Source organism: Hemitrygon akajei, chromosome 11 (genome assembly GCF_048418815.1).
Source record: "Hemitrygon akajei chromosome 11, sHemAka1.3, whole genome shotgun sequence".
Lineage (NCBI taxonomy): Eukaryota > Metazoa > Chordata > Chondrichthyes > Myliobatiformes > Dasyatidae > Hemitrygon > Hemitrygon akajei.
The window spans coordinates 114021860-114166038 of NC_133134.1; the positions used below are offsets into that span (position 1 = coordinate 114021860).

General features: G+C 46.2%; 1 protein-coding gene across 2 annotated transcripts; it reads left to right on the forward strand.

Annotated features, from left to right (window-relative positions):
* The first annotated feature begins 11743 nt into the window (after nucleotides 1-11743).
* On the forward strand, nucleotides 11744-71994 carry tfap2c (transcription factor AP-2 gamma (activating enhancer binding protein 2 gamma)). Of its 2 annotated transcripts, none has more exons than XM_073061548.1 (7): nucleotides 11744-11852; nucleotides 20334-20789; nucleotides 21947-21998; nucleotides 51548-51773; nucleotides 62873-62991; nucleotides 64177-64318; nucleotides 68922-71994. In XM_073061548.1, exons 1-7 carry the CDS (start codon nucleotides 11820-11822, stop codon nucleotides 69211-69213), a joined length of 1320 nt encoding a protein of 439 aa, XP_072917649.1. In that variant the 5' UTR covers nucleotides 11744-11819; the 3' UTR covers nucleotides 69214-71994. The 2 variants fall into 2 exon arrangements, with proteins under 2 accessions (XP_072917649.1, XP_072917648.1); XM_073061547.1 differs by lacking the exon at nucleotides 11744-11852 and adding an exon at nucleotides 17617-17804.
* The last annotated feature ends 72185 nt before the right edge of the window (nucleotides 71995-144179 follow it).

Below are 144179 nucleotides of genomic sequence, written 5' to 3' on the forward strand. Positions count from 1 at the left end.
TGTACTCCCAGATACTTGTAGGTCTTAACCTGCTCCACACATTCTCCATTAATGATCACTGGCTCCATATGAGGCCTAGATCTCCTAAAGTCCACCACCATCTCCTTGGTCTTGGTGATATTGAGACGCAGGTAGTTTGAGTTGCACCTTATCACAAAGTCCTGTATCAGTTTCCTATACTCTTCCTCCTGTCCATTCCTGACACACCCCACTATGGCCGTGTCATCAGCGAACTTCTGCACATGGCAGGACTCCGAGTTATATTGGAAGTCTGATGTGTACAGGGTGAACAGGACCGGAGAGAGCACGGTCCCCTGCGGCGCTCCTGTGCTGCTGACCACTGTGTCAGACCTACAGTCTCCCAACCGCACATACTGAGGTCTATCTGTCAAGTAGTCCACTATCCAATCCACCATGTGAGAGTCTACTCCCATCTCCGTTAGTTTGTGCCTTAAGATCTTGGGCTGGATGGTGTTAAAGGCACTAGAGAAGTCCAGGAATGTAATCCTCACAGCACCACTGACCCCATTCAGGTGAGAGAGGGATTTGTGCAGCAAATACGTGATAGCATCCTCCACTCCCACCTTCTTCTTATACGCAAACTGAAGAGGATCCCGGGCTTGCCTGGTTTGTGGCCTCAGATTCTGTATTATCAGCCGCTCCATGGTCTTCATCACGTGCGACGTCAAGGCAACAGGTCTGAAGTCATTCAACTCCTTTGGTTGTGGTTTCTTTGGTACCGGGACAATACAGGATGTTTTCCACTGTCTGGGTACTCTTCTCTGCTCCAGGCTCATGTTGAAGATGCGCTGTAGTGGTTCTCCCAGCTCAGTCGCACAGGCCCTCAGTAATCGTGGGGATACTCCATCCGGTCCAGCCGCCTTGCTGGTACAGATCTTCCTCAGTTGACCTTCCACCTGTGCAGCCGTAATCCTGGGCATGGGCAAGGTCTCCTGTGAGTGGCTATTTTCCTGTGAGGGAAGTAAGAGGGAGGACGAGTAGAAAGACAAGCCTGGTGTGGAGTTCTGCGGTGAGGATGAGATTGTGCTGTCGAACCTATTGAAGAAGTTGTTCAGCTGGTTCGCTTTCTCCACATCTCCACTTATGTTTGCCCCCCGCTTAGCACCGCATCCGGTGATGATCTTCATCCCATCCCACACCTCCTTCATGCTTTTTTTCTGCAGCTTTTGTTCTAACTTTCTCCTATACTGCTCCTTTGCCCCCCTTATCTGTACTCTGAGTTCCTTCTGAACTCTTTTAAGCTCCAACCGATCACCATCTTTAAAGGCCCTCTTCTTCTGGTTTAGGAGGCCTTTGATGTGACTAGTGATCCAGGGCTTATTATTGGGATAGCAGCGAACAGTTCTAACAGGAACAACAGCATCCACACAAAAGTTAATATAGTCCGATGTGCATTCAGTGACCTCCCCAACGCCCCTACAAAGCCCCCCTTGCAGTTCATCCCAGTTAGTAGCACCGAAGCAGTCTCTCAGGGCCTGTTCAGCTTCAGGAGTCCACTTTCTAAAAGTGCGTGTGGTAGTGGGATGCCTCATCACAATTGATTCATATCTGGGCTGTAACAAAACCAGGTTGTGATCAGCTTTCCCCAGTGCAGGCAGCGGGGATGCACTGTATGCATCCTCTACGTTTGCATACAGTAGGTCAATAGTCCTATTACCCCTGGTGTAACAATCCACGTACTGGATAACAATAACAATGGTGGGAGCCTTGAGTCTTGCACTCTTTCCTGTAATATCCTTCCTGTAATTCGGTGACCAAAACTGCACACAATACTCCAAATTCAGCCTCACCAATGCCTTATACAACCTCACCATAACATTCCAACTCTTATACTCAATACTTTGATTTATAAAGGCCAAGGTACCAAAAGCTCTCTTTACGACCCTATCTACCTGTGACGCCACTTTTAGGGAATTTTGTATCTGTACTTCCAGATCCCTCTGTTCTACTGCACTCCTCAGTGTCCTACCATTTACCTTGTATGTTCTACCTTGGTTTGTCCTTCCAAAGTGCAATACCTCACACTTGTCTATATTAAACTCCATCTGCCATTTTTCAGCCCATTTTTCCAGCTGGTCCAGATCCCTCTGCAAGCTTTGAAAACCTTCCTCACTGTTCACTACACCTCCAATCTTTGTATCATGAGCAAATTTTGCTGATCCAATTTACCACATTATCATCCAGATCATTGATATAGATGACAAATAACAATGGACCCAGCACTGATCTCTGTGGCACACCACTAGAAACTGAGTTACAGAGCAAGGTTGAATAGGTTAGGACTTTATTCTCTGGAGCATAGAAGAATGAGGGGAGACTTGATAGAGGTGTATAAAATTATGATGGGTATAGATACAGTGAATGCAAGCAGGCTTTTTCCACTGAGGCTAGGGCAGAAAAAAACCAGAGGACATGGGTTAAGGATGAAGGGGGGAAAGTTTAAAGGGAACATTAAGGGGGGGCTTCTTCAAACAGAGAGTGGTGGGAGTGTGGAATGAGCTGCCAGATGAAGTGGTAAATATGGGCTCACTTTTAACATTTAAGAAAAACTTGGACAGGTACATGGATGAGAGGTGTATGGAGGGATATGGGCCGGGTGCAGGTCAGTGGGACTATGCAGAAAAATGGTTTGGCACAGCCAAGAAGGGCCAAAAGGCCTGTTTCTCTGCTGTAATATTCTATGGTTCTCTGTGAGTCACTGGGGAAGTTGAAGGCCCAATGTCTATGAATCCAGGAGTGTGCTGGAGGGTGGAAGCTGGAGATGGTTGGAGGACTGATTCTGTACATCAGAATCAGAATCAGAATCAGGTTTATTATCACCGGCATGTGACGTGAAATTTGTTAACTTAGCAGCAGCAGTTCAATGCAGTACATAATATAGAAGAAAAAAAACAATAAAATAATAATTAATAAATAAATAAGTAAATCAATTACAGTATACATATATTGAATAGATTAAAAATAGTGCAAAAAAACAGAAATACTATATATTAAAAAAGTGAGGTAGTGTCCAAAGATTCAATGTCCATTTAGGAATCGGATGTCAGAGGGGAAGATGCTGTTCCTGAATCGCTGAGTGTGTGCCTTCAGGCTTCTGTACCTCCTACCTGATGGTAACAGTGAGAAAAGGGTGCCGAAGGTCCTTAATAATGAACTTTGCCTTTCTGAGACACCGCTCCTTGAAGGTGTCCTGGGTACTTTGTAGGCTAGTACCCAAGATGGAGCTGACTAGATTTACAACCTTCTGCAGCTTCTTCTGGTCCTGTGCAGTAGCCCCACCATACCAGACAGTGATGCAGCCTGTCAGAATGCTCTCCACAGTACATTTATAGAATTTTGGAGTGTATTTGTTGTCATGCCAAATCTCTTAAACTCCTAATGAAGTATAGCCGCTGTCTTGCCTTCTTTATAACTACATCAATATGTTGGGAACAGGTTAGATCCTCAGAGATTTTCACCCAGAGAGTGGTGGATATGTGGAATGCTCTGCCCCAGAAGGCAGTGGAGGCCAAGTCTCTGGATGCATTCAAGAGAGAGTTAGATAGAGCTCTTATAGATAGCGGGGTCAAGGGATATGGGGAGAGGGCAGGAACAGGGTACTGATTGTGTATGATCAGCCATGATCACAGTGAATGGCGGTGCTGGCTAGACAGGCTGAATGGCCTACTCCTGCATCTATTGTCTATTGTCAGAGATCTTTGACACTCAGGAACTTGAAACTGCTAACTCTCTCCACTTCTGAACCCTCTATGAGGATTAGTATGTGTTCCTTCATCTTACCCTTTCTGAAGTCCACAACCAGCTCTTTCGTCTTACTGATGTTGAGTGCCAGGTTGTTGCTGTGGCACCATACCACTAGTTGGCATATCTCACTCCTGTACACCTTCTTGTCACCATCTGAGATTCTACCAACAATGGTTGTATCATCAGCAATTTATAGATGGTATTTGAGCTATGCCTAGCCACACAGTCATGGGTATAGAAAAAGTAGAAGAGTGGGCTAAGCACACACCCCTGATGTGCACTAGTGTTGATCATCAGTGAGGAGGATATGTTATCACCAATCTGCACAAATTGTGGTCTTCTGGTTAGGAAGTCGAGGATCCAATTGCAGAGGGAGGTACAGAGGTCCAGGTTCTACAATTTCTCAATCAGGATTGTGGGAATGATGGTATTAAGTGCTGAGCTATAGTTGATGAACAGCATCCTGACATAGGGGTCTGTGTTGTCCAGGTGGTCTAAAGCCGTGTGGAGAGCCATTGAGATATTGTGGCGACAGGCAAATTGCAAGGGGTCCAGGTCCTTGCTGGGGCAGGCGTTCAGTCTAGTCATGACCAACCTCTCAAAGCATTTAATCACCATAGATATGAGTGCTACCGGGCGATAGTCACTAAGGCAGTCCATATTGTTCTTCTTAGGCACTGGGCTAAGTTACAGGGAAAGTGCAGTGCAGGCAGATAATAAGGTACAAGGCAATGATGAGGCAGATTACAGATCAAGACTCCATCTTATTATACAAGGAGTCTATTCAATAAACGTTATAACAGCAGAACAGAACATGTCCTTGAATCTAGTGTTACTGTATATATTTCCAGCCTTTTGTATCTTCTGCCCAACTGGAGAGGAGGGAAAACTAGGGTGAGAAGGATCTTTGATGACTCTACCAGGTCAATGAGAAATATAAATAAAGCCCATGGAGGAGATCAGCTTGGAGCAATGCCTGTGTCTGGACTGGAATTGGTTACAGATACAGCAGCCTGCTAGTTTTTTTTTTTGTGTCCCCAGAATTCCATATACTGTCACCTCAGTTCTACCTGATCCTTGTGATCCTAGGATAGGTCTGAATTATTTGCCGTGGAATATTCCATTCAATCGGCCAATGCCTCAAAAGTTGCCCTTTGTAGAAAGGATTCTTCAAGCACCTTTAACTGCAAGTCCATCAGGCAGTAGCCAGTGCAGAAAGCGTTCTATCGAAATGCATAGAGGCTTAGTATGGCAACGGCTCTGTCCATGACTGCAGAGAGTTGTGGACACGGCTCAGCACATCATGGAAACCGGCCTCCCCTCCATGGACTCTGTTGATACCTCTCGCTACCTCGGTAAAGCAGCCAGCATAAACAAGGACCTCATTCACCCTTGACATTCTCTCTTCACCCCTCTTCCATCAGGCTGAAGATACAAAAGCCTGAAAGCATGTACCACTAGTTTGTAGGACAGCTTCTACCATGCTGCTATAAGACTAGTAAATGGCTCCTTACTACCATAGGATGGACTGTTGCCCACACAGTCTTCCTCATCATGAGCTTGCACCTTATTGTTTGCCTACATTGAACTTTCTCTGGAGCTGTTATACTTTATTCTGCATTGTTCTGTTCTACCTCAATGCACTGTGTAATGATCTGATCTGAATGAATGGTAAGGAAGATACCCAGTGTCTATGGGACAGACTCCTTGGGTTGGCTGTTAACGCAAACGACACATTTCACCTTAAGTTTCGTTGTACACTTAAACAAACTTGAATCTTGAAACAAGCTTTTCACTGTACCTTGGTGTAAGTGACAACAATAAACCAAATTCAATTCCTATATCCCAGAGGCAAGGCGGAAGAAGGAAAGCATGCATACTGTTGGATGTTTCCCCGCGGAGACTGTCATTGTCATTTGAGAGACTGGCCCAACGTCCAACCTCGCTTCCCCACCCCTGTCAGATCCCACCTGCACAACCGGACCCCTACTCCCTCCTCACGCTACCCGCGAGGTGTCTGCCATGTGGACAATGCGTTTGCCGAGAAGGTGTGGAGAGGGATGCTGGGGTCACACTGAGACAAACACTGTCTGCCGCTGGGAAGTCATCAGCTCGGGGGAAACGCATTCTCGTCAGTCCGAAGCTGGATGGTCTTCAGTGCGAGGAGGGATCGACAGGCACATTCCAGCGTGCACGGATAGGTGTTGAAGGACGTACTGGTACACCACTATCAAGGCTCTGTTGAGGGGAGGGGGTTTGGGGGTAGGACCAGAGTCTAGGGTCCTAAAGGCCACCCCTTTCCTATACGAGTGGCTTGCCCACCCAGTTCCTGGACCTGTGTAATCGCATCTTAAACTCATCGCCGACGGGAAGTTTCGGTCTGAACTATTGCTGGCTTGCAGACGTGTTGTAAAACATTGTAAATAAATATAATGCTGTGTGCAGTCCACCAAGACTGCACAGTGCCCAATCGGATCGCTCGTTACTTTTTAATCCTAAAGTACGTTTTTTAGGGATAAGCCCACTTGAAGCCTTCTTGGGCAAGATGTAGATGTGAATGAGTATGTCAAGCCCGTTCCACGGGGATTTCAGACCCGACCCCTTCTCCCCGGACACACCTCAGAGTCATTCCCCTCGATCCAGTCTGACACTGCGGGACTTGTGCTCCCCGGACTGGGGTCGCGGAGTCCGAGTCATTCCAGGTGGGGCCAGTCGGGCAGGAGTACCAACCGTGTGTTCATCGTCACTGTGTAGCAGAGGCAGGTGGGGAGCTCACCGCCTGTGCAATGAAGTCAGTCAGCACCTGGAGAGAACAGGCAAACGTTAAAAGATATATTTTAGGATTGCATGTGAATCTATTTATAGTGATTCCAACTGCTTCCAAAATCTCGACTACATTTCAATGTAACTGATTCCACTAGACTATATCCTAAATAATTATTGAAATGGACATACACTATTCGAAGCGGTCTGACAATGATATGGTTAATTCTGTAATAAAATTTTAAAAAGAAATTTAAAAAATAACTAATATCGAGACTATATACATTATTAATATATTTCAAGTATTTTATATAAAATGTATGTTTTATATTTAATAAAGGATTAAATGTCAGGCTGAATATTCAAGGCGATTTGACATAGGCTTAAATGGTGTAAAGGAATGTATTTGGACTATCTGAACAACCAGAACAAGTGTGGAACGTTCGATGTGCTTTATATATCACCGATTCCAATGGGCACAGGAGACTGAAGCTTGGCGATCTGAGTTATTGCCGGAGGTTTGGTCGGGTGGGGTGACTCCCCGCCCGGTAGCCGCAAACTGCGGAGCCCCCCGACCCATCAGCTGAGTGCCTGAAGATTGCCGTTAGTTTAAAGCCGAGCGCCAGCTCGTACCTATCGACTAATAAGCTCAGCAAGAATAACAGGGAAATAATTGATAAAGTAACTGCACCAGTCGTTTTCTCTAAGACCCGTTGCACGTGCATTTGTGCATCAAATTCAACTGAGTAATTAACTGTTCATTTAGTCACTGCTCAAGCTAGGCGCGATTTGACATGGACCTGCTGTGAAGCGGTCAAAATATATTGTATACAGAAAGACTAACGCGTATTTTAATGCAAAACAATTCTTCACCCGCATAACATGAGGATTCAATAGAAATGCGTGGTTAATGTTTAATTTGTACGGCCAAAATATAAATCTATTAAATTGTTCCATTCAATTGGTATAAAGGAATGGAACAACTTAGTTGTTCCATTCAATGTAAAGTGAATAATTATACATGAATGTAACATAGAAGCAGAAATTTCTAGAAATGTTCGGAAGGTTGGTTGGGCAGTATTCGCGGAGAGGAAGAATAGGTGCTATTTCAGATCGATCACCTAGAGAAATGAAAAGCCATGAATTGAAATGTGACCTGTTTGTTTTTCCACGGGTGCTGTCAGACCTGTTGTGTGTTCTCCCTGTTTATTGTAGGTGTTTCAGGGTGGCAGCAACGGCTGCTGTTTGCTTTTTAATGACCACGGTACAGAATTATAACTACGATATCATGTACAATTATTTACACCCAATTGATTTAATGCAATTTTAAACATTACATGAAACGAGTTTGTTATGTTAAACATAATTGATTTAATTCTTACCAAATTTCAAATGTATTTAAATATAATTAATTACACACTACATGTTTAATAATATTAATATACGCGGTTAATTAAATAATTAGAAATAAATAGATATTCAAGTGTAATCTAAAATTATTAAACGTTGCTCACAAATCAATGAAACTAAATTATAATATCACAATATTAAAATAATATAATATAAGTTTATTTTAATATAAGTTATAGTACATTTTGTGTCGCCAATTTAGTTAATAAATGTAATTTGTTTTCCAATACTGATTGAATTATAATTTCATTGCCATCCTGCAGGCTGCGCGATTAATGCGCTGTGCTTAATCGGCCCGTGGTTCTAATGTGTAGCTAATTGTTTGCACGTTTGCAAAGACAGGCGTTTTAGTTGACTGGATTCGTTTAAAGCCTCAATTTTGCTTTGACCCAGATTTCCTAATAGGATCGTCGTTCTTCGCAAGAATTAGCTTGTAACCGCGCTGAGATTCCACGGAACTGTCATCTGCGGTTAGGTAAGTATCCGACTCAGGAGTTTCAACAGATGCCATGAGCAACCGCTGTCACCTGGCGGATTTATAAAACCCAGGTCCCCGGGAGCGATTCAGGTGTTATCAAATGACACGAGATGAACAAATTGCCCGCACTACCATATGAGAGGACAGGTCTGATTAAAGATCAGATACTGTCTGACCTTCTAAGTGTTTCCAGCATTTTCTGTTCTCAATTCCAAGCAAGAAGCGACGTTTTCACCGCATCCATTATATTCAACATTAATTATGGTTATTCATGATCAGGGCACAGGCATAATTATGAATTGCCTTCCTACGTTAACGCAATTGCACCACCAATTAATGATCAACACTATTATATTTCCAATTTACATTAGAGTGGTCAAATGCAATTAATTTAACTCGTTTTGCTATCAAATTCAGTAAATATATTTTTTGCACGTTGTTTAGAAGTTATTTGAGGAACGAAAAAAAAGTTATAAAGGCGACTCGGCGATTCTGTGATTTATCCATGCTTTTCTGTACCACTGGTTACGGAGGCAGCATACACTGGAAATAAATATCTCGGTCTTTCTCCAAACTCAAGCCTTCGATACGCAAATTGTTCCATTAAATCCGACCCTCCCGCGGCTTACAGTAGCAGCTGGAATTCTTGTGAATAAAACACACACGGCTTAGAGTTGGCATGTAATATGAAAAATAATGTGATTATGCTCGCGTGTGTAAACGAAGTGTGCTTGATAGAGACTACTAAAAATCAAAACGTTTTATTTACTCGTAAGTGAATAACTGACGTTCCTACGGTCATAGGGTAATTCAGTGCCCAAACCCCGCCCCCCCCCCCGGACAAATCGCCACTAACGTTTCAGTGATGTGGCCGTCCCGCTGAAATTCTCAGACATTTTCGGCTTTTATTCCAGTTTACATCACAAGAGAATTTATTTTCTAAAACCTCTGTACAGTTCAGTCTCCAGGCTAAGAAACTGCTTCTCTGCTCTTTGGTGGACAGAGTCCGCGAAGATCGTTGTCCCTGATGTGGCTCGTTCGTTCTCAGCGTTCTGACCCGAATTTACCCCATTCTGACAGGCCTCCAAGAGCCGGGACTGGGCGGCAGGAGGGTGAACACTCACTGCCTGGATTGGCACACATGCCCATTGCGAGCAACTCTCCTGGTTGTCACCATCTCTCCACGGACAGCCACCTCAGTCCAACCCCAGACCCTAGTGTTGCATAGGTTGGGTCTGATCTAATAGCCGCGGGACGTTCTATCCGATTGGACTACTTGCGCTTTGTGGAAAACGTTTCTGCGGACAAACTCGACCATAATCCACCAGGCAGTGGTCACTGCATACCGGCTTCATGCAAGGAAGTTCAGGGTCATCTCACGGTGCGAGAGGGAACAATGATCTGAGCACCTTTCTCATATTTACCGTGGCGCGTTCTCAACGTGGTTATATCTTGCACCCGCTTCCTTCCCTTGGACTTGGGTGCTTAGTTTGAGTTCAAATATCATGCCACTCAAAAGGTAGCGTTCCACAGACAGACCGGAACCACTGCTTTAGCTTATTATTATTTTTATATAGTTCAGAAAATTACCTTCTATGGATGATAAAATATATACAAAAAGAAAAAAACACCTTTTTATTGATGGTCCGTACATTACGTGGTGTAAATTTAAAGAGAGAGAGAGGGAAAAACGCAAACGAATATAGCACCACTGCCACGACGTGGGCTCCTAAAATGCCACCCCTTTCCTATACGAGTGGCTTGCCCACCCAGTTCCTGATCCTCCGTGAACGGTAGCAGAAAAAGCCTACGTTGTAATCCTGCCGACAGTCAGCAAAGCCCAGAAGGCTTGAACGGGCGGCGATTCCAGTGACCTGGATAGAAGTTGATGCTTGCAAATGCCCAGAGGGTTGTGCTGAATGACAGGTAGAAGTGGTGAGTGTAGCAGAAAGTGACCTTAATCACTCCGTTACGAAACTTCCATAATGGTGTGAATGGAAGTAAATAGGCGGGCAACCGAGAGATAACGGGACAACAAAACTACCAAATGCAGGAAATGCTCGGCATGTCGGGCAGCATCTGGAGAGAAAGGTTCCAGGCTTGACACGACAGCTGCAGATGCTGAAAATCCGGAGCAACGCTCGTAATGTTGGAGAAACTCAGCGGGTCAGGCAGCACCGATGGTGGGAAATGGATAGTTCACATTCTGTGTCGAAATCTTTGGGCCCGAAATGTCGATTCCATAGATGCTGTCTGACCCGCTGAGTTCCTCCAGCATTTCGTGTGCGTTGCTCAAAGTTTCATGTTAATCATTTCTGGCGTGAGTTTAATTATCTGAAACATGGACTATCTATCGTAAGCATAAAGTACACTGCAGATGCTGTGGTTAAATCAACACGTACAAACAAGCTGGATGAACTCAGCAGGTCGGGCTGCTCATTTCAATGGATGCTGCCCGATCTGCTGAGTGCATCCAGCTTGTTTGTACGTGTTGACTATCTGTTGTGCTTGCTCCGGTATTCTCCAGTACGGCTGTTGATGGGTGAGAGACTGCTAGAATTTTGATGACAAGACTGAGAGGAGAAAATTGTGAGACCAACATACAACAGTTAAACCAAGAGACAAAAATAACCAGTTGAAGTCAATGGCCCAGACCCGAGAGCGTCACAGCGGAGCTCGGAGATGGAAATACTACAGGGAGCGGTTAAAAGTTCCCTCTAACTTGAAATACGCCCCTTTCCGCGGAGGCCGAGCGACCTGCTGAGTGAGTAGGGAAGCCCCTCGGAACAATCACGTCGTGGCAATGGCGCTAAATTCGTTTATATTTTTCCCTTCCTTAATTTTTTTTATTTTAAAGTTACTACAGGTGATAAGTTCGGGGAAAGTCTGCAGAGCGGTAACGAAGTGGGGAAAGAGACTGGCTTTCCTGCAGAAAACCACGCCACGGATCAGTTTGACGGAAACAGTACTTGGCTCTATTGAACGTGACACGCATCCCTCGCCACCCACCCCCAACTTTTCTCTATCCCCCCTCCGAAAGGCTCCCGTGGCAGTTGGCTCTCTGTACATTTTACTGCTTTGATAGAGGACGTATTGAGTTGAATTAGTGAGCATTCCGCAAGGAATCTATTAGCGTGTCCCAGACAAAGGTAGACGATAGCCTCCTTAGCGGACAATCAATAGAGCCTGCATGACAACAGGCAGAAACAAAAGGGTGAGCAACAGGAGAGAGGAGCCACCTCTGTGGGCTTGGAGCCTGGCGTCTCTCTCCTCCTCTTTCTTTCAGGTAAATGACTGAGGTGCGTCTAGCGTAGGTGCGCAGGCGCGGGCCGCCACAACTCTAGTCCGGCGGGGTTGGAAGAGGCAAAATACCTTTGGCAGTCGCTCGGGCCGGGCTCCCAGCATGTCGCTGATGGGGAAAGTGGGCGGTTGGCAGGTATGTGGTCCCAGGCCGGCAACCCCCGTTCGAGTGGTAGAGTGAGGGGCGTTGGGGATGGTTTAGACGCCAGCTGCGCGTTTCATGGGAGGGCTGATTCAACGGCGAGGGGAGGGATTCCTGACAACTTCACCCTCCTCACCCGCCCCCAGCACACAGTTCGGGGCAAGGGGGCTCGTTATTCCAAGAGGAGCGGAGGTCCTTGAGACCGGGAGGGAAATGAGGAGGGCACTGCCCGGAATCTGGTGGGGTGCAGCGGCCTCGCAAACATATATCCTTGGGGTTCGTCACCCCTCACACGATAACATCACCCCCCCCCCCGAACCCTTCCCCTTCTCGTTCCCACACGCCGGCTCGTGGGAGAGGGGGATGTACTTCATCTCTGGATACCGAGACTTGCCGACATCCCACGAGCGGCGATCCCCCTATACGGTGCAGCTCGCTTTGGAAAGCGGCGGCGGTGTCTCGGCCTGCGCTCCCCAGCGACTCCTGCCGTGCGCGGATCGTAGTTTTGGCAGCCCGGTGAGGGGAGGGAGGGGGCTGTGGGAGGAGAAGTTCCTCTGCTTTCCCTCCAGTGGGGGGCAAGGCGAGGGCGTGCGGTAAAATAGAATCCCGGTGCCTGCTTATGTAAAACAAACTTAGAAGTAACGAAGTAATGATAAAAAGCAACCCGTTTAGCTAGAGGTTTACCGCTGCCTTACCAAGGGTTAGCCTGCAGCACTTAAATAATCAGCAAAATAATTACTGTACCTGTAAACGTAGCGTGATACGTTACTTTAGTTCATGGCGTTAGCTCTACGCTTGGGTGTTCAGACAGGTTGTGGCTGTGAGTGTACAGGGTTAATTGATGACCCACTATTAATAGTTTTAAGGATCATTTGCACTCAGTGGCGAAGTAACCCAGTAATGTAAAGCGCATGTATGTCAGTGTGTGCAGAGGATCTACTGGGACAGGACTGAAACATTCGCCAATGTGTTACTGAGATTTGTGTGTAGTCATACAGCTCAGAAACAGGCCCTTCCTTCGGTCCGCCTCGGCCCTACTGACCGTTAAGTGCCCATCGATAACTATTCCGGTTTAGCGGCGCTGTGTCCGCAGCCTGTCGATTCAGGTTCTTAGTCCGGGAGTACCTCTGCCGCCACTCCAAGCAGTGAGCCCTTATAGTTCCATTTCGCCGTTAGCTGGATTGTTACTATCCGGAGGCAGGGGCAGTGATAAAATCTACCCCACAGCAGTCGTGAGGATTACGCGCGGGGGAGGGGGGGGGGGGGACGGGACAACATTTCCATGCAATTTAAAGTTGGAAAGGTGGACGGTCAGACAGGTGTGATTTTGGTGGACAGCTACGCGAAAGTGAGATCGCATATTATGTAATAATCCGATGTGGCTGAATCCAGAACCGGCTGGCGGGCAATCTCCTTTATCGCTTAAAAATAGGATCAGTCTTGATTTTTTTTTGAATTTCCGATTAAAAGGCACCAGATGACGGAGGCCTGGATTTCAGTCTTCTCGGCGGGAGTCCAGTTACAGCCAAAGCTTTAACTGCCCAAGTTATTTCGTTAGCAGCTAATGAGGATGAATTTAATGAGTTATTGGGAGAGCCGTGATGTTCACGAGGAGCAGTTTAAATTGCGGCATTTCAAAAGGGGCAAAGACTGGAAGGAGATGGGGCGCCTTTCCTGTGTGGTGGTTTATGTCAGCGCAGCCTGCAGCGTAACCTTGAAAGACGACAGGGCAGAGGAGGAAATTATTCCTTAAATACGGGTCCGAAGAACCCCGTAGAAACGGCAGAGAAAATCCAACTTTTGCTCCAATATTTGCTGTTGCTCTCTAAACTATACAGAGTGAACCCAATCACGAACTGTGTGATTTCATTTCGGCGCATCTGACTCCTTGGTGAATAAAGCAAATGTAGCAGTGGCGCATCGCGATTGTAAATATAGGGACCGTTCTGTATGTACATCGTTTAAACAACGTTAAAACCCTTGCAGAACCCTTTCTTAAAATGCAGGATAATTGTGAAGGTTCGGCGAGAGTTTATTTTGTAGAATTCACTTTTGGGGTGGTTCAAGGAGATTCGAGAGTAATTTTCAAAAGGATATCGGATAAATATTTGGAAAAAAAAGGAACATTTACAAGTGGAAAATGCACGCAGTTATAGGGCGTTAGAGTGTTTCTTTCCAATAACCCAAAGGCAAGATGATTCAAATTGTCCCTTCTGCAAAACTCTCTGAAATAGGTACAAAGGAATTACCGGGCATTTAGTCTTCAGGTTTGCTGTCTCTTTCCTGAGTCGATAGTTCTGTTTTCCTGACGCTTGTTATAAGAGGATCTATACCAATCCCAGCCTTCAAGCATTAAGTTGACCGAAAGTTAAATACAGTAAATGCGGCAAACACTTGACAGTCTGCTGGCCAGCTCCCTTGCCAGGCACTTCAGCTACTTTCGTTTTTTTAAAATTTCCGATTTTAGTGTCTGCAGTTTTTAATTTTCAATGAACTCGACTGCACATTGGGGGAAAGGATTCCATCCGCTGTTTTGTGAGCAGCCTAATTCTTACGTTAGCTTCCTGTCCTCGTTATTCATTTTTTAAAAATCATTTAAAACGCCTTAGCTATATCACACCTCATTTTTCGGCACTCAAGAGAACTTAAACGCCTCTGTAGATCTTAGTCTCGGTAGCCCCAGTATCAAATGCCCCAATGACCCCCTGCTTGTGTCTGGTGCCCATTAAGGAACGCAGTGCTCCAGGTATGTAAAAGGGACACACCTTTCTCCCCTTTACTACACGGTGGGCCTGAAGCATATTCCATTGTTCCTTTCAAATTATCTTTTATGACTGCCCGGTCGGTGGCTTCTAGTGACTTCTGTTACAGAGGGAAATTTCGCATAGCAGGGTTTCTCCACGTTTGCCCGCTCTCTGGAGAGCGAGTAGACCCCTCGCTGACATCGACAGTTTTGTCTCCGCTTTGGAATACAGCAGACACAATATGGCTTAATTAACGGGTCATATTAAAAAGTAAATGAGTGGCATTTATTAGAGAGAAGGCTGATGCAGTAGAGTTGGTTTAATCAGTGAGAAAGAATTGCAATCCCCCCTTCAGATCAGGGTGTAGATAATCTCCCACACTTTAATAGTTTCATTTACACCGAAGTAACCTTGAATAATTAACTGGGCGCTGGTTGATTTTCCACTGAATCAGTAACAAGGTTCTCAGGTTTGTGTTGAAATGTGCTGTTGCGATTCCAGAAGAATTCGAACACCCCTCCCACTAGCACCCCCTTTCACGTCCATTGTAGTCGGCGCAACACAGGGACCGTGGCTGTACTGGGCAGTTATGCCAACGTGATCAGGAAACTCCAAAGAAGTGTATTTATTATCAACGTACATATATGCCAACAAAAACAACCCTGAGATTCATTTTCTAGCCGGCTTTCACAATAGAATCAATGAAAGACCACACCGTCAAGACGGACAATAAACCGTGCAAATACAAAAACATGATGTGAATAATAAAGAAGCAATAAATGTCGAGAACATGAGATGAGTAGTCCTTGAAATTCAAGATGGCGCTGGTGAAAAACGACGACTCTTTGCGGGAAACTAGCTGTCATTTATATGACCTCCTAACCCTAACCCTAAAGGATGGATGGCTTCGCTAATTTCATCCTCCAAGTAGCTGCTTTGAAATTCGTGGCTGTTCTCTTGCATTTTTGACGCGATTCCTTGCCGGGGCAATGCCGCTCCTTAACGGCTCAGTTTATAATGCACTCCGTCAAAAGTGGTAGAAAGAACATTGTTCAGGAAAGTCTCACCCTCGAGGATACAGCCAGCTCTCCAATACAGTACACAGTCTGCCTTTACCATCCGCTGGTCCTTCCCTGGGTACACATCTCCGGGTTCTTGAACACTGGCAGTGTCATGTATTGTATTTCTGCACAACTCTCCTTCCACAGAAGCACAACTGTTAAGTAGTCACCACTCGCCCCCTTTAAAGTGCAAAAAGGTAGCAACACAGAGCCTGTATGGGTAACCGCAGAGTAGTGAGATCGCCGTATGTAAAACACAGAACGGCACAGTATAAAATAGATAATTGGATTTCATGCCACATAATCGGGGAATATAATACTGATACAAAACAAAATAAAGCGATGTCATTTATCTTGGGTATATAAAGCAGAATAATATCATACATGGAAACATAGCGCGGTGTTATACAAAATAACAATGCGTGGTGTAACCCTATGCGTAATGTATTGTCACATACAATTAAATGCGGTAGATCGTATAATAAAAGTAAACACAATACAGTCAGATACTTTACAAAACGGATAACATAGATAATTATATTATTAAAATATAGAATGCAATGTATTGAAATACAATGTAAAAATGGACAATATAATAGACCATAGTCCACAATTAATACGATACAGCACAGGGTGTGAGATAATATAACCCATTATAGTTACTACAATGATCAGAGTTCCAATGTTTCCGACGCGTTTCCTAATTGAAGCGACTCCGCTCAAGTGCAGTTCCGAACATTGTTTCAGGCGGGCGAGCGCAGAGTGTCCGAGGACCGGGAGAGTTCTGCTGGAACGCTGAACATCGACGGGCGGATCCAAAACAGTTCCGTGTTTTTAAATTTTAAATATTGTATGCAGCAAATTCTTACGTTAAACGGTCTTTGAAAAGGGCGAATTAAATATGTTTTCGGTTAGTATTTAAACTAAAATTAAGTATTTGGAAGCCGCAATACAAAAAGGGAGGATTACTGTAGATCCAGCAGCGGTAATCTCATTTTCTCTTGCAGTAGAATTTGCCATATCCCAGCAACAGAACAAACGCGGGACATTAAACACAAGGCTGTTTATTATGACACCAATCTTTATATTAATAATTATACAAGGAAAATCAATGTAGTAAGCGACTAACAAGTTAACACAGCGGACTCTAGAAGATGCTGGTTCAACATTTCAGAATCTTACCGCCGCCGGACTTGAGTCAACGTGAACGAATTTATGGGTGGGCTATTTTAATATCAACAGAGAGCCCAGTTGTGAAACCTGTCTCAAATTCGAGCCTTTGTTTTGACAGCCAGAATAGGCTGGAAGGTGGGAGCTGTGGACGGAAGGGCCAGAACATTTGTTACACTGTACTCCCGACCGCGGCGAGGCTCCTTATCGCTAACACCTTATTACTAAACATGTGGAGCTGTTCCATTGGTCACTCCTTGCCAAGGAGCAGGAGTTCGGAAATTGATTCCTGCTGAATATTTCCAAATATCCTCATTCAGCAACCCTCCATGACAAGAGGGTGCTAAGTGTTGTCTAGTACTGAGAGCGGGGATAGACCCTCTGTGATCACTTTGCCATTATTTGGAGTGACAGTTGAGTAATCCGCTCACCGGCTGCAAGAGCCTGTCTCAAATTGGACTGACACGTGGGCGGCCCGGACTGGCAGCGGTGCTATCGGCTGCCCGGAGACAACGGCAGATTCCAGCGGCGGAGCCGGTCGCTTCTTGCTCGCGGACAATGTGCCCGGGCGAGACAGGGTCATACCTGACAAGCAGCCTCCCGGACTCTATCCCACTCCAACACCGCAGCAGAGCACCACATCAGGCGCGGGCGGCCAATAGCACGCCTCCTTTCCATGGGACCACTTTGATTGGTCGAGTTCGAGGGGGTGTAATTGGCGTCACTGGCACCCTACGTCACGCAGGGGGCGGGGTGCTCTGCCGGTTTCCGCCCGCGGAACTACATACTCATTGTAGTGCGAGGCAGAGCTCATTAAAGGGAGAACAGGCAACCGCTGGCGGTGGGAGATCGCACATCACCGAGCGCTCGGTTTGGCTTGCCAGGCTGGGCTTCTCCCGAGTCCAGTTCGCCGCGGAACGAACATGTTGTGGAAACTAGCCGATAACGTCAAGTATGAAGAGGACTGCGAGGTGAGCGAGGGAGACTCACTGCAGGCTGTGGGGTTTTCGCTACGGATATTTGGAGATAACTTATGTCCCTAGTGCTGTAAAAAAATGCTGGTGAAATTTCTTATCCCGATTTGCTGCGAAAATGGATTGCCCTCTTGTTGAATACTGCAACCAGGGGCAGTTTGAGCTGTCGACCGTAGCTTTTCTTTTAGTATGTTCCTTCATCCCTGTACTAATTCATGCTTTCTTAATTAGTGTCCATAGACTTTTGCGGTTTATAGAAGTCTTGTGTAGTTGTAATTTTTGAGCTTGTTTGCACGGTTTCAGAGGTCAGGTTGGAATAGTTCTGTGATGGGGATTAATGTTTTCAACAAATGAAACTAAACGGCCATTGGCGTACGGGACCGGTAAAGTTAGAAAGCTGGCGAGGGCAACTGGGGGCCTGAGTGTTGTAGACAGCCCTCCAGGGAGCGGGAGTTCGCCAAGTTAGACCAAGTAGCCGACCACCCAAGGTGAAGGGGCCTGAGGGTAACCACCTGGGTGATACCGATGAGCTAACGTAGCGGGACAGGAAGTGAAGATAGTGTGCCAGCAGTAACCCCGCTCGTTCCCGCACTGGAGAAACCGTATATGTTTATCTGATGAACACCCAGAGAGCTACAGAAGGGCTCGCTGGGTAAAACAGCGTCCGTGGAGGCAATAGGTGCAAGTTGGCATTTAGAGTGAAGATTCTGACTACAAAGTTCTACAGAGATTGTTTCGGAGGCGTTGAATCCTGCGACTGCATTACACGCCATAGCTTCGCAGTTATTTTAGTTCTAGCTTCTCACATTCCCTGATGGACAAACCACACTCTTTTCGCAAAGAGAAAATCTGCAGATGTTGGATATCCAAGCAACACTCTCAACGCTGGGGGAACTTAGCAGAGCGGGCAGCATCAACGTTAAACAGTGTAGTCGATGTTTCGGGCCGAGTTGCTGAATTTGTTTTTTAAGTCCCAGGAAATCATCCAATTTAGTAATAACGATTTTTGTTACTTTGACGTAATTGCATAACTCGCTCCCGCCCCCCGCCCCCCGAACGTTGGGCACTCGAAGTGGCTGTGTTTGCTCACTTCACGTTCACCCTCATCTAAACGCCCCGTCCAGGTGCTAGACACGAGACCTGCTGGTGGGGTGACCAGCGGTGAAGTTGGCGTCACGCTCCATTGTAATCCCCTAGGCGTCATTAACTGATGGCCTGGCGGGCTGTGGATATCGTAGGGCTCGGAGTGCTCCATCCTGCTCGGCAGCTCCAACAACATTCCTCTTCGCAACAGCATTGTGCGGCTGAACGGCCACTGCCTAGTCGGAACTGGGCTCTATTTTAATTCCACGTAATGTAACCGTACACAATGTTTCTCTCCCACCCCCCCCCCTCTAAAAGCTTAAATAGACTCGTGTACGAGTCATAGAACATTACTACACAGGGTTATTCAACCCACGCCACCCTGTTATAAATTTAATCCTTCCTCCGGTTTTCTCGCGTCCCGGTGCCATTCTAAGAATTTGTTAAACGTCCTTGGGAATATCAACCACCCCTGGCAGCGTGTGGCACGTACACCAACCCTCTCCCATACTTCCGTCCAATCGCCTTAAAATCATGTCCCCTTGTATCGGTCATTTCCGCCGAGGAAACAGGTCCACTCGCTCTATACCTCTGATCTCGTACACCTCCATCAAGTCGCTTTTCGTCCCTTTGAACGTCTACAACTCCTTTATCAGATGCTGCACCCAGTTTACAATTCCGGAGAAAGTTTACGGATGTTTTTAAATCAAGATTCAAATGAAAACTTGCACTGGTACCTGGGCAGTGATTTACCTTCCGAAAATACCATTTCATTTCAGCATAAAATTCAGTAACTCGAGCAATGTCGCTGGTTATTGTCTATTACTCTAATTCGCTTTTGAAATTGGATTATTGGTTGCAGAAAGTGATATTGTTAGATATGGTTCGCATTTGTGAAATTCTTGAAGGTGGTGTCTATCAGAATCAAAATCGCTGAGCATAAAACAGGCTAATCAGCCCAAGCATCAACCACAGAACATTGAATAGCAAATAGAGATTATTGCGTTATAGTAGATAATTTAATTGAAATACCTTTAACTCGCGCTCTTCTTGGGTACGGATGCTTAGGAGTTTTTTTTTAAAATTGGATACTTAATTCCCGGAAAACGTCAGTCTTTCTTATTTCTGCTGTAGCTCCCACAGACTTCGCTTTAATTTCTATTCCCATCTGCGAGCGAGATTTTGACCTGGGAATGGAATTAAAGATAACTGCGCATTTTAAGCGATGAAGTTGCATTTAAAGTGAGTGTAAACCTCGCGGATGTCGAAATGCAGTCGAGTACAAAAGGGATGTTCGCAATTAAGATCTGGGAACCCTAGCAGATGAGGCAATATCTGCATATAGCGATTTCGTGTTAATTGCGATGCTCTTTAGGGTCTGTCTGTCCATGTACTAAGATTCAGATAGTTAGTAATCTGAACGTTTTTTTCTTGTCTCTTCAGGACCAACACGATGGAAGCAGTAACGGCACCCCCCGATTGCCCCAGCTCGGCGCGGTTACCCAGCACCTGTATTCCTCAGCGCCTCCCCTATCTCACACTCCCAGCTCTGACTTCCAGCCGCCCTACTTTCCCCCTCCGTATCAGCCCCTAACCTACACCCAGTCCTCGGAGCCCTACTCTCACCTGAGCGACCCCTACTCCCTCAATGTCCTGCACCACCACCACCACCAGCAGCAGCAGCCGCCGTCGCAGGCGGGTTGGCCGGGCCGCCAGGGCCAGGAGACGGCGCTTGCTCATCACCAGCGGGTAGGGGCAGCTGCGCAGCTCTCGGCGCTGGAGCCCAGGAGGGAGATCCGCCGCGCAGACATCCACATCGCGGGCAATCATCATATGGACACTGCCCTGGCTGAAAACATCAACATGCACGATGTCGTTCACACTATGGAGGATGTACCGGTAAGAGCAGTCTACATTTAGTTTAGCCGTTTAAGAACTATGAAGCGTTTTTTTTCCCTAGTCATTTAATAATTACTTCAAATTGGCCTGTAATTCCTCTATTGGAGGCTAGCTCAGAATCTCTTCAGTGAGACAAATTTCTTATTCCAACAATCTAGATTTGGATGCAAAAATATCAGAGGGCTTGTATTTCTGGGTGAGATCAGTCTGATGTCAATTAAGAGATGGCAGAGAGAGCAGGGCATTCACTGTTGAATTAGAATATTAGATGACAGGCTGTCAGCCCTAGCTGTTAACTAAACGGGCCTCACGCACAAACGGAAAGCACATTTTACACGGGAATAGTTTATTTTCACCCAGGTAGATTATTAATGTTTACTAATCGCTTCCACTTATCCTCGATCGTTACAATTGAAAATACTCTTGAGGAATGAGTTAAATCTAATTTAATTTGGCCAACTTTATCGCTGCATAGGCGCCGATCTGAACCAATGCTGAGATACCGGTAGATGCTGCCGAGCCTGCTGTGTTCTACCAGCATTTTGTGTGTGTTGTGGAATTACTTCCGCGTGTGTAAACGAGTAATTTGTCCACTTCTGACCGGGAAGAATTGTGTGTACCAAAAGGCTTGTTCTTTGCCTGCTAGCATGCTTCTGCCATTCCCGCAGGGGTTGGGATTTTGTGAGGAAATGAACGGTGGGAAATCGCTGGGATTTTTGGCGCATTATAAATCCAATTTGTAAATCGTTTAATGACCCAATTAAAATATTGTTTACTCCGTTATTTGCTGTTTCATTTCGGGTCTTTATAATATAAATATCACTATGACATGATATTTCCCCAGAATATATTTTCTCTTGCAACTATTTAATTTTTTTTAAATTGACGTTCACATTTTGCATCATTTTGATGTTTCGGATAAGGACCTTCATTCAAATATATTTGACATTTAAAAAGTACATTTTTTGTCACTGGCAAGTTGGCCGAGTGATCTCCCTCAGACTCGATTCGATGTAATATTCTGATAACTGGAAAAAGTTGAGTGTTAAGGGGAAAGGTCTTGTTGAATCAGCCGGATGTTGGACGCTGACATACATAGGGGTTTTGCAGCTCGGAGCCGGCTTAAACGGTGATTTTATTTTGTTGGTTTGTTTCAGCATGCTGAGGACTCGAACATACTCGTACAGGACCAAGGAGTGATCAGAAAAGGTAAGGTCTACCTTCTGCAGAGTCGCTGCCCTCCCGTTCATCCCTAGTTTCCGGACCGGCGGCCCTGTCAGCTTGTAAAGCTCCAGTCATTTCCTGAGCAGTTCCTAGGCAGAGTTAATGAGACATTATACGGCATGAGGAAAATCCAATCCGACGCGGGAATTGCCTCCCGACGGGTTATTATGCGTTAAAACGACTGTTTTTATAGTACAGTTCGACTGTCCTCTTTCCAAAAGATGGAGGTAGACCTCAGAAGTACTGCAGTTTAGGTAAAGCACCCTCGCAGCGCCTGCGATCTCGGTTCGATCATGTCTGTGGACTTTGTGTAACCGCCTGAGTCTATGTCCCAAAGAGGCGCTCTTTGTTCAGCTGATCTCTGTAAAACCCCTGGGGTTGAGGAGCTTTTCAAGAAAGGGTCTGGAATTGATGGATGTGAAGGCATTGTCGGGGACGACGTGTAAGTGATTACGTAGAGTCGAGTCGTGGATCAGCGGTCTTGCTCGATTTTACCCACCCCCGCACTCTGATGTCCTTTCAATGTGATGTAGGCGTCTGAGTTTGCATGGTCTGACCTGCTGGAGTATAGGTATTGCAGCCTGCTTTATTAAGAGTCTGGTGGTGGTGGTGGTGGTGGTGGTGGTGGTGGTGGGGGGGGGGGGGGGGGGAATGATAATTCTACTCGAGTTTGCTGGCTTGTAATTGGATGACAGTGTGCAGAGCTCGTGCTGGTGTTGTCTCGGAAACCGGAGCATGGATTTATTTAATTAGTTCTTCCGACGGGATGGAGGGGTATAGCGTGAAACCAGTGATACTCCTATTTGGATTGGCCTAAAGACCACTGGCTTGAACAGGGCAATGCTGAGAGCAGCCTAGAGGAAAAAGCAGGATGTAAAATTGGCATTTCTGCGTCTTAATGACTGGGAGCATCGGGTTGGCACGTCGGTAACTAGTGGTTAGCACAACGCTTTACAGTACCAGCGATCCAGGTTCTATTCCCGTCCTTGCCTGTAAGGAGTTTGTACGTTTTCCCCGTGATTAGGCTATGATTAAATTCGGGGATTGCTAGGTGATGCAGCTTGAGGGCTGGAAGTCCTATTCTGCACTGTATGTCAATAAATAATTTAATTCTGAAGAGTTGGTTCAAAGGGATTAAACTGTGACCAATTACTCTCCCAGCCAGTATATGGAGTTGCAAGTATTTTCTGATGAAATATTTAGAAACTAGTGTTTAACCAGAAATAGCAAACAAATCTTCCTAGTATAAAGGTACTGCTGCAGCTTAATCTGTTGTCAGTCAGGTTTATTATCACTGGGGTGTGTTGTGAAATTTGTTTTTGTCAGCAATACACTGAAAGACACGAAAGTTATGAAAAATTACAACAAATAGTGTAAAGAATGGGATAGTGGTTGGCTAACTCCACCTAGCGCTTGTATTTAAAGAGCAATTTCATCTGAAAGACTAATTATATAATGATTCAGATTCAGTTTATTGTCATTTAAAAACCACAAATGCAATGCAGTTTTAAAAAAAATGAGACAACGTTCCTCCAGAAAGATATCACAAAAGCACATGACAAAAACAGACTACACCAGGAAATCCACATTACATTTGGCAATCCCCAATCCAGACGCCGGAGAGGCTGCTGCGTATTAATATCGCACTACCATCTTAGTGCGTTCCCCGGAAAGGAGCTTCATTGCTTCAAAAAAATATTGATTGCTTCAAACGGTGTCCCAATCCAATCAAGTCGCTATCCCTGGGCTGAAGCCCGGAGACTGGAGGCCTGTCCTGGAGTTGAAATCTGCAAGTGTGGGTGAGATGGAGGAAAGGCACTCGTTTTATTGCATTTGTGTTCCAAGTCATTCTGCTGAGCGTTGTGGACATGCTATGTTTGCACCAGCGTGTGTGGTGACACTTTGCGGGCAACCCCAGCACATCCTTCGGTGTGTTGGTGGTTAATGCAAATGATACTGTATCTTTTGTACATATGATAAATCTGACTTCTATAAAACCAATGGGTGAATTGTACTTCAGTTTAGTGCTGGTGCTGGTAGGAACAGGGTTCTGCTTGAGCAGTTATTTTCAGCCAGTTCAGGAAAGTTCCAAAGTGTGTTCCTGGAACTCATTACTTTGCTACCATGAGTTTATGTTCAGTTTACAATCCATGCTACATTATTCCTCTGCTGATGATGGCATTGAATAGGAGTGAATGCTTTATTAAAACCAGTATTAACTGGTTTAATTGGTGACATAGAATATAAGAGTCTGGATAATGTGTTGCAACTTTACAAAACACTGCACTTGTTTCTGATTGCCTCACTAAAGGAAGAGTGAGAATGTGGCAGAGGTTCAAGGTGTTGACTGGACTGGAGGATTTCAGTTGTGGGGAGGCATTAGATGGTCTGTTCTTCTGTTCCCTGGAGCAACAAAGTCAGAGTCTGGACTTGCAGGGTGGATAGTAGGCTATAGAGTTCTGAGTACTTGGTCCCTAGTGTAAACGTATCGAAGATCAGAGGAGATAAATACAAGGTGGCAGGTTGGAGTCTTTACGTGCATTTTAAGGGTATGATTTTGAGAGATTTGTATCTGGAACATGCTGCCAGGGAAGGTTGTGGAATCAGATAAAATTACTGCACTTAAGAAGAATTTCATTGGGATTTAAATGGGCAAAGCATAGGACGATATGGTCCTTATGCAGGCAGATGGGTAATCAGGGTGTCATAGTCACAGTGGGCTGAAGGGCTTGTTTCTGTGCTGTATAACTCTAGGAGCTTCATGCTTTTGTGAGCCCACTGCTTTATGCTCACCTGATGTGATACGCCATGTAATCATGCTCCCTCCCTCATACCTTCCCCTTGTGGGAGAGATTCCCACTAACCTAGGTTAAAGTAAACTTGCCAAATCATGGAGGGATTTGGAAACATAACTAAAACAAGGACATTACACAAACAATTGCAATGGGGGTTGACATTGTCTTCCAGAGGTGAGGTTGGTGAGTGGCACTGTCCTAGAAGGGACTCTGACCGTTGTTGTTGTTATTTGTTTTGGGCTCCTGGTTAGTTTAAAGGATTGTAGGTAATTTTGTGGTTCACAATGTCAGCCCCACCTGGTCAGATCCCATTCACAATTTTGTGCTCTAGTAATGATTCTTCAATGGAACTACACCAAGCCAAATTGACATCTGCCAAGAAATTCAATGACACTATTTTCAGAGGCAGTGTATCATGTAGTAAGGCAAACATATTGCACATTTAGTGCCACTGACTGGGAAGGAATCACACTTTTCAATGCAATTTTAAAATTCTTGGCACCCATGACTAGTGCAGGCTGTCAGATTCTACTGATGTAACATTCTGCGTTGAGGTACCGTTGAAAATAACAGAATTGCGTCGTTCTCCTGAAAGTTAATTAAATTTGTATAATTATCTGCCTCAAAAGGCAAAGGAGTGGAGGCATTTTGGGTGTTCTGATGTCATCTCGGGACAGGATGAGAAAGGTGATTCTGCTTCTGAACCCATCAGCGTGTCTCCATGCGGATAGGAAGTCTAGTGCTGGGGGAAACCACATTTGGCAGGAATAAAATCTTTAAATTGCAATGATTTTGAAATTATAATAGCTACCTTTGAACATTCTGCATCACTGATGCTCTAAATCTGGGTGGAAACACATTGTGGAGTAAATTCTTCCTTGAACTGGTGTGCTGATGACACCAGCACATTTGCAGCCATCGTTCTCTGAGGACCTTTGCATAGAGCTGAGTCCTTTCTGCATATCTGGCAGATGTGACAGTAATTCGGTCTGATACTCAGCAAGCAGTGTTTTGGTCTTCTGTTGCAATCTAAACCCAACATTTCCAAGTCCAAGACAAAAGAAATATGCAGATGCTTGGATTTTCAAATCTAATAAGCTTTGCTTGGCTAATGTAACCCCACTTTTTAAAAAAGGAGGGAGAGAGAAACCGGGGAATTATAGACCGGGTGTTAGTCTGACATCGGTGGTGGGGAAAATGCTGGAGTCGGTTATCAAAGATGTGATAACAGCACATTTGGAAAGAGGTGCAATCATCTGACAAAGTCAGCATGGATTTGTGAAAGGAAAGTCATGTCTGACGAATCTTATAGAATTTTTTGAAGATGTAACTAGTAGAGTGGATAGGGGAGAGCCAGTGGATGTGGTATATTTAGATTTTCAAAAGGCTTTTGACAAGGTCCCACACAGGAGATTAGTGTGCAAACTTAAAGCACATGGTATTGGGGGTATGGTATTGATGTGGATAGAGAATTGGTTGGCAGACAGGAAGCAAAGTGGGAGTAAACGGGACCTTTTCAGAATGGCAGGCAGTGACTAGTGGGGTACCGCAAGGCTCAGTGCTGGGACCCCAGTTGTTTACAATATATATTAATGATTTAGACGAGGGAATTAAATGCAGCATTTCCAAGTTTGCGGATGACACGAAGCTGGGCGGCGGTGTTAGCTGCGAGGAGGATGCTAAGAGGATGCAGGGTGACTTGGATAGGTTAAGTGAGTGGGCAAATTCATGGTAGATGCAATTTAATGTGGATAGATGTGAGGTTATCCACTTTGGTTGCAAGAACAGGAAAACAGATTATTATCTGAACGGTGGCCGATTAGGAAAAGGGGAGATGCAACGAGACCTGGGTGTCATTGTACACCAGTCATTGAAGGTGGGCATGCAGGTACAGCAGGCGGTGAAAAAGGCAAATGGTATGTTGGCATTCATAGCAAAAGGATTTGAGTACAGGAGCAGGGAGGTTCTACTGCAGTTGTACAAGGCCTTGGTGAGACCGCACCTAGAGTATTGTGTGCAGTTTTGGTCCCCTAATCTGAGGAAAGACATTCTTGCCATAGAGGGAGTGCAGAGAAGGTTCACCAGATTGATTCCTGGGATGGCAGGACTTTCATATGAAGAAAGACTGGATCGACTAGGCTTATACTCACTGGAATTTAGAAGATTGAGGGGGGATCTTATTGAAACATATAAAATTCTAAAGGGATTGGACAGGCTAGATGCAGGAAGATTGTTTCCGATGTTGGGGAAGTCCAGAATGAGAGTTTAAGGATAAAGGGGAAGCCTTTTAGGACTGAGATGAGGAAAAACTTCTTCACACAGAGAGTGGTGAATCTGTGGAATTCTCTGCCACAGGAAACAGTTGAGGCTGGTTCATTGGCTATATTTAAGAGGAAGTTAGATATGGCCCTTGTGGGTAAAGGGATCAGGGGGTATGGAGAGAAAGCAGGTACAGGGTTCTGAGGTGGATGATCAGCCATGATCATACTGAATGGCGGTGCAGGCTCGAAGGGCCAAATGGCCTATTCTGTTTCTATGCTTGGATTAAAATTAAAATCAGCTTTTCATAGTAATCTGTCTGTCAGTGGTATTTTTTGTCATCAAAGTTTCATTTTCAAGTTTAACAGCATTTCATGATTATTGCATCTCTGTAGGCTTCAAAGTTTTTGTAATAGTCTCAATCTTTGCCTCAGGACTCTTCCAAAACCAAACATTACCAAAATTAGCTGCAGTGATTGGGGTCCTTTCAATCCTCTTGCTTAATTCGTGTTGGAGGAGCCCAGTACTTGACTAGACGATGCTGCGGAATTTTACACCCTAAATGCTGTACATTTTAGCATTTTTACAAAAGGTATGAAAAGTGTTAAATGTGATTTAAATATGCAAATGCATGGTAAAACCTTTAACAATTGCAGGCTAGCTCCTTGATGTAAGCCCATAAACCACAGGAACAGAATTAGGCCATTTAGTCTATTAAATCTGCTCTGCCATTCTCAATGCTGTTCTCCTGGCATCTTCCCACTGCCTTTGACACCCTTACTGATCAAAGATTAACCTCTGCATTAAATATACCCACTGGCTTGGTCTCCAAAACAGTCTGTGGCAATGAATTTCACAGATTCACCAGAAATTCCTCCTCATCTGTTCTAAAGGGACGTGTGTGTATTCTGAGGCTGTGCCAGCTGGCCCTAAACTCGCCCACTAGAGGAAATGTCTCCTCCACATTCACTCTGTTTGGGTCTGTAGCTGTATCTGCAACAGTTGGCAAGGCTAGAATAGTTCATCTTTGGCATCCGAATGTGTCGTGTACCTTTTTTTGGGCTCGGTATGCACGAGGTCACTGTTGCCGCAGGGGCTATGCCATCTTGTTAGTGCATCTCTTAGTGTATGAAATGTGTTGGGTTTACTGCCTTGTTGCAAGTGATTCACTCCTTTCTCTCAGCTTGTCTTAACATGTCATGGAACACTTGGGTGTGGTGTTTCAATATTCAACAGTCCCTTAAATAGTCTTAAAGTCACTGCCTGTGTTATTTTACTCTGATACCTAAAGCTGATGGCTGGGCAATTCTTTCTTTCCAGCAGTTGTTGTAAAGTCCTGCTATTAATTTTGAAATGTTCAGTTTGCCATTTACATTTGAATATTGTCTGACGGGGAGGCTAGTTTGCTCTAAACTTTGCATTCTTGCTTTAGTTATCACTGAAGTATAAATGCTTTGCATTGTTAATTTAAAGCAGTTGTCAAGCACTATCTTAATGTAACACTACAAGTCATCCGTATGGATGGGTCTGATATCACTGATGACGAAGTCTTATTTCTGTTCTTGTTTTGTCATCTATTGCTCAATGTTTGTGCAGTGTTGTTTACTGTGGCATATTGATGCAGAGCTGTTCCTTCATCTTTCACATCTTCCCACAGATTGGGGGGCATCTATATTTTGTGGAACTCCCTCTCCCTTTTCCCTTCTCCCTCCTTCCCCCCCTCCCACCCCACCTCATATGGTTCCATCTTGCTCAAGTCTTTGCATTTTCTTTACTGTTGTTTTGAAATTTGCCTAGACTACCCTGTTGTTAACTATCACACTGTTAGTCTTTTCAATTGTCACAAGCCAAAGTATCTTACCAGCTTTTAGCTGCTTGAAACAATTTCCTGTGGTCTGTTCTAACCATGGTGCATGCTTTTTTACCAATTCTTGTACATCTCATTTTGTCCTCCCCACAATTCCAAACACATGGTCCTGGGGTATTCCTTCTGGAATTAAGGCATCGAGCCAGGTGAAGTTTTGCCGTGGTTCCCGGTGTTGGCCTTGTACGTTCTCCGTGTGCCTGTCTCTGCCTCCCTCCTCTCTGCCAGTCACTACCACTAGGTGTCAATATCTCCTTAAAGAGGAGGCATGCCCTGTATAGTAAGAAATCGTATCAATATTTCACTAAGGAATCAAAATGCTTCAAGTTAATGCAGTGTTTATATGAATTCATTGAAGAGCTGCTTAAGTCAGGTGTCAACCAACCCTAAAAGCAATCCAAATGTGGTTCAGAATGGAACATCTCCACTCCTGATGTATTTGGGAGGCAGACTCTGTTCAAACATCACTTTCATTCCTTCGGTATCGAATTTCACACGTTGCTGCCCTTGTCCATTTGAATAACAGTTGCCAACAGCAAGCGAATTTCTCAGCTTCTGCACAAGGGTCATAAGCAGTTGTATTCATAGCTGTATCTCCTGCATATTTACTGATGTGTTCTTTGTGCCAATGGCACAGAATAAAGCAAATAATACTTGAATAAAAGCTGGGAACTTTCCTGGTTAATGTTGGCTGGCATCTGACCTGCAGTATTGATCTGAAAACTTTGGGTTATCACCAGTGACTGTAAGAAAGTGGTAGCTGTTGGGTGGATGTTATTCCCAAGGTCAAGAGCTCAGCCATACCTGAATGTTTAAACTTGGTTAACGAGTATTTTGTGAGATAGCATTATTTTCCTAGAGGTGTCCACGTTTTCCTATAAATGTAGTGAAATTACTAACTCAAGAATTAATGAAAACAATTAGAATTCCATGTATGTGCTCTTGCTAATCCTTTACTGCCACGATGAGACCAATCTCAGGTTGGACAAGAAGTATCTGGGGTAGCCTCCAACCTGACATACACACCAATTTCTCCAACTTCCGGTAATTACTCTCTCTCTCTCTCTCTCCTTTTCCATTCCCCATTCATGTTACCTCCTCACTTGCCCATCACCCTCTGGTTTCCCTTTCTTCCATGGTCCTCTTTCCTCTCCTATTAAATTTGAGATGAGATAAATCTTTACCTCTCCCAGTGTTCTACTTCATTCCCTTCCTCCTTCACCCCACACAACTACCCCCCCCCCCCCCTCACCTGGTCTCATCTATCACCTGCCAGCTTATAGTTTTCTTTCTCCCTCCACCTTGTTTGGCCTTCTGCCCCCTTCCTTTCCTGTGCCCCAAACTCCAACTGTTTATTTCCCTCCATAGATGCCACCTGACCTGCTGAGTTCCTACAATATTGAGTGTTACGGCTGGTAGGGTTCCGCTGTAGTTATGACTTTCTTTATCAAAGTTTATGGGAGTGTAGGGAGAGGCACGCCCTCCGAGTTTGTCACTTGCCATCTCAAATCTAACCTCAGCTCCCAATTAACATCAGAAAGGTAGTGCTACCTTCAAGTATGCCTTGCAGGTTAAGGCCTGCACTGAATGGGCCCACCACAGATGAACCTTTTTGAGTACCGAATGGCATTTGGAGTTTGTTAACTAACCAAGCCTTTGTTTATCAGGTCGTGTGACTGTAGCGTGGATATATGACTGTAGCGTGGAGATACTATCTGCGTTGGTTAACCTGTTCTTCAGCTTGTTTTCTGGAGACAAAAGCAGAACACAGCAGTAAAACAGATTGCTGCAAATAGGTCACGCAGCCTCTAGAAACGTTAACAAGTTAGGGGTGTGTGTGTGTCTGTTTCCATGTTTTGCTCCATACTTGAGCCCATCCCAGCCATTTAAAAACACATAATCTTATTTTCTCATTGCTGTTTGTGGGATTTTCAAGAGACTAAATGCCTGCTGCATTCTTTACAATAATCACTGAAGAATTCCAATAATTTTTTCTCAGATTTTTTGAGTGAGAAAATAATTTAATGTCAACTCATTTTCTTTCCGCTTGCTCATGCGTCTGGCTCAATTTTTGCCAACTTGCCTGGGGGGATAAATGCAGGATTCCTGTCTTCAATTGTCACATAGTGACCTCTGTTATGAAACGTACAGTGCATGGCTGCTCTTCAGAACAAGGGTAATACTCTGCTGCTGTAGTAAATTTATTGATAATGCTGACTCATAGAACAATACAGCATCATGCAGATCTTTGTCCCACAATGTTGTGCCGACCTTTTAACCTTCTCCAAGGTCAATCTAACACTTCCCAGCCACGTGGGCACATGATTGAAAGTAAAATGGATGGCTATCTAAGATGCCTCTTAAGTCCCTAATGAATCAACCTCTACCATCACCCCTGGCGGGGAGTTCTATGCACCCACTATACTGACTTTTTTTTAAAAAAAAAACTTATTTCTGATATTTCCCCTTTTACCTTCATTCAAGCACCTTAAATGTGTTGGCTGTTTTCATTCTGGGGATTGGGGAAAGGGTGCTGGCTGTCGACTCTCTCTATGCCCCTTACCGTAATACACCTATCAAGACACCACTCGTCCTCCTTACTCCAAAGAGAACAGCCCCAGCTTGCTCAACCTTGTGAGCTGTACTTACCTGGATCTGTTGACAAAAGTTCAGAGAAACCTTGGACAAGGACAATAAAGGCTTGGATTATTTCTAAACAGAGAAATTTGAAAAAGAGCTCCAAAGGGGCTTGGGAGTTCCTGAGCAGGATTCTCTAAAGTTGAACAAGTTGAGGAAGGCAAATGCAATGTTAGCATTCACTTCAAGAAGACTAGAATCAAGGAGTAAGGATATCATATGCTGAGGCTTTATAAGGCAGTGCTCAGACTGCACTTGAAGTCTTGTGAGCAGATTTAGGCCCCTTAAAGCTTCTCTAATCCAAATCCTGGCAGCATTCTGTTAAATCTCCTCTGTACCCTCTCTAAAGCCTCCACTTCACACCCATAATAAGGCGACCAGAACTGGACACAATGCCTCAGGTGTGACCAACCCTGTGTTTTATAGAGCTGCAATATTTCCCCCAACTAAGGACAGTGCATCCCTGTACGCCGCCTTAATCATCCTATCAACTTGTGTGTTAACTGAGTGATTTTTAGATGTGGACCTTGATCACTCTCTCCTCCACATTGCTAAAGTGCCTGCAGTTTAGAGCTTGGAGGTGGCAGAGGAAGGGTGGGGACGGCCCTTAGCAGTTAAATCCTAATATCAAAGTATCTGGAGTCTTTAGGGAAAGGAATGCTGTTCTGGAAATGTCCTTTGGGACAACATGACCTAGGGTTGTGCTTGTGGTGGGAGAGTGTGTCAGGGAGATGCATTGGGACGTGGCCTGGATTTGAGCATTTTGGTTGTGGGGAGAGATTGGTTGGGTATGTTAACCCTGGAGCGCAGGAGTGCGAGGGGTAACTGGACAAGAAGTGCATGAGGTGCAAAGGTAGGTTAGATCTTTCCCATGGTAGAGATATCAAAAACCAGAGGTAAAATGTAAGTGGGCAGAGTTTAGGAGGATTTGAAGGGTAAGATTTTTATATGAATAGTGACTAATAGCTGAACATGCTGCCAGAGAGTGGGATACAATTTGTGTTGAAGATGCATTTAGAAAGACTTAAATGGGCAAGGTATTGAAGGATCTGATGTGAGCTAGTGAGGTTGGCACAGGTGAGCAAAATGATCCACTGGACTAAATGGGCTGAAGGGCCTGATCTGCAGATAATTTCATCACTCCATTCATGGACTGTCCATGGAGGGGAGGCTAGTCTCCACGATGTGCTGAACAGCATCCGTAGCTCTCAGCAGTTTTGTGTGGTCACGGGCCGAGCAGCTGTCATAAAGTGACGCACGTAGATAGAATGCTTTAAATTGTTCATCCATGCACATTGAGGATCGATGAGGACAGGACAAATTTCTGTAGCCATCTGAGGAAGTAGAGTTGCTTGTGTTTTCTTATTGGTAAACAGCAGTGGCCAGTCTGCAGAGGGACAATGGTTTCTGACCAGTACAAATACTTTCTCTATTCCTAGTATTTTGAACTCAATTTTCTCAGGTTTAATGTCAAAATTAACATCTCATCATCTTCAACCACTTCAGACAGGAATGTTTCAGTTGGACCAGATCCCACATTTTATTGATTGAAAATGAAACCACTCCTCTGCTTCCTTTTGTCCTTTGATTAATTTAAATTTGTGTGGTCTAGTGACTTCCACCGTGAAGGTGTCTCTTTATTTCTCATTTCAACACTATCGTTATTTTGAACAGATTTTAGATCTCTATCCTTCTCGCTCCTTTCACATAACTGCTTCCTCAGCTCTAGAACTATTTGAAAATCGCCTGAAGCCCAAGCCTCCTTATCAAATTTGAATCATTTATGTTGTATTTTTTTTGGTTCCAAAGTGAATCACCTCGCACTTGGAAGGATAGCCTGGAAATGTGCTTCTCAGTCCCCTGAGTCAATATTAACCCTCAACCACACATTTACACATCCTATTTTATGCTACCCGCAATCCCATCAACCTCCCACTCCCCTCAGATTCTACCACTCACCAAAACACTCCGGCTAATTTACAGTTGCCTACTAAACTACCTATTTGCATGTAGGTCTAACTAGACCCGAGATCACAGGGTGGAGATCTTAGATTTACAACGTTGAGGGGTGCAGATATGATCAATGGATGCACCTTGTGTCAGCCTTCTATTTCTTACCCCTATATCACTCAAGATTTGAGTTTTGCTCCAGGTTAGTCTTTGAAATGTTACCTTTTTATCAGGAACAGCTTCTTCCCCTCTGCTGTCAGATTTTTGAACGACTCAGAACATTTTACCTCATTCTACTTTTGCTCTTTTTTTTTGTTTTGTAACTTGTAGTAATTTTTTAATGTCTTGCACTGCACTGCTGCCATTTCAAAAAAAAAAAGCAAATTTTGTGGCTTATGTCAATAACAATAAATCTAATTCTGATTCTTCCTCACTTGAACACTAACTGGGGATTGGTTGCAGGACCTTGCTAAACAAACACTCTGATATACTCTTGAGTCGGCCTCATTGGCAAGATAGCCCTATAAACTCTACATAAGCTAGTAACATTGTTTTATCTGCCTGCCCAGGTCTATCAAAGCCACAGCCTACATTCCTTACCCCTTTGCAATTACCGTAGATTCCGGACTACAGAGCGCACCTGATTTTAAGCCGCTGGCTCTAATTTTAGAAAGAAAATCAATTTTTTACTTGTACAGGCCGCATCGGATTTTAGGCCGCACCGGATTTTCGGCCGCAGGTGTCCCACGTTGTAATATGAGATATTTACACAGAAAGATATTACACGTGAGGATTTTTTTAACTTTTAATTAAATCCATATGGTAACAAAAACAAATACATATTGCAAATGCTTTTTTTCGAACCGTGCCCGTACGCGGCTACTTTTAAATATACGTTGCGTATACTTCTTTACTGAACAACATTCCAATATCTCCTAACGACTGGTAAAAAATATATATACTGCAGCCTACCAGGAAAAGTTATTGATACCTTTAACTTAAAAGCAGAGTTCGCTCAGATCCAAAGCCGCTCGCGTAATGCGCTCCCCCCCTCCTTTCCGTTTCATCGCAAACGGCATTTAAAAGCAGAGTTCGCTCAGATCCAAAGCCGCTCGCGTAATGCGCTCCCTCCCTCCGTCCCGTTTCATCGCAAACGGCATTTAAAAGCAGTGTTCGCTCGGATCCAAAGCTGCTCGCGTAATGCGCTCCCTCCCTCCGTCCCGTTTCATCGCAAACCGGCATTTTCCCACAAGACACCGCGAAACCGGGTGTGACGTCATAGCATCCCGCGATGTAGTACAGAAAACAAATATAGTTTAAACTAAGTAGGTAGCACAATGCTTCGAGTGTTTTCCATGTTGATGAGGGTGAGTACAAATGACTGATTTACAATAATTTAATTGTGAAAGTGCGCTTGATTTATCGTACAATTTCATTGGACCTCTGTGAACTACTCATCAATTTTATTGGTCTACTGTTACGAGGCAAAATGTTTACGAGGCGGCATGAAAAAAATCATGCATTAGCCGCTTCGGATTATTGGCCGCAAAGTTCAAAGCTGTTCAAAATGTGGGAAAAAAGTAGCGGCTTAAAATCCGGAATCTACGGTAATTAATTTGCAGCAGAACTAATTGTGACACAAGAAGCAGCATATGGAACTTTGTTCACTGGCCTTCTGATCCAAATTCAATGGAGGTGGTGTCTTGTTTACATGAACACTTTCAGTTCTAATTCTTTTGCTGTCCATTTTTTCAGATTGATGTTAAAACTCCCAACATGTGGCATCCTCTCTTATTTCCTGTTCAATGTTTGTGTCAGTGTGTGGAGATCAGTGAAGCTTTGACCAGTTGTGGAGTTGCATTTGTCTCTTTTATTATGTCTGTTTTGGTCACCAACTCCCAAGTAGAGTAGAATGACACTCTGGTCTCTGATGGGTTTGTCCAAGCATAGGGTTAGTTTACCTCAGCTTGATGGTTCTGCCCTTCCAAGGTGTGTCTGTAGGGCCCAATATGACTAACTGCCACTCCAAATCTGTTGGAGCTGAGGAATCCTCTATAAAGAGCCACAGCTTGGAAAGGAGGTCCAGATGGTGGAGTTGTATACTTTCACTGTTGGCTTCACTGTGCAGATTTGAGGTGCTTTGTGCTTTCTTGGATGTGGCTACTCTGCTCTTAACAGTCAAGGACGGACACTGGAAATCTTGAGCAACACAATGTTGGAGGAAGTGAAAAGTTGACATTTCAATGAAAGTTCCGGTCCCAAAAATGTCAACTGTTCATTTCCCTCAATAGACGTTGCCTGACCTGCTGAGATCCATTGATTCTTCATATGTTCAAGGAGATTTTAGAACATCCTTGTAATTCTTTCTGTCTGCCTGGTAATTTCTAACCACAATGCTTGTTTTGGTAGTTTGGAGAAGAGGGACACCTAATTGGGACTGTCGAGTATAGGATCTGATCCCAATGTTGGCCTGCGAGATCACTGATGCTAGATTGCTTATATTTCCAGTGGGTCTAGAGGGTTTTCTAAAGCATAGAAAAGCACAGGCCCTTTGGTCCATGATATTGTGCTGACCTTTTAACCTACTCTAAAATCAATCTGATGCTTCCCAACCACATAGCCCTTTCATCCATGTACTTGTTTAAGAGTCTCTTAAATGTCTCCAATGTATCTGCTTCTACCACCACCACTGGCAGCACATTCCATGCACACAACACTCTTTTAAAAGTTAAGTACCTCTGACATCCCCCTTGATACTTTCTTCTAATCACTTTGAAAGTATGCTCTCTCATGGTAGACATTTACGTCCTGGAAAAAGATGCTATCAATGCCTTTTATCTTGTACACCTCTATCAAGTCACTTCACTTTGGAGTGAAGGAGGATGAGAAAAGTAATAGCTCATTCAACCTATCCTCCTAAGACGTGCTTTCTAATCCAGGTAAATCCTCTCTGCATCCTCTCGAAAGCTTCTGTATCTTTCCTACAATGAGATGACCAGTACTGAACACAATACTTGAAGTGTAATCAAATATGCATATCACAGAACTGCAAAATTACCCTTGCTGCTCTTGAAGTCAATTCTCTGACAAATGAAGGTCAACATGCAATATGAGTTCTTAACTGCTCTACCAATTTGTGCAGCAATTTTAAGGGAGTTTTATGTGTGGAGCTCTGGAGTTTTGAAATGGCTGCTCTAGATTGTTCCTATGTTTAAGCCATTTGGAAATGAGAGCATCATCTCTATAGTAGACTGTGAGCTGAGTTTAGGATTGGTCTTTTCCTGAGTTGACCAAAGCTTTTAAGGATGCATGAGGGGGTGGAGGGGAGTGTAGCAAATTTGGTCTTCAATTCCCATATTTGTATTAGATCATCCTCATTTCTCTATTACAGAGAAATAGTTGCATGGTGATCAGGACTGGCTGTTCAGTATTCTGGGTTATATGTTCCAAATGAACAAGTCACTAGGGGGAGGGTTAGTCTCATTGATCAAGGTAGGTATCAGAGCAAAGTTGTCTGATATAAAGGGAATCAACAGCCATGTAGAATCAGTTTCAGTAAATAAGACAGGTGGAAGTAGTCAATAGGCTCCTTGATAGAGTGAAGTGTAACTGAGGAAGCATAGGATGCATCTGAAGGGGACTGCCATATTCATGGGAGAACTTTAGCAACAGAATGATTGGATAAACCAAGTGGGCAAGTGGAATATGAAGTAGAATAGCATCGGACTGGCCCTAAGGCCCAGGATATCGTGCTTGACTAAGTGCCCTAACTAAAGTCATCACTTCTACCTACACCATGTTGCTATCCCTCCATTATCTGCACATTCATATGCCTGTCTGAGTGTCTGGAACATCTCAATTGCATTTACTTCCATCACCACCCTGGGCAGTGTGTATTCCAGACAACCTACCAGTCTTCAACAAAAAACTTTGCCCTGCACACCTTATCCCCTTTTAAAAGCTTGTCTTCTAGTATTAGACATTTCAACCCTGGGGGAAAAGATACCAACTGTATCAATGTCTCGATAATCTTAGAGACCTATTTTAGGTTTCCACTCTACTTCTGCCACTCCAGATGAAAGAACTCCAGCTTGTCTGATCTCTCATAGAACATGCTCCCTCACCCAGGCAGCATCCTGGTGAATCTCTTCTGCATCCTCTTCAAAGCCTCCACGTCCTCCCTATAATGGGGCAAGCAGAAATGAATGCAATATTCCAGATGTGACCCAAGAGGAGTTTTATAATCCTGCAACATAAGTGCAAGTGATTGTATAAGAATTTGTGGTGTTACTCAGGGATTGCTGCTCAGAAAAGTATGTTACAGAAAGTCGGTTTAGATTTTAATAGAGAAATTGGTTTAAATAGAGAAAGGTGTGTGGCTAAGTACAGCTCCAACACCATATTGAAGTTTGCTGATGACATCACTGTTGTGGACTATATCAAAGGGAGTGATGAATCAGTGTACAGGAAGGAGATTGAAAATTTGGCTGAGTAGTGTCACAACAACCTCCCACTCGATGTCAGCAAGACCGAGGAACTGATTGTAGATTTCAGGAGAGGCAAACCACAGGTCCATGAGCCAGTACTCAGCGGGGGATCAGAGGTGGAGAAGGTCAGTAATATTAAATTCCTGGGTGGCACTGGGACCTGTCCTGGACCCATCATATAAATGTAATTGCAAAGAAAGCACAGCATCACCTCTACTTCCTTAGGAGTCTGTGGAGAGTCGGCATGCCATCAAAAACCTTGACAAACTTCAATAGCTGCAATGACTGGCCTGGTGTGGGAACAACAATACCTTTGAATGGAAAATCCTATAAAAGGTAGTGGATTTGGCTCAGTACTTCATGGGTAAAACCCTCCCAACTGTTGAGCTCACCTACACCACAAAACAGTCATAGAAAAGCAGCGTCCATCATCAAAAATCCTCGCCATGCTCTTTTCTTGCTGCTTCCATTGGGTAGAAGGTACAGATACCTCAGGACTCACACCATAGGTCAATAGGTCAGTTACAGGACTCGTACCATAGGTCAGTTACTACCCACAACCATCAGACTCTTGAACAAAAGGGGATAACTACCTCTATCTATTGAGATGTTCCCACAACCAGTGATCTCACTATAAGGACTCTTTATCTTATTTCATACTCTCATTATTTATTTTTATTTGTATTTGCAGTTTGTTGTCTTTGCTTTTCATTGATCCTGTTTACAGTTCTTGTTTTATGGATTTGCTGAGTATGCCCACAGGAAAAAGAATCTCAGGGTTGTACATGGTGATATGTATGTGCTCTGATAACTTTACTTTGAATAAGGTCTTGTGGTTAAAGATCCTGTAAGAGATAGTGACCACAATAAGATAATTGTAGATCCGTTTGAAGCTGAGCACCACAAGATCAAAACGACTGTTTTAACTTCAATAAGGGAAATTATACTGGCATGAAGGTGGAGTCGTCTTAGATGGAATAGGCAAAGTAAGCTAAGCAATGGGTCAATAGATGAACAGTGATAAGTATTCAAATTGTAGGACTAAAAGGCTCAGGAACATCTATGGAGGGAAATGGTTGATATTTCAGACCGATATGCTTCACAGATGTTGTCTGACCTGCTGAGTTCCTTCAGCACTTGTGTGTGTTGCTCAACGTTTCCAGCATCTATGGAATCTCTTGTTTCATTTATAAAATGGAAATTACAGAACGTAGAAACAGATCCTTTGGCCCACAATGTTGTGCCAAATCAATTACATTAGTCATCAAATAGCCAACTAAACTAATCCCTTCTGTCTGCACAATGTCGATATCCTTCTATTTTCCTCACATTCATGTGTCTATCTAAAAACCTCTTAAATTTCCTTAATGTATTTGCCTCTACCATCACCACAGACAGTGCGTTCCAGGCACCCACCACTCTGTAAAATATCTTGCTCCTCACATCTCCTTTGAACTCATCCCCCCTCACCTTAAATGCTTACCCTTTGGTATTAGACGTTACACTGCTGGGAAAAAGATGCTGTCTGTCTACTTTATGCCCCTCACAATCTACCTTCACCTCCACTGCTCCAAGTTTGTCCAATCTCTCTCCTCGTAGCACATACCCTCTGATCCAGGTAGCATCCTGGTAGACCACTTCTGCACCCTCTTAAGCCTCAACATCCCTCCTGTAATGGGGCAACTAGAACTGTATGCAATACTCCTGAAGCAGCCTAACAAGAGCTTTATGAAGCTGGAACATACCTTGTGTCTGAACTCATTGCCTTGACAAATAAGTGCAAGCATGCCATATACTTTATTAATCACCCTATTAATCTGTGTAGCCTTTTTCAGGGAGCTGTCAACTTGGACTTCAAGATCACTCTGCTTATCAACACTTAAGGGTCTTGCTTTAACAGTATACTATCTCTTTACATTTGACCTACCAATGTGCAATTCTTCACATTTGGCTGTGTTAAACTCCATCTGCCATATCTCTGCCCGTATCTACAAATGATCTATATCCTGCTGTATTTGTCAATCTTCTATGCTACCCACAATCTCATCAACCTTTGTATCATCTGCAAATTTACTAACCCATATTTGAACTTGCTAATTGTATTTGATAAAATTGTTCTCAATTATGATCTGAGATTAAGGGAGCTGGGGCTTTACTCTTTGGAGAGAAGGAGGATGAGAGGAGACATGATAGAGGTAAACAAGACATTAAGAGGAATAGATAGTGGACAGCCAGCGCCTCTTCCCCAGGGCACCACTGCTCAGTATGAGAAGACATGGATTTAAGGTAAGAAGTGGGAAGTTCAAGGAGGATATTTAGAGGAAGGTTTCTCACTGAGAGAGTGGTTGGTGCGTGGAATGCACTGCCTGAGTCAGTGTTGGAGGCAGATACACTAGTGAAATTTAAGAGACTATTAGACAGATATATGGAGGAATTTAAGGTGAGGGGTTATATGGAAGGCAGGGTTTAAAGGTCGGCACAACATTGTGGGCCAAAGTATTGGCGGAAGAGTATTGTCATGGGGTGAAAACTGGCTGTCACAAAATTCTTTTTTTTTAAGATTAAGATTTTGAGATTAGCTGTGTTTGTCACATGTACATTGAAACAGTCAAATGTGTTTTTTACATCAATGACCAGCACAGCAGGAGATGTGCTGGGGGCAGCCTGCAAGTGTGGTCGTGATTTGATTAAAAAGCAGGCAAATGGGGTTTAAGGTGGGGAAGTGTGCATTGTGCACTTAAGTAGGAAGAACAAAAGACTGTAAAGGTGTGAAGTTCAGAGGTATTGAGTTGGGTGTAGGAGAATAATTGAGATTTTATTGCATTTGTACAGGATGTTGTTGAGGCCTCAGCTGGAAAACAAGATACTTTACATCCCTTAGCCAAAAGGGGACAGTGGCATTGGAGCTAGTTCAGATAAGATTCACCAGGCTAATTCCTGGTAATGGAGGGTTGTCCTATTTTGAGATGCTAGACAGTTTGGTTCTGTATTCATGATAGATTAGAAGAATGGAGGATGACCCTTATCCAAACCTATGACACCATAAGGGAACTTGACAAGATAGACGTTGAAATGATTTTATTAGAGACTACAAAATAAAAGGCTTATTTAAAACACTCTTCATCGGGTCTGGATGTTGACTGTTTATTCGGGTCTGGATGTTGACAAGCAGAAGACTGGTTGACATAGATTATATGGGCTTCTGTGCTGTAGTGTTGTCTCTTTGATCTCTCTATTGAATGGTGGAGTAGGCTAGAAGAGCTTGGTGACCTACACCTCCTATTTTCTACTGTTCTTGATTGTGAACTACTCCTAAACCAGAGACAAGGAGTCAATGGGAAGGAAGTAAACTCAAAACTAATTGGGAGTGGGGGGAGAACCAATATAATTGAGTGTAGAAATAGGCTTTCTAGGATGGTGGTAGGAACAGCCAGTACTGATATACAACTGCAAATCAGGGATAACTTTCAGAAAATAGTATCTTAGTGTGTTCCTCCCATTTATGTCCTGTTAATGCAATACCAAAGTGTATCCATCTGTTAAAAGGGGCCGTTTCCTAGCACCGTATGATGTCTTTAACAGCACATTAAGAGTACAGGTCATCTCATAAATGCTGTATTTGCTCTTAGCGCCTTGTTAAAGTGCAATTTAACTTGAGCTTCTGCATTATCAAAGCTTTGCAAAACAAATCTTGTTACATGGCTCTAAGTCCAAATGTGCTTCATGGCTGTTGGCTGTCAAATCACTCTGAAGAGATGCATCAAAATGGATGTTAGAGTCCTCAGTGAGTTTATATAATTGTAACAATATTGTTTTTTCTTGTTGGATCTAGCTGTTATTTGTGGATGCCTGTTTAAAATAATGATCAGACCCTTTTCCCAGCTCTACATGCTTCATTAATTCTGAAATACCTGATACTGTACATCGCCATGTGACAGTCAGGTTAATGTGAACACCTTTGCTTTTCATCTTGTGGCCAGTGTCACAGTAAGATGACTCCGAATGGTATGCTTGGGCGGAGCAGATGGTTTGGGGTTTGTAATTCCCCCAAAGTTTTCACTGCTGGATTCCCCCTCATGATATTTGTTCTTTTGTTACCTAACTAATTAAACAGTAACTCTATGCTGCTATACAGTGGGCAGATTTTATTTTCCCTTTACCACTCATAATCCATGGCGTTGCACTAGGAAACATTATCAAGGTGATTGAATCAGAGGCAGGTTTATTATCATTGTCTAATATAACATGAAGTGCATTTTGTAACAGCAGCACAGTGCAAAGACATACAAAATTGCTATAAGATACTAAAAATAAATTGTACAAAAGGGGAATAGTGAGGTAGTGTACGTGGACTGTTCAGAATTGTCAGAGGGAAAGAAATTGTTCCTAAGACATTGAGTTTGGATCTGCCTCCTTCCCAGTGAGAAGGGGGCATGTGCCAGGTGGTGAAGGTCCCTAATGCCGCTACCTTTAGGCACCACCTTTTGAAGATGGCATGGGTGGTTGCACCTATGATGGGGTTGACTGTATCTACAACTCTTGGCAACCTCTTTAATCCTGCACATTGGAGCACCCACACCAGACAGTCAGAAACTCCAGATAGCATTCAGCAATGCAGATTCAAATGCTGGTATTCATCCTCTCTGAGCACGGCTCCCTGTGGGATTTCCATCTGGATTTAATCGTGATTCTAGGGTTGTCAGTGTGAAGTTGCATGCTATCCTTGTGACTATGTCCGTTTGCTTTCTTTGCTAAATTTCCTCCAATGTCCTGAAGGTGCGTCAGTCGGTCAGTTAATTGACTGCTGTAAGTTGCCATTCAGTGCATAGGTGGGTGGTATAACGGGAACTGAGAGGAATGCAGGGATAGTGAAATGATATTAGCCTCTACCTAGCATTTTGTTAGCAAATATTCAGTTGCTGGAGAACAAAATTGAGGACCTAAGGGCAAAATTGCTGTATTGGAGGTAAATGAAGAATTGCTGTATTCGCTGTTTCATGGAGACATGGCTTACTCCTGACATGCTTGGATGTATCAATAAGATCCAAAGGCTTCTCAATATACAGTATGGACTGAACTGCTGATTTGGAGAAGGAAAAAGTTGGGGGGGGGGGCGAGCGTCTTTGATTCATTATAAACACTTTTTAGTGCTCAGACTGGCAATTCTGTCGTATTCTTGTTCCCCCAACCTGGAATGTCCAATGATTAAGTGCTGACCATTCTACTTACCAAGACAAGAATTCTCCATGATTCTGATCACAGTTTACATACCGCCAAAAGCAAGATATTGTTTTTTGATGGCAGCCTTCAAGAAACAGTCCAACTTGACTCATTTCAAATCATAGTTAGGGACTTAAATAGGACTTGTTTGAAGAAATCCCTGCCCAATTATCATCGGCATATAACCTGCAGCACCAGAGGTCCCAACACAGTGGATCACTGCTATCGAATGAGAAGGAATACCTACTGTTCCATGCCCAGACTGCATTTTGGGAAATCTGATTACATGGTTCTCCTTCTACGTATGTAAAGGCAAAAGCTAATGGGAAAGGCTTCAGAGAAGGACTGCAAAGAGGTGGTTGCAGGAGGCAGAGGAGCAGCTGTGGGATTGCTTCAACTTGGACTGGGTTGTTTGTGTTCAAGGAGTCGGAGCATCTGAATGAATATAGCACTGTTGTCATTGACTTCATAAAAACAGTCATAGACAAGTCAAATGTGCCCCATAAATTCATTGTCTTCCCCAACCAGAAGCACTGATCTGCAATCTGCTGAGGGTCAGATCAATGGCATTTAGATCTGGTAACCTAGAGATACAAGAGGTCCAGGCATGATCTCTAGAAAGCCTTCTCACAGGTGAAGTGGCAATTCTGGACCAAACTTGAACTGCCGAAGGATGTCCGATAGCTTTGGTGGGGCTTGAATACTGTCACCTCTTACAAAGTGACATAGGTGAAAACAAAACAGTGTTGCTCCCAGATGAGCTTGTTGCATTTTGTGCTTGCTTTTGGCTATAGAAATGTAGAGAAACCTTCACGAACTCCCACAGCACCCAATGACCCTGTAATTTCTGACCTTGAGGGTGATGTGAGAGCATCCTTCAGGAGGATGAACCCATGAAAGCATTCGGCCCAGGTGGGATACCTAAGATCTGTGCTGATCAAATGGCTGGAATGTTCACCAATATCTTTAACCCCTCGCTTTGGCAGTTTGAAATACCCACTTGCTTCATGCAGCCTTCAATTATACCAGTGGCGAAGAAGAATATGGGAACCTGCCTCAGTGGATATTGTTCAGTTGCACTTGCATTTGCTGTGAAGTGTTTTGAGAAGTCCTGATGAAGGGTCTGGGCCTGAAACGTTGACTGTTCATTTCCATGGATGCTGCCTGACCTGCTGAGTTCCTCCAGCGTGTTTTGAGTGTTGCTTTGACCCCAGCACCAGCAGAGTATTTTGTTTTGTTTTTGAGAGGTTGCTGTTGAAACATCAACTCTTGTCTGAGAACTGAATTGGATCCACTCCAGTCGGCCTATTGGCACAACAGGTGCCATTTCATTGGCCGTTCAGTCACCCTAGAACATCTGGGCAGCATAGATGCATACATCAGGATGCTCTTTATTGAGTGCAGCTTGGCATTGAATACCATTGTTTCCTCAAAACTAATTAATAAGCTTCAAGATCTTGGCCTCCATGTGTCCTTGTGCAATTGGATCCTCTATTTCCTCACTTGCAGACCCCAGTCAGTTCAGATTGGCAACAACAATCTCCATCAGCACGGGTGCACCACGAGGCTGTGTGCTCAGGCCCTGACGCTATTCGCTTTATACTTAAGATCGTGTTGGCGCGTGGCCTAGTGGGCAAGGCATCAGACTAGTAACCTGAAGGTCACTGGTTCGAGCCTCAGCTGAGGCAGCGTGTTCGTGTCCTTGAGCAAAACACTTAACAACACATTGCTCTGTGACGTCACCGGTGCCAAGCTGCATGGGTCCTAGTGCCCTTCCCTTGGACAACATCGGTGGCGTGGAGAGGGGAAGGCTTGCAGCTTGGGCAACTGCCGGTCTCCCATACAACCCTGCCCAGGCCTGCACCCTGGAAACTCCAGGAACAGATCCATGGTCTCTCGAGACCGATGGAGGCCACCACCACCGTGAGGCTAAGCACAGTTCCGTTGCCATTGTCAAGTTTTCTGCTAACACCACTGTTGTTAGTAGAGTCAAAGGTGGTGACAAATCAGCATATGGGAGGGAGATTGAAAATCTGGCTGAGTGGTGCTACAACAACCTCTCTGAATGTCAGCAAGACCAAGGAGCAGATTATTGACTTGAGGAGGAATTCAGAGGTCTATGAGCCTGTCCTCATTGGGCATTAGAGGACAAGGGGGCCAGCAAATTTAAATTCCTCAGTGTTATCATTTCAGAGGATCTGTCCTGGGCCCAGCAGATAAGTGCAATTATGAAGAAAGCGTGACAGCACATCTACTTCCTTAGAAGTTTGCAAAGATTCAGATGACATCTAAAGCTTTGACAAGCTTCTATAAATGTGTGGTGGAGAGTATATTGACTGGTTGCATTGTGGCCTGGTATGGAAATATTAATGCTCTTGAACAAAAAATCCTACAAAAAGTGGATATGGCCCAGTCTCCCACCCCACCCCCCACCATTGAGCATATCTACAAGGAGTGCTGCCATCTGGGACCCCCAGTACCCAGGTCGTGCTCTCTTCTCACTGCTGCCATCAGGAAGAAGGTGCAGGAGCCTTGCGTCCATACTACAAGGTTCAAGAACAGCTATAACCCCTCAACCATCAAGCCCTTGAACCAGAGGGGATAAATTCACTGAACTTCACTTGCCCCATCACTGAACTATTCCCATGGAAAAGACTTCATCTCATGTTCTCGATAGTTATTGTTTTTTTTTTATTTTTTTCTTTTGAATTTGCAGTCAGTTGTCTTTTGCATAGTGGGTTATCCATCCTGTTGGTTGTGATCTTTGATTCTATTGTTTCTTGGGTTTACTGAGTATGCCTGCAAGAAAATAATCTTAGGGTTGTATATGGTGACACATGTATTTTAATGTTTACTTTGAACTTAATTTGCAGTCTTGGTGGGACAAGTATTTCTCTATGGCTCAGGGCTGTGTCTATCTGCTTTAAATAGAAATGCTGGACGTGCATGTTTCCCTTATCTGTTCCCTGATCATTTAGGCACATTCCCTACTTTTCTTCCCTCCCTTGTCTGCCAAGAAGTGATACCACCAGCTGCAACTTCAACTTTGGCCTGTATTCACTGAGCCACCATATTGATGCTTAACCGGTAGTGGTGGGGAGGAAGGAATTTGTTGGATTTCTCTGCCCCAGAGGAGCATTGCACACTTTCAAAATGGGTTAAGGATGACTCTCTGGATTGTGTGACTAGGCAGAACTTTCCCAGTACAGTACTTGTGGTTAGTACATTGAGAGCATCTTGTTTTCTAAGTGGTGTAGTTATTTAACACATATATATATCCTAGCTAACTCCAACCATCTTCATATATTGTTATCTTCATATATTGTTATTTTGGCTGTGAGATTTGTTACACACCAGTTCATTTGGCAGTTTGAGACCCTGGGAACTTGCAACCCTTATTAAAACTTGTCATGCAGTAAGTTTCATGGGTTTGGAAAATATTGTTCACAATGTGCTCGTGAATTCCATGCCTCAATAGAGAAATACATGCTTACACAGAGGTTGTGACTTTTAACACTTTAACACAGGAAAGGAGCATTTTAGCTCTTTGCTCTGTATTTTCATCTGAGAGTACATACTCGTTTTCAATGCTTATGATTTTTCCCAATATTTTTGTAAAACATTGGAGGGAATTTGATTTATCAAATCTATACTGGTCTTGGAGTTTTGAGTGATAAGTCTTTACCATGCTGTATGTCAATTTTTACATTTCCTGTAGAACAATTTATTGCCATATTCTCATTTTCCTATGACGGAGAGGGCTGTTCCACCCATTTAATCCTTGCTAGCTCTGAGTATTCTCATCAGTCCCATTCCCACAGTTATCTCTCACCCCCTCCTCCACAATTCAAACACAAGTGCTAATTTGCTGCAGGCAACTGTCTTGAAGTTTTGAAAGAGGCTAAATAAATGCTACGAGCTCTTTTCTGACATGTTGATTTGCTCTTGATTGATTAATACAAAGACTATAAATAATAGCAATAGATTTGTGCTGAGCTGTGAATAGTACTTAAAGGAATGATAGATTAACTGGAAGTTAGCATCCCAGTTATTTCAATATGGTCCATTTTTTTAAAAAAAGGCTTTATTGTAGATGTTAAGTGAGCTTTTCATTTGCACCTCATTATAGTATTTTTAAAAATTCTTTGAATTGTGACTGCACTCTTTGCTTTGTTCTAGATATTGTTTCTTTCCAGTAACCCTATCAAACTTAATTACTTTTAAAGTCCTCTTCAAAGTTTGTTGGCTCTATTACCTGTGAAATAGAATATCACCAATCCAATCCTTCCTGAGAGCTGTATCCTCATTTTCAGAGAAACAGCTTTGTATGTCCTTCCTGCAGTTTCTTCCAGACTTTATTATTTTTGTAGTAAAGAAGATGGAATCGTATACGATCTCTATGATCCAACTTGTGTTCCAGTATAGTTACAATACTGGCAGTTACCCAACATCGTGGAAAATTTACCTTTGTTTCATTAACAAAAAGTCAGATGGAATGCAGGAATTCCATCTACTGGTCAATCTACTGCCAATCACGTGCAAAGTGACGAGAGTTGGACATCACCCAGGTGGGCTGTCACCAGGACCATTGACGCCTCGTCATGTACTTTATCCGAATGTGGTGCAAAGAACTGAATTCCATAGGTGAGGGCAGAGTGTCTGTCCTTGACCATGGTGGCATCAAGTGCTGTATCTGGTAAAACTGGGGTCAAAGGGTATCAAGAGGAAACTGTTCCAGTTGTACATTGTACAAAGCAGAAGACTGTGCTTTTGGCAGATCGTTTATCCTGGGCCACAGTCATGTCCCATGTCCCAACGACTTTCAGCTATCTCATCAACCTACCATTTCTCCAACATCAAGTTCAAACTGTGGATGTTTGCCAATGAGTGCAAAATATTCATGTCCTTTGTCAGCTCCTTGGCAAACAAGGCAACCTACGTCTGCATGTAGTAAGATCGAGTGATATTCAGATTCATGTTACAACAGTGACCACCTCCAACAAGTCCCACCTCGTACCTTTGACATTCAGTGTCATCCACTCTCCCACCAGAGGTTCCCATTGATCATGAATTCCACTGGATCAGTCACCGTTAGCTATTTATAAATACAATATGGTTTCTGGTTCGAGTCCATCTTGCTTAGTTACAACCATGTGACAAGTTAATCTACCAATCTGTGAGTCTTTGGAATGTGGGAGGAAACTGCACCCTGAGGAAATCCAAGCAGTCACAGGGAGAACATACAAACTCCTTACAGGCAGTGGTGGAGTTGAACCTGGTCATTGGTGCTGGAATGGTGTTTCTGCTAACCACTATGTTACTGTGTTGATAATATGGTGGCTACAGAAAGGGCCTGAAGTTGGGTATCCTGTGACAAGTAACTGTTTTCCTGCACCCACCTGCCTTCCCACCATGTATGAGGTAGAAATGCAGCCGAATGCAGTCCACTTGCCTGGATGGGTGCAGCTCCAGCACTCAAGAAGCTCACACCATCCAGGACATGAAGCCCGACTTCCCAGCACGATTGGAAATGTTCATTCACAGCATGCTGTGGCCGAGGTCTGTATTCTTCCTAAAATTTGATCTGCAGTTTCTAAACAGTCATTCCCAAGCCCACAGACCCTCCCAGCAGCAACGTTGATGGCAATGTGTACATGGACATATCACCACCCACAGCACCCTTGTGTTGCCAGTCCTTTGTCCAGGCTCTTAGTGCTCCAACCCTTTACTGTGGCACTCAGGGATTTGAATTACTCTGCCAATAATGTGAGTAGAGCATTATGTACACTTGATCTAATAGTTTTTTTGTTTATTTATTAAATTTCATGACATGCTGGTGATACTAAACCTGATTCTGTTACTCCTAAGTAAGGTGTAGTACATAAATACTACTCTGTGGTGTCTCACTCGGGAGTTACTATGCTGTCCCAGTAATGCAATATTAAACTGTCATGGGCCAGCCTGGGATTCAACTCTAATTCTGTATGGAGAAGAGCAAGGAACTCCTTGTACTCTGCGTAATGCTCCTCTTAGACCCAGAAAGGTGCAGGATGAATGTTGGACACTTGACCTCAAAGCTCCTTTAATCTTGTGGAGGAGACAGTTTATTGACATTTCTTTTAACTAGGACACTGAGGAGCAGAGCAGGTGGCAGTTTTCAGAAAGCTGCAAAAATAACAGGGTTGTTGTCATGGGTGACTTCAACTTCCCTAAACCGATTGGCACCTCCTTTAGTGTAAAGGTTTAGATGGGACAGGATTTAAGTCTGCCCAGAGTGGAATCCTGACGTACTGGAGGGGAGGCCATACTTTATGTAGTACTTGGCAATGAACATGGTCAGGTGACTGATCTCTCAGTAGGTGAGAATTTTGGAGGTGTTGAAACACGACTCCCTGACCTTTAGTTATAGCAGTGGATAAAGACAGAAACAGACCATATAGGATTTAATTGGGAAGGTGAATTCTGATCCCTTTGAGGCAGGGAAAGGTGTGGTTGACCAGAAAGGTGGAACATCCAGTCAAGAGGAAGAAGGAAGCATACTTAAGATTCAAGAAGCAAAAAGGAAGCCATTTAGCCCATAGAATCTGTAGCATCTCTCACAATCTCATTTGTATTCCTCCTGTTTCCTGGTTTTTGCATGCTCATTAGCTTCTCAACCACTTGTATCAGGGGTAAGTCTAGTATCATATATGTAGCCCCTTTAACCTACCAGCTTGGGATCTGGGCAATCCCAGACAGCTGGAAGGGTGAACCTTCAACTACTCAATGTCCAAGGTCAGGATGGAGGAGACATGAGTTGGGAACTCAACTGGGTTGATCATACACTGGTGAAAATATTGACTGTTTGCTATTGGTGGTAATTTAGTGGTGGACAGACTCCTTTGAGGAGGGAGAGAGTGGGAAGGGGGAAAGCAGCTTAAGGTACTTTTGCTATTGGTGGTAATTTAGTGGTGGACAGACTCCTTTGAGGAGGGAGAGAGTGGGAAGGGGGAAAGCAGCTTAAGGTACATAAACATTCTTCATAATTTTGTACCTTCTGGCATTGTCCAGACTCGTGTTGAGATCCGCAGTGTTTCTTTTCCCACTCTGTAGCTTGGATTGGGCTGTGAAAATGGAGGCACTCAGCCCAAAGCTGGGAGAGTAGGGTTGCCTTGTTCTTTCTCACCCCTGCCCTGGAAGTGCCCCTGTCCTAACACATTACCTGATCCAGCTGATGGAGCTGTTCCTGCTTGTTCAGCCACCACCCAAAATAGCCACAGGCAGTCCACTTCCACTGGGGTCAGGAGGTTCTTGCCCCTGGATGTGCCATAACACACATGCACAGGTACCCACCCACTCATGCTGTTGGCATATATGCCATTTAAACTTCTGCCTCTGCTCCAACACTCAAAGTTGTGCTGCATTTAATTTTTTAGGGTTCTCTTGGACCATTGACAGGGAGCTGAGCTGAGAAATGGCAGATGGAGTTCAATAGAGAAAATTGTGAAGTGATTTACTGTGGAAGGTGAAATTTGAAGGCAGAGTACAGGGCTCAAAGCAGGATACTTAGTGTGAAGAAACAGGGATCTTAGAGTTTGCATCCATAGATCCCTCAAAGTTCCTACACAAGCTGATAGGGTTGTTGAGATGTATCGCATGTTGGCCTCGAAGGTAATAGTGCAGCTCTATAAAGCCCTGGTTAGGCCACACCTGGAATATTGTGTTCTGTTCTAGTTGTTTTGTTATAGGAATGATGTAACTTTAGAGAGGGTGCAGAGGAGATTTACCAGGAAAGCTGCCTGGTTTAGAGAGCTTGTCTTGTAAGGATAGGTTGAGTGAGCTAGGGTTTTTCTCTGGAGAAAGATAGTGGTAAGAGGTATCTTGATAGAGTTTCACAAGGTAAGAGGCATAGATTGAGTGAGTAGTGTGGAGATGTTTTCCAAGGGTGGAATTGATTTGATAGGAAGTGGCACAATTTTAAGACCATTGGAGGAAAGTATAGAGGGAATATTAGAGTTAAGTTTTTTTTTGTGGTGTAGAATGCCCTGCCAGTAGTGATGCTAGAAGTAGATAAATTAGGGACATGCGGGAAAGTCTTAGATCCATAGATGGGAAAATGGAGGGCTATGTAGGAGAGAAGTGTTAGGTTAAAAAGTCGACAAAACAATATGGGCTGAAGGGCCTGTACTGTTCTGTAGTTCTATGTACTCCTGGCTTTGTCTTTGACCGCATGCTGGCAATGTAGAAGTCCTTGTTTAAAAGTGTACAGTTTTTCATTGTCTGCCCATCTCAATTTTGAATGTCCTTTGACTAACCTGGCTTCCATTCGTCTCCCTTCCCAAGGACCGGTGACGATATCCAGAGGCATGGCACTTTCGACACTCTCCTATCAGAAGGACGGTCTGCTCGGTGGTGTCACAAACCTCAACGAGGTGTTTTGCTCAGTCCCTGGCCGGCTCTCCCTCCTCAGCTCCACGTCGAAGTACAAGGTGACAGTGGCCGAGGTCCAGAGACGTCTTGCCCCGCCCGAGTGTCTCAATGCCTCCCTTCTCGGGGGTGTTCTGCGAAGGTGAGTGGGCAAGAATTTGGGCGTCAATTCATTCCTCTGCCCTGTTGGGGGGTGAAATACTTTAAAACTGAAGGATGCAACAATACAAATGGGTATGTGCATGCACGAACGGTGCTGTGACATATCAAGTGAATGTGTGACACTGATTCAGTGAGCTTGCAGTGGGTGCTATGTGAAGAAAAGTTTCTGATCTTTCCTTTCCAGTCCTGATGAAGGGCCTCAGCCCAAATCGCAACGGCCAGCATGGTACTGCAGTGGTTAGCGTAATGCTATCGCGACACCAGCGATCGGCGTTCAACTCTGCTGCTGTCTGTAGGGTTTGTATGTGTGGGTCTGTCTCCTCCAGGTGCTCCAGTTTTCTCCCACACTCTAAAAGGCCTATGGGTTAGCAGGTTAATTGGTTGCCATGGGTGTTAGTGGGCAGCATGGGCCTGAGTGGCCTGTTATCATGCTGTATCTTTAAATAAATCCTTAAATAATCTTTAAACAACCCGTTGAGTGCTTCTGTGCACCACCTTTCTTTAGCCCCCTTTGACTAATGCGCTAGACAGCCTGTGATATTTGATGGGCTTTACTCCATCGGTAACCTGGGACCACTGCCTGTCGGTGTTGCAGGGCCGCGTCAGTCTGGATTCCAAAGACTTGACTGTAGGAGCTGAGCTTGTGCACCCCGTTTCAATATTTTGCCTTGTAATATTCCAAGCAGCAGGGATTTTGTGGCATCTGCTGAGAGAATGAATGTTTTTTATTTTAGAGATACAATAGGCTTAATGAGCACGTGCCACCCAACTAGCCTACTAACCCACATGTCTCTGGAACCTGGGGGGAGCTGCGACACCCAGAGGAAAGCCCCGCCATTGGGGGAGGGGGGAACATACAACCTCCACAGGCAGCGGCCACACCCCCAGTGCTGGTGCTTTAATGGTTTTGTACTAACTGCTCTGTTATCATGTCTCTTAAACTGGAGCTTTGTAAAATGTTGTTCTTTGCGTTGGGGTGACGGGTCTCAATTTAACATGGCTCCAGGAGCCGTAACCATTAACGGGTGAATGTACTGATCCTTGCTCGAGCACGGAAAGGGATCTGAATGCTGAAGGGCACTTGCGGGCAAGAGCAGAAGGTGGAGGGGTTATTAAGATGTTAATTAAACATTGTCTTGAAAAAGGAGGGATGGTTTTGGACCAGGAAATCGGGTTGTACAAGCAGTTTGGCAGAGGTGTAACTGATGAAGGGAAGGCATTGTGAGATGGTCTGACCCCCCACCTGTAACCCCACCGCAGGATGGAGCATAACAGCAGAAGTAATAGACCCGGTTAAAAGTGTGGTGATAATCAGGGCTAATCTGTGTGTAGATTGAAAAACTGCAATGGACTGCGGAGCTTGTGAAGGGTTTTCGCTTGTTTTTTTAGGTCAGCATTTTCCAGAGCCAGCCAGACAACGATCTATACTTGGTCTTGTATTGTGCAGTGGGAAAGGAAATTGGCTGTTGGGGGTCAGTGACGCATTAGTTTAATTTTCCACTGTTCTCTAGATTTGGGCAAGATTCCATTTGCAAAATTAGAGCAAAATTAACTGTTATTCAAGTAAGGTTGATGAAGTGGGGAAACAGCAGTTAGCTCAATATTCATCTTGGGGTGGTGTGGAATGTTATTAAAGGTTGTAGTAGTGCACTGGGAAAACTAAAGGTAATTCTCGGCCAAGTTAAGGTGGTTCAGTGGAAGGGGTGTCACATTTGACCAGTTCATTAATTCTTTGAAGACATAACATGTACTGTGAATAAATGAGAATGGCTTGATGTGCTGAGGTTTCCAGATGCATTGATAAGTTGGAGCCTCAAAATTATTGTGTGGAAATTAAAGATTGGGGTGCAGGAGGTGATGTAATGTGATGAACATATGAAATAGAGAAGCAGCTTCAGCCTCTAATTCAGACATTCTTAGAACTACTACCAGACCATCGTGAATGGGAAAGGGGGTCAGATTTACAGCAAAAAGGAACTAAGTAGGTGCTTAGTGCCAGAGAGGGTGGTGGGCAAAGGATAATTGTGGCAGTGGGTGATGGTAGTGTGTATGATAGAAATTGAGGGTTTAAGATGAGGCCCCTGAGCAAATGTCACTGTGGGTTAGCCTGAGATTTGGAGTGAGTCCAGATATTTGTAGAAGATGGAAGAGTTTTTGACAATCACACCCAGGTGCTTGGATAAAGGTTTCATCAGCAGATCGGGTGGGGGGGTGGTGGTGGATATATTTGGCTAGTTTTTGAGAGTGGGAATAGTAATATGTGGTTAGAAACACGCCCGAGTTCTTCACAAAACCAGGTTTGCTGATAGTCCGGCGAGCTTCAGCTGCTTGCCAGTGAGAGGGATGGAATCAGGAAATTGGCGGAGTCCAAAACAATAGTTTCAATTGTTCCAATGTTTGCTTGGCTGCAGTTTAAACTGCTTTGGGACTGGGTGTTGGGCAAGCAGCCTGACAGGGTTGGACCTGGTTCACCACACTTGCGAGGGTGTACTGTCATTATTTCTGGCCCATTGAGTCCATCGATCATTGAGCACGTGTCAACACTAATCGTGTCATTTCCCACAATCCTATTGACTCCCTCCAGGCAACCACTGAACTACACATGAGGCACAATCTACAGTGACCAGTTATCTGACCAACTTCTTGCTGGGAGACGGTCAGTCTGGATCATAAATTACCCTTCCTCTTCACTGTTAATGAACACAAGCACACCTCAAGGATGTGTGCTTGGCCCACTGCTTTACTCTCTCTACAGCCACGACCGTGTGGCTACGCACACTTGAAGCAACATCTGTAAATTTGCTGGTGGTACGACTGCTGTTAGCAGAATCTCAGATGGTGATGAGGACGCGTACAGGAGTGAGAATGGTTGGTTGAGTGGTTTTGCACTCAACCCGAGCAAGACCAAGTAACTGATCGTGAACTTCAGGAAGGGGAAGTCAAGGAAATGCACACCAGTCCTCAAAGGGTCTGCAGTGGAAAGAAGGACCTGGGTGTTAGCATCTCCATAGATCTAACCTAGACTCAAACTGCTGATGCATTTATGAAGAAGGCATATTTGGAGTTTGAGGCAATTCTGTATTCAACCGAACATCCTAGCAAATTTCTACACTTGTACAATGAAGATCATTCTGACCGGTTACATTACTGTTTGGTGTGGAGGGGACAATGCAAGGGATCAGAAAAAGCTGCAGAAGATTGTAAACTCAGCCAGCTCCATCATGGGCACTGTCCTCCCTACTATTGAGGACATCTTCAACAGGTGATGCCCCAAGATGATGGCATCCATTGTTAAGGACCCTCACCATCTTGGACATGTCCCTTCTTGTTGCTACCATCACGGAGAAGATCAGGAGTCTGAAGACATTCAAATGTCTTAAGAGCAGCCTCTTCCCCTCTGCCGTCAGATTTCAGAACAGGCCATGACCGCTAATTTTTTATATTTATTTATTATTGTAACTTAGTAATTTTTTAAGTCTTGCACTGTATTGCTATTCTGATTAATGAGAAGAGATCAGTGGGGTGGGTTGTAGATATGCCTTGCCCTATATTTTTTTTAAAAAAGCACACCAAGTCAGGTTATTGACAGAGCCTGCTGTCCTCAGACATATCTGTTTATGTGCACCGTGCCTTGATCAAAACAGCTTTCAGAGGACATTAGAAGAATTGCAGAGATACATGAAGCTGGAGAAGGCTACAAATGGAGGAAATTTCAGTACTGTTGCTACTCTCCCTAGCAGTGGGTATCCTGCAAAGATCACACCAAAAGTGCAACTTGCCATGCTGAAGGAGGTGAAAAAGAATGCAAGTATAACTGTAAAAGACCTGCAGAAATCTTTAGAATTTGCTAAAGTTTCTGCTGATGTGTCCACTACAAGAAAAATACTGAGCAAGACTGGTGTTCATGGAAGGACACCATGGAGGAAACCACCACTCTCCAAAAAAAAATTGCCGTACTTCTCAGTTTTGCAAAAGACCACCTGAATGTACTACAACACTTCTGGAAAAAGTGTTCTCTGGCCAGATGAGACAAAAATTGAACTTTTTGGAGGAAATGCACATTGCTATGTTTGGAGGAAAAAGGGCACTGCACACCAAAACCTCAGACCAACTGTGAAGCATAGTGGAATAAGCATCATGGTTTAGGGCTGCTTTGCTGCCTCAGGGCCTGGACAGTTTGCAGTCGTTGAGGGAAAAATGAATTCAAAATTGTATTAAAAGACATTTTACAGGAGAATCTCAGGGTAGCAGTTCATCAACGGAAGCTTAATAGACTTTGGGTAATGCAACCAGACAATGATCCGAAAGATCCATAAATCAGCAACAGAATGATTCAAAAAAGAAAATTTGTGTTTTGGAATGGCTGAGTCAAAGTCCTGACCTTAATCCTATAGAAATGTGGAAAGACCTGAAGCAAGCAGTTCATGCAAGGAAACCCACCAACATCCCAGGGTTTAAGCAGTTTTGTAAGAAGAAATAGGCTGAAATTCCTCCACACAAGCTGATGTGCAGGACTGATCAACAGTTACCGGCAATGTTTGGCTGAAGTTATTGCTGCTCAAGGGGGTGGCACCAGTTACTGAAAGCAAAGGTTCACATACTCTTTCCAACAAAACATGTAATATTGGATCATTTTCTCAATAGATAAGTATAATGTTTTTTGTTTTATTTATTTAATTGGTCTCTCTTCTAGTTTTAGGACTTGCATAAAGATCTGATCACATTCTAGGTCATATGCAGAAATAGTTCTACAGGGTTCACAAACTTTCTAGCACCACTATCTCTCTAGGGCGTCTAAGACTTGCACAGCACAATACTGTATTTGTGGAGATAGAGTTTGTAAATTTGGCAGGAGCAAAGGATGTTGGGAACAGTGAGGGTGGAGTGTCTTGGGAGGACTGTGGGACAGCCAGCAGAGGAGTGTCAGGGGTTGGGGGTGTGTGGGTGCAGACACACCCAGTCTTGAGATGAGGCAAGGTGATCTGAATCCAAACAATTGATTTATTGATAGTTATAGAGGGCCTCTCTGGTGCTTCCTGCTCCCTCCCCTCCCCCACCCATGATTTCCCTCTCCCTGACCTCTTTTCACAGTCAGTTGATGATAGAGACCCGTATTAGAATCAGCTTCATCATCCCTCACATGACATGAAATCTGTTTTTTGTGACAGTACTGTGCAACAGATAAAATTACAGTACTATTTGTGTGTTTCTGGACAGCAAAGATGCAGACATCAGAATGCTCTTTATCAACTACAGCACAGCATTCAATACCATCATCCCCTCAAAACTTATCAATAAGCATCAGGACCTTGGCCTCAATACCTCCTTGCCTAACTGGATCCTCAGTTTCTTCACTTGCAGACCCCAGTGTTTGGATTGGCAACATCTCCTGCACAGTCTCCATCAGAACAGGTTCATCACAAGGCTGTGTGCTTAGTCCCCTGCTCTACTCACTTTACAATTATGACTGTGTGGCTAAGCTCAGCTCCAGTGCCATGTTCAAGTTTGCCGACAAAACCACTGTCATAGGTTGAATCAAAGGTGACAAATCAAGGTGGAGGGAGATTGAAACTCTGGCTGAGTGGTGCCCCAACAGCAATGTCAGCAAGACCAAGGAGCTGACTATTGACTTCAATGAGAACTGGCTGATGGACTTCTGTTTTTTTTTCCTCTTGGAGGATCAGAGATGGAGAGGGTCAGCAACACGGGTAAATTCCTCAGTGTTATTATTTTAGAGGACCTTTTGTCAGCCCAGCACACAAGTGCATTTGCAAAGAAAGCTCGGCAGTGTCTTTACTTAGGAGTTTTGCGAAGATTAGTCATGACATCTAAAACTGTGTAGTCTGAGTATATTGACTGGATGCATCACTGCCTGGTTTGGAAACACCAATGTCCTTGAATGGAAAATCCTACAAAAAGTAGTGGATACTGCCCAGACCAACACGGGCAAAGTCCTTCCAATCATTGAGTGTGTCCATGTAAAATGTCACAGGAAAGTAGCATCCCTCATCAGGGACCCCCACTGCCCAGGCCATGCTCTCTTCTCCTAGCTGCCATCAAGAAGGTGGTACAGGAGCCTCAGGATTCACACCACTAGGTTCAGGAAATTATTACTTCTCAACCAAAGGCTTTGAACTACCAGAGGGAAGAACATCACTCATCCCATCTCTGAACTGTTCGCATAACCTATGAACTCACTTTCAAGGACTCTTCATCTCGTGTTCTCATTATTTATTGTTATTTCTTTCTCTTTGTATGTGCAGCTTGTGTCTTTTGCACACTGGTTGAACACCCAGGTTGGTATGTTCTCATTGATTCTGTTATGGTTATGATTCCATTATGGATTTACTGAGTATGCCTGCAGGAAATTGAATTTCAGGGTTGTATATGGTGACGTGTATGTACTTCGATAGTAAATTTACTTTGAACTTCATTCTTAAAGTGTGATCTTTAAATGGGCTGTGAGCAAATTTCAGAATTCCAGCAGGTGGCTGTGCTATGTTTTCTTTCATTCGCTAATGTCTTGCTCTCGATGGGGATTTAACGCAGTCTCCAATACAGTGCCTAGGCTCTTTAGGGAATATAAATAAGTGCTGAAAAGGCAGAGTTAGTTCCATCAACAAAACCAATCGAAGCAAATCATTCTCTGTTGTCACTGGCTCCAATCCCAAGGGTCAGAATCTAAGCATAAAATAGTTGGATTTGGAGATTATCTTTTGTGTTGCAAGATACATTCCTGAGGAAGTTTGATCAACAACACAATTACAGATGTGTTTGAATAGCAGATCAATGTTGGCAGGGGTGGTTAAAGTATATGAGAAGGCAGTAGGTTGGGCTGATATGCAAGCCTGATAGGCCTTGTCCTGTGTTTTTTTTTGAATTCCTATGCTCTTAGTCACTACCAGTCAGAGTGGTTTATTTCAATAGACCACTTTACTTATGAGGCTTGTCTGGTATTTCAAAAAGCTGACACAGCGGCCAGAAAGTGTGAATTGAATTAGCAGCTCTTCATATTTTGGGGTGGAGGGGGGAGGTTGGAATGTTGCTCAGGATTACTGGAAGTTGCAATAATCCTCAGCTACATAAAACTGCGATGCAGGAGAGTGGGTCCGTGTGGAGCAACTGCATACAGTGCACAGTCAGCTCGGTTGCTGTTGTGTGCGTACCTGTTTTTGTGCAAGTGGACCCCTGGATGGAGGCTGAAGGTGGGACCGAAGTGTAAATACACACTCTGCATGGTTTTGCTCAGAAAGGGAACTTTGCCACAGTTGTGGAAGTCGAGAGTAACTGGGATACCTATCTGAACTGCAGATTTAAACAGCTACTCCCAAACACACAACCTCCACCAGCTGAAAGTAGATGGCGGTAGTACCAGGAAAGTTGGCAATACCCCCATGATCACCTGGGTGCGAGAGGAGCAGTGTGCATTCTACAATCTTCCTCTTTGACGCAGCAATAGTTTCAAGGAACACACACAAAATGCTGGTGGAACACAGCAGGCCAGGCAGCATCTATGAGGAGAAGCACTGTCGACGTTTTGGGCCGAGACCCTTAGTCAGGAACTGGATTGCTCCAACTGACATCAGTGTTCTGTAAGAAGGGAGGAAAAATCTGGGAAACAGAGTCCCGTCCTTTAAACATCTGTGGTAGAAACAATTAATCAGGAAGTGAAATGCAAATAACCTGGGGAAGACTAATCAGAATCAGATTAATTATCTCTGACAAATGCTATGAAATTTGTTATGCTGCAGCAGTACAGAGCAACACATTAACAAATTGCTCTGTTGCAATAAGAAATGTATAAAATAGAGATAAATATAAATAAATTAGTAAATGCAAGCAGACTTTTCCAACTGAGGTTGGGCGAGACTAATTAGAGGTCATGGGTTAATGGTGAGGGGAAATATTTAACTGGAACAGGAGGGTTAACTTCACTCACGGTGGTGAGTGTGGAATGAGCTGCCAGTGGAAGTAGTCGATGCAGGCTCGATTTAAGAAGTTTGGATAGGTACATGGATGGGAGGGGTGTGGAGGGATGTGGTCCAGGTGCAACAATAGTTTGACATGGACTAGATGGTCCAAGTGGCCTGTGTTTGTGCTGTAATGCTCTATGATTCTATGACTCTGGTGCAGAAAGGAGATTAAAACAGTGAGGGAGTGTACATGGATTCATGAACCATTTGACTAAATAGGGCATGGGATTGAGAATAAATCGCAGCATTTTCTTGGTGCCCTTTGTGCGTCGGTCATCTGCTGGGTAGTGAGGCAAAAACTTTTTGGGTAGAGGGATCAGCACCTGGAAACCCAGTGGTGCTGGAGACATCAGTCGCAGTGCATTGACTTTGCATAAATCCAGGGGACTTCCATGTGCTGTGCTAGTGCAGGGCTTCAGGAGGAAAGCTAGTAAAGTTTGGGCTGAGGATTAGGAAAGGTTAATGTTATGGATTGGGAGGAGAGTGGGGTTACAATCTATATGTGGGCTGAGGATGAGATGTGATTGGTGGGGAGGCAGGTTGTTGGAAGCCTTGATTTGGGTAGCTGGGGTTAGATTAGATGGAGAGAAGCTGAAAGGGAAGACATAATTTACTGGGCTGAGTTGTCAAGACTGGATTAAGACCAGTTTGGAGAGATTCTAATTTGCATAACTAATGGAAACAGCAGCACCCAGAACCTGATTGGTTGGCATATGCCTCCAATGGATTGGATGAAAGTGACCTCCGTGTTGATGCTTAAAGCAGGGGTTGCTCTGAGAAGGAAATCATTCCAGCACGTCTGATGAAAGCAAATGCGATGGGCAGGAAATGTCTGAGCAATTTGATACTACACAGAAAGCCACCTCAAAGCATGTAGTGCTCCATAAAGTAGTCTGAAATCCTGACTCGTTAATGACAACAGAGGTGACGTTAAGCAGATTATTTTATGGAGCAAAAGTATCAACTTGTTGCCTGTCATAGATGAAGAACAACATTAGCATGAAGGCCGAGCAAACTGAGTGACAGATAGTCATTGTGCTTTAATAACAGTTCAAAGAGACTGCTTCTTTTGAAGGTGAGGAGTTGGGTTGGTGCAGTTGGCACAATTTTGAAACCTGTAAATAACGTGAAGCTTGCAAATAAAAGAAGGAAGATTGTAAAGTATTTCAACCATCTGTTGGCATTGGCACATGAAGTGCAATAGAAAGGTTTAGATTGGATAAACGAAAAAAAACGTGGGTTGCAGCAACCATTTAGGGCAGCCCGGTAAAGTAGTGGCTAGCATGACACTTTGCAGTGTAGGTGACCTGAGTTCAATTCCCGTCACTGCCTCTAAGGCGTTTGTGCTGCATCGGAACCAGAATAACAATCAATTCATTCCCCTATACATAACTGTACTGAAGAATGGTGTGGCATGTGGCCAAGTGGTTAAGTCGTTCGTCTAGTTATCTGAGGGTTGCTAGTTCAAGCCTTGGTTGAGGCCACGTGTGTGTCCTTGAGCAAGGTACTTAACCACACATTGCTCTGCCACGTCACCGGTGCCAAGCTGTATGGGTCCTAGTGCCCTTCCCTTGGACAACATTGGTGGTGTGGAGAGGGGAGACTTGCAGCTTGGGCAACTGCTGGTCTTTTTTCTCTCTCTCTTTTTTTTTAAAGTTTATATATGGCACGATCTGTTGTTTGGATTTAAACTTCATTTTCTAGCTTGATAATTTGAGAGCACCAAAATGTTCTCTGAAACAACCCTGGCATGTCCTCCTTTATAAGTAACTGGCCTGAGGAAGGGAATGGATTCTGACCGGGGCTTGTGAATTATTGTGGGAGGAAGGTTGTGTGGAGCAGTGATGTGTAGGGTCAAATGGTCTGATTCTGTGCTGTAAAATTCCCCTGAGCAGTCTGGGGTGCATAAACACCCTGAGGTGTTCCTAGAGGGCTATGGCTAAAGCCTAGGTAACTCTAAGGTAGGGACATGTTCAGCACAGCTTTGTGGGCAGAAGGGCCTGTATTGTGCTGTATGTTTTCTATGTTTCTAACCAGTCAGTTACAGACAGAATCTCCCCAGGTCTGTATCACAAAATCCTTTACCACGTGAACTTTTTGTTGATCAGTTATCCATTGTTCTGGGAAAATGTGGTGCTCTTGAGCTTTCATCAGAAAAATAATGAACATTGTGCTGGGGTGGCCATTGTTTTGACTGTTTTGGTTGGTGTTTGTGGTCCTGGGTAGATATGAAGAGATACAATCAATGCATGTGGGGCTAGTGCAGAAGGTGGCGCTGCGGTAAAGATCATCTGTGATCTTGCTGCAAGGGCAGGCATGAGGGGCTGAGTGGCCTCCTGGCTCTATTTCTCACATTTTACTGTGTCCTTCCTCATCACTTGTGCATTGACAGCTCACAGACTTTGTTGCTAATCTGCTATCACTTGTGGATATAGATTGAACATGAAACAATTTGGGCCCTTTGGCTTATGATGTTATGTGAACCTATTAACTGACTCGGAGATCAGTATAACACTTCCCTCTCACATGGCTCTCCGTATTTCTTTCATCCCTGAGCTTAAGATAAGAGTCACTTAAAAGCCCCTAATATTTTGCCTCTATCACCATCCCTGGCAGTGCATTGCAGGCACCCATCACTCTTGCTAACAAAAAAACTCTGGCATCTCCCCTAAACTTTCCTCCATTCACCTTTAAAAAGTTGCACTCTGGTACTAGCCATTGTTGTCCTGGGAAAAACCCCTTTAAAGTTGCCTCTCTGCCTCCTTTACTATGAAGAGAAAAGCCCAAGTTAGTGATTAACCATTTTGAAGATCCTCCTATTACTGTGCAAGGCAAGTGTGTGTAGAGATAGAAGACAGGAGCTATAGTTGGGTCTGGTTTCATGAGTAGAATGTGTTGTTTTGTGACGAAGCTGTCAGCTGCTAGGTATGGTCATTCCCTCTAGAGTGGGTTTACTGAGCCCAGCTTATGATGAGGTGAGGTGGACTGTCAGCATAATGGCACTTCCTGAGCCCCACAGGGCAGAAGGGTCCAAGGTCACCTCTTGTGAAACGGCACACACTTTGTGGCATTCAGAAATAAACCTACAAAATTGCTTTACCTGCAGAGCGAAGTCAAAAAATGGAGGAAGGTCATTACGGGAAAGGCTTGACAAGATTGGTTTAAACCTTCCTGCTGGGAGACGGAAAGCAGCCAATGTGACCCTACTGACTTCTCTTGTGGAAGGTACGTCGGTCTCATTATATTTACTTGAGAGTCGAACCCATTTCTCAGGATCTTCCTTGGGAACGTTGCCGACTAGACACTGACCCGGACCAAGCTCGTATTCATATAGAACACGGAACAGTACAGCAGAGTACAGGCCCTTCGGCTCACAAGGTTGTGCTGATCCTTTAACCTACTCTAATAACAATCTAACTCTTTCCTCCCACATAGCCCTGCATTTTTTGTGTGCCTGTCTAAGAGTCTCTAATGTATCTGTCTGTACCATCACTCCTGGCAGCGTGTTCCATGCATCCGTCTCTGTAAAATAAAAATACTCTGACCTCCCCCACCCCACCCATATTTTCCTCCAAACATCTTAAAGTAATGCCCTCTCTTATTAGCCACTTCTGCTCTGGGCAAAAAGGGTGTCAATTCTAACAATGCCTGTTATACACCACCTCTATCAAGGCACCTCTCATTCTTCTTTGCTTCAAAGAGAAAAGAGCTAACTCACTCAACCTATCCTTAAGTAATAATCTCTAATCTAGGCAACATCCTCTGAAGCTTCCATAGCTTTCCTGTAATATGGTGACCAGAACTGAGCACAATACTCCAAGTATGTTCGAACCAAAGTTTTGTAGAGCTGAACATTACCTCATGGCTCTTGAACTCAATCCCCCCCCCCCGATTAATGAAGGCCAACACACCGTATGCCGCCTTAACCAAGCTGCTAAACTGCATGGGTGCTTTGATGGTTGTGGACCACAAAATCCTTCTGTTCCTCTACACTGTTAAGAATCTTGTAAACCTTTATCAAAATCTTCCCTCATTCTCCTCTGCTCCAGGGAATAAAGTGCTAACCTATTCAACCTTTCCCTGTAACTCAGGTCCTCAAGTGCTGGCAGCATCCTTATCAATTTTCTTTGTACTCTTCAATCTTATTGATATTTTTCCTGTAGGCAGGTGACCAGAATTGCACATAATAATCTAAATTTAGCCTCAGCAACATCTTGCATAACTTTACCATAACATTCCCAACTCCTGTATTCAATATTGATTTTTGAAAGCTCTCTTTATAAACCTGTCTACCTGTGACATCACTTTCGAGGAATTAAAGATCTGTGTTACTATACCCTATATCCTATAGTCCTACACTCAAGTCTAGGATCTGCCTGTTACCAATTTGATGTAATACTTTGCCCCTAGGGGAAGCTGTACACCTAGCTCGTGACTTTGGTTACGTGTGTGAGACTGAGTTCCCCGCGAAAGCAGCGGCAGAGTACCTGACCCGACAGCATATAGACCGGAATGAAATCGCCAGCCGGAAAAGCATGCTCCTTGCGGCCAAGTAAGTTTTGCCTCTTGAGATGGTGGACAGAAATGGGACATGAGGTTTGAAATGACAGCTGTGTTTGTCTGAACGATTAACCTCTCCTAGCACCTGTGCTGGCTGAGTGGAAGTGGTGAGGGAATGGTGCTCAAAGGGAATATAAATGATGCTTGCCATCGTTTTGCTCTGGATTGCGAATGGGCTGAGGAGGCTGTAATTCGATTGGATTCATCCTGAGCAGGAGATGCTCACATCGATGGGTGGGTGCTGGTGTTGCAAATGTCCTGGATCAGCCTAGCTGTGGTATAGGTAGTTCTGGAATGCAGCATCAGTCTATTTCTACAGTCTTTGCAGTATCTAGTGCTCTCAGGTATTTCTTGATATCATGGGGACTGAATTAAATTGGTTGAAGACTGACTTCTTTGTTGGGGATCTCGAGAGGAAGTCGAGACAGATCTTCCACTCAGCACTTGCTGCTGAACATGTTTACAAATGCTTCGGCCTTGTGTCTCACACCGGCACTTGTGTGGTGATCCTCTGAAATGATAACAGCAAGGAATTAAAGATTGCTGACCCTCTCCCCCTCTGATCCCCTGATGAGGACTGGGTCATGGATGTCCGAAGTTAATAATCAGCACCTTGGTCTTGCTGATATTGAGTGAGATTTTCAATCTCCCTCCTATATGTGGATTCGTCACTGCCTTTGATTCGGCCAACGATAGTGGTGTCCTCAGCAAACTTAAATATGGCATTGGAGCTATACTTCGCCACAGTCAGAAGTGTAAAATGAGTGGAGCAGGGATCCAAGAACACAGACTTGTGGTGGAGATATTATTGCTAATCTAAACTGTCTGCAAGTGAGGAAATCATGGATCCAGTTGCACAAGGAGGTGTAGAGACCAAGTTCTTTGAAGCTTAATAGTTCTGAAGGGGTGCTAGTATGGAATGCTGAGCTGTAGTCGATTAAAGGGCATCCTGATTTATGTATCTTTGTTGTCTAGATATTCCAGGATTGAGTGCAGACCCAATTAAATGGCATCTACTGTTGTCCTGTTATGTAGGCAAACTGAAAAGGATCTGAGTCACTCATCAGGCAGGAGCTGATATATTTCATGACCAACCTCTCAAAGCGCTTCATCTCAGTGGATGTAAGTGCTACTGGATGATGGTCATTGAGGTAGGTTCTTCTTAGGCACCAATATAATTGAATGCTGCTTGAAGCAGGTGGGTACCTCGGACTGCAAAAGCAAGAGGTTAAAGATACCAGTGAACATTCTAGCCAGTTATCAGCACAGGTCTTTGGTACAGCCAGCTGGACTGCCTTCCATGGGCTCACCTTCCTGAAGAATGCACTCCTCAAAGATGGAAATTGCAGGATCATTGGGGGCTGTAGGAGTTGGTGAAGGGTCCTTCATGTTTTGATGGTTAAGACATTGAGCTCCTCTGGGAGTGAACCCTTGCCACCTATGTGGCTTAGTTTCACTTTGTAGGAGATGATGGCATTCAAACTCTGTCACAGCTGTTGAGCATCCTTCATTGATTGAAATTTGGTCCAGAATTGCCACTCCACAGGTTGTTTTTTTGAGGTCATTCCTAGGCCTCTTGTATCTTACTTGGTTGAGAGACCCAAATGCATATGACCTGGCTCTCGGCAGATTGTGGTTCTGATAGTATATCATGGCTTCTAGGTGGGGAAGACCCTGAATTATTTTGTGAGAACACACACTTGTCTGTGACTCTGTTTGTAAAGTCCATGACAATCATGATGATTTCATTTACATTCTCTGAGACCTTGAATGCGGCCCAGTCCACTGTCTTGAAGCAATCCCACAGCTGCCTCTTTGTTTTCCTTGCGTCTGGAGTCTTGCTCTTTAGCCTCTGCCTGTTTGCTGGTAGGAGGGCAGCCAGGTCAGATTTCCTAAAATGCAGTCTAGAGGTGGGATTCCTAATGTAACAGTGGTCAAGTACTGTGTGTTGGGGCCCCTTGTGCTGTAGGTGATATTTGGGCAGAGATTTCTTCAAAAAGCCTAATTGAAGTCCCTGACGATGATTTGAAAGGTGCTGGGAAGGATGTTTCTTGTTCCTAATTGAAGCACTCAATACATCGACAGCTGTATGTGAACTGAGGTCAGGATCACTGAGCTCTTTTGGTAAGTAGAATGGTCAGCACTTAAACATAAGATGTTCCAGACTGGAGGAACAAGAGTGCGAATGAGATGGAAAAGCAGCTGATGAGAACAAGCATGTTAGCAGAAAACCAGTGTGGGTTCAGAAAGGGGAAGTTGTGTTTTCCTAATATGGTGGATTTCTATGAAGAAGTAACAAAAATTTATGATAATAGAGCAGTTTATATCATTTACTTGGATTTTCGCAAGGCTTTTGACAAGGTACCCCACAAGAAGTTAATCAAATTGCAGGAGGTAGAGGTTCAGGGAAAGGTATGAATGGGTGCAGAATTGGCTCAAAAGCAACGAGAGGATCGTTTTCACACCTAGAAGATGTTAAGAGGTTCCACAGGGATCAGTTTTGGGGCCACTGCTGTTTTTAATTTACATTAGCAATACAAGCGAAATAAGTAAACTAGTGAAATTTGCCGATGACACAAAATTAGGGGGATGGGTTGATAACATTCCGGCAGCACAATCAATACAGTTAGATCTAAACAAAATCAGATATCGGTAAATAGCGGATTTATTGTGAGTAAAAGTAAACTATTACATAGAAAATGGAAATATTAATATAAATATACGGGGGGGTGGGGGGTCTTGACTTGGAAAGTACACTGTATGAGGTTTGGGCGTCCCGGTAGACTCATCACCATCACATCTAGACAAAGCACAGAAGTGATTTGGAAGGCTAATAGAAAGTTGGGCTATTTCAGTTGGGCTGATTGAATTCTTTGAGGATGTAACAAAACACATTGAAGGTGGAGCAGTGGATGTAGTGTATATGGATTTCAGTAAGGCATTTGATAAGGTTCCCAGAGAAAGGCTCTTTCAGAAAGTCAGGAGGCATATGATCCAGGGAGACCTTTGTGGATCCAGAATTGGCTCGCTCACAGAAGGCAAAAGGTGGTTGTTCTGGGACCCCTCCTCTTCATGATTTTTTAAAATAAATATATATGACCTGGATGAAGAAGCAGAAAGATGGGTTAGTAAGTCTGATGACACAAAGGTTGGGAGTGTTGTGGATAGTCTGGAGAGTTGTCAGAAGTTACAGCGGGACACTGACAGGATGGAGAACTGGGCTGAGAAGTGACAGATGGAGTTCAACCTAGATAAGTGTGAAGTGGTTCATTTTGGTAGGACCAATTTGAAGGCAGGATATAATAATGGCAAGACTCTTGGCAGTGCGGAGAATCTGAGAGATCTTGGGGTCAGTGTCGATAGGATACCCAAAGCTGCTGTGCAAGTTGACAGTGTTGTTGAGAAGGTGAATGGTATGTTGGCATTCATCAACTGTGGGATTCAGTTCAAGAGCCGTGAGGTAATGTTACAGCTATGCAAGACCTTGGTCAGACCCCACTTGGAGTACTTAGTTCAGTTTTGGTCACCTCAATACAGGAAGGATGTGAATACTATACGGAGCATGCAGAGGAGATTTACAAGGATGTTCCCTAGATTGGATGGTATGCCTTATGAGAATAGGTTGAGTGAACTTGGCCTTTTCTCCTTGGAGCGATGGAGGATGTGAGGTGACCTGATAGAGTTGTACAAGATGATGAGGGGCATTGATCATGTAGATAGCCAGAGGCTTTTTCCTAGGGCTGAAATGGCTAACACAAGGAGCATAGTTTTAAGGTGCTTGGAAATGGGTACTGAGGGGATGTCGGGGTAAGTTTTTCACACAGTGGTGGGCGTGTGGAATGCACTGGCAGCAGTGGTGGTGGAAGCGGATACAATAGGGGCTTTTAAGAGCCTCTTAGATAGGTATATGGAGCTTAGAAAACTAGAAGGCCTTGAAATTCTAGGCAGTCTCTAGAGTAGGTTAAATGGCAGGCACAACAGTGGGCCAAAAGGCCTGTAAAATACTGTAAATGTCTATGTTCTATGTGTAAGTAAGGTGGGCGCCAGCTGCTACTTCAAAATTTATCCATCGGTGAGGACACGGGGCCATCGGTGGAGACTAGGTAAAGGGAGATTTCAGACTAACAACAGGACACCTTTCTTTACTTGGCAAATTATGGACACATGGACAAAAACTACCTAGCTCTGTAGTTGAGAGTAGTACCTTAGAGACTTTAAAATCTAAAGTCAATAATTATTTCAACACTATGTGAATAGGAATTTGGCATACTTTGTTAGGCTGAATGGCCTGTTCTTATCAAAAAAAAATTCTAATGTTCTGAAAACCATTATGTCCGAGATTTTATCATGAAACTCTAATCCCCACCTTTTGCCTTCTTCAAATTGGTGGTCCAGTCCTTCTGGTGTTTTGAGAATCCCTTGGGTCTTACTGATGTATCTAGTATGTCCGAGATGAGCCATGTCTCTCTGAAGCACAAGGCAGCAATTCCCCATTTCCCTCCAATACAGCAAATGTGTATTTGGACCCTCAGTCTTGTTCTCCAGGGATTGTACATTGAATGAGTGAACAATTGTCCCTTTTTTTCTGTTTGCAGGCAAATCTTTAAAGAGTTCATGGACATGTTGACCCAGGATCGGTCACCCCTGGGAAATGCCCGGCCTAGTCCAATCCTGGATCCTGAAATCCAGAGCTGCCTGACCCACTTCAGCCTCATCACGCATGGCTTCGGGAGCCCAGCCATCTGCGCTGCCATGTCCTCGCTGCAGAATTACCTGAACGAAGCGGTGAAGGCCCTGGACAAAGTGTATATGGCCAACAGTGGCCAGAACTCCCAGGACATCAACCCAAATAAAACTGTGGACAAAGATGAAAAGCACAGGAAATGAGCTGCTGGCTCTGAATCCGCGGACTTTAACCCTCCTCTCCCCTTCTTTGTCTCTGGGACAACCTGAACTTCCTCAAACCAGCAACAGCAATGGCACCCAATAGCCAAAGGGCTGGACTAAACTCCTGCTAATTGTGATTTGCAGGGCTGCAGATATGCACTATGCCTCCATGATCAACCATTTTATTCAGGCTCCAAGTATCAAATCCATTTGGCACCTCCAACATCATGAGACTCATGGGCAGGAAGTCACTGTTGCTGGGGTAACTGTCAATGAAACAGTCTTGCTTCCATTGCCAGAAGTTTATTGAAGGCCTCAGCCCCAAGGTATATTCTACTTGAGCACCACTCCCAAAGCAGTGTCAGTCGCATTGTACCCCCAAGCAATGACTTCAAGCTTCTTCCCCTGCTGTGATTCCAGCTTTGTTGTATGTGTTGGTGAGCTGGAGCAGGGTGAATCTGCAGGGGAAGAGGAGAAGAAGCTACTGCCCTATGATGAAGCCATAAGTTTAATTTTTAGGGCCCTTTTACTTGCACTGTACCTGGCAAAGCTGTCTCCCAGTAACTTTGACTTTTCCTAGATAGTAATAAGCAGAGAGATCGCCAACATCAGGGACAATGAGATAGAGCCCTCGAGGAAGATGGGAAGACGCACCTAAATGGCGTCACATTGCTGAAAGAGGGCATGTAGTCACTGGATCTTGCAGCGTGGTTAGAAGATGTCCTGGCCGTCTGTGGGTCTAAAGCTGACATGAACAGTTTGCTGGACGATAGCATCTTAGGCTGGCCACAAGTGTATTTGCTAACACACAGGGGCTCCCCAGCATGTTTCACTTGTAAAGCATGTAAGTTGTGTACAAAAACACCTGGAGGAAGGCAGAATGATGTTTCATGCTCCTCAGTTACTGCTAGCTGACTTTTGGTACCCTCAGCACTGGAGACCAAGCAGATTGAACTTGATTTGAGCAGTTCGATGCCCGTTCCAATTACAGACTGAATCTACAGCCCGTTCAGGTCAGGAAGGAGGGTTTTCTAGTCTTCAGTGCTTTCTTGGAACTCTTCTCATTGCACCCCACTGGGATTAAACAATCCCTTTGGACAGTTTACTTGCTGGGCTATAATCAGGGACTCGCAACTTAACTGTGCTCAAAGCACATTTCCAACGCCCATCATTTGGGTGCTGTATAAAAATGAACAGTTACAAAGCCATTCTCAGTCAGACCCCTTTTGGAACAGACCAAATCCATTCCTTATAACAAAATTTAATGATCTGTTTTGAAAGCTCTGCGAAGGCCAGGGTGGGAAGTGTACATGTATTGGCAGGGTAGCTCAATGTGCAACGCTGCCAGTGGCTCTGTTAATAACACAGTTTAAAAGCTCCATTGCTCACATCGTAAGGTAGGTTCTACCTTTTTAATTAACTCTCGTTCCACAGGTGGAGCAGGCTTGGAATTATTTTAAAACAAAGTCAGCATGTTTGAGCAAGAAAATACAGATGAAACTATTGAGAAGTACTTGAGAGGGGTGTTAACTGGTCAGGACAGTCTGTTTAATATATCTAGCTGAGGAATACAATACAATCATGTATATTTTCCTGCAGTTTTATAATGTGAGTAACTGATTTTTGTAGTAATTTCTGAGTCTGCCACTAAATCTTAAATCTCGGCTATTAAACCTGATCTCGCAGAGCAGAGAGAACAGCTACACAGCTCAGTGCTGCTGCTAACAGTCTGGAGGGAGATGGTAGCCAAATGTCCTCCTGCTTGCTGCTTGTGTGAAAAGGAGACGATGAACTGGGACTGGATTGAAGCTTTGTCTAAGATTCCTGTTTTGATGGAGCTGACTTTGAAGGGATTAACACCTCTGAGCCAAAGACCAAACATCTGAAAGCATCTCAGGAAGAGCCTCTCTCCAGTTTGGTTTTGATTCTGGCTAATAATGAACTTTCAGGCTTATAATGACCATTGCAACGGTGATGCCCACAGTCCAGGCTTGCGGTGCTCAAAAGCAAGTCAGATGCACGTGTCTCTGCTCTGATCAAAGAGGTGACTGACCTGTGGCAATTCTGACTAGTCTACAGGTGGAAGTCCCCTCAACTCTGCTACTGACCTTGCATGCCCTCTGGATTGTTGGCTAAACATTTGTTGTCTGGAGGCCAAACTCTGCCCAGTTACAAACCTACTTGAAAATTAGGTATCGACACAATCATATTTTAAGAGAGTCTTTAATCAGTCTTTGGGAGAATTTCCTTTACAGGGTAAATAGGGTAAAAAGGGAACAGTGTTTTGAATGTACATATTTATTTATGTGTAATTTAATGGGTAATGTAAATATGGTGCAACTTTGAAACCTTTTTTAAGAAAAGCTTGTTTACCTCCTGTAAATAGGGTTTAGTCTTCCCATTTTCCTGTTATTATGGAGAAGTGTTTCCCTGGTAATGGGTAAGCTAGGATATAACTCCTTTCATGTTCCTGCACAGTTACAAGAAGAAACACAAAACAGGGTATTAATGTCTGCTTGAATGTGTGTTCTTCCTCAAAACTCACCTGACTCTTCTGGCGGTTGGGAGGGGTGGGGGGTTGTGGAGAAAGCAATAATTATTCTTGGTGTGAGTTGTAAGGTACTTTCTGTAAATCCAGTGGGTCAGTTTTCTTAAAACTTTTGTCAGTGAATTTTAAACGGATGGATGTCTAGATGAAGCTTCTGAAGTGTGGATTTGGTGTCTCAGTTCTGTAATATAATGTCGAATGAGAAAGAATAAAGATAATATTCTGAATTTAAACCAGTGTTTGCTCACCTGTCTGACCTTCTGTAATTTGGGACTGAGAATTGGGTCAATTTAAAGGCCTGTGGGGGCACATGTGAGTTTGATCCCAGCTCTCATGTTGACCCAGCTGCTGCTTATTTTGAAGGACAGTGGGGTAAATGGAAACTCAATGGCCACTCCAAAATTAAATCCTTGAGCTTCTGGTGATCCTTAGCTTCCCAGTAGTTAAGTTTCCGCTTGGAAGTGAATACAGTGTAATGGGGTCTAGGAAGGTCTTGACTTTGGGAAACAATGCATTATGAGACCTGTTCAAGATTCCTTGCATGTTTTGTCTGTTACACAGTTGCAGGTGTGGGCCTCATTGACCTTGGCATTCCTGTTGCCCGTTCAGCAGAGCAGGTTAAAGTTTGGAATGCCAGATAGGCGACTTTTCTGTTCAAAATTACACATACTACCAAAGTCAAGAACTTCCAAAGTAATTCTTCTTGAACCTTCAGGCTTCTGTACCTCATGCCTATTGGTAGCTGTGAGAAGATGGCAAAGCCTGGATGGTAACTCCAGATAAATCAATTAAGGCCAGTTTCATTGATCTTTAGGGCAGTACATTCACAGCAACTTCCAATCATTTCAAAATTGTTCCAGGTAAGACTCCAGCTATGATTCAAACCCAAGGCTGGCTCTTGCTTTAAGTGTAGTTGGCTTGAAAGCTCCGACTGTTGTTTGTGCAGCACCCTGCTGCCCTTGGGAAGGTGGTTGAGCTGGTTCAGTCACAAGGTGAATCTTTTCCAATGGATTTTGACTGAAATGCTGAAACAACAGATTTCAGTTTTGGTTAATAATGATTCATTGGATGATCGTGGTGAGCAGTTTGTTGGTAAACACCTTGCCATGATGCGATGTTGACCTTGCATCAAGATGAGATGAGCATTTCAATGCAAGGTGAACATTTATAACCATCTGGACTGTATTTCTGGCAATATTTATGGACCACCATTAGATTTTTTGAATGGTCAATGAACCCCTGAACATCACCCCACTATCTTGCTCTGTTTGCACCATTTATGCTATAAATTACTTTAAGATATATGAAAATTAAATGTTTTTAAATAGTGCACTGTACTGTAGCAGCAAAATAACACATTTCAAGATGTATATCAGTGACAGTAAGTCTGATTCAGATTCAATATTTGAGTTACAGTATTAGCTAGATAAACACTCAGCAGGCCAGACAGCATCTATGAAAGAGTACATTCGATGTTTCAGCCCGAAATGTCGACTGTTGGGTCCTGCTGAAGGGTTTTGGCCTGAAACGTTGACGACTATTTTCCATGGTTGCTGCCTGGTCTGAGTTCCTCTGACATTTTGTGTGTATTGCTCGGATCGGCAGATTTTCTCTTATTTGTATTATTTAGATCATTGTTTTCCATTTGGACCTTCCACTGACCCTTTTTGTTTCTTGTCTCGTTATTTGCTCTTTCACCTTAATTTCCACCCTGCTTTTCATCGCTCCTACCTTCCATCAAGCTGGCAAATCTCATTCATTTCCTATGTCCTTTCTCTGACTTTAAACCTAAAAATCCATATTTTTCTCGTTTTTTGTTCTGAAGCATTTGTACATATTTCTAACTTTTTATAAATTAGCTTTTTGAAAGGGCAAAGCCCTGTCCTTTTCATGGGAATGTTGTCAAAATGTGGTGTGCATTTCCTTCAGTTTAGAATGCTTGCTAATTGATCTAATCACAATGTTTTAAAATTCAGATAACGGAGAGATTTATTTCTTCTGACACCATTGGTCTTGAGATTCATGACATTTCACACAACCCAGGACCCGGAATTTAGCAATTAGCAGACATTGGCTGCCTTCCCTGCCTGCCTGCAGGTCTTGCCTCGAGTAATCAGTCTCTCCCTTTATCGGGATCAAGTTTATTATCACCAACACAGGTTGTGATGTTTGTCGCAGCAGTGCAGTGCAAGACATTGAACTTGCTATCTAACAATAAAAAGTGCAAGAGAAGGTGGTATCCATCATTCAAGGCTCCCACCATCTGGGACATATCCTCTTCTCATTACTACCATTGGGGAGGAGGTATAGGAACGTGAAGACCACATCAATATTTCAGAATGGCTTCTGCTCTGGTCAGTGAACACTACTTCATTACTCTTTTCATTATTTATCATTTTCCTTTTTATTCTAGCTTGTTTGTCTTGAACCGTACTGCTACTGCAAATTAAATTTCATGCTACTGGTCAGTGGTAAATCCGATTCTGGTGTAGTGTTTGTGGACTGTGAAGAGAGCATGTCCCAGATGGGGAGGGATGCTGCCTCGTTGAGGTGTTGTCTTTTGAAGATTTCCTTGATGGTGGAGAGGGTTGTGCCCATGATGGAGTTAGCTGAGTCCACCAACACTTTTCAGCCTCTTATGATCCTGCACATTGGAGGCTTCGTATCAGGAGATTGTAGGATCCTATGCATGTGAACCCTGTAAAGTGGTGGGGCCTCGGATGTCCCACCCACAAGAAAGCTGGACAGCTTTGATTGTCAGCTAAGCCAAGCCCACAGCAAACCTGGCTGTCCCCAGACTTGGATTGCAAAGGATTGTCAGAAACAAACATTTGATGACTATTAAAATTGTTCAATATTTACATTTTTTATATTTGCAAACAAAGAAGAAATTTAGCATTATCTAATTTAATCATTTTCTGGAGACTGATCTGGTTCCTCACTAGACCACCACATATCTTCTAGCAGGGATTATTGTTGAAAATCACAAGCAGGAATGTGGTTCAATCTTTGCTCCTTACACAGGGTAGTAATGCTGTCCTTTTGCTCTTCTATCTGGCATCTGCACAAACCACAGAAATGCTAAAAGGTTTAGGACTGCATGAACTAAAGACAAGACTTGGCCTTTTGAATTGCTGTGAGCCAATGGCTCTGTTTAGAATCAGGGCAGCGTTCCCTCCTCTCCAACCCCTCCCATCCCTGCTCGAGTTCCCTCCATCCATAAGGTGACCAGATGGCATGGAAGCTGCTTAACTCTTCGGATGTAACTAATTTGCAAAGCTCAATGGGAGGCAAAGCCACAACCAGATCAGCAGGAAATGTGGCCTTGTGGTTTGGGAGTGACCTCCTGTGTGGAAATGATATCACTCACTAAATGTCTGAACCGACTGGGCCCCTTCCTCTAGAAGGGGCTGACAGGGAGGCTTGGATGAGCTCCTGAAAACACTGAGAAGTCAGATGTACAAAAGATACTTATACTTGAAGGATGAATAAAATGAGAGACAATAAACATGAGGGTTGCTCTATTATTGAGTTAAATATATGAAGGTATGATTAGAATATGGAGCTAGCTACCATACTGCACTTGAAAAACTAATTTTCCAGCACAGATGTTTCAAACCTGTGTGGGCTTTTTGTGATCTTACGCGGGGACCACTGCTTTCTCTAATCTACATTAATGACTTGGATGTGTAGGGCACAATTTCCAAAGCTGCTGCAGAGGCAAAACTTAAAGTCGTGAAATATGAAGAGATTTTGTGGATTTGCAGTAACGTGGTGGATGAAATCTAATGTGGAGGAAATATGAAATGTAATATCTTTTGTTGGAAGAACGAGAGGCAATATAAGTTAGAGCACGCAACTCTGAAAGGGATACAAGAACAGATCTGGAGATGTACAGTATGTTGGAGGGCAGGTTGAGAAAGCGGTTTTAAAAGGGCATATGAGTCTTGGCCTGAGTACATTTTTTACCAAGATAAAAGTTGTAAATAAATATTATTTAAATGGAAAAAAAAACAGTGCAATATCTTTTCATTATTGCATTTATAGTTAATGATTTCTGTGATGTTCTATTGCATTTCTTAAAACTAATAGCACTGTGGCCCCCTGCAGTGGTACACTATGACAATAATTAAGGGACTTCCTTGCCCAACCCAGCCTCCCTTGCTCTCCATTAGCAGAAGAAGCCTATAACTGTGGTTCTTCGCCACTGGGCCCTTGCAGTGATTGCACCAAGCACCAGTGCATCCTTCAGCACGTACACCCGCAACCTGGAATGTGCCCGTTGGCAGCGTTCTTCCACAGACATCTCGATGTGCTGTCAGATTAATGTTTCAGGCTGACCAAAGGGCGCCTTTTGCAGTGCTGATGATAAAGAGGTTAGATTGGAAAAACTAGGGCTTTTATGCGCTGAACTCAGGTTATGGGGGTAATGAAGGATATCAATGGCAGGAGAGATGAGGAAACAGACATTAGATCACAGGCCGCCGAGTCTGATTACTTCAAGTTTTCAAGAGTTGGACTAGTGAAACTGGCCAGGAGTATATCATATTGGTCTAATTATGGAGTGCAAGAATTATAGAGGTGGTTTATGAGCAGGTGACTTGTAGCCATGATGGAGTAGTAGAGCAGATTAAATGTCCAAATGGCCTAATTATGCTTTTTTGTGTCTTATGGTCTTATAGCAGAAGTGCAAGTTAGATTTTAATGGCACAGCCATGCAATCTGAAGCTCATATTTAAGTCAAATATTATGGGTTTCAAATATTCCATTTGGAGTTGCTAGGGCCCGCAGTATGTCAGAGCAAAGATAAGGCCTCAGCTTGAGCTATTTTTGGTTGAAGAAATAACCTACACCTCCATTGCAGAATTTCAGACAAGTAATGTACAGAATTAGTGATGTTGGAGGGAATGGGTGGAGTTGGTTGTGAGGTGTAGCTTCCTTGCAGACACTGGTAGGTTCCTGGGTATATGGTTCCAGAAGGCAACATTCCTGATTTTCAGAAAGATTCTGCTCAATTAGTATCTACTCTGCTTTCTAGGTAGTGTGAATGAATCAGCTGCCCTGCCCCAGGCAGAACATATGCTACATCGCCAGATCCCTTGACAGCTGTCTGTTGGTAATGACAGCGCACGTTTCACTAGATCAGGCGCCAGCTGAGTGTGGGAAGGAACTGGGAGTGTAAGTGAGAGGGTGAAGGAGAGAGGCACACATACATTAAAACTCTGAGATGGCCATGCAATCCAGGATTTATGGACTTTGTGTTTTTGTGCGAATGGGTGTCAGTGAATTAGCAGCTTGCTTTCTGTGTTGGTGATACTGCATGGAATTAAACTGTAGGGAGTTGCAGAGGGGAGCTGTAATTCACCAGCACCCATCTTCTACTCCCAGGAAAAGTACAGTCCAGTGCACAGAGTCAGGAACAAAGATCTCAACTGAACTTGCCATAAAGAGTAACCAGACTATCCCTTCAGTGTCTATGAAAACTTTATGATGAACATATGTATCTCTGTGTGTCTGTAAATGTATGAGATTTTAAATGAACAAATATAGTGTACAAGGTGTGTTACTGTATGTCTGTGGTTGTCTTCAGGCATTTCTAAATACAGCATGGTGTGTGTGAGTCTGTGCCTATCTGTGTGTCTGTGTCTGTGGCATGTGTGTTTGCATATGTGTGTGTGCCTGTGCATGCATGTCTGTGTCTGTACGTGTGTGTGTACGTATCTGTGCAAGTATGTTTGTGTATGTTTGCATGTGTGTGTGTGCATGTGTGTGTGTGTATGTGTGAGTATGTTTGCATCTATGTGAGTGTGCACCTATATATGTCTGCATCTGTGTGTGGATGTCTCTGTGCATGACTACACGTGTGTGGATGTCTCTGTGCATGACTACACGTGTGTGTACGTGCAAGTGTGTGCTTCTGTGCATGTATATGTGCTTACACGTGTGTATGAGACTGAAGTGGACTTTACAATATCATCCAGCTGCCTTGATCTGTAATGAACTTCCTCCCACAGATACTCCGTGCCTCCACCTCCTTCTTTCTGCCTGTCATTGCCACTGCCTCAGTTGAAGACTTCAATGCTTGGCCTTTTGAGCCTGCTCCTTCTGTCAGTTCCACGGCTAATCTTTCATCATCTACATCCTCCTGCTGACATTTCTTCATTGTATAGTGTCCGAGGACCTCTTGACCTCGGCCTCGCCTTGACATCAAAACTGGGCTTCCACTGCCTTGGGGGAGAGAGAATTCCAAATATCCACAACCCTCCAAGTGAGGACATTTCTCCACATTGCAGTCCCAGGTGGCCAGAGACTAATGCTGACTAGTTCGAGGCTCTCCCCTAGCACCCACCATACCATTGTTATCAGAATCTAAAGTTCAAGGTTCAAAATAAATTTATCATCAAATGTCTATATGTCTCCATATCCTACCTTGGGATTCATTTTCATAGAAACATAGAAAACCAACAGCACAATACAGGCCCTTCGGCCCACAAAGTTGTGCCAAACACATCCCTACCTTAGAAATTACTAGGCTTACCTATAGCCCTCTATTTTACTAAGCTCCATGTACCTATCTAAAAGCCTCTTAAAGACCCTATCGTATCCGCCTCCACCACCGTTGCTGGCAGCCCATTCCATGCACTCCCCACTCTGAGTAAAAATCTTATGCCTGACATCTCCTCTGTACCTACTCCTCAGCACCTTAAACCTGTGTCCTCTTGTGGCAAACATTTCAGCCCAGGGCAAAAGCCTCTGACTATCCACATGATCAATGCCTCTCATCATCTTGGACAGCTCTATCAGGTCACCTCTCATTTGCTCCAAGGAGAAAAGGCCAAGTTTACTCATTTACCTATTCTCATAAGACATGCTCCCCAATCCAGGCAACATACTTGTAAATCTCCTCTGCACCCTTTCTATGGTTTCCACATCCTTCCTGTAGTGAGGCAACTAGAACTGAGCACAGTACTCCAAGTGGGGTCTGACCAGGGTCCTATATAGCTGCAACATTACCTCTCGGCTCCTAAGTTCAATTCCATGATTGATGAAGGCCAATACACCATATGCCTTCTTAACCACAGAGTCAACCTGCACAGCTGCTTTGAGTGTCCTATGGACTCGGACCCCAGGACCCCTCTGATCCTCCAAACTGCCAAGAGTCATATCATTAATACTATATTTTCCCATCATATTTGACCTACCAAAATAAACCACTTCACACTTATCTGGGTTGAACTCCATCTGCCACTTCTCAGCCCTGTTTTGCATCCTATCAATATCCCGCTGTAACCTCTGACAGCCCTGCACACTATCCACAACACCTCCAACCTTTGTGTCATCAGCAAACTTACTAACTCATCCCTCCACTTCCTCATCCAGGTCATTTATAACAATCACAAAGAGTAAGGGTCCCAGAAAAGATCCCTGAGACACTCCACTGGTGACCGACCTCCATGCAGAATATGACCCATCTACAACCATTCTTTGCCTTCTGTCGGCAAGCCAGTTCTGGATTCACAAAGCAATGTCCCCTTGGATCCCATGTCTCCTTACTTTCTCAATAAGTGTTCATGGGGTACCTTATCAAATGCCTTGCTGAAATCCATATACACTACATCTACTGCTCTACCCTCATCAATGTGTTTAGTCACGTCCTCAAAAAATTCAATCAGGCTCGTAAGGCACACCCTGCCCTTTACAAAGCCAAGCTGATTATTCCTAATCTTATTATACCTCTCCAAATGTTCCTAAATCTTGCCTCTCAGGATCTTCTCCATCAACATACCAACCACTGAGGTAAGACTCACTGGTCTATAATTTCCTGGGATATCTCTACTCCCTTTCTTGAATAAAGGAACAACATCCGCAACCCTCCAATCCTCAGGAACCTCTCCTGTACCCATTGATGATGCAAAGATCATCGCCAGATGCTCAGCAATTTCTTCCCTTGCCTCCCACAGTAGCCTGGGGTACATTTCATCTAGTCCTGGCGACTTATCCAACTTGATGCTTTCCAAAAGCTCCAGCACATCCTCTTCCTTAATATCTACATGCTCAAGCTTTTCAGTCTGCTGCAGGTCATCACTACAATCACTAAGATCCTTTTCCATCGTGAATACTGAAGCAAAGTATTCACTAAGTACCTCTGCTATTTCCTCCAGTTCCATACACACTTCCCCACTGTCACATTTGATAGGTTCTATACTATCACATCTTATCCTCTTGCTCTTCACATACTTGTAGAATGCCTTGGGGTTTTCCTTAATTCTGCCCGCCAAGGCCTTCTCATGGCCCCTTCTGGCTCTCCTAATTTCCTTCTTAAGCTCCTTCCTAGTAGCCTTATAATCTTCTAGATCTCTAACTTTACCTAGCTCTCGGAACCTTTTGTAAGCTTTTCTTCTTGACTAGATTTATTACAGCCTTTGTACACCACGGTTCCTGTACCCTACCATAACTTCCCTGTCTCACTGGAACGTACCTATACAGAGCTGTACATAACTATCCTCTGAATACTTGCCATATTTCTTCCATACTGTTCCCTGAGAATATCTGTTTCCAATTTAAGCCTCCAATTTCCTGCCTTATAGCCTCATAATTCCCCTTACTCCAATTAAATGCTTTCCTAACTTGTCTGTTCCTATTTCTCTCCAGTGCTATTGTAAAGGAGATAGAATTGTGATCACTATCTCCAAAATGCTCTCCCACTGAGAGATCTGACACCTGACCAGATTCATTTCCCAATACCAAATCAAGTACAGCCTCTCCTCTTGTAGGCTTATCTACATACTGTGTCAAGAAACCTTCCTGAACACAGCTAACAAACTCCACCCCATCTAAACCCCTCGCTCATGGGAGATGCCAATCAATATTTGGGAAATAAAAATCTCCCATCACGACAACTCTGTTATTATTACACCTTTCCAGGATCGGTTTCCCTATCTGCTCCTCGATATCCCTGTTACTATTAGGCGGACTATAAAAAACACCCAGTAAAGTTATTGATCCCTTCCTGTTCCTAACCTCCACCCACAGAGACTCTGTAGACAATCCCTCCATGGTGTCCACCTTTTCTGCAGCCGTGACACTATCTCTGATCAACAGTGCCACGCCCCCACCTCTTTTGTCTCCCTCCCTGTCCTTTCTGAAACATCTAAAACATAGAACTTAACCAATCCTATCCCTGAGCCATTCAAGTCTCTGTAATGGCCACCTCATCATATCTCCAAGTACTGATCCACGCTCTAAGCTCATTTGCTTTGTTCACAACACTCTTTGCATTAAAATAGACACATCTCAATCCTTCAGTTTGAGCATATCCCTTCTCTATCACCTGCCTATCCTCCCTCTCGCACTGTCTACAAACTTTCTCTATTTGTGAGCCAACCGCCTCTTCCCCAGTCTCTTCAGTTCGGTTCCCACCCCCCAACAATTCTAGTTTAAACTCTCCCCAGTAGCCTTAGCAAACCTCCCCACCAGGATATTGGTCCCCCTAGGATTCAACCCGTCCTTCTTGTACAGGTCACACCTGCCCCAAACGAGGTCCCAATGATCCAGAAATCTGAATCCCTGCCCCCCTGCTCCAATCCCTCAGCCACGCGTTTATCCTCCACCTCATTCTATTCCTACTCTCACTGTCGCGTGGCACAGGCAGTAACCCCGAGATTTCTACCTTTGCGGTCCTGCTTCTCAACTTCCTTCCTAACCCCCTGTAGTCTTTTTTCAGGACCTCTTCCCTTTTCCTACCTATGTGATTGGTACCAATATGTACCATGATCTCTGGCTGTTCTCCCTCCCACTGCAGGATATCTTGGACGCGATCAGAAACATCCCAGACCCTGGCACCTGGGAGGCAAACTACCATCCGAGTTTCTTTCCTGCGTCCACAGAATCACCTGTCTGACCCCCTAACTATAGAGTCCCCTATCACTACTGCCTTCCTCTTCCCTTCCCTACCCTTCTGAGCCACAGGGCCGGACTCTGTGCCAGAGGCATGGACACTGCCACTTCCCCCAGGTAGGCTGTCCCCCCCAGTAGTACTCAAACAGGAGTACTTATTGTCAAGGGGTACAAGGGGTACAGCCATAGGGGTACTCTGTAGTACCTGACTCTTCCCCTTCCCCCTCCTGACTGTGACCCACTTGTCTGTCTCCTGTGGCCCTGGTGTGATCACCTGCCTGTAACTCCTCTCTATCACCTCCTCGCCCTCCCTGACTAGGTGAAGGTAATCGAGCTGCATCTCCAGTTCCCTAACTCGGTCCCTCAGGAGCTGCAGCTCAACACACCTGGTGTAGATATGGCCGTCCGGGAGGCTGGGAGACTCCAGGAGTTCCCACATCTGACATTGAGCACAGAAAACTGGCCTCACACACATACTACCTACCTCGCCTCGTCCCGTTACCGCCTAATCCCGTTGAGCCAAAGCCCTCCCACTCTGCTGCCTCTCACTCCACTGCCCGCTGGATATGGTGGTCTTCTTTTTAAGCCTTTCGCGCTCTACTGGCTAACGTCATGCGCCTACGCAGTCTTGCCTCTCTTTAACCCGAGTAGTAAAAAGAAGCCCTTCGCTCCGAAAAAAAAATCACCAGTTCTCTTGCAGCCTTCATGCTCTGAATTTTCTTGCAATCCTTCAGCATAGAACAGAGAAATACAACAGCGTCAATAAAAATCTACAAACAACCACTGTGCAAAAAACAACTCTAAACTTCAGCCAGAGTGGGCGAGTACTATTCATGGGATGATCCTCTTATTCCCGGAAACAAATTAGAGAATAAAACAAAGTAGATTATAAACGTATGCTTTGCTTCTGAACATATGTGTCTGCTAGATTTGCACCCAGATGTAAACAATACTGGGCTAAGCATACAGTGTCAGCTTTATTTTTAACTCAAGTCTAACCACCTCGGCGAGCTCCAGGCCCAAGTGGAGTGTCTTTGTCTGTTGCCCTGGAGATCAGTCTGAGGGAGTGAGCTGGTTCATGGGCAGACCCAGAGAACACATCTGCTCCAAATGCTCTCCACAAATTTGCTGATGACACTCTGTTGTTACCAGAATCTCAAGTGGTGATGGAGAGACGTACAGGGGTGAGACAGGTCAGCTGGTTGAGTGGTGTTCCAACAACAACCTTTGCACTCAACAGCAACAAGACCAGGGAATTGATTGTGGGCTTCAGGAAAGGGAAGTTGAGAGAACACACACCAGTCCTCAATCGAGGGGTCAGAGGTGGAGAAGGTGAGCAGCTTCGAGTTCCTGGTCATTAACATCTCAGAAGATCTATCCTGAGCCCAACATATTAATGCAATCATGAAGAAGGTATACCAGGGGCTGCATTTCACTAAAAGTCTGAGGAGATTTGGTATGACACCAAAGACTATTGCAAATGTTTACAGATATACCATGGAGATAACTCTCACCACCTGCAGAAGGTTGTAGGCTCTGCCAGATCCCACGTTCTTCAAAAGGTAGTACCTCAAGAAGGCAGTATCCATGATTAAGGAGCCTTATCACCAAGGTATGCCCTCTTCTCATTATTACAATCAGGGAGGAGGTACAGGAACCTGGAAATCGACATTCAATGTTTTAGGAACAGCTTCTTCCCCCCTGTTAACAGATTTCTGATTAGTCCATGAACACTATTTCACTATTGCTTTTTTACACTATTTATCTATTTGTAATTTATAGTGATTTTTTATATACTGCATGATTCTGCTACCACAATACTACAAATTTCATGACATGTATCTTTCAGTGATATAAACCTGATTCTGATAGGGTGGGTTGTCTCCAACTCTCCAGCACCAGGCTGAGGCCTCTATCCTTCCCCCAATGCTGTCACCATCCATCTGTTCCCACTGTCTGCCTGCTCCCTCCGGACGCCATCCTTTATGTTAATGCCACTCCCTGCCCTTCTTTCCCCGTCTTCCATTTCACGTCTCTCCAATCTCCCTCACACACCCTATCCCCACCAGAGTTCGGGGATGGAATTCTTTCTAGAGTAATTCAACTATGAAGAGCACAGAAAGGATTTACCAGCCTGTTGCCTGGACGACATGGCAAGATTGCGCGGACTAGGGTTTATTCCTTGGGACGTAGGAGACCGAGGGATGACCTGATAGAGGCGTGAGGGGCACGGCCAAAAGATGTGGTCTTTTTTCCTGGGAGGCACTGCTAAAAGCAAGAGGTTAAGATCAGAACCGAGGGATTTAAGCAGGACATTAGGGGCAGCTGCTCACACAGAGGGTGGTCTACGTTTGAATGAGCCGGCAATAAGAGTGGTTGAGCATGGCATATTAGCATATCGATAACTACATGGATAGGAGAGTTTTAGAAGGCTAAGGGCCAAATCCAGGCAGATGGGATTTGCTTGCTGGGTAATATGGTTGGCATGAGTTGGGCCAAAGGGCCAATTTCCATGTTGTATGACTTTATGATACTGTGATCTGAACCCCCAAGTCCCCCCCCCCCCATTCTCTACCTCTGAGCTCTCTGCAAACTGAAGTGTTCTCTCCAGTTCTTAATACACCCACTCCACTGTCTCCACCCTGCCGTCCTCATCACCTCTGACTAACCTCCCCGTCCTCATGCTCCTCCTATTCCCTCCACTTCGATTTACTCTGCCCGCCTTTGGCTCCTGACATTCCCATCCCCTCTGATTCATTCCCATCTTCCCTCCCCTTATCTCCACTCCCTACACACCCCCGCCCTCTCACTCCCTCTGCTTCCCATTTGGTCTCACCCTACTTCTCAGCATCACCATTTCCCCCCTCTCTCTCCTTCTCTCACTCTCTCTCACACACACACTCATCTCTCTCTCATTTCTCTCATGCTCTCTGCTCCAGCACCACGTCACCCTTCTCTCTCATACTCATCTCTCTCTCTCTTTCTCTTGTCTCTCTCTCTCCCTCTCCTGTCTCTGCTCCAGCACAACCCTCTCTCTCTCTCTCTCTCTCTCTCACACACACACACACACACACACACACACACACTTACTTCCTCCTCTCCCATTACTGTGTGCTTTCCCACTCCACCTGCTATCACAGTTACTTTTCTCTGACCTCCTGCCCCACTCCACTAATCTCATGCCTCCCACCAACACCTTCCCCCCCCCCCAGCCTCACCCCTGAGGTGAGTGCATTCAACGGGCATTCCCCTGTGAGAGTAGGGGAGCCTCCCTGATGACTGTCCTTATGTTCGTCCCTCCCTGACTCAGCCTAATTCAGACTGGCGTTTCGGTGGGGAAACAGGCATAGCCCATATGTTCGTACAAGGTGTGAGAGCAGAGGCAGGTACCCTGCTGGGCTGCTGGGACAGATGTCGCCTTTCTACCTCATTATTATGAATACTTGAACCTTGCACTATTAAATAATTTAACTTGCACAACTCTGTTTTGTGAATCTGCCTCATTGCAAAGCCCTAGTGATGATAATCTTAACTTAATATGAAATTTGCAGTATTTGTCCAGTGAGGGAGTTGGCTGTCAAATCAATGTTGTCGGACAATGGAACCAAAAGCCTGTGGGGGAAGCACAACAGACAATTAATATCATCTGAAGGGTTAACTGCAAGCACTAGGGACAGACGACGACCTCCATCCCGGAACAATACCTGAGTGGGCTGAGGACGCCTGACCTTCACAGATACGCACATAACACTTACACGTTTTAAAACACCCGATATCAGTAGATACTCGAAAACCAGCAATAGCTAAAGAAAGATATTAATGTGTACTCAGGTGATCCACGTCTCCATTGAAAAATACATGAGCAAAGGTTCAAAGTAAATTTATTATCAAAGTACAGATATGTCCCCAAGAATCATTGTCTTACAGGCATTTGCAGTACAATAGAATCAATGTAAAACTTCACAAAATCATTTTGACTTCTGGTCAAGATGGCGCCAATGTACAATGCTCCTTCAGTCGACATCTTCCAGATAGCTCATGAAAATGTCTATTTTACTTCTTTTACATCTGTTTTTCATCTTAAAAGTGTTTCTGGGACTGTTAAAACTTGCGACTTACAGTTTGGAGATGGATTGAATGATCAGCGCTTTGCTGTCTCCAAGAAGATTCCGGGAAGTGAGCACATACTCAGACAGCCTCAACGTGAGTAAACTTTCGAGACTGGGTGCGAGCTGATGTTCGTCTCCAGTTCGCTGATTATAGCATCCATTAATCGCTGATTGAAGTGTCGAGGAGGATTGAGGCATCGAGACGAATGCTGAAAGCGAGTGAAATGCCTCTCCTTTGACCTCTGTCCAGGAGGAGTCTGTGAGTGGCCTATCACCGCGTGGCTTGCTATGGCGGATGGATAGGCCGCTGAGCTCATGTGGCGTCCCTCTCTTCCGTCAAATATCAGTGAAATCTGAAGCTGGTATCGTGTCTCTGTGTAATGGATTGGACTACTGAGTTTATGGACTGTAGACTTTTTCAGAATTATGGTTTTTATACTCTGTGTTTTTATTGGCCATTCCTTTTCTGTTTTGTTGTGTGAGGGAAGGTGTTTGGGGTTGTTATTCTGTTGTGCTCTGTTAGTTTTTTGTGCGGAGGGTTATTTTGGGGGGGTTGATGTTTGGGGTATCAGGATGCTGTTCTTTTTTGTACAGGGTTTGATGTTTCACTCTGAATGATTTTCACGTTCTGTTTTGTTCTGTGGCTGTCTGGAGAAGGCGAATCTCAGAGTTGTATATGGATATATACTTTGATAATAAATGAGCAGACACTGACTATCCAATGCACAAAAGAGGACAAGCTCTACAAATAAAATAAATAAATAACTAGATACTTAGATAGATAATGAGCACTTGAGTTGTAAAGTATTTAAAACTGAGTCCATAGGTTATGGAATCAGTTCAGAGTTGAGGTGAGTGAAGTTATCCACCCTTGTTCAGGAGCCGCATGGTTGAGGGGTAATAACTGTTCCTGAACCTGGTAGTGTGGGTCCAGAGGCTCCTGTACCTCCTTCCTGATGGCAGCAGTGAGAAGAGAGCATGATCTAGATGGTGGGCGTCCTTGATGATGAATACTGTTTCCTTGTGACAGTGTTCCTTGTCGATGTGCTCAATGGTGGGGAGGGAAGATATTATACTAATGGAGAAAGAAATTGCAGAACATTTGAAACAATGTTTCATGTATTCACCCTATCTATACCCTCAAAATGTTGCTTACTTCTGTAAGAGCTCCCCTCGTTCCCCTGCACTCCAGGGAGTGAAGTACAAACCTATTCAACCTTTCCCTATAACTCAGGAACTCAAGTCCCGAAAACAGCCTTCACACTTACAAGCTTAAGGAGTGACAAAAAATCAATTTAAAATTATGATGTTATACAATGCATTGGACAATTACACAGAGAGCGCTTGAATCATAGAGCACTACAGCACAGAAACAGACCCTTCAGCCCATCTAGTCCATGCCAAGCTGATCTTCTGTCTAGTCCCAACTGAACTAGGCCACCTCACAGAACAAGCACGTTCATCTTTTAATTTCCCTGTAGCCTTTTCTCTTCACGTTCCCATCAGAACCAGCCCCGCAGATTCACACACATTCTCCGCACTTGGGCAAGTTGCAATGGCCAATTATCCCACTCATTTGGGATGTGGAAGGAAACCAGGCCACCCAGAGGAGGATACCCACGGGGTCACAGGGTGAACGCGGAAACTCCACGCAGGTAGTACCCGAGAGCAATGAAGCAGCTGCACCCCTGTGTTGCTCCGAAGGAGCTGGAAGTGGATCAGGAGCTCAAATGTATTACCAAAGAAAGGGAACAACTTCGCGTGTGGAACGAGCTGCCAGCAGAAGTGCTGGACACGGGTTCAGTTACAAAGTTTGCATAGGTAAGGGGGTGAGAGAGGTACAGAGGCCTATGGTCCAGTTTCAACTAGATGAGACGAGGGAGATGACCAGGCTAGCAATGGATGGGCCGAATACTGTCATTCTCTATCACTCTGTAACTTTATGTGAATTTAATGCAATAAATCCCTTGGACCTAATGACCTGCAGCCTAGGTTTTGATAGAGGCTGTTGTGGAGATAGTGGTGTACATCCAGATTTCTATCCATCTTACAGATGCTGCCTGCAAGCTGTAAGGTCATAAAAGGAAGAGGGGACAGAAAAAAGTAGCGAAGTGTCGACAAATTAGACTGATGTCGTAACAGAGGCAATGGTGGGATCTATAATGGCAGCACAGTGGCTAGCAGTTAGCATAATGCTATTACTGCACCAGCGACCTGGGTTTAATCCCACTGCTGTCTGTAAGGAGTTTGTACATTCTCCCCGTGACCACGTGGGTTTCCACCAGGTGCTCCAGTATCTTTCCATAATCCAAAGATTAGTAGTTAGCTGGTCACATGGGTGTAATAGGGTGTCATGGGCCAGAAGAATAAAATAAACAAAATTATTACTAGGAAATGGTAAAGGACACATTGAAAATATTATTAGTACTGGACAGCATCAACAATGATTTGTGAAAAGAAGCCTATGTTTGACAAGTTTGTTAGGAGTTTTTTGAGGTCGTAACTAGCAAAACAGATTCGGGTGAGACAATTGGCACAGTGCGTTTGGACTTTCAAAAGGCCTTTGGTAATTGTGACACAAGGTTTTAGTAATAAAGTTAGAGTGCACAGTATTGATGGTAAAGGTGGATGTTACCATCAGTGTTCAGGGATCAGTACGGGGGCCCCAGCTACTCACAATTTATATCGTCTGTCAAGGTGAGCGGGTCAAACCTGTGGATCCAGTTTTGTTGGCGTTACAAAGTTAGGTGGAAGCGTAAACTCTATGGGGGATGCAGAGAACGTGCCGGAAGATCTCAGGTAGGCTGGTGCATGAGGGTATGATTGATAGAATATAAAATGGAAAACTCAACACCGTCCACTTAGGTGGAAAAATAAGAATGCAGAATCTATCAAGAAGATCAGATGTAAAGGGATATTACTCTGTAAATGACAATAGTCTTAACATTGTTGACAGAGAGGGATCTTGAGATCTAGGTTCATAGTTCTCTGAAAGTGGCTGCCTAGGTTGATAGGGTGTTGATAAGTAATACGGAATGCTTGCCTTTATTAGTTGAGGTATTGAGTTCAAAAGTCAGGAAGTTATGTTGCAACTTTATAAAACTCTTGTTAGACTGCATCTGAGTATTACATTTAGTTCTAGTTGACCCACTATAGGAAGGATGTGAAGGCTTTAGAGAGGGTGCAGAAGATGTTTATCAGAATGTTACTTGGATCAGTGGGGTTGTGTTATAAGGAGGGTTTGGACACACTTGGACACAGAGCACCACAGGCTGATAGGTCACCTTATGAAACTATATAAAATTATGAGAAATGTAGATAAAATAGACAGCCAGTATCTTCCTCCCAGAGCTGACATGTGTAATCCTGGAGGCAAATGTTTTTAAGGAGAGAGGGCATGCATTTAAGGTGAGAGTTCACAGGAGATGCGGAGGGCTCGTTGCACAGAGAGTGGTGGGAGACTGTGGTGGAGGCAGAGATGATAGAGGCACTTAGATAGGCATATGGATGTTCAGACAATGGAGGGATATGGGCATTGTGTAACAGGGATTCCTGTAGTGAGACATTCAATTACTAGTTTAATTAGTTCAACACTACATCATGGGCTGAAAGCCCTGTCCCTGGGCTATACTAATATATGTTCTACATTTTAAATGGGACTAGGTTGAAAGGTGTTGCTGTCTTGAAGGACCTGACTATCCTGTACGTGAATCACTGACAGTTAACATGCAACAGCAGCAAGCAATTGGGAAGGCAGAGTATGATGTTGTTTATTGCAAGAGGATTTGGATACAACATGGGATATCTTGTTCCAATTACGCTCGGCTCTGGAATGTCTGTGTAGATCTGGTCTCCCTGCCTAAGGAATGATTTACTGTGCCTGTGATGGAAAGAGTCCAGCAGATTGATTCCTGGATTGGCTGATTTATCGAATGGAGAGAGATTCAACAGAGTAATCCCGTACTCTCTGGAGTTTGAAAATAAAATAAGAGGTGATCTCAGTGACTGATGACTGAGGACCTCAACTGGGCAGCCTTCCTCTGCCCTTACTGCTCTTGTGATGTATTCTGTTCTACTTCTGAGGTTTTAGTTGGATCGCCCTTTGCCTGGAACCTCTCTCTTGACCTTATCACCATGGATGACCCTACCAGGATCTAAGTGCCAGAAGGCTAAACTCCAGATTGCGTTGCCCACGGGATCTCAATAACTCACGAGCCTCTCCACCATGACAAGATGACAATCTTCAGAGGAACGGTAGCACACGAGGAGTCAGCAACCAAAATGAACTGAGAAATGCAAAATGTCATCACACCTCGATGAGCAGTAACGCTAGCACACAATATGGAGGAACCAGCGAATAGCGTAAAATACTTCTTAACTGAGAGGTAGCCAAAGTTGATGGGTACAATTCAAAGTTAAAGTACTGTAAGAGAAATGAATTACCTTCAGACTGAGCAAAGCGTATTGTGTAGACGGTAATGGAGAACGATGCACAGATGTCCACTGGGAGCAAACCAAACCTGCATTTGCTCTAAGCAAACACCAAACAAAAGGCTACAAGCTCAATACCCAATGATACACTGGCAGAATATCCAACAGCTAGAAGTGTTGAGAAGTGTGATACTCTTGTAGACCCTGAAAAGGGAAAACACACTGCCTTTAAAATTCCTCTTCATTCATGTTCTAAAAGTCCGTCTTTCTACTCTGAGGCTGTGCTTTCTGGTTCTAGACTCCACAGTGCAGGAAACATCCTCTCCACATCCACTCTATCTAGGCCTTCCAATATTTGATAGATTTCAGATTTCTTCTAATTTTCTAAACTCTGGTGCGTGTAGGCCTAGAACCATCAAACGCTCCTCATACATTGCTTCCTGTGAACATTCTTGTGAACCTCTTCTGGAGCCTCTCCAATGCCAGTGCATCCTTTCTGAGGTACTCACAATGTTCCAAGTGTGATCTGATCAAAGCCTCATCCTTGCTTTTATATTCTGGTCCTCTAGAAATAAATGCCAACTTTGAGTTTGCCTTCCGTTCCACTGACTCAATCTCTAAGGTAGCCTTCAGGGAATCCAGTTCGAGGACTCCCAAGTTCCTTTGCAAGTGTGATTTCTGAACCTTCTCCCTGTTTAGAAATAAGTCCACGCCTTTATTCCTTCTATCAAAGTGCATGACCATACATTTCCCAACCCTATATTCCATCTTTGCCCATTCTCCCAATTGGTCTTAAGTCTTCCTCAACACTACCTGCCCCTCCATCTATCTTTGTATCATCCACAAACTTGGCCACAAAACTATCAATTCCATCATCAAAATCATTGATGTATAAGATGAAAAGAAGCGGTCCCAACACCAACCCCTGAGGGATATCACTAGTAATGGGCAGCCAACCAGAAAAATCTGCCTTTATACCTCTTTATCTCCTGCCAATCAGCTGATTTCTATCCATGATAATGTCTTTCCTATAATACCTTGCACTCTTATCTTGTAGAGCAGCTTCTTGTGTGACAGCTTCTCAAAGGCCAACTGAAAATCCAAGTAAACAACATCCTCCGACTCTCCATTGTCTCACCTGCCACTGCCTTTCACTTCCCAAGCACCTTCTCCTTAGTGATAGCAATTACACTCACATCTTCCCCATGACACTCTTGAATTTCTGCAACACTGTAAAATACTCATTCAATTCATCTGCCATTTATTTGTCCTCCACTGCCACCTCTCCAGTAACACGATCTAGTGATCCAGTATCCACTCTCACCTCTGCTTTAATGTTTATATATCTGAAAAAACTTTGGTACCCTCTTTTATCTTACTGACTAGCTTTCCTTCAGATTTCATGTCTTCTCTTCTTATGGCTTTTTTATTCGCCTTCTGTTGACTCTTGAAAGCTTCCCATTCCTCTAACATCCCACTAATTTTTGCTCCATTATACTGTATGTCCTCTCTTTTGCTTTTATGCTGTCTTTGACTTCTCTTGTCAGCCACGGATGCCTCATCCTCTTCTTAGAATACTTCTTCTTTGGAATGTATTTATCCTGTGCCTTTTGAATTGCTCCCAGAAACTCAAGCCATTGCTGCTCTGTCGATATTCCTGCTAGTGCCCCCTTCCAATCAACTTTGGCCAGCTCGTCTCTCATGCCTCTGTAGCTCCCTTTATTCCACTGTAATACTGATACATCTGACTTGAGCTTCTCCCTCTCAAACTGCAGGGTGAATTCTAACATATTATGATCACTGCTTCCTAAGGGTTCCTTTACCTTAAGCTTCCTAATCAGATCTGGTTCATTGCACAACACAGTCCTTGGATATTAAGCTCCCAACTATGATCTTCTTTCAGCCATGACTCAGTGCTGTCCTATTTCATGACTGAAATGTAGAAGTGCAATAAAAGCATTAATATTATTTTGCAGAGCAGTAGCAAGCATTATTTGGCATACACAGACAGAAGTTATAGAGTCATAGGGTCAGAGGAAATTACAGCACAGAAACAGGCCCTTTGGCCCATCTAGGTCACACCGAACCCACTCCCATCGACCTGCACTGGGACCATAGTCATCCATACCCCTCCCATCCATGTACCTATCCAAACTTCTCTTAAACATTGAAATCAAGCTGGCATATCCTACAGCTCATTCCACACTCTCGCAACCCTCTGAGTGAAGAAATTTCCCCTCATGTTCCCCTTAAACTTTTCACCTTTCACCCTTAACATATAACCTCTAGTTGTAGTCCCACTCAACCTCAGTGGAAAAAGCCTGCTTGCATTTACCCTGTCTATGCCCCTCATAATTTTGTATATCTCTATCAAATCTCCCCTCAATCTCTACGTTCCAAGGAATAAAGTCCTAACCTATTCAATCATTCCTTATAACTCAGGTCCACCAGCCCCAGCAACATCTTTGTAAATTTTCTCTGTACTCTTCCAACCTTATTTACCTCTTTCCTGCAGGTAGATGACTAAAACTGCACCCAGTACTACAAGTCAGGCCTCACCAATGTCTAATGCTGCTTCAACGTAACATCCCATCTCCCATACTCAATATTTTGATTTATGAAGGCCAATGTACCAAAAGATTTCTTTATGACCTGTGACGCCATTTTCAATGAATTATGGTCTGTATTCCCTGCTCCCTTTCTTCTGCAGCACTATTCGGAGCCAGGCCTACCCTGGTCGGTCCTAGCAAAGTGCAACACCTCGCACTTGTCTGCATTGAATTCTTTCTGCCATTTTTCTGGCTGGTCTAGATCCTGCTGCAAGCTCTGATAGTCCTCCTTCCCGTAGACTACACTCCCGATCTTGGTGTCATCTGTAACGTTGCTGATCCAGTTGAGCACACTATCATCCAGATTATTGATACAGATGATGAACAACAAAGGACCCAGCACTGATCCCTGCAGCACTCCACTAGTCACAGCAGGCCTCCAGTCAGAGAGGCAACCATCTACTACCGCTCTCTGTCTTCTCCAACAAAGCTAATCTCACATCCAATTTACTACCTCAACTTGAATGCCGAGTCAATGAACCTTCTTGACTGACCTCCTATGTAGTCCCTTATTAAATGCCTTGCTAAAGTCCACGTAGACAACATCCACTGCCTTGTCTTCATCAACTTTCTTGAAAAACTCTAAAAGATTGGTTAGACTCAACCCACCAGGCATGAAGCCGTGCTAACAATCGCTAATCAGTCCATGTCTATCCAAATACTTGTACACCTGATCCCTTAGAATTCCTTCCAATACTGATGTCAGGCTCATCGGCCTATAATTTCCTGGTTTAATTTTAGAGCCTTTGTTAAACAGTAGAACAACATTAGCTTTCCTCTAATCCTTCAGTACTTCACCTGTCACTAAGGATGATTTAAATGACTCTGCTAGGGCCCCCACAACTTTTGCACTTACCTCCTTCAGGGTCCAAGGGAACACCTTGTTTGGCCCTGAGGATTTATCCTCCCTAATTTGCCTCAAGACAGCAAACATATCCTCCTCTGTAATCTGTACAGGGTTCATGAAGTTGATGCTGTTTTGCCTCACTTCTATAGACTCTGTGCCTGTATCCTGAGTTAATACAGATGTAAAAAGTACATTTAAAACCTACCTCATCTCCTTTGGCTCCCAACATGGATTTCCATTCTGATCTTCCAGAGGACTAATTTTGTCCCTTGCAATCCTTTTGCTCCTAACATATCTGTAGAATATGTTGCCCTAGTAGACAAGGGGATTTTCCTTCACCTTGTGTACTAGGACAACCTCATGCCTTCTTTTAGCCCTCCTCATTTATTTCTTAAATATCTCCTGCATTTATTACACTCCATAAGTGCCTCGTTTGTTTCTACCTGCTTACACATACTATGCATCTCCTTTTTTACTTAATTTGGGCCACAGTATCCATTATAAAACAAGGTTCCCTGAACCTTTACCCTTTATTCTGAAAGGGACATCCAAGCTTTGTACTCTCAAAATTCATTTTTGAAGGTGTTCCAATTACCAAGTACACCTTTGCCAGAAAACAGCCTGTCCCAATCCACACTTGACAGATCCTTCCTGATTACATCAAAATTGGCCTTTCTCCAATTTAGAATCTCAACCTGCAGACCAAAGCTATCTTTTTCCATATTTACTTTGAAATGAATGGCATTATGCTCACTAGATGTAAAGTGTCCCCCTAAACAAACTTCTGTCACCTGCCCTGTCTCGTTCTTTAACAGCAGATCAAGTACTGCCCACTCTCTCATTGGGACTTCTGCGTACTGATTAAGAAAACTTTCCTGAACACATTTGACAAACTATATCCCATTTAGTCCTTTTACTGTATGGGAGTCTCAGTCAATAAGTTAAGATCACCTACCATAACAACCTCACAAAATGCTGGTGGAACACAGCAGGCCAGGCAGCATCTATAGGGAGAAGCGCTGTCGACGTTTCGGGCCGAGACCCTTTATCAGGACTAACTGAAAGGAAAGATAGTAAGAGATTTGAAAGTAGGAGGGGGAGGGGGAAATGTGAAATGATAGGAGAAGACAGGAGGTGGGGTGGGGGGTGAAGCTGAGAGCCAGAAAGATGATTGGCAGAAGGGATACAGAGCTAGAAAAGGGAAAGGATCATGGGATGGGAGGCCTAGGGATAAAGAAGGGGGAAGTAGAGCACCAGAGGGAGATGGAGAACAGGCAGAGTGATGGGCAGAGAGAGAGAAAAAAAAGGAGGGGGGAAAAAACTAACTATATCAGGGATAGGGTGAGGAGGGGCATTAATGGAAGTTAGAGAAGTCAATGTTCATGCCATCAGGTTGGAGGCTACCCAGCCGGTATATAAGGTGTTGTTCCTCCAACCTGAGTGTGGCTTCATCTTGACAGTAGAGGAGGCCATGGACAGTCATATCAGAATGGGAGTGGGATGTGGAATTAAAATGTGTGGCCACTGGGAGATCCTGCTTTCTCTGGCGGACAGAGCATAGGTGTTCAGCGAAACGGTCTCCCAGTCGACGCAGACTGTTGGATTGTCAGTAATATAGCCCCATTAACGTGGTAATACCATTTTTATTTCTCAGTTCCACACATAACGCCTCACAAGATGAGTTCTCCAGTCCGTCCTGATTGAGCACTGCCGTGACGTTTTCCCTGACTAGTAACGTCACCTCCCCCTCCTTTAATCCCTTCCACTCTGTCACATCTAAAACAACGGAGTATTGAGCTGCCAGACCTGCCCCTCCTGCAACCAAGTCTCACTAATGGCTATGATATCATAGTCCCATGTGTTAGCCCATGCCCTGAGCTCATCTTCCTTTCCTATGATACTTCTTGCGTTGAAATATACACAGCTCAGGACACTGGTCACACCATGCTCAACCTTTTGATTCCTGACATTATCTGAGGTCTAACCAACATCTGAATCCACAATCACAGGTCAAAGCTGAGGGAAACAACCTAGATGAAGAAGTAAAGAACTAAAAGCACAAAATGCTGGCAGAACTCAGCAGGCCAGACAGCATCTATGGGAGCAGGTAGTGACAACGTTTCGGGCCGAAACCCTCTCCTGATGAAGGATTTCGGCCCGAAATCATCGTCACTACCTCCTCCCATAGATGCTGTCTGGCCTGCTGAGTTCTGCCAGCATTTTGTGTTTTTTTTAAAATTTATTTCCAGCATCTGCAGATTCACTCGTGTTGTAGATGAGGAAGTCACTATTTTTAACGCCCTTGCATGAGGGAAGATTTGATTGAAGTGTGTAAAATCCAGACGGAGTTTGATTGGTTAAGTTGAATTTGTTCCCATTAATAGAAAAGCTGATTCTGCAGGGAAGCTGAAGTGGGTTGTCGAGTCAACCAGCTCCAGCATATGGGCTCTCTGTCCCCAACACAACGGCATCTTCACAGGAGTGGTATCCATCATTAAGGACTGTCACCATCTGGGATGTGCATTCTTCTCATTACTACCATCAAGGAGACAGTATTGGAGCCTGAATATCCACACTCAGCATTTCAGGAGTAGGTTCTCCCCCCCCCCCCCCCACCGCCATTTATCTATTATTTATTTGTTTATTTTTATTCCAACTTATAGTATGTTCTAATGTTTTGCACTGTGCTGCTAGCGTAAAATAATGTATTTCCCTACATTGGCCAGTGATAATAATCCATCCATATCAACCAGTGTTTACTCAGAAATAAAAAATGCACGCAGGTCAATTAGCCATAAATTACCGCGGGCGACAACCTTCAGAAAGCAGTGTTGGAAAGCACTTATCACTTCTCTAGGCAATAGGTATGAAAATCAACCAACAAATTAATGCCTATTAAATCACAATGCATAAAGATTCTATCTCCTCCAGCAGTAACCACAAAATAATTCTTATCTTTTCCACTGGTGTCTGGTTAAGTTGGTTCAATGATGCCTTGGAGCAGTCAATGACACATGGGTGTGTGTGGCATACCTCACAAACCATTCTCTGCCCATGGAGGTAGAAGATCCCAAGGCTGTATCTTTTGTAACCCAACCAGGTAAGCTGATATACCTTTTTCTTTGGCCACGAGACAAAGCCATTTTCAGAATGTCATGATTGCATGTTTGAAATCAGGGTGTGGACGCGTGCTGAGTGCAACACCGCAGATCATCCAGGAACGTTCACCACTTCCAAGATTTTTTTCTAGCAAAATACATCGGCCAATTATCACAAAAACACCTTTTATTCTGGTGCGCAGCAGACTCCCAGGGATTCACATGGCTCCTTCACCCTTCTTTGATTATTTTCTGGGACCTGCATCTTTTGCTGGTGGACCCTGTATTTATTGCCCACCCCTAGTTCCCTTGAGAGGATTGCCTCTGAGTTACTGCCGCCTTCTGGTGAACGTGCTCCCACTGTGCTGTTGGGGAGAGAGTATCAGGATTTAGACACAGCTATGATAAAAGGACATTCAATGTATTTCCAAGTCTGAAGGTGTGCCAGCTGCAGGGGAAGTCTTTGAATAGTAATTTGCAGTCTTCTATAAACATTAATGATCTCATCTGAAACCTGGCATCATCTTTATCAATATAGAATCTCACTCCCTGTATGGTAGAACCCCATGAGTTCTGTTATACCCTGAATGAAACACTGAAGTCTACTCAGATCTTCTTCATAAACACAAGAAGTTCTGCAGATGCTGGAGATTCAGACCAACATTCACAAAATGCTGGATGAACTCAGCAGGTCAGCCAGCTTCTATGGAGAGGAATAAACGGTTGACATTTTGGGCCGCTAACCTTAATTAGGATCTTCATCAGCACTTTGCCTTCTCCACCTATCACATCGCAGCTTATCACGTTATTCCCTTTTCTCCCTCCTCCCCCTCCCTCCTTCCTGTGGCAGAAAATAGGCAGTCGATATTTTGGTTCAAGGCTCCTCACCTGCAGTTACCTTTTCGATATTCTCCAGGCAAAGGCACTTCGGGTTTCCCTATTTAATCTTATATCAAATATATCAGAGTCCTGATTTGCTCTTTTCCAAGATGGAAACACACAGGATGTGGTTGTTCATTATCCTAGACTTCTCTGTGTGGTCACCCCTGAGCCCCTTCATTTTGTATTTCGGACACAATCCTTGTAAATATTCTTGTGCCTGCTTCAGGAACCCACCCCCCCCCCCCCCCTTCGGATTACAGCAACAAGAAGTTTTCAGTTGTGAAGTTACTGACCCCAGCCAGTCAGAACAAGTATAAAATCCTGTTCAGTGAGCCCAACTTAAACTATAATTAACTTGCACCATGGTAACCTGGTATTATTTGTAATTTCTGTTTCAAACACAGCTGGATTTTGGAGGAAATTCCTTTTTTGACAAGTTATCTCTTCTCAACACCATGGTGAAAGTTTCCCGTTGCCACATTTCAGAAGGAAGGTATGTCCCAGTCTTGCTTCATCCCAGCTCTGCGGTTGACACAGTGATGAAAAAGCTGGGTTGGCAGCCTCAGTGTGATCACGCAGATTCTGCAGAATTTGGAAATCTTGAGTCTGTGCAACACACACAAAATGCTGGGGAAGCTCTACTGGGGCAGCATCTCTGGAGGAGAATAAACAGTTAACATTTTGGGCTGGGACCCTTCGGTGTGCTCTTTTTTCCAATCCTGATGAAGACCCTCACCATCCAGGACACGCCCTCTTCTCATTACTACCATCAGTGTGGAGGTACAGGAGCCTGAAGACCCATACTCAACTACCTCATTATTCATCTTTTGCACAAGCTATTTATTTTGTAACATAGAGTAATTTTTGTGCACTGTACTGTACTGCTGCCACAAAACATGAAATTTCATGGCATATGTCAGTTATAATTAACCTTATCCTAATACTGAATCATTTCCCTGCACAGATGCTGCCCGACCTGCTGATTTCCTCCAGCGTTTTGTGTGTGAGCCTCAATTGGTACCTGTAGGAAATCCTGCTGCAACTTTAGTTTGCACATATCCAAGGCGACAGAGGTTTTCTTCACTCAGATTCACTCCAGGAGTCTCGGTAGCCTTTTCTACTCTTCAGACTGAAGGAAGGAGGTGCTGGAGTTTGAAGAGATTTGATTTGTCAACTAAAAGACTTGAAAATTTCTGTAGATATACCATGGAGAGCATTCTGACAGGCTGCATCACTGTCTGATGTGGGGGAGGGGAGCAAATACATCTCCGGATCGAAGAAACTACAGAAAGTTGTAAAATTAGTCGGTTCCATCTTGGGTTCCAGCCTCTGTAGTACCCAAGATATCTTCAAGGAGTAGTGCCTCAGAAAGGCAATATCCATTATTAAGGGCCCCTATCACCCAGGACATGCTTTCTTCTCACTGTTACCATCAGGTAGGAGGTACAGAAGCCTGAAGGCACACACTCAGTGATTCAGGAACAGCTTCTTCCCCTCTGCCATACGATTCCTAAATGGATATTGAACCCTTGAACACTATCACACTTTTTAAAATATTATTTCTGTTTTTGCACTATTTTTAATCTATTCAATGTACATATATATACTTACTGTAATGTATTTATTTATTTATTTCTATATTATCATATACTGCATTGTACTACTGCTGCTAAGTTAATAAATTTCATGACACATGCCGGTGGGAATAAACCTGATTCTGATTCTGAATACTGCACAAGAAGGATCTGGTTTTTAGCCCAGCACCTTGCAAATATCTGCTGAGCTCTTGGCGTACTTTTGAGCGGTTGTAGCAGTAAGAAATATGTTAACCAATTTGTGCTCAGCATGCTCCCGCACTGTAGGGAACTGATTATCTATTTGCATTTGGTTCTGTGCTAAACCAGAACGCAGGGAAAACCTGAACACCAGAGATCCTGCAGATGCTGGAAATTTTGAGCAACCTACACAAAACACTGGAGGAACTCAGCAAGTCACGCAGCATCTATGGAAGGGAATAAACAGTCGACATTTCAGGAAGGGTCTTGGCCCGAAATATTGACTGCTTATTCCCTTCCATAGATGCTGCCTGACTTGCTAAGTTCCTCTAGTATTTGGGTGTGTTTCAGGAGGAATCTACAAACAAGTGAACTGATCTTCACCATGCCCCTAGTGGCCTGCTGCAATGTGTGAGGGTTGTTTCACGGTTTCCACAAACAAGAACAATATGAATGGGTGTTGGATAAGAGTTTAAATTTTGTTTTGGAGTTTAACTTTCTTTATGCTTACTTCTATGTTTGTGTAATCATCTGTAAGTCTGTAAATGTTCAGTGGACTTTTAAGAACTAGTAGTATACCTAGTTCTGAAATTGTTTTGTCGATTCTTTGCAGCCTCTGTCATTGAACAATACAGCACAGTACCGGCCATTCGACCCATTATGTTATACCCACTTGCTAACCTGCTCCAAGGTTAACCTAATGTTTCCCTCTCGCATACCCCTCCATTTTTCATTTACCCATGTGCCTCTCTAAGTCTCTTAACTGCCCCCAATGCATTAGCTTCTACCACCACCCTCAGCAGAGTGTTCCATGATCTTATCACTCACTCTGTGTAAAAAAAAAACTACCTCTGACTCCCCCCCAACCTTCCTCTAATCACCTTAAATGAACTTCATCTGCCACTTCATAGCCTAGCTCTGCATCCTATTACTGCCCCATTGTAAATGTTGACAACTTTCTACACTATCTACACCACCAACATTTGTGTCATCTGCAAACTTGCCAACCCACCTTTTCACTTCCTCATCTAAATCATTGGTAAAAATCACACAGAGCAGGGGTCCCAGATGAGATCCCTGAGTCACGGACTTCGAGGTAGAATACACCCCATCTACTACCTCCCTCTGCCTTCAGTGGAGAAGCTAGCATAAATTGAATTATTTATACTAGATTTATTTATACACCCTTTAAATTTGAAGAAATCTGGTGACCTTTTATTCAATATTTTCATATGATCTGATTTTTGTACTGATTCTCTTCTGGCTATTTTTTCACAACCTTGGCTTTGATCAGAGAATCTCTCTTGTCTTGGTTTTTCTCTCAGGATGGACTGCCCAGTCATTTTTTTCCTGTTTTCTTTTATATAAAAAATTCTAATAGTCCTTCCCTTCTTCATAAATTGATAAGAGGAGAATTATACATTCTATATCAAATTTATACTTTGTACATCAACACTATGTGTGATTCTAATATTGTTTATTTTACCTTCTGTATGTACTGCTTTTGACATATATACCAGAGATATTCTCCTCCTCTTTGTATATACACCTTTTTAAAAAAATCAATAAAAAGATTGGAAAAAAGAAAAGAAAGAATTATTTCATGGGCTGTTCTTATCCAAAAAAATTTATTTGTCAAGTCTGAACTAGTTTTTGGTGTAAAGATGATCCCCAAGAGCTATCTCTCAAAAATCCCATGAGTTCCATGTTGAGCACCATCTTGTCCTCTAGCATACTCACCCTTTCCTCACTGCCATCTGGGCAAACCATCTTAATACCTGGCGGCTGGTAGGATCTCAAGAGACAGGTGCGTCATACCCTTACATCAGGGAGCTGAAATACTGAGCCCTGGATCCTGTAATGGTTTGTTAACCAGATTCACGGACTCCAAACCTATCCACAGTTTATGCAGCCCGAGGGAATTTGTGACTCACATTCGCACGACCAGGGAGAGGTAACAGCCTCTCAATGAGAACCTCAATGAGTTCTTTAGGGTTTTGGATGCACTGTACTCCCAACTGCTGATCTTTGGATTCCTGACACAGATAATGAAGCTGTTGGCAAGGTTGCAGCAACTGAAAGAACCTTAGACTTCAGGAAGGGGAAGTCTTCAATAAGGGGTCAATGGTTGAAAGGGTGAGCAGCTTCAAGTTCCTGGTCATCAATATCTCAGGGGATCTATCCTGGGCCCAACGTGTTGATGCAATCACAAAGAAGCCAAGCCATCGACTATAGGAGTCTGAGGAGATTTAGCTTGTCACCAAAGACTCCAGCAATTTTCTCTGTGCAGAGCATTCTGATTGATTGCATCGCTACCTGGTATGTAGGTTCCAAATCCCAGGATTGTAAGAGTTTTCAGAGCGTGGTAGTCATGGGCACAATCCTCTGCACCATCGAGGACATATTCAAAAGGCAATGCCTTAAAAAGGCAGCATCCGCCATTAAGAACCCTCACTATCTGGGGCGAGACCTCTTCTCATCACACTATCAGAGAGGAGGTTCAGGAGCCTGAAGAGCCACAGGCAATGTTCTTAGAGCAGCTTCTTCCCCCTTCCATCAGATTTTTGAATGGCCCATGAACCCACAAATACCTCTTCATTATTCTTCTTCTGCACTATTTATTGTAAACTATAGTATTTTTATGCCTTGCTCTGTACTGCCGCCACAAAAGACAACAAATTTCATAACATACATCGATGATAATAAGCCTGATTCTGACTCTGACCTCCATGTTGGACCTGGTTGAAGTAATCAATCAGAGGCTCAGGCAGTGAGCTATCAAGAAATTGATCTGTCTTGACTGCTTAACTCTTTGTAGGGTTACATTCATGCCCAGATATCCTAGGAGATGGAATATGCCTTCATACCTTTGTTGGTGAGCAGCGCAAGACTTTGGCATGCATGTAACCAACAGAATAGTCATCCTTGCATTTTCAGTTATTTTAGAAAAGCTTGCCAAAAAAAGCAAGACAAAAATGTTCCAATCAAGCATTATAAAGAGTGCTCATGTCAACCTGAAAGGCCGACAATTGAAGTGCAGATCCAAAGAGAAGTTTTCAGGAAGAATAACTGAAATTTTGAAGGAAATTGCAGTGGCGTTATGCATTGGTTGTTAAGTTATTTTTAGTTAGACGCAGAAGTGCCTCGGTGGCTCCAGAGAGCTTTGGCCTTACAGAAATGTTATGGGACAGACTTTATAAAATCGCCTGTCTGTTGTATGTCTTTTAGCAACCACTACTTTTAACCTTGTGTTTTTTAGCGTGCACCACTGTTGTAAACAGATTGCTACCTCCAGGGCTGTGGCAATGATTTAGTTGCAAAGCATTTGCTGAATCATTAAATCTAAAGCCATATCTCCCACACTTCACAATGGGAACTTATTTTTTCCCTCAGTTATAAGCTCCACCTTCAAATAAAGATCAAGTGATATGAGTTGAATAATAGCTGTGAGCTACTTTGCATTGACACATTTTTGTTGTGTTATGTTGTTACTACAGATCATTGAATTAAGGGTTTCAGAAAATAACCATTCAGAACAGAAGTGTATTGTAGTGAAGCTGCTGTCATTTGCCATAAATGGCTGTAGTGAGGCTAACATTGCCCAACCTTAATTGACTGGTTGGTTGGTGGGCTTTCTTGAGGGGACATGGTAAAGGACCACTGGGCTATCACTTATTCTTGCCATGTCTGTTTTCCATAAGCCCAAAAGATTGTAAGACATAGGAGCAGAACAAGGCCATTCAGCCCATTATGTACACTGTGCTATTCCATCATGGCTGATTTATTATGCCTCTCAACCATTTTGCTGCCTATAACCTTTGACACCCTTACTAATCAAGAACCTATCGATCTCTGCTCTAACTATACCCAATGACTTGGTCAGAGTCATCTGTGGCAATGAATTCCACAGATTTCCCACTTTCAGTGTTCTGATTTCTGTGGGCGACGGGGGTGGGGTGGGGGATGGTTCTGGGCATTGATGAATGGGATGCCATTGTTTTTTGTGCTGTGGGGGTGTTGGAGATGGGTTCTTTGTTTTGTGGCTACCTGGAGATGACAGATTCCAGAGTTGGATATGGGTACATGCTTTGATTAAAAAAAAGAAACCTTTGAACCTTTCGAACAAACCGTTGAACCAAGACTTTTCTGGACAGTTAGTCTCCACTCTCAAGGGCACTGGGGACAGGATGATGGCAATCAGTGCAGAAGGTGCCAACTTGTTCCCTCACAAACACCAACCCTCCCCCTACATTGAGAACATTCTTGAAACGTGGTGCCTCAAGGAGGCAGCATCCGTTATTAATGACACTCACATTCCAGGTCATGCCCTCTTTGCGTTACTCCCGTCGGGGGGAGCTGCAGGAGCCTGAAGACCCACATTTAGCGATTCAGAGACAGCTTCTTCCCCTCCGCCAACAGATTTCTGAACAGTCCACGAACTGATGAGTGCAATTTCATTACTTACCTTTTGCACTATTTATTTACTTCTGTGACATAGTATTTTTTAATGTCTTGCACTGTACTGCTGCCACTAAACAATACACTTGATGAGATATGTCAGAGGTAGTAAACCTGATTCTAACTCTGACTCTGACTAGGAGTTGGGTGGGCCATTCTGCAAAGCTGAGGAGGAGGGGGTGTTGAGAAATGGAGTTAGTTTATTATTCCCACATGTACTGAGGTAGAGCAAGAAAGCTTGTCTTGCACACTGCTCATAGAGATCAGTCATTACACAGTGCGTCGCGATAGAACAAGGTAAAGCAATAACAATGCAGATTGATGTGTAACAGCTACAGAGAAAGTGCTGTGCTGGCAGATAGTAAAGCACAAGGATACGAGGAGGTAGTGGTGAGGTCAAGAGTTCAACCTATCATATAAAGGAACTATTTAATAGTCTTGTTGCAGCCAGCTAGATGCTGTCCTTGAGCCTGGTGACTTCTATACCTTCTGCCCAGTGGAAGAGGGGAGAAAAGAGAATGTCCATAGTGGGGTGACTTTGATTACGCTGCTTTACTGATACAGTGAGAAGTATAGACAGAGCCCCCAGAAGGGTGGCTGCTTTCTGTGACGTGCTGAGCTGTGTCCACAACTCTCTGCAGTTTCTCGTGGTCATGTGCAGTGCAGTTGCCGGATCGGATGAATCTAGGCTGATACTGCCCACAAGGACAAGCTTCTGGGCAGACATCCCGTCAACAGCATAGGATCTGAAATAACAGTCAACCTTTGGAGACCGTAAGTTGCTGACATGGTCTTCAAGAGTGTGAGGGGGCTGCACCTGGGATTGAGATGCTCAAACACACTCTGCAGTCAAGTGGGTTTATACGAGCGTTCAGAAACTGGCTTGCAGCACCTATGAGTTCTCAAGCGTGTGTAACGAATGTCAGCAAGATATGTAGAGGAGTCCTTGCTTTCCTGCTGTCCTGACCCCAGTGCCGGTTCTTCTTCCAATACCCGTTTCCTTGTTCTTACACTCAGTAAGATATCACCCCCATTGGCCTCTTGACACAAGAACCCCAAAGCAAATCAATAAAGAGCTTGTTACACAGACATTCAAAGTTGTGGGGGGCGGGGGCCTTCACAACTATGGACAGAGTCTTCAAATTATTCATGTACCAGCAAAGGCATATTGAAGGAAGTCATAGGGGATCAGATTGATAAAAATTAGACAAAAGACTGACCAACAACCAATGTGCAAAAGAAGTCAAACTGTACGAATACAATACAGAACATGAGTTGTAAAGTCCTTTGAAGTGAGTCCATTAGTTTGCAAATCCGTTCAATGCTGAGGTGTTTGAAATTATTCACAAAGGTTCATGAGAGGTAATAATTGTTCCTGAACCTGTAGTGCAGGACTTAAGGCTCCTGTGCCTCCTCCCCGATGGCAGCAGCAAGAAGAGAGCCTGGCCTGGATGGTGGGCTTGCTAGATGACAAATGTTTTTTTCTTGTGACAGTGCTCCTTGTAGATGTGTTCAATGGTGAGGAGAGCTTTGTCTATAATGAACTGGACTGCATCCACCACTTTTCCATTGGTGTTTCCATATCAAGTCCCGATGAAACCAGTCAGGATACTCTCCACTGTGCATCTAAGGAAGTTTGTAGAAGTTTTAGAAGACATGCTAAATTCTCACAAACTTTTAAGGAAGTAGAGGTCCTGTCATGCCCTCTTTGTAAAGGCACTTACTTTCTGGACCCAGGACAGATCATCTGATATAATAACTTCAAAGAATTTAAAGTTACTGACCCTCTCTACCGCTGATCCCCTAATGAAGACCTCCAGTTTCTTCCTCCTGCACCCAATAATGAGCTCTTTGGTTTTGCTGACATTTAGTGAAGTTACTGCTGCAGCAGAAAGACAGGTTGTTGTTGTGGCACCATTCAACCAGATTTTCAATCTCACTCCGATATGCTAATAATGGGCGTGCTCTTTTGTATGAAATTGTCCGAGAAGGAATGATTTTCAGATTAGCCATCTACATTCTGGTGCATAGCAGAAGAAACATTTTCAGTCAAGACTGGATATGATGATGTGCAACTGAGCAGAGATGATTTGATGACACAAGAGAGACTTCAAATTCTGACATCTGTAGCAACATGCAGATATGCAGGAGCAGGTCAGGCATCGTCTGTGGAGGGAGATGAACAGCTGACATTTCATAGAACAGTACAGCACACTACCAGCCCTTCAGCCCATGATATTATGCTGAGCTATGTAAACATACTTCACAATCAATCTAACTCTTCTGTCCTACACAGCCCATAAACCTCCAATTTTCTTTCATCAATGTGCCTTCCTAAGAGATTCATAAATGTCCTTATTATATCAGCCTTCAGCACCATCCCTGGGAGTGAGATCTAGTTACCTACCACTCTCTACCTATGACATCTCTGTTTAATTTTCCATTGCTGCCCTGGGGTAAAAAGGATAGCAACTCTGTATATGCCTCTCATAATGTTGTACACCTCGATCAAAGTGCTCCTCATCCTCCTTCGCTCCAAAAAGAAAAACCCTAGCTTGCACAACCTTTCCACATACAACACGCTCTCTAATCCAGGCAGCATCCTGGTGAATCTCCTTTGCACCCTTTATAAAGCTTCCACGTCCTTCCTATAATGAGTAGACCAGAATTGAACACAATACTTCAGCCGACACCCTTCATCAGGACTGGAGAGGAAAACGTCAGAAGCTAGAATAAAAACTTGGGGGAAAGGGCGCTGTAGATAGGCATTAAAGATAATAGAGCTGATTGATTACCCTACTGTAAATGACTGGGATTGTTTTTTTTTGCATGTAATTATAGCAAATGTTCATGGAGTGCTTTCCTCTTTAGAAATGACTTTACTGAGAAGAGCTGCTGTTGCTCCCTGCACTCAGTAAATGACTATTTTCTGAGTTTATAATTTTATTTGCTGTGCTATCAACTATTTGAAGTGACTCCTCCAGCTTTGGCAATTTGGTGTTCTGTTCATTCAAGATAGTTTGCGACCAGTTTTGCAAAGTGAGATAGATGACCAGATGCTTTAGCAATGTTGATTAAAATCCTGAGAGAAAAACTGCCCTTCCCTTTCACATATCTCAACTCTTTATGGTTCATTCAAAGGATAGGACGTCCAACGGCGTAGCACACCGGCACAGCACCAGTGCTGTGTCAGGGAGTGGGAGCTGGGCCCTCAGTTTCAGCTCAGAGATGACTGTGACATCACTGAGTCAAAATTGGCACAAAGTAAAACATACTAACATACTAATGCCAATTTTTGCTTCAGTCACACACACACACCATATAAACACACACATTCGATGTGTGCATGTGTATGTAGTGCATATGTCTATATGTGCATATACAGCACACACATGCATATAGACATATACATTACATACACACGCACACATATGCATTCACATATCCACACACACACAAACACACACACACTCACACACACTCACACACACACACACTCACACACACACACTCACACTCACACACACACCGCACACACACAAACACACACACTCTCACACACACACTCACACACACACACACCACACACACACACACTCACACACACACACTCACACTCACACACACACCGCACACACACAAACACACACACACTCACACACACAAACACACAAACACACACACACACACACACACACAAACACACTCACACACACACACACACACAAACACACACACACTCACACACACACAACACACACACACACACACACACACACACACACACACACACACCACACACACAAACACACACACACACACACACACACACATACCTCTGGTAAGATCTTGGCACACTTGGTCACAGTGGTCTCTCTGGGTCTGACAGATGGTGAAATTGGGTGTATGAAACATTCTTTTTGCCCTGTTGTACGTTGATAATGTAAAATACTCGTTGGTTCATTGCTGGGACCAACAGTGGGGGAGCTGTGTGCCCTCAGTTGTTGCAAGGATCAGGCCCTCGTGCCCTGGTGTTGCCGTTACAGCCACCCAGAAAAGGAGGTGCCAGAGGGGGTCTGGGACAGAACAGAGGCGTGGTGGGTGTGCTGGCTCCTGCAGGCCGGCTATCCCGTTGGTACTGCTGTCTGGAAGACAAGGTGGATTGTGTTCGTCTGTGACTGACCAAGCAGGAGGTGATGAACTGCTGCTTTTTGCCTCTGGAGGCGCCGTTCGTTTTGCACGCAGTTCATTTTGTACAAACACCACCTGCTGCTTGGCAGAGACATAAGGTGCGTGACCAGTGCACTGGTCAGTACGATGCACCTTACGCCCGCGGACTGGACCTGGGCTGGGTCAGAGTGCGTGACCAGTGCACCGGTCAGTACGATGCACCTTAGGCCCGCGGACTGGACCTGGGCTGGGTCAGAGTGCGTGACCAGTGCACCGGTCAGTACGATGCACTTTACGCCCGCGGACTGGATCTGGGCTGGGTCAGAGTGGGTGACCAGTGCACCGGTCAGTACGATGCACCTTACGCCCGCGGACTGGACCTGGGCTGGGTCAGAGTGGGTGACCAGTGCACCGGTCAGTACGATGCACCTTACGCCCGCGGACTGGACCTGGGCTGGGTCAGAGTGGGTGACCAGTGCACCGGTCAGTACGATGCACCTTACGCCCGCGGACTGGACCTGGGCTGGGTCAGAGTGGGTGACCAGTGCACCGGTCAGTACGATGCACCTTACGCCCGCGGACTGGACCTGGGCTGGGTCAGAGTGGGTGACCAGTGCACCGGTCAGTACGATGCACCTTACGCCCGCGGACTGGACCTGGGCTGGGTCAGAGTGGGTGACCAGTGCACCGGTCAGTACGATGCACCTTACGCCCGCGGACTGGACCTGGGCTGGGTCAGAGTGGGTGACCAGTGCACCGGTCAGTACGATGCACATTACGCCCGCGGACTGGACCTGGGCTGGGTCAGAGTGGGTGACCAGTGCACCGGTCAGTACGATGCACATTACGCCCGCGGACTGGACCTGGGCTGGGTCAGAGTGGGTGACCAGTGCACCGGTCAGTACGATGCACCTTACGCCCGCGGACTGGACCTGGGCTGGGTCAGAGTGGGTGACCAGTGCACCGGTCAGTACGATGCACCTTACGCCCGCGGACTGGACCTGGGCTGGGTCAGAGTGGGTGACCAGTGCACCGGTCAGTACGATGCACCTTACGCCCGCGGACTGGACCTGGGCTGGGTCAGAGTGGGTGACCAGTGCACCGGTCAGTACGATGCACCTTACGCCCGCGGACTGGACCTGGGCTGGGTCAGAGTGGGTGACCAGTGCACCGGTCAGTACGATGCTCCTTACGCCCGCGGACTGGACCTGGGCTGGGTCAGAGTGGGTGACCAGTGCACCGGTCAGTACGATGCACCTTACGCCCGCGGACTGGACCTGGGCTGGGTCAGAGTGGGTGACCAGTGCACCGGTCAGTACGATGCACCTTACGCCCGCGGACTGGACCTGGGCTGGGTCAGAGTGGGTGACCAGTGCACCGGTCAGTACGATGCACCTTACGCCCGCGGACTGGACCTGGGCTGGGTCAGAGTGGGTGACCAGTGCACCGGTCAGTACGATGCACCTTACGCCCGCGGACTGGACCTGGGCTGGGTCAGAGTGGGTGACCAGTGCACCGGTCAGTACGATGCACCTTACGCCCGCGGACTGGACCTGGGCTGGGTCAGAGTGGGTGACCAGTGCACCGGTCAGTACGATGCACCTTACGCCCGCGGACTGGACCTGGGCTGGGTCAGAGTGGGTGACCAGTGCACCGGTCAGTACGATGCACCTTACGCCCGCGGACTGGACCTGGGCTGGGTCAGAGTGGGTGACCAGTGCACCGGTCAGTACGATGCACCTTACGCCCGCGGACTGGACCTGGGCTGGGTCAGAGTGGGTGACCAGTGCACCGGTCAGTACGATGCACCTTACGCCCGCGGACTGGACCTGGGCTGGGTCAGAGTGGGTGACCAGTGCACCGGTCAGTACGATGCACCTTACGCCCGCGGACTGGACCTGGGCTGGGTCAGAGTGGGTGACCAGTGCACCGGTCAGTACGATGCACCTTACGCCCGCGGACTGGACCTGGGCTGGGTCAGAGTGGGTGACCAGTGCACCGGTCAGTACGATGCACCTTACGCCCGCGGACTGGACCTGGGCTGGGTCAGAGTGGGTGACCAGTGCACCGGTCAGTACGATGCACCTTACGCCCGCGGACTGGACCTGGGCTGGGTCAGAGTGGGTGACCAGTGCACCGGTCAGTACGATGCACCTTACGCCCGCGGACTGGACCTGGGCTGGGTCAGAGTGGGTGACCAGTGCACTGGTCAGTACGATGCACCTTACGCCCGCGGACTGGACCTGGGCTGGGTCAGAGTGGGTGACCAGTGCACCGGTCAGTACGATGCACCTTACGCCCGCGGACTGGACCTGGGCTGGGTCAGAGTGGGTGACCAGTGCACCGGTCAGTACGATGCACCTTAGGCCCGCGGACTGGACCTGGGCTGGGTCAGAGTGGGTGACCAGTGCACCGGTCAGTACGATGCACCTTAGGCCCGCGGACTGGACCTGGGCTGGGTCAGAGTGCGTGACCAGTGCACTGGTCAGTACGATGCACCTTACGCCCGCGGACTGGACCTGGGCTGGGTCAGAGTGGGTGACCAGTGCACCGGTCAGTACGATGCACCTTACGCCCGCGGACTGGACCTGGGCTGGGTCAGAGTGGGTGACCAGTGCACCGGTCAGTACGATGCACCTTACGCCCGCGGACTGGACCTGGGCTGGGTCAGAGTGGGTGACCAGTGCACTGGTCACTACGATGCACCTTACGCCCGCGGACTGGACCTGGGCTGGGTCAGAGTGGGTGACCAGTGCACTGGTCAGTACGATGCACCTTACGCCCGCGGACTGGACCTGGGCTGGGTCAGAGTGCGTGACCAGTGCACCGGTCAGTACGATGCACCTTAGGCCCGCGGACTGGACCTGGGCTGGGTCAGAGTGCGTGACCAGTGCACCGGTCAGTACGATGCACTTTACGCCCGCGGACTGGATCTGGGCTGGGTCAGAGTGGGTGACCAGTGCACCGGTCAGTACGATGCACCTTACGCCCGCGGACTGGACCTGGGCTGGGTCAGAGTGGGTGACCAGTGCACCGGTCAGTACGATGCACCTTACGCCCGCGGACTGGACCTGGGCTGGGTCAGAGTGGGTGACCAGTGCACCGGTCAGTACGATGCACCTTACGCCCGCGGACTGGACCTGGGCTGGGTCAGAGTGGGTGACCAGTGCACCGGTCAGTACGATGCACCTTACGCCCGCGGACTGGACCTGGGCTGGGTCAGAGTGGGTGACCAGTGCACCGGTCAGTACGATGCACCTTACGCCCGCGGACTGGACCTGGGCTGGGTCAGAGTGGGTGACCAGTGCACCGGTCAGTACGATGCACCTTACGCCCGCGGACTGGACCTGGGCTGGGTCAGAGTGGGTGACCAGTGCACCGGTCAGTACGATGCACATTACGCCCGCGGACTGGACCTGGGCTGGGTCAGAGTGGGTGACCAGTGCACCGGTCAGTACGATGCACATTACGCCCGCGGACTGGACCTGGGCTGGGTCAGAGTGGGTGACCAGTGCACCGGTCAGTACGATGCACCTTACGCCCGCGGACTGGACCTGGGCTGGGTCAGAGTGGGTGACCAGTGCACCGGTCAGTACGATGCACCTTACGCCCGCGGACTGGACCTGGGCTGGGTCAGAGTGGGTGACCAGTGCACCGGTCAGTACGATGCACCTTACGCCCGCGGACTGGACCTGGGCTGGGTCAGAGTGGGTGACCAGTGCACCGGTCAGTACGATGCACCTTACGCCCGCGGACTGGACCTGGGCTGGGTCAGAGTGGGTGACCAGTGCACCGGTCAGTACGATGCTCCTTACGCCCGCGGACTGGACCTGGGCTGGGTCAGAGTGGGTGACCAGTGCACCGGTCAGTACGATGCACCTTACGCCCGCGGACTGGACCTGGGCTGGGTCAGAGGTGGGTGACCAGTGCACCGGTCAGTACGATGCACCTTACGCCCGCGGACTGGACCTGGGCTGGGTCAGAGTGGGTGACCAGTGCACCGGTCAGTACGATGCACCTTACGCCCGCGGACTGGACCTGGGCTGGGTCAGAGTGGGTGACCAGTGCACCGGTCAGTACGATGCACCTTACGCCCGCGGACTGGACCTGGGCTGGGTCAGAGTGGGTGACCAGTGCACCGGTCAGTACGATGCACCTTACGCCCGCGGACTGGACCTGGGCTGGGTCAGAGTGGGTGACCAGTGCACCGGTCAGTACGATGCACCTTACGCCCGCGGACTGGACCTGGGCTGGGTCAGAGTGGGTGACCAGTGCACCGGTCAGTACGATGCACCTTACGCCCGCGGACTGGACCTGGGCTGGGTCAGAGTGGGTGACCAGTGCACCGGTCAGTACGATGCACCTTACGCCCGCGGACTGGACCTGGGCTGGGTCAGAGTGGGTGACCAGTGCACCGGTCAGTACGATGCACCTTACGCCCGCGGACTGGACCTGGGCTGGGTCAGAGTGGGTGACCAGTGCACCGGTCAGTACGATGCACCTTACGCCCGCGGACTGGACCTGGGCTGGGTCAGAGTGGGTGACCAGTGCACCGGTCAGTACGATGCACCTTACGCCCGCGGACTGGACCTGGGCTGGGTCAGAGTGGGTGACCAGTGCACCGGTCAGTACGATGCACCTTACGCCCGCGGACTGGACCTGGGCTGGGTCAGAGTGGGTGACCAGTGCACCGGTCAGTACGATGCACCTTACGCCCGCGGACTGGACCTGGGCTGGGTCAGAGTGGGTGACCAGTGCACCGGTCAGTACGATGCACCTTACGCCCGCGGACTGGACCTGGGCTGGGTCAGAGTGGTGACCAGTGCACTGGTCAGTACGATGCACCTTACGCCCGCGGACTGGACCTGGGCTGGGTCAGAGTGGGTGACCAGTGCACCGGTCAGTACGATGCACCTTACGCCCGCGGACTGGACCTGGGCTGGGTCAGAGTGGGTGACCAGTGCACCGGTCAGTACGATGCACCTTAGGCCCGCGGACTGGACCTGGGCTGGGTCAGAGTGGGTGACCAGTGCACTGGTCAGTACGATGCACCTTAGGCCCGCGGACTGGACCTGGGCTGGGTCAGAGTGCGTGACCAGTGCACTGGTCAGTACGATGCACCTTACGCCCGCGGACTGGACCTGGGCTGGGTCAGAGTGGGTGACCAGTGCACCGGTCAGTACGATGCACCTTACGCCCGCGGACTGGACCTGGGCTGGGTCAGAGTGGGTGACCAGTGCACCGGTCAGTACGATGCACCTTACGCCCGCGGACTGGACCTGGGCTGGGTCAGAGTGGGTGACCAGTGCACTGGTCACTACGATGCACCTTACGCCCGCGGACTGGACCTGGGCTGGGTCAGAGTGGGTGACCAGTGCACTGGTCAGTACGATGCACCTTACGCCCGCGGACTGGACCTGGGCTGGGTCAGAGTGGGTGACCAGTGCACCGGTCAGTACGATGCACCTTACGCCCGCGGACTGGACCTGGGCTGGGTCAGAGTGGGTGACCAGTGCACCGGTCAGTACGATGCACCTTACGCCCGCGGACTGGACCTGGGCTGGGTCAGAGTGGGTGGACCAGTGCACGGTCAGTACGATGCACCTTACGCCCGCGGACTGGACCTGGGCTGGGTCAGAGTGGGTGACCAGTGCACCGGTCAGTACGATGCACCTTACGCCCGCGGACTGGACCTGGGCTGGGTCAGAGTGGGTGACCAGTGCACCGGTCAGTACGATGCACCTTACGCCCGCGGACTGGACCTGGGCTGGGTCAGAGTGGGTGACCAGTGCACCGGTCAGTACGATGCACCTTACGCCCGCGGACTGGACCTGGGCTGGGTCAGAGTGGGTGACCAGTGCACCGGTCAGTACGATGCACCTTACGCCCGCGGACTGGACCTGGGCTGGGTCAGAGTGGGTGACCAGTGCACCGGTCAGTACGATGCACCTTACGCCCGCGGACTGGACCTGGGCTGGGTCAGAGTGGGTGACCAGTGCACCGGTCAGTACGATGCACCTTAGGCCCGCGGACTGGACCTGGGCTGGGTCAGAGTGCGTGACCAGTGCACCGGTCAGTACGATGCACCTTACGCCCGCGGACTGGACCTGGGCTGGGTCAGAGTGGGTGACCAGTGCACCGGTCAGTACGATGCACCTTACGCCCGCGGACTGGACCTGGGCTGGGTCAGAGTGGGTGACCAGTGCACCGGTCAGTACGATGCACCTTACGCCCGCGGACTGGACCTGGGCTGGGTCAGAGTGGGTGACCAGTGCACCGGTCAGTACGATGCACCTTACGCCCGCGGACTGGACCTGGGCTGGGTCAGAGTGGGTGACCAGTGCACCGGTCAGTACGATGCACCTTACGCCCGCGGACTGGACCTGGGCTGGGTCAGAGTGGGTGACCAGTGCACCGGTCAGTACGATGCACCTTACGCCCGCGGACTGGACCTGGGCTGGGTCAGAGTGGGTGACCAGTGCACCGGTCAGTACGATGCACCTTACGCCCGCGGACTGGACCTGGGCTGGGTCAGAGTGGGTGACCAGTGCACCGGTCAGTACGATGCACCTTAGGCCCGCGGACTGGACCTGGGCTGGGTCAGAGTGGGTGACCAGTGCACCGGTCAGTACGATGCACCTTAGGCCCGCGGACTGGACCTGGGCTGGGTCAGAGTGCGTGACCAGTGCACTGGTCAGTACGATGCACCTTACGCCCGCGGACTGGACCTGGGCTGGGTCAGAGTGGGTGACCAGTGCACCGGTCAGTACGATGCACCTTACGCCCGCGGACTGGACCTGGGCTGGGTCAGAGTGGGTGACCAGTGCACCGGTCAGTACGATGCACCTTACGCCCGCGGACTGGACCTGGGCTGGGTCAGAGTGGGTGACCAGTGCACTGGTCACTACGATGCACCTTACGCCCGCGGACTGGACCTGGGCTGGGTCAGAGTGGGTGACCAGTGCACTGGTCAGTACGATGCACCTTACGCCCGCGGACTGGACCTGGGCTGGGTCAGAGTGCGTGACCAGTGCACCGGTCAGTACGATGCACCTTAGGCCCGCGGACTGGACCTGGGCTGGGTCAGAGTGCGTGACCAGTGCACCGGTCAGTACGATGCACTTTACGCCCGCGGACTGGATCTGGGCTGGGTCAGAGTGGGTGACCAGTGCACCGGTCAGTACGATGCACCTTACGCCCGCGGACTGGACCTGGGCTGGGTCAGAGTGGGTGACCAGTGCACCGGTCAGTACGATGCACCTTACGCCCCGCGGACTGGACCTGGGCTGGGTCAGAGTGGGTGACCAGTGCACCGGTCAGTACGATGCACCTTACGCCCGCGGACTGGACCTGGGCTGGGTCAGAGTGGGTGACCAGTGCACCGGTCAGTACGATGCACCTTACGCCCCGGACTGGACCTGGCTGGGTCAGAGTGGGTGACCAGTGCACCGGTCAGTACGATGCACCTTACGCCCGCGGACTGGACCTGGGCTGGGTCAGAGTGGGTGACCAGTGCACCGGTCAGTACGATGCACCTTACGCCCGCGGACTGGACCTGGGCTGGGTCAGAGTGGGTGACCAGTGCACCGGTCAGTACGATGCACATTACGCCCGCGGACTGGACCTGGGCTGGGTCAGAGTGGGTGACCAGTGCACCGGTCAGTACGATGCACATTACGCCCGCGGACTGGACCTGGGCTGGGTCAGAGTGGGTGACCAGTGCACCGGTCAGTACGATGCACCTTACGCCCGCGGACCTGGACCTGGGCTGGGTCAGAGTGGTGACCAGTGCACCGGTCAGTACGATGCACCTTACGCCCGCGGACTGGACCTGGGCTGGGTCAGAGTGGGTGACCAGTGCACCGGTCAGTACGATGCACCTTACGCCCGCGGACTGGACCTGGGCTGGGTCAGAGTGGGTGACCAGTGCACCGGTCAGTACGATGCACCTTACGCCCGCGGACTGGACCTGGGCTGGGTCAGAGTGGGTGACCAGTGCACCGGTCAGTACGATGCTCCTTACGCCCGCGGACTGGACCTGGGCTGGGTCAGAGTGGGTGACCAGTGCACCGGTCAGTACGATGCACCTTACGCCCGCGGACTGGACCTGGGCTGGGTCAGAGTGGGTGACCAGTGCACCGGTCAGTACGATGCACCTTACGCCCGCGGACTGGACCTGGGCTTGGGTCAGAGTGGGTGACCAGTGCACCGGTCAGTACGATGCACCTTACGCCCGCGCGGACTGGACCTGGGCTGGGTCAGAGTGGGTGACCAGTGCACCGGTCAGTACGATGCACCTTACGCCCGCGGACTGGACCTGGGCTGGGTCAGAGTGGGTGACCAGTGCACCGGTCAGTACGATGCACCTTACGCCCGCGGACTGGACCTGGGCTGGGTCAGAGTGGGTGACCAGTGCACCGGTCAGTACGATGCACCTTACGCCCGCGACTGGACCTGGGCTGGGTCAGAGTGGGTGACCAGTGCACCGGTCAGTACGATGCACCTTACGCCCGCGGACTGGACCTGGGCTGGGTCAGAGTGGGTGACCAGTGCACCGGTCAGTACGATGCACCTTACGCCCCGCGGACTGGACCTGGGCTGGGTCAGAGTGGGTGACCAGTGCACCGGTCAGTACGATGCACCTTACGCCCGCGGACTGGACCTGGGCTGGGTCAGAGTGGGTGACCAGTGCAACCGGTCAGTACGATGCACCTTACGCCCGCGGACTGGACCTGGGCTGGGTCAGAGTGGGTGACCAGTGCACGGTCAGTACGATGCACCTTACGCCCGCGGACTGGACCTGGGCTGGGTCAGAGTGGGTGACCAGTGCACCGGTCAGTACGATGCACCTTACGCCGCGGACTGGACCTGGGCTGGGTCAGAGTGGGTGACCAGTGCACCGGTCAGTACGATGCACCTTACGCCCGCGGACTGGACCTGGGCTGGGTCAGAGTGGGTGACCAGTGCACTGGTCAGTACGATGCACCTTACGCCCGCGGACTGGACCTGGGCTGGGTCAGAGTGGGTGACCAGTGCACCGGTCAGTACGATGCACCTTACGCCCGCGGACTGGACCTGGGCTGGGTCAGAGTGGGTGACCAGTGCACCGTCAGTACGATGCACCTTACGCCCGCGGACTGGACCTGGGCTGGGTCAGAGTGGGTGACCAGTGCACTGGTCAGTACGATGCACCTTAGGCCCGCGGACTGGACCTGGGCTGGGTCAGAGTGCGTGACCAGTGCACTGGTCAGTACGATGCACCTTACGCCCGCGGACTGGACCTGGGCTGGGTCAGAGTGGGTGACCAGTGCACCGGTCAGTACGATGCACCTTACGCCCGCGGACTGGACCTGGGCTGGGTCAGAGTGGGTGACCAGTGCACCGGTCAGTACGATGCACCTTACGCCCCGCGGACTGGACCTGGGCTGGGTCAGAGTGGGTGACCAGTGCACTGGTCACTACGATGCACCTTACGCCCGCGGACTGGACCTGGGCTGGGTCAGAGTGGGTGACCAGTGCACTGGTCAGTACGATGCACCTTACGCCCGCGGACTGGACCTGGCTGGGTCAGAGTGGGTGACCAGTGCACCGGTCAGTACGATGCACCTTACGCCCGCGGACTGGACCTGGGCTGGGTCAGAGTGGGTGACCAGTGCACCGGTCAGTACGATGCACCTTACGCCCGCGGACTGGACCTGGGCTGGGTCAGAGTGGGTGACCAGTGCACCGGTCAGTACGATGCACCTTACGCCCGCGGACTGGACCTGGGCTGGGTCAGAGTGGGTGACCAGTGCACCCGGTCAGTACGATGCACCTTACGCCCGCGGACTGGACCTGGGCTGGGTCAGAGTGGGTGACCAGTGCACCGGTCAGTACGATGCACCTTACGCCCGCGGACTGGACCTGGGCTGGGTCAGAGTGGGTGACCAGTGCACCGGTCAGTACGATGCACCTTACGCCCGCGGACTGGACCTGGGCTGGGTCAGAGTGGGTGACCAGTGCACCGGTCAGTACGATGCACCTTACGCCCGCGGACTGGACCTGGGCTGGGGTCAGAGTGGGTGACCAGTGCACCGGTCAGTACGATGCACCTTACGCCCGCGGACTGGACCTGGGCTGGGTCAGAGTGGGTGACCAGTGCACCGGTCAGTACGATGCACCTTACGCCCGCGGACTGGACCTGGGCTGGGTCAGAGTGGGTGACCAGTGCACCGGTCAGTACGATGCACCTTACGCCCGCGGACTGGACCTGGGCTGGGTCAGAGTGGGTGACCAGTGCACTGGTCAGTACGATGCACCTTACGCCCGCGGACTGGACCTGGGCTGGGTCAGAGTGCGTGACCAGTGCACCGGTCAGTACGATGCACCTTACGCCCGCGGACTGGACCTGGGCTGGGTCAGAGTGGGTGACCAGTGCACTGGTCAGTACGATGCACCTTACGCCCGCGGACTGGACCTGGGGCTGGGTCAGAGTGGTGACCAGTGCACCGGTCAGTACGATGCACCTTACGCCCGCGGACTGGACCTGGGCTGGGTCAGAGTGGGTGACCAGTGCACCGGTCAGTACGATGCACCTTAGGCCCGCGGACTGGACCTGGGCTGGGTCAGAGTGGGTGACCAGTGCACTGGTCAGTACGATGCACCTTACGCCCGCGGACTGGACCTGGGCTGGGTCAGAGTGCGTGACCAGTGCACTGGTCAGTACGATGCACCTTACGCCCGCGGACTGGACCTGGGCTGGGTCAGAGTGGGTGACCAGTGCACCGGTCAGTACGATGCACCTTACGCCCGCGGACTGGACCTGGGCTGGGTCAGAGTGGGTGACCAGTGCACCGGTCAGTACGATGCACCTTACGCCCGCGGACTGGACCTGGGCTGGGTCAGAGTGGGTGACCAGTGCACCGGTCAGTACGATGCACCTTACGCCCGCGGACTGGACCTGGGCTGGGTCAGAGTGGGTGACCAGTGCACTGGTCAGTATGATGCACCTTACGCCCGCGGACTGGACCTGGGCTGGGTCAGAGTGGGTGACCAGTGCACCGGTCAGTACGATGCACCTTACGCCCGCGGACTGGACCTGGGCTGGGTCAGAGTGGGTGACCAGTGCACCGGTCAGTACGATGCACCTTAGGCCCGCGGACTGGACCTGGGCTGTGTCAGAGTGGGTGACCAGTGCACCGGTCAGTACGATGCACCTTACGCCCGCGGACTGGACCTGGGCTGGGTCAGAGTGCGTGACCAGTGCACTGGTCAGTACGATGCACCTTACGCCCGCGGACTGGACCTGGGCTGGGTCAGAGTGCGTGACCAGTGCACTGGTCAGTACGATGCACCTTACGCCCGCGGACTGGACCTGGGCTGGGTCAGAGTGGGTGACCAGTGCACCGGTCAGTACGATGCACCTTACGCCCACGGACTGGACCTGGGCTGGGTCAGAGTGGGTGACCAGTGCACTGGTCACTACGATGCACCTTACGCCCGCGGACTGGACCTGGGCTGGGTCAGAGTGGGTGACCAGTGCACTGGTCAGTACGATGCACCTTACGCCCTCGGACTGGACCTGGGCTGGGTCAGAGTGGGTGACCAGTGCACCGGTCAGTACGATGCACCTTACGCCCGCGGACTGGACCTGGGCTGGGTCAGAGTGGGTGACCAGTGCACCGGTCAGTACGATGCACCTTAGGCCCATGGACTGGACCTGGGCTGGGTCAGAGTGCGTGACCAGTGCACCGGTCAGTACGATGCACCTTACGCCCGCGGACTGGACCTGGGCTGGGTCAGAGTGCGTGACCAGTGCACCGGTCAGTACGATGCACCTTACGCCCACGGACTGGACCTGGGCTGGGTCAGAGTGGGTGACCAGTGCACCGGTCAGTACGATGCACCTTACGCCCACGGACTGGACCTGGGCTGGGTCAGAGTGCGTGACCAGTGCACCGGTCAGTACGATGCACCTTAGGCCCACGGACTGGACCTGGGCTGGGTCAGAGTGGGTGACCAGTGCACCGGTCAGTACGATGCACCTTACGCCCTCGGACTGGACCTGGGCTGGGTCAGAGTGGGTGAAGGCTGCTTATCAGCCCACTGTCAGTATATTTAAGACTGATATCCTGGAGAATGGGTGCCAGAGTCATTTTAGACCCTGTGTGATGAGTACTATCCATATGAAAGAGAAGATTGTAGGAGAAACTGAAGACAGCCTTTGCAGGGGTTGGCACATTTATAAGCAACCTCTCGGCGCAGAGCAACTGAATCCTTCAGAACGTACGCAGGGGAAGGGCAGAGCGCCACGAAGCTGTAACCTCTTCCATTCTAGTTACCCCAGTGAACTCTGCCCCTCTCTTGACTCCGACGGGCTACAGTGAGTTGGATGGCATATTAAGAGAGCACGACCCACTTCAGAGGTACCTCAGCAAACCACCATTCTGAGTGAGCACCGTGTCATCGGTCTGCGCATGGGACACTACCACGGGCAAGTACGTCATCAAGGATGACATTTCCGAAACAAGGATGGTTAACGACTGTGCAATAAGACTGTTTCAAGACCAGCCTCTAAGACTGTCCATTCTTTTGCCAAAGACTTAGTGAAATGCTGACGACTTTAGTTTCAGTGGTGAGCTTGACATCATGGATGTCAGGTGGGGAGTGCTCTGCTTCTGGAGTATGCAGTTCCTTTCGCACAAACATCACTTCCAGTGCGTAAGCTGTTTTTACATCCCTTCCTGCCGAGGTTAATTTGGATTTCAGCTTGGAATAAACATGGCAGAAAGACATTTATCTCCATCCACTTTTTATTTGCCTTTGAAATAGCAGTATCTGTGCATCTTGAGCTTCTTAATATTGGTAAACATTTAGTAGATATACCTTAAAGGAAGTAGATTTATCATTCATCGTTATTAAGTTATCATCATGTCACAAGTCCACAGCACAGCTGTTGAATGTTTCAAGTGTGTATTTAATGCTGATCGTGAGAATAATTGATAATACTGGCATATTCAGGCACACAACAATTTTGTATTGACTATCATATGTGTTTTACTTTCTGCAGATTCAAAAGGTCTTCTATTTTAAAAACTTGAAGAAAGCTTCTGGCTCGGGTGATTTTTAACTCCCTTCATAGCTTTGTACACAACGCACTGCCAGGGCAGTAGATGCTGGATATTTGTTCCTGCAGAAACAAGGCTCCAGGACAATATCCCTTGCACCATCGATCTTCAGGCCATGCCACTCAGGGTGTTGTGCTGACGTTATTTTATGTGACTCTATGTGCTATCGTAACTATATGTACTGTGCTTTGAACCTTGGACCCAGAGGAATGCTGTTCCATTGAGCTGTTTACATATGTATGATTGAATGACAATTAAACTTGAATTTGAACAACATATAAACACACACACACACATGCACACATATATACACTATATAAACACGCACATACACCCGCTGTTGCAGCTCTACAAAACTCTGGTTAGACAACACTTGGAATACTGTATTGTGTTCAGCCTGGTCGCTCCACTACAGGAGGGCTTAGAGAGGGTGAAGAGGAGATTTACCAGCATGTTGCCTGGATTAGCGAGCACCTGTTATGAGGATAGGTTGACCAGAGCTGGGGCCTTTGCCTGGAGTGAAGGAGGATTCCTGCTTGGACCTTCTCTGGGTTTCTCTTCCTCTTCAAACCAGGTTGAAGATTCATATAGCCTTCTCACCAAGAGTGAAGGAGCTTTTCTCTTCCCTCCTCACTTCTCAACAAAGTGACAATTTCTACATTAACAAAACATTGTTTTTGATGAACTGCTAAATAGCTCCCATTTGACATTGTTACGCAAACTTGCTGATATTGAAAGGTGAGGAATTCATTCAGAGCTCAACTAGTTACCAGGGGCTTGTGTACCTATTCCAGGAGAGCCTGTCCAGGGTATGTATTGTTGGAGACGTGCCTTTTCAGAAAAGATACTAAACTGGCTTCCTCGGCTGAACATTAACATTCATTGAACTATCAATGGGTTTTTGACCAATTTAAAGCAGGTAAACTGATCATTTGCCTCAGTGTTGTAGGCAACACTTACAGCCACTTATCTACATTACAACAATGGCTGATGTTCAATGCATAATTCAATGACCTTTGTGCGCTTTGGTCTCGCTTAACGATAATGGAAGCTGAAGTATTACTCCAAGTTCTTCATTAACTTTTCTTTTAAAAGTCAGTTCAAACCTCTAAACTAAATTAAGTTGAAGACAGTGAACAAGTTTGTGAAGATTTTTAATTCCCACTCTCCTCATATCCTGAATTACATTGTGCTGTTCTGAGATCCTTCAGTGCTAAAGTAGCCGAGGTCTTCTACAGTCTGTGTATGCGCGCATATGTGTACTTATATGTGTTTATATGGTGTGCATATAGAATGAGAAGATAAAACATTATGACATAGTACAGGGCTTACAGCCCATAGTGTTGTGCTGACCTTTAAACCAAATCTAACCATTCCCTCCTACATTGCCCTCCATATTTATATCATCCATGTGCTTATCTAAGAATTTCTTAAGTGCCCCTAATGTATCTGCCTTTACCATCACCCCTAGCAGAACCTTCCACACACTCACCACTTCAGTATAAAAAACTTTCCTCTGTCATCCCCTCCAATACTTTCCTCCAGTCACCTTAATATTATGCCCCCTCATGTTTGTGAGAAAAGGTTTCTGGCTATCCACTCAATCTATGCCTTATTATTTTGCTCACGTCCATCTAGCCACCTCTCATCCTCCTTCACTCCAAGGAGAAAAGCCCTAACTTGCTCAGCCTACCCTCATGAGACAGGCTCTCTAGTCCAGGCAGCATTCTGGTAAGTCTCCTCCGCACCATCTCTAAATCTTCCACGTCCTTCCTATAATGAGGCAATCAGAATGGAACACAATATTCCAAATGCTGTTGAACCACAGATTCATAGAGCTGGAATATTACCTCATGGCTCTTGAACTCAGTCCTTCGACTAATGAAGGCTAATACACCATATGTCTTCTCAACAACCTTATCAGCCTGCATGGCAACAAGGACTGGTTATTGGACAAGGGACTAAGTATCACTGACTTCCTCGAACCACCCCTCGCCACCGCTCCTCATTGTCCCCTCCTCATTTTGTTATTTCTCTTCTTTTACCATCTTCCATATCAACAGAGGCTGTTCTTCCTGTTGAGTTGTGTGGGCTCTCAGAGAAACCCCATCAGCCCCACTCGAAGAGAAAGAGCTTTCTCAAACGCAGTGTGTTTCAATGGCGTCCCTGGGGCTACTGTGAGCAGGAACCACATACACACAGGAGATTCTGCACACGCTGGTATTCCCGAGCGACACATTCAAAACGTTGGAGGAATTCAGCAGGTCGGGCAGCATCCATGCAACAGTTGACATTTTGGGCCCAGACCCTTGATCAGGACACACATTCATATTGTATTGGTTCATTATTGTCACATAGATTGAGACACAGTGAAAAGCTTGTTTTGCGTAACTTTTATACCGATCAAATCATTACACAGTGTATTGAGGTAGAATAAGGTAATACAACAATACAGATTAAAGTGTAAAAGTGCAGAGCAGATAAACAATAATGTGCAAACTCAAAATAAGGTAGATTGTGAGCCCATCTTATTTTCAAGATATCCACTCAAGAGTCTGATAACAGTGGGGTAGGAGCTGTCCTTGAGCCTGGTGGTGTGTGCTTTCAGGCTTTTGTATCTTCTGCCCAATGGGAGAGGGGTGAAGAGAGAATGTCCAGGGTGGGTGGGGGCTTTGATTATGCCGGCTGCTTTACTGAGCCAGCAAGAAGTGTAGTCAGAGCCCATGGAGAGGAGACTGCTTCCTGTGATGTGCCGAGCTGTGTCCATGTCCCTCAGTGGGTTTTTGCAGGCACATGCACAACAGTGTCATAGCAAGCCATTATGCATCCAGAAAGCATGGTCTTTATGGTGCATCGATAAAAATCGGTAAGAGTTGACGGGGACATGCTGAATTTCCTTGGCTTCCAGAAGAAGTAGAGGCATTGGTGAGTTTCCTTGGCCATCACATCAACATGGTTGGACCAAAGCAGGTTATTGGTGATATTCACTCCTACAAGCTTGAAGCTCTCAACCCTAACACTGTTGAGCATGTGTACTGTCCGAAACCAATGGCCAGCTCTTCTGGTTTGTTGACATTGAGGAAAAGGTCAATGACATACATCAGCTGCTGATGACTGGCCAAGAGGCTTGGTGTGATAACGTGGGGGTCGCGTGGCTAGACCTCTTTCTGCAGGAGGTGACAGATCTCCGAAAGCATTACTCCTAGGTTAAAGCACAGTAAGCTAGAGGAATGAGAGGTTCTTCCCCTGCAGCTGTCCAGGCAACAAAACTGCCTTCAGCCTACCTGTCGTCACCCCTGTGGACTCTATTGACTAGCAGCACCAACAACAAAGCAGGGTGTTGTTCAGTAACAGCTCAGCTTTTGAGTAGCAGCACCTGACTTGCTCCTGCAAGGAGCTGACATGTTTAAAGTTCGGAATAAACTTATTATCAAAGGACATATATGTCACCACATGCATTTTCTTGTGGGCATTCACAGTAGAAAAAAGAAATATGGTAGAATCAATAAAAAACTGCATGCCAAAACTGACAATCAATCTGTTAAAGAAGACGATCTGAGCAAACAAGTAATAGAAATAGACAGATAAGTAAATAAGTAACACTGACAGAGAATATGAGTTGCCGAGCCCTTTAAAATGAGTCCATAATGCAATCAGTTCAGAGTTGAGGTGAGTGAAGTTACCCTCACTGGTGCGGGGGCCTGATATCTGAAGGATAATAACAATTCCTGAACGTGTTGCTGTGGGACCGAAGACCCCTGTACCTCCTTCCTGATGGCAGCATGGCCTGGATGGTGGGGGTCCTTGATGATGGATGCTGCTTTCCTTCAGTAGCACCACTTGTGGAGGTGCTCAGAGGTGGGGAGGGCTTTTCGTGTGATGGTCTAGGCTGTGTCCATCTCTTTTCCATCCTTGGGCATTGCTGTTTCCACACCAGTCCATAATGCAACCAGCACTCTCTACTGTACATCTATAGAACTTTAGAAAACTCACTGAATCTGCAAAAACTTTTGAGAAATTAGAGACACTGCTGGGCCTTCTTTGTAATGACACTTACGTGCTGGTCCCAGGATAAATCTTCTGATGTGATAATGCCAACGAATTTAAAGTTACTGACCCTTTCCACCCCTGATCCCCAAATGAAGATTGGCTCATGGACCCCAGTTTCTTCCCCCTGTAGTTACTAATCAGCTCTTTGGTCTTGCTGAAGTTGAGTGAGAGGTTGTTGTGGCACCACTCAACTAGATTTTCAATCTCCCTCCCACACGCCGATTTGCCATCATCTTTGTTTCGGCCAGCAAACTTAAATATAACATTAGAGCTGTACTTAACCTCACAGTCATAAGTATAAGGTGAGTAGAGTGGGGGGAGGGAGGGGCAAGCACACAGTCTTCTGGTGTAACTGTACTGATGGAGATTGTGGAGGAGATATTGTAGCCAACCGGAACTGACTGGGGTAATCATGGATTCAGTCACACGCACGCACACATTGTCTCTTCCTCACAGATACTCTTACAGACACACAAGCACACTCATGCACGTTTGTTCTCTCATCTGTTTACATTCTTGGTCTTCCTCACACACATAAACATATACACACAGAGACACACACACATACCTGTCTCTCTTCTTTGCTTCCCTTCCCTAATCAACAGCCCAGCTCTTTACTTCATCCCTCCCTCTCCCAGTTTCACCTATCACCTTGTGTTCCTCTCCCGCATCTTTTAAATCTACTCCTGATCTTTTTTTCTCCAGTCCTGCTGAAGGGTTTTAGCTTGAAACATCAACTGTTACTTTTTCTCCATAGATACTGCCTGGCCTGCTGTGTTCCTCCAGCATTGTGTGTGTTGCTCGGATTTCCAGCATCTGCAGATTTTCTCGTTTGTGATTAGAATATTGTGAGCAGCTTTGGGCCCCTAATCGAGGAAAAGATGTGCTGGCATTGGAGACGGTCCAGAGGAGGTGCTTCCGTGAATGAATTGGTTAATGTATAACGAGTGTTTGATGGTTCTGGCCCTGTACTTGCTGGAGTTTAGAAGAATGAGTGGGATCTCAGTGAAACCTATTGAAAATTGAAAGGCCTAGACTGAGTGAATGTTTCCTATAGTGGGGGAATCTAAGACTAAAGGGCACAGCCTCAGAGTAGAGGGGTGTCTCTTTAGATCAGAGATGAGAAGGAATTTCTTTAGCCAGAGGGTGGTGAATCTGTGGAATTTATTGCCACTGACGGCTATGGAGGCCGAGTCATTGAATATATTTAGAGCAGAGGTTGATAGGTTCTTGGTTAGTCAGGGCATCAAAGGTTATGGGGAAAAGTCAGGAGAATGGGGACAGGGGGATAACACATCAGCTACGATGGAATGGAGGACAGGCCTGATGGGCCGAGTGGCCTAATTCTGCTTCTGTGTCTTATGGTCTTGTATGCATAAGTGTGAGTGAGAAAGTGAGTATAAGGGAGGGTGTGAGAAAATGTCTATGTGTGAGTGAGAGAGGTAACAGATATAAGTTCCTATGTACCAATCCCATGCAATCTCCCATCGACTCGGTCCCCATCGCCAGCGGACCAATCCCGCTCTCCCATGTCCAAGGGAAATCTCAGTGGAACGAGTCATCCTGGACTCTGAGGGACGGCCTCAGGAGATCAGGAGGAGGCTGGGCAGAGAGGATGACCGCGTGCATTGAGGAACAGCAGGTACCCCCTGACAGCTCGTACCGTGTGAAGTTGGCAGCATGTCTCCCTAACTCTGGCAGACCATGTTTGAGTAAAGTTACAGCCCTAGCAAACCTCAGACAAGCACATCAGCTCTTGCCTTTTAGAAACATTTGTCACAAGTCTGAGCCTGGGGAAACAACCAGACAAAGAGGCTGATTTAATGATAATTATTTCATTATTCACTAACAGGTGTTTGAAATTGTTCATCATTACAGGATGAGGGCCAATCCCACCATTTACTGCTTAAGAGTTGATCAAAGAGAATCACTAATGAAATTCAGTCTTCTACCAGCCACATCTGTGAGATCATTTAAACTGCCTTGCAATTAGAAGGCCCCAAAGAGATTAATTTTACCATTCACAAGAGGGAAAGGAAAGACTTCTGTCTTAATGGAAATACACCGAGTGGGGCCTGGAGAAGGATTTTGTGCTGGGATTGAGGAGAGAAGGAAGTTACTGCAGGAAGAGTGAAAATGTTCCCCCACCCAAGTACTTCTCCTTTAATTGCTGTGCTGTCATTGGGGAAATTGCAGCATTTTTCATGAGGCAAGATTCCAGCAGTCAGCTTGGTTTTGGTAGTGTTGGAGGCAGTAGAGAGATGCCCAGGGCTTTGGTTAATCTGCCATTGAAGTTACTACTCTGACACAGAGCCTGTTGAAATGCACAGTGGGTTGGTCGGTCAGCTTCCAGAAGACGGAGACAAGGCAGAACGTCCCACGCCACTGCGGAATTTTACAGGGGTGCCTTCACTAACTGATGGGGTTGCTCCAAGTTCTGAAGTCGAGAAGCAGAGCTGATGTTTCAGGTCATAGGCACTTAGTTCTAATGCACAAATTAAAATTGAATGTCCTTGGCCTGGAACATCAAGTTTTTCTCTCCTCTCTTTCCACAGATGCTGCCTGATGTTTTGGGTTTCTCCAGCATTTTCTACTTTTATTTCAGGCTTTTGGTATCTGCAATATTTTTGAATTTCAATTTGCATGCTCAGATTGTACAAAGCAATGTTAGCGGAGAGATACGTGTGAGGATGTGTAAGATTAATTAATAAGGATTCTATAGGAAAAGTATAATCAGAACATGGCAGGGTTTTAAATTCATTTGTGAGGGTGAGAAACCAGCATCTAAAACTGGTGCCAAAGCTTGGATAAAGACCATTCTAATGGAATGAGGACTGGTTGCTCCATGACTAGGTGTGAAAGCACAATGCTCAGGAATGGAAAAGTTTACATAGAGTGGTGGATACAGCCCAGACCATCACAGGAAAAGACCTCCCCACCATTGAGCACATCTACAAAGAGTGTTGCCACAAGAAAGCAGCATCCATCATCTGGAGCCTCCACCATCCAGTCCATGCTCTCCTCACTGCTGAATCAAGGAGGAGGTGCAGGAGCCTCAGGTTCAGGAACCTTTCATCCATCAGGCTCCTGAACCAGTGTGGACGCCTTCACTCACCTCAGCACTGAACTGCCTCCACAACCTAGAGACTCTCTCAAGGACTCTACAACTCGTGGTCTCAGTATTTTTTCTATTATTTTCACAATTTGTCTTCCATTGCAGATTAGTTGTTTGTCAATCTTCATTATTTGTAGCTTTTTATTCTATTGTGTTTCTTTATTTTATTCTAAGTGCTTGCAATAAAATGAATCTCAAGGCAGTATTAATAAATTTACTTTGAACTTTGAGTTATTCAAAGCAAACTGGGAAAATCCACTTAAAGTCAAAATAAAATCTGCAGACCCTGGAGAACTGAAATAAAAGCAGAAAATACAGGTAAAACTTAACAGGAGCGACAGCATCTGTGGATAGGTATCCCATTAATGGATTGTGTAATGACCCTTTATCAGGAATGTTTGTTTTGCCCACTGGTGCTGCCTTCCCTGCTGAGTTTGTCCAGTATTTGTGTGGGAGAATACATTGACAAATTAGAGAGGAATCAGTAAGACTGGATACTTATTTCATAAATCTCTGCAAAAGTATGTACTGCTGAGGAAGAAAGTCTGTGAGAAGAAACCGTCATCTGCAGCGAAGTAATGAAGCTAAGAATGGTATTAGCTTGAAAGCAAAGAGGTAAAATGTTGTGAAGATCAGCTGTAGGACAGAGGATGGGAATGTTTTTCGAATTCAATGACGATAATTTGCCAGGAATTGAATTAAAGGGAGAAGTTGGACAGCCTTGGTGGAAGCCAAGTTCAAGTTCAATTCCTGATACTGTGTGTAAGGAGTTTATACATTCTCCATGTGATCACGTGGGTTTCTTCCAGGTGCTCTGGTTTGCTCCCACATTGCAAAACTGTACAGGTTCGTAGGTTAATTGGTCATATGGGTGTAACTGGGTGGCATAGGCTCATTGCGCTGGAAGAGTCTGTTAGTGTACTGTATCTCTAAACAAATTAATGAATGAATACTTTATTTCTTGAAGTGTAGGAGTCTAAGAGATAATCTTATAAAGGTGTATAAAATCACAAGGGTCATAGATGGCATGAATTCACCAAATCTTTCTCCCAAGGTTGGGGAAACAAGAACTAGAAGATGATTACTGAGAGGTTCATTGAGATCTCTCTTCCAGCCGCTTGAGACCTTTATCAGGAGCACTGAGCACGCGAGGCCCTTAGCAAATGCACCTTATTATTTGTAGTAATATTACTTTGTGTGTGAATTATATGTACTGTGTTGTGCACATTGGTCCGGAGGAACATTGTTTCATTTGGCGAAATACATGTATACAGTTCAATCACAACAAACTTGAACTTAAACTAAAAGGTGTAGGTTTAAGGGGAAAGATTTAATGCAACTCGAAGAGCAACATTTTTACACAAAAGAGAGTATCTATGTGGAATGAGCTGTCAGACAGATTCAGTAAAGCAGGTACAATAAGAATGTCTTAAGAACAGTTGGATGTGTACGTGAATGGGAAAGGATTAGAAGGTTTTGGGACAAATGCCGGCAAATAGGACCAGCTTGGATGGGGCTTCTTGGTTGTCCTGGACTAATTGGGCCAAAGAGCCTGTTTCCAAGCTGTATAACTCTGCCCCAACGATAATGAAAATAATTCTTGAGTGGGGTGTTGCTGAGAGGTGATAGGTGAAACTAGATGAGGGGAAAGGTTGATGGGTGGGGAGGGGTGTTGCTGAGAGGTGATAGGTGGAACTAGATGAGGGGAAAGATTGATGGGTGGGGGAGTGGTGTTGCTGAGAGGTGATAGGTGGAACCAGGTGAGGGGAAAGGTTGATGGGTGGGGGAGGGGTGTTGCTGAGAGGTGATAGGTGGAACTAGATGGGGGAAAGGTTGATGGGTGGGGAGGGGTGTTGCTGAGAGGTGATAGGTGGAACTAGATGAGGGGAAAGATTGATGGGTGGGGGAGTGGTGTTGCTGAGAGGTGATAGGTGAAACTAGATGGGGGAAAGGTTGATGGGTGGGGGAGGGGTGTTGCTGAGAGGTGATAGGTGAAACTAGATGGGGGAAAGGTTGATGGGTGGGGGAGGGGTGTTGCTGAGAGGTGATAGGTGGAACTAGATGAGGGGAAAGGTTGATGGGTGGGGGAGGGGTGTTGCTGAGAGGTGATAGGTGGAACCAGGTGAGGGGAAAGGTTGATGGGTGGGGGAGGGGTGTTGCTGAGAGGTGATAGGTGGAACTAGATGGGGGAAAGGTTGATGGGTGGGGAGGGGTGTTGCTGAGAGGTGATAGGTGGAACTAGATGAGGGGAAAGATTGATGGGTGGGGGAGTGGTGTTGCTGAGAGGTGATAGGTGAAACTAGATGGGGGAAAGGTTGATGGGTGGGGGAGGGGTGTTGCTGAGAGGTGATAGGTGGAACTAGATGAGGGGAAAGGTTGATGGGTGGGGGAGGGGTGTTGCTGAGAGGTGATAGGTGAAACTAGATGAGGGGAAAGGTTGATGGGTGGGGGAGGGGTGTTGCTGAGAGGTGATAGGTGGAACTAGATGAGGGGAAAGGTTGATGGGTGGGGGAGGGGTGTTGCTGAGAGGTGATAGGTGGAACTAGATGAGGGGAAAGGTTGATGGGTGGGGGAGGGGTGTTGCTGAGAGGTGATAGGTGGAACCAGGTGAGGGGAAAGGTTGATGGGTGGGGGAGGGGTGTTGCTGAGAGGTGATAGGTGGAACTAGATGAGGGGAAAGGTTGATGGGTGGGGGAGGGGTGTTGCTGAGAGGTGATAGGTGGAACTAGATGAGGGGAAAGGTTGATGGGTGGGGGAGGGGTGTTGCTGAGAGGTGATAGGTGAAACTAGATGAGGGGAAAGGTTGATGGCTGTGGGAGGGGTGTTGCTGAGAGGTGATAGGTGGAACTAGATGAGGGGAAAGGTTGATGGCTGTGGGAGGGGTGTTGCTGAGAGGTGATAGGTGGAACTAGATGAGGGGAAAGGTTGATGGCTGTGGGAGGGGTGTTGCTGAGAGGTGATAGGTGAAACTAGATGAGGGGAAAGGTTGATGGGTGTGGGAGGGGTGTTGCTGAGAGGTGATGGGTGGAACCAGGTGAGGGGAAAGGTTGATGGGTGGGGGAGGGGTGTTGCTGAGAGGTGATGGGTGGAACCAGGTGAGGGGAAAGGTTGATGGGTGGGGGAGGGGTGTTGCTGAGAGGTGATAGGTGGAACTAGATGAGGGGAAAGGTTGATGGGTGGGGAGGGGTGTTGCTGAGAGGTGATAGGTGGAACTAGATGAGGGGAAAGGTTGATGGGTGTGGGAGTGGTGTTGCTGAGAGGTGATAGGTGGAACTAGATGAGGGGAAAGGTTGATGGGTGGGGGAGTGGTGTTGCTGAGAGGTGATAGGTGGAACTAGATGAGGGGAAAGGTTGATGGGTGTGGGAGTGGTGTTGCTGAGAGGTGATAGGTGAAACTAGATGAGGGGAAAGGTTGATGGGTGGGGGAGGGGTGTTGCTGAGAGGTGATAGGTGAAACTAGATGAGGGGAAAGGTTGATGGGTGTGGGAGGGGTGTTGCTGAGAGGTGATAGGTGAAACTAGATGAGGGGAAAGGTTGATGGGTGGGGGAGTGGTGTTGCTGAGAGGTGATAGGTGAAACTAGATGAGGGGAAAGGTTGATGGGTGGGGGAGGGGTGTTGCTGAGAGGTGATAGGTGAAACTAGATGAGGGGAAAGGTTGATGGGTGGGGGAGTGGTGTTGCTGAGAGGTGATAGGTGAAACTAGATGAGGGGAAAGGTTGATGGGTGGGGGAGTGGTGTTGCTGAGAGGTGATAGGTGAAACTAGATGAGGGGAAAGGTTGATGGGTGTGGGGGGGGGGTGTTGCTGAGAGGTGATCGGTGGAACAGGAGGGTGATAGAAGCAAGCTCCCAATAGGACACATGTGTGAGATAGAAATGGGAGATGTATCTGAGGGAGATAAGGGTTGTGGTGAATTTCCAGTGGGAGATGTGTGTGTGAGGGTCTGAATTCCTGTTGGAACTGCAGGTTTTCACAAATAAAATGAAGCAAATCTTTTTAAGTTTGAAGAAACGTATAACACATTTTATTAAACTCCAAAACCTAAACACAAAATGCTCTAAAATTTCTTTACATAGTAACATCATCACATCAAACCTGGTTCTTAAGCGAATCCCCAACTCTATGTGAATTATGTTACTCAATTATGTTACTCTACAGGACATGTGTGTGAAGGAGGGGAGGGATGTGAATTCCCAGTGGGTGGTGTGTGTGTGTGTGTGTTGGGGGGGGGGGCGTGGTCTGAGTTCCCAGAGGGATATGTGTGAGGAATGGAGAACTGTGAATTGCCAGTAGGAGACATAAGAGGAATGGAGGAAAGTGAATTCCCAGTGGGACAAGTGTGAGGAATGGAGGAAAGAGAATTCCCAGTGGGATATGTGTGAGGAATGGAGGGATGTGAATTCCCAGTGGGATATGTGTGAGGAATGGAAGAGTGTGAATTCCCAGTGGGATATGTGTGAGGAATGGAGGGATGTGAAATTCCAGTGGGATATGTGTGAGGAATGGAGGTATGTGAATTCCCAGTGGGATATGTGTGAGGAATGGAGGGATGTGATTCCCAGTGGGATATGTGTGAGGAATGGAGGGATGTGAATTCCCAGTGGGACATGTGTGAGGAATGGAGAACTGTGAATTGCCAGTAGGAGACATAAGAGACATAAGAGGAATAGAGGAAAGAGAATTCCCAGTGGGACATGTGTGAGGAATGGAGGGATGTGAATTCTCAGTGGGATATGTGTGAGGAATGGAGGGAGGTGAATTCCCAGTGGGACATGTGTGAGGAATGGAGGGATGTGAATTGGCAGTGGGATATGTGTGAGGAATGGAGGGATGTGAATTCCCAGTGGGATATGTGTGAGGAATGGAGGGATGTGAATTCCCTGTGGGACATGTGTGAGGAATGGAGGGATGTGAATTCCCAGTGGGATATGTGTGAGGAATGGAGGAAAGTGAATTCCCAGTGGGACATGTGTGAGGAATGGAGGGATGTGAATTCCCAGTGGGATATGTGTGAGGAATGGAGGGATGTGAATTCCCAGTGGGATATGTGTGAGGAATGGAGGAAAGTGAATTCCCAGTGCGATATGTGTGAGGAATGGAGGGATGTGAATTCCCAGTGGGATATGTGTGAGGAATGGAGGAAAGTGAATTCCCAGTGGGACATGTGTGAGGAATGGAGGAAAGTGAATTCCCAGTGGGATATGTGTGAGGAATGGAGGGATGTAAATTCCCAGTGGGATATGTGTGAGGAATGGAGGGATGTAAATTCCCAGTGGGATATGTGTGAGGAATGGAGGGATGTGAATTCCCAGTGGGATATGTGTGTGGAATGGAGGGATGTGAATTCCCAGTGGGATATGTGTGAGGAATGGAGGGATGTGAATTCCCAGTGGGATATGTGTGAGGAATGGAGGGATGTAAATTCCCAGTGGGATATGTGTGAGGAATGGAGGGATGTGAATTCCCAGTGGGATATGTGTGAGGAATGGAGGGATGTAAATTCCCAGTGGGATATGTGTGAGGAATGGAGGGATGTGAATTCCCAGTGGGATATGTGTGAGGAATGGAAGAGTGTGAATTCCCAGTGGGATATGTGTGAGGAATGGAGGGATGTGAATTCCCACTGGGATATGTGTGAGGAATGGAGGGATGTGAATTCCCAGTGGGACATGTGTGAGGAATGGAGGGATGTGAAATCCCTGTGGGATATGTTTGAGGAATGGAGGGATGTGAATTCCCAGTGGGACATGTGTGACGAATGGAGGGATGTGAATTCCCAGTGGGATATGTGTGTGGAATGGAGGGATGTGAATTCCCAGTGGGACATGTGTGAGGAATGGAGGGATGTGAATTCCCAGTGGGACATGTGTGAGGAATGGAGGGATGTGAATTCCCTGTGGGACATGTGTGAGGAATGGAGGGATGTGAATTCCCAGTGGGATATGTTTGAGGAATGGAGGGATGTGAATTCCCAGTGGGACATGTGTGAGGAATGGAGGGATGTGAATTCCCAGTGGGACATATGTGAGGAATGGAGGGATGTGAATTCCCAGTTGGATATGTGTGAGGAATGGAGGGATGTGAATTCCCAGTGGGACATGTGTGAGGAATGGAGGGATGTGAATTCCCAGTGAGACATGTGTGAGGAATGGAGGGATGTGAATTCCCAGTGGGATATGTGTGAGGAATGGAGGAAAGTGAATTCCCAGTGGGATATGTGTGAGGAATGGAGGGATGTGAATTCCCAGTGGGATATGTTTGAGGAATGGAGGGATGTGAATTCTCAGTGGGACATGTGTGAGGAATGGAGGGATGTGAATTCCCAGTGGGACATGTGTGAGGAATGAAGGGATGTGAATTCCCACTGAGATATGTTTGAGGAATGGAGGGATGTGAATTCCAAGTCGGACATGTGTGAGGAATGGAGGGATGTGAATTCCCAGTGGGACATGTGTGAGGAATGGAGGGATGTGAATTCCCAATGGGACATGTGTGAGGAATGGAGGGATGTGAATTCCCAGTGGGACATGTGTGAGGAACGGAGAGATGTGAATTCCCAGTCGGATATGTGTGAGGAATGGAGGGATGTGAATTCCCAGTGGGACATGTGTGAGGAATGGAGGGATGTGAACTGGCAGTGGGATATGTGTGAGGAATGGAGGGATGTGAATTCCCAGTGGGATATGTGTGAGGAATGGGGGGATGTGAATTCCCAGTGGGACATGTGTGAGGAATGGAGGGATGTGAATTCCCAGTGGGATATGTGTGAGGAATGGAGGAAAGTGAATTCCCAGTGGGACAAGTGTGAGGAATGGAGGGATGTGAATTCCCAGTGGGATATGTGTGAGGAATGGAGGGATGTGAATTCCCAGTGGGATATGTGTGAGGAATGGAGGAAAGTGAATTCCCAGTGGGACATGTGTGAGGAATGGAGGAAAGTGAATTCCCAGTGGGATATGTGTGAGGAATGGAGGGATGTGAATTCCCAGTGGGATATGTGTGAGGAATGGAGGGATGTAAATTCCCAGTGGGATATGTGTGAGGAATGGAGGGATGTGAATTCCCAGTGGGATATGTGTGAGGAATGGAGGGATGTGAATTCCCAGTGGGACATGTGTGAGGAATGGAGGGATGTGAATTAACAGTGGGATATGTGTGAGGAATGGAGGAAAGTGAATTCCCAGTGGGACATGTGTGAGGAATGGAGGGATGTGAATTCCCAGTGGGATATGTGTGAGGAATGGAGGGATGTGAATTCCCAGTGGGATATGTGTGAGGAATGGAGGAAAGTGAATTCCCAGTGCGATATGTGTGAGGAATGGAGGGATGTGAATTCCCAGTGGGATATGTGTGAGGAATGGAGGAAAGTGAATTCCCAGTGGGCCATGTGTGAGGAATGGAGGAAAGTGAATTCCCAGTGGGATATGTTTGAGGAATGGAGGGATGTGAATTCCCAGTGGGATATGTGTGAGGAATGGAGGGATGTAAATTCCCAGTGGGATATGTGTGAGGAATGGAGGGATGTAAATTCCCAGTGGGATATGTGTGAGGAATGGAGGGATGTGAATTCCCAGTGGGATATCTGTGAGGAATGGAAGAGTGTGAATTCCCAGTGGGATATGTGTGAGGAATGGAGGGATGTGAATTCCCAGTGGGATATCTGTGAGGAATGGAGGGATGTGAATTCCCAGTGGGACATGTGTGAGGAATGGTGGGATGTGAATTCCCAGTGGGATATGTTTGAGGAATGGACGGTTGAGAATTCCCAGTGGGGCATGTGTGAGGAATGGAGGGATGTGAATTCCCAGTGGGATATGTTTGAGGAATGGACGGATGTGAATTCCCAGTGGGACATGTGTGAGGAATGGAGGGATGTGAATTCCCAGTGGGATATGTGTGAGGAATGGACGGATGTGAATTCCCAGTGGGGCATGTGTGAGGAATGGAGGGATGTGAATTCCCAGTGGGATATGTTTGAGGAATGGACGGATGTGAATTCCCAGTGGGGCATGTGTGAGGAATGGAGGGATGTGAATTCCCAGTGGGATATGTTTGAGGAATGGACGGATGTGAATTCGCAGTGGGATATGTGTGAGGAATGGAGGGATGTGAATTCACAGTGGGACATGTGTGAGGAATGGAGGGATGTGAATTGCCAGTGGGATATGTGTGAGGAATGGAGGGATGTGAATTCCCAGTTGGAATTTGTGAGGAATGGAGGGATGTGAATTGCCAGTGGGATATGTGTGAGGAATGGAGGGATGTGAATTCCCAGTTGGATATGTGTGAGGAATGGAGGGATGATAATTCCCAGTGGGACATGTGTGAGGAATGGAGGGATGTGAATTCCCAGTGAGACATGTGTGAGGAATGGAGGGATGTGAATTCCCAGTGGGATATGTGTGAGGAATGGAGGAAAGTGAATTCCCAGTGGGATATGTGTGAGGAATGGAGGGATGTGAATTCCCAGAGGGACATGTGTGAGGAATGGAGGGACGTGAATTCCCAGTGGGATATGTTTGAGGAATGGAGGGATGTGAATTCCCAGTGGGACATGTGTGAGGAATGGAGGGATGTGAATTCCCAGTGGGATATGATTGAGGAATGGAGGGATGTAAATTCCCAGTGGGACATGTGTGAGGAATGGAGGGATGTGAATTCTCAGTGGGACATGTGTGAGGAATGGAGGGATGTGAATTCCCAGTGGGACATGTGTGATGAATGGAGGGATGTGAATTCCCAGTGGGACATGTGTGAGGAATGGAGAGATGTGAATTCCCAGTGGGATATGTGTGAGGAATGGAGGGATGTGAATTCCCAGTGGGACATGTGTGAGGAATGGAGGGATGTGAATTGGCAGTGGGATATGTGTGAGGAATGGAGGGATGTGAATTCCCAGTGGGATATGTGTGAGGAATGGAGGGATGTGAATTCCCAGTGGGACATGTGTGAGGAATGGAGGGATGTGAATTCCCAGTGGGATATGTGTGAGGAATGGTGGAAAGTGAATTCCCAGTGGGACATGTGTGAGGAATGGAGGAAAGTGAATTCCCAGTGGGATATGTGTGAGGAATGGAGGGATGTGAATTCCCAGTGGGATATGTGTGAGGAATGGAGGGATGTAAATTCCCAGTGGGATATGTGTGAGGAATGGAGGGATGTAAATTCCCAGTGGGATATGTGTGAGGAATGGAGGGATGTGAATTCCCAGTGGGATATGTGTGAGGAATGGAAGAGTGTGAATTCCCAGTGGGATATGTGTGAGGAATGGAGGGATGTGAATTCCCAGTGGGATATGTGTGAGGAATGGAGGGATGTGAATTCCCAGTGGGACATGTGTGAGGAATGGAGGGATGTGAATTCCCATTGGGATATGTTTGAGGAATGGACGGATGTGAATTCCCAGTGGGACATGTGTGAGGAATGGAGGGATGTGAATTCCCAGTGGGATATGTTTGAGGAATGGAGGGATGTGAATTCCCAGTGGGATATGTGTGTGGAATGGAGGGATGTGAATTCCCAGTTGGACATGTGTGAGGAATGGAGGGATGTGAATTCCCAGTGTGACATGTGTGAGGAATGGAGGGATGTGAATTCCCAGTGGGACATGTGTGAGGAATGGAGGGATGTGAATTCCCAGTGGGACATGTGTGAGGAATGGAGGGATGTGAATTCCCAGTGGGACATGTGTGAGGAATGGAGAGATGTGAATTCCCAGTGGGACATGTGTGAGGAATGGAGGGATGTGAATTCCCAGTGGGACATGTGTGAGGAATGGAGGGATGTGAATTGGCAGTGGGATATGTGTGAGGAATGGAGGGATGTGAATTGGCAGTGGGATATGTGTGAGGAATGGAGGGATGTGAATTCCCAGTGGGACATGTGTGAGGAATGGAGGGATGTGAATTCCCAGTGAGACATGTGTGAGGAATGGAGGGATGTGAATTCCCAGTGGGATATGTGTGAGGAATGGAGGAAAGTGAATTCCCAGTGGGATATGTGTGAGGAATGGAGGGATGTGAATTCCCAGTGGGATATGTTTGAGGAATGGAGGGATGTGAATTCTCAGTGGGACATGTGTGAGGAATGGAGGGATGTGAATTCCCAGTGGGACATGTGTGAGGAATGAAGGGATGTGAATTCCCACTGGGATATGTTTGAGGAATGGAGGGATGTGAATTCCAAGTGGGACATGTGTGAGGAATGGAGGGATGTGAATTCCCAGTGGGATATGTGTGAGGAATGGAGGGATGTGATTTCCCAGTGGGACATGTTTGAGGAATGGAGGGATGTGAATTCCCAGTGGGACATGTGTGAGGAATGGAGGGATGTGAATTCCCAGTGGGATATGTGTGAGGAATGGAGGTATGTGAATTCCCAGTGGGACATGTGTGAGGAATGGAGGGATGTGAATTCCCAGTGGGATATGTGTGAGGAATGGAGGGATGTGAATTCCCAGTGGGATATGTGTGAGGAATGGAGGGATGTGAATTCCCAGTGGGATATGTGTGAGGAATGGAAGAGTGTGAATTCCCAGTGGGATATGTTTGAGGAATGGAGGGATGTGAATTCCCAGTGGGATATGTGTGTGGAATGGAGGGAAGTGAATTCCCAGTGGGACATGTGTGAGGAATGGAGGGATGTGAATTCCCAGTGGGACATGTGTGAGGAATGGAGGGATGTGAATTCGCAGTGGGACATGTATGAGGAATGGAGGGATGTGAATTCGCAGTGGGACATGTGTGAGGAATGGAGGGATGTGAATTCCCTGTGGGATATGTGTGAGGTATGGAGGGATGTGAATTCCCAGTGGGATATGTGTGAGGAATGGAGGGATGTAAATTCCCAGTGGGATATGTGTGAGGAATGGAGGGATGTGAATTCCCAGTGGGATATGTGTGAGGAATGGAGGGATGTGAATTCCCAGTGGGACATGTGTGAGGAATGGAGGGATGTGAATTGGCAGTGGGATATGTGTGAGGAATGGAGGGATGTGAATTCCCAGTGGGATATGTGTGAGGAATGGAGGGATGTGAATTCCCTGTGGGACATGTGTGAGGAATGGAGGGATGTGAATTCCCAGTGGGATATGTGTGAGGAATGGAGGAAAGTGAATTCCCAGTGGGACATGTGTGAGGAATGGAGGGATGTGAATTCCCAGTGGGATATGTGTGAGGAATGGAGGGATGTGAATTCCCAGTGGGATATGTGTGAGGAATGGAGGAAAGTGAATTCCCAGTGCGATATGTGTGAGGAATGGAGGGATGTGAATTCCCAGTGGGATATGTGTGAGGAATGGAGGAAAGTGAATTCGCAGTGGGACATGTGTGAGGAATGGAGGAAAGTGAATTCCCAGTGGGATATGTGTGAGGAATGGAGGGATGTGAATTCCCAGTGGGATATGTGTGAGGAATGGAGGGATGTGAATTCCCAGTGGGATATGTGTGTGGAATGGAGGGATGTGAATTCCCAGTGGGATATGTGTGAGGAATGGAGGAAAGTGAATTCCCAGTGGGATATGTATGAGGAATGGAGGGATGTGAATTCCCAGTGGGATATGAGTGAGGAATGGAGGGATGTAAATTCCCAGTGGGATATGTGTGAGGAATGGAGGGATGTGAATTCCCAGTGGGATATGTGTGAGGAATGGAGGGATGTAAATTCCCAGTGGGATATGTGTGAGTAATGGAGGGATGTGAATTCCCAGTGGGATATGTGTGAGGAATGGAAGAGTGTGAATTCCCAGTGGGATATGTGTGAGGAATGGAGGGATGTGAATTCCCACTGGGATATGTGTGAGGAATGGAGGGATGTGAATTCCCAGTGGGACATGTGTGAGGAATGGAGGGATGTGAAATCCCTGTGGGATATGTTTGAGGAATGGAGGGATGTGAATTCCCAGTGGGACATGTGTGACGAATGGAGGGATGTGAATTCCCAGTGGGATATGTGTGTGGAATGGAGGGATGTGAATTCCCAGTGGGACATGTGTGAGGAATGGAGGGATGTGAATTCCCAGTGGGACATGTGTGAGGAATGGAGGGATGTGAATTCCCAGTGGGACATGTGTGAGGAATGGAGGGATGTGAATTCCCTGTGGGACATGTGTGAGGAATGGAGGGATGTGAATTCCCAGTGGGATATGTTTGAGGAATGGAGGGATGTGAATTCCCAGTGGGACATGTGTGAGGAATGGAGGGATGTGAATTCCCAGTGGGACATATGTGAGGAATGGAGGGATGTGAATTCCCAGTTGGATATGTGTGAGGAATGGAGGGATGTGAATTCCCAGTGGGACATGTGTGAGGAATGGAGGGATGTGAATTCCCAGTGAGACATGTGTGAGGAATGGAGGGATGTGAATTCCCAGTGGGATATGTGTGAGGAATGGAGGAAAGTGAATTCCCAGTGGGATATGTGTGAGGAATGGAGGGATGTGAATTCCCAGTGGGATATGTTTGAGGAATGGAGGGATGTGAATTCTCAGTGGGACATGTGTGAGGAATGGAGGGATGTGAATTCCCAGTGGGACATGTGTGAGGAATGAAGGGATGTGAATTCCCACTGGGATATGTTTGAGGAATGGAGGGATGTGAATTCCAAGTGGGACATGTGTGAGGAATGGAGGGATGTGAATTCCCAGTGGGATATGTGTGAGGAATGGAGGGATGTGAATTCCCAGTGGGACGTGTGTGAGGAATGGAGGGATGTGAATTGGCAGTGGGATATGTGTGAGGAATGGAGGGATGTGAATTCCCAGTGGGATATGTGTGAGGAATGGAGGGATGTGAATTCCCTGTGGGACATGTGTGAGGAATGGAGGGATGTGAATTCCCAGTGGGATATGTGTGAGGAATGGAGGAAAGTGAATTCCCAGTGGGACATGTGTGAGGAATGGAGGGATGTGAATTCCCAGTGGGATATGTGTGAGGAATGGAGGGATGTGAATTCCCAGTGGGATATGTGTGAGGAATGGAGTAAAGTGAATTCCCAGTGCGATATGTGTGAGGAATGGAGGGATGTGAATTCCCAGTGGGATATGTGTGAGGAATGGAGGAAAGTGAATTCCCAGTGGGACATGTGTGAGGAATGGAGGAAAGTGAATTCCCAGTGGGATATGTGTGAGGAATGTAGGGATGTGAATTCCCAGTGGGATATGTGTGAGGAATGGAGGGATGTAAATTCCCAGTGGGATATGTGTGAGGAATGGAGGGATGTGAATTCCCAGTGGGATATGTGTGTGGAATGGAGGGATGTGAATTCCCAGTGGGATATGTGTGAGGAATGGAGGAAAGTGAATTCCCAGTGGGATATGTATGAGGAATGGAGGGATGTGAATTCCCAGTGGGATATGTGTGAGGAATGGAGGGATGTAAATTCCCAGTGGGATATGTGTGAGGAATGGAGGGATGTGAATTCCCAGTGGGATATGTGTGAAGAATGGAGGGATGTAAATTCCCAGTGGGATATGTGTGAGGAATGGAGGGATGTGAATTCCCAGTGGGATATGTGTGAGGAATGGAAGAGTGTGAATTCCCAGTGGGATATGTGTGAGGAATGGAGGGATGTGAATTCCCACTGGGATATGTGTGAGGAAAGGAGGGATGTGAATTCCCAGTGGGACATGTGTGAGGAATGGAGGGATGTGAAATCCCTGTGGGATATGTTTGAGGAATGGAGGGATGTGAATTCCCAGTGGGACATGTGTGACGAATGGAGGGATGTGAATTCCCAGTGGGATATGTGTGTGGAATGGAGGGATGTGAATTCCCAGTGGGACATGTGTGAGGAATGGAGGGATGTGAATTCCCAGTGGGACATGTGTGAGGAATGGAGGGATGTGAATTCCCAGTGGGACATGTGTGAGGAATGGAGGGATGTGAATTCCCAGTGAGACATGTGTGAGGAATGGAGGGATGTGAATTCCCAGTGGGATATGTGTGAGGAATGGAGGAAAGTGAATTCCCAGTGGGATATGTGTGAGGAATGGAGGGATGTGAATTCCCAGTGGGATATGTTTGAGGAATGGAGGGATGTGAATTCTCAGTGGGACATGTGTGAGGAATGGAGGGATGTGAATTCCCAGTGGGACATGTGTGAGGAATGAAGGGATGTGAATTCCCACTGGGATATGTTTGAGGAATGGAGGGATGTGAATTCCAAGTGGGACATGTGTGAGGAATGGAGGGATGTGAATTCCCAGTGGGACATGTGTGAGGAATGGAGGGATGTGAATTCCCAATGGGACATGTGTGAGGAATGGAGGGATGTGAATTCCCAGTGGGACATGTGTGAGGAACGGAGAGATGTGAATTCCCAGTCGGATATGTGTGAGGAATGGAGGGATGTGAATTCCCAGTGGGACATGTGTGAGGAATGGAGGGATGTGAATTGGCAGTGGGATATGTGTGAGGAATGGAGGGATGTGAATTCCCAGTGGGATATGTGTGAGGAATGGGGGGATGTGAATTCCCAGTGGGACATGTGTGAGGAATGGAGGGATGTGAATTCCCAGTGGGATATGTGTGAGGAATGGAGGAAAGTGAATTCCCAGTGGGACAAGTGTGAGGAATGGAGGGATGTGAATTCCCAGTGGGATATGTGTGAGGAATGGAGGGATGTGAATTCCCAGTGGGATATGTGTGAGGAATGGAGGAAAGTGAATTCCCAGTGCGATATGTGTGTGGAATGGAGGGATGTGAATTCCCAGTGGGATATGTGTGAGGAATGGAGGAAAGTGAATTCCCAGTGGGACATGTGTGAGGAATGGAGGAAAGTGAATTCCCAGTGGGATATGTGTGAGGAATGGAGGGATGTGAATTCCCAGTGGGATATGTGTGAGGAATGGAGGGATGTGAATTCCCAGTGGGATATGTGTGAGGAATGGAGGGATGTGAATTCCCAGTGGGACATGTGTGAGGAATGGAGGGATGTGAATTCCCAGTGGGATATGTGTGAGGAATGGAGGAAAGTGAATTCCCAGTGGGACATGTGTGAGGAATGGAGGGATGTGAATTCCCAGTGGGATATGTGTGAGGAATGGAGGGATGTGAATTCCCAGTGGGATATGTGTGAGGAATGGAGGAAAGTGAATTCCCAGTGCGATATGTGTGAGGAATGGAGGGATGTGAATTCCCAGTGGGATATGTGTGAGGAATGGAGGAAAGTGAATTCCCAGTGGGCCATGTGTGAGGAATGGAGGAAAGTGAATTCCCAGTGGGATATGTTTGAGGAATGGAGGGATGTGAATTCCCAGTGGGATATGTGTGAGGAATGGAGGGATGTAAATTCCCAGTGGGATATGTGTGAGGAATGGAGGAATGTAAATTCCCAGTGGGATATGTGTGAGGAATGGAGGGATGTGAATTCCCAGTGGGATATCTGTGAGGAATGGAAGAGTGTGAATTCCCAGTGGGATATGTGTGAGGAATGGAGGGATGTGAATTCCCAGTGGGATATCTGTGAGGAATGGAGGGATGTGAATTCCCAGTGGGACATGTGTGAGGAATGGAGGGATGTGAATTCCCAGTGGGATATGTTTGAGGAATGGACGGATGTGAATTCCCAGTGGGGCATGTGTGAGGAATGGAGGGATGTGAATTCCCAGTGGGATATGTTTGAGGAATGGACGGATGTGAATTCCCAGTGGGACATGTGTGAGGAATGGAGGGATGTGAATTCCCAGTGGGATATGTGTGAGGAATGGACGGATGTGAATTCCCAGTGGGGCATGTGTGAGGAATGGAGGGATGTGAATTCCCAGTGGGATATGTTTGAGGAATGGACGGATGTGAATTCCCAGTGGGGCATGTGTGAGGAATGGAGGGATGTGAATTCCCAGTGGGATATTTTTGAGGAATGGACGGATGTG

What these genes read in the sequence shown, in the direction of transcription:
- tfap2c (XM_073061547.1), top strand. Translation starts at nt 17,757, where the DNA reads ATGTTGTGGAAACTAGCCGATAACGTCAAGTATGAAGAGGACTGCGAG. An exon ending in ACTGACTTCTCTTGTGGAAG is followed by an intron (nt 62,992 to 64,176) that starts GTACGTCGGTCT and finishes CTTTGCCCCTAG; the next exon opens with GGGAAGCTGTACACCTAGCT. An exon ending in AGCATGCTCCTTGCGGCCAA is followed by an intron (nt 64,319 to 68,921) that starts GTAAGTTTTGCC and finishes TTCTGTTTGCAG; the next exon opens with GCAAATCTTTAAAGAGTTCA.